This window comes from Papio anubis, unplaced genomic scaffold (assembly GCF_008728515.1).
Source record: "Papio anubis isolate 15944 unplaced genomic scaffold, Panubis1.0 scaffold332, whole genome shotgun sequence".
Lineage (NCBI taxonomy): Eukaryota > Metazoa > Chordata > Mammalia > Primates > Cercopithecidae > Papio > Papio anubis.
This window is the reverse complement of record NW_022163451.1, coordinates 1-102,834: the sequence shown is the minus strand read 5'-3', so window position 1 is coordinate 102,834 and position 102,834 is coordinate 1. Positions and strand designations below refer to the sequence as shown.

At 40.9% G+C, this 102,834-nt stretch overlaps 1 protein-coding gene and 1 long non-coding RNA gene across 8 annotated transcripts; both read left to right on the top strand.

Annotated features, from left to right (window-relative positions):
- Positions 1-5,328: 5,328 nt before the first annotated feature.
- Positions 5,329-57,006, top strand: LOC110741837 (zinc finger protein 431-like). Of its 6 annotated transcripts, XR_004181550.1 has the most exons (5): positions 5,329-5,533; positions 21,894-22,020; positions 22,833-22,931; positions 47,826-49,482; positions 56,889-57,006. XR_004181550.1 is itself a non-coding variant. In XM_031661992.1 (4 exons), the coding sequence occupies exons 1-4, from the start codon at positions 5,504-5,506 to the stop codon at positions 48,848-48,850; spliced, it is 1,278 nt and encodes a 425-aa protein (XP_031517852.1). In that variant the 5' UTR covers positions 5,329-5,503; the 3' UTR covers positions 48,851-49,822. The 6 variants fall into 6 exon arrangements, 5 of the variants coding, with proteins under 5 accessions (XP_031517852.1, XP_021785985.1, XP_031517853.1 ...); XM_031661992.1 differs by lacking the exon at positions 56,889-57,006 and having other exon boundaries at positions 22,836-22,931; positions 47,826-49,822; XM_021930293.2 differs by lacking the exon at positions 56,889-57,006 and having other exon boundaries at positions 47,826-49,822.
- A 35,057-nt stretch (positions 57,007-92,063) lies between these two features.
- On the top strand, positions 92,064-94,871 carry LOC116273047. 2 transcript variants are annotated; one of them, XR_004181549.1, is made up of 3 exons: positions 92,064-92,641; positions 93,982-94,074; positions 94,823-94,871. It is a non-coding gene; the product is annotated as an uncharacterized LOC116273047 (long non-coding RNA). The 2 variants fall into 2 exon arrangements; XR_004181548.1 differs by having other exon boundaries at positions 92,068-92,641; positions 94,820-94,869.
- The last annotated feature ends 7,963 nt before the right edge of the window (positions 94,872-102,834 follow it).

Sequence of the window (102,834 nt, the reverse complement as noted above, 5' to 3'; positions counted from 1 at the left end):
ATCTCCTAACCTCGTGATCCCCCTGCCTCGGCCTCCCAAAGTGCTGGGATTACAGGTGTGAGCTACCGTGCCTGGCAGAAAACAGCAATTTTAGAAAGTGATTAAGGTTAAGTACCTTTAGATGAGTTGGATGGAAAAGCCATGGGCACTCAATGCCAGCTTGTGAAAGCAGCTGCAGGGGCTGTACTCTGCAGAGCCACAGGGGTGGTGCTGCCTAAGACCCTGGGAGCTCACCCCTTGCATCAAAGTGGCCTAGATGTGAGACACCAAGACAAAGGAGATTATTTTGGAACTTTAAGATTTAATGACTGCCCTGCTGGGTTTTGGAGTTTGATAGACCCGGAGCCCTTTTGCTTTGGCAAATTTCTCCCTTTTGGAACAGGAACATTTACCCAATGCCTGCACATCCATTGTACCTTGAAAGTAACTAATTTGTTTTTGATTGTACAGACTCATAGGTGGAAGAGACTGGCCTTGTCTCAGACAAGACTTTAAACTGGACTTTTGAGTTAATGCTGAAATTGGTTAAGAATTTGGGGGACTGATGTGAAGGGGTGATTGTGTTTTGAAATGTGAGAAGGGCATGAGGTTTGGGAGGGGCCGGGGCAGAATGATATTGTTTGACTCTGTATCCCCACCCAAATCTCATGTCAGATTGTAATTGTATTAATATAGGTAGGGGTCTAGTTGTGTTCTGCATATGATCACACTTAAACTTTATTTTTATTTTTTATTTTATTTTATTTTTTTTTTGAGACGGAGTGTTGCTCAGTCGCCCAGGCTGGAGTGCGGTAGCGCGATCTCGGCTCACTGCAAGCTCCTCCTCCCGGGTTCTCGCCATTCTCCTGCCTCAGCCTCCCGAGTAGCTGGGACTACAGGCGCCCGCCACTACACCCGGCTAGTTTTTTGTATTTTTAGTAGAGACGGGGTTTCACCGTGTTAGACAGGATGGTCTCGATCTCCTGACCTTGTGATCCGCCCGTCTCAGCCTCCCAAAGTGCTGGGATTACAGGCTTGAGCCACCGCGCCCGGCCAAACTTTATTTTTAAAACAAAGAAAGATCCAATTTTTAAAGATAAATTATTTTGCTTCCTATTTTTTAGTTTGGAGAACCTCTAGTATATTTATAATATTTTAGAATTTATGATATCCTAATACATGAGATAATTTAAATACTTTATAATATTTCAAGTATCATTTTATCTTATTATGAAAATTGCTAATAAATTTTTTTCTGGTTATCACAAAACTATCTGAAAATGTCACATTTGCCACTTATCAAATCTTCATAGTTAATAATACTTTATCTGAATGGGGGTTTGTAATATGTATTATAATTTTTCATATTGTCTTAAATTAATTGTTTTATTATTTTATTTTATTTAAAAAAGCTAAACTTATAAAATTGGTTGTATATTAGTAGGGGAAATTGTTTAGTGATGAGAGAAAAATAATTTGCAAAATATAGAGACTAGATAATTTTTTATAATAAAAATGTTCTTTGGCCGGGCGCGGTGGCTCAAGCCTGTAATCCCAGCACTTTGGGAGGCCGAGACGGGCGGATCACGAGGTCAGGAGATCGAGACTATCCTGGCTAACACGGTGAAACCCCGTCTCTACTAAAAAATACAAAAAACTAGCCGGGCGAGGTGGCGGGCGCCTGTGGTCCCAGCTACTCCGGAGGCTGAGGCAGGAGAATGGCGTAAACCCGGGAGGCGGAGCTTGCTGTGAGCTGAGGTCCGCCCACTGCACTCCACCCTGGGCGGGAGAGGGAGAGACACCCCCCACCAAAAAAAAAAAAAAAAAAAAAAAAAAAAATGTTCTTTATGTTTGGCCCTTACCCTTTTTTTTTGAGATGAAATTTTTGCTCTTGTTGCCCAGGCTGGAGTGCAGTGGCACAATCTTGGCTTATCACAACCTCCACCTCCCAGGTTCAAGCGATTCTCTTGCCTTGGCCTCCTGAGTAGCTGGGATTGCAGGCATGTGCCACCATGTGTGGCTAATTCTGTATTTTTAGTAGACACGGGGTTTCTCCATGTTGGTCAGGCTGGTCTTGAACTCCTGACCTCAGGTGATCCACCCGCCTCGGCCTCCCAAAGTGCTGGGATTACAGGGGTGAGCCACTGTGCCCAGCTGCCCTTACCATTTTCTTTGAAAGTTGAAGTTGTAACTCTCTAATTAGAAAATATATTCATAAATGTGACTTGTAAATATTGAAATTTATGTTTGCTTTTTCTGCCTTTAGTAGAAACGTTTTCTAGCATCTATGTCTTTTCAAAATAAAGATGGAATCAGAATAGGTTGAAAACGTATTAACAAAATGATGTTGACAGAGATGATCTATCTGGTCTACCAGGGCATAAGAATTTCAAAAATCATAATCAGTAGAAAACCTCTATGTTCATTAATATTACAGAATATTGCTTGTGTTAAAATCATTTATGTTGGGCTAGCACAGTGGCTCACCCCTGTAATCCCAGCACTTTGGGAGGCCGAGGGAGGCAGATCACGAGGTCAATAGATCGAGACCATCCTGGCCAACATGGTGAAACCCCGTTTCTACTAAAAATACAAAAAAAAAAAAAAAGAAATTAGCTGGGCGTGGTAGCGCGCGCCTGTAGTTCCAGCTACTCTGGAGACTGAGGCAGGAGAATCGCTTGAATCTGGGAGGCAGAGGTTGTGGTGAGCCGAGATGGCGCCACTGCACTGCAGCCTGGGTGACAGAGCAAGACTCTGTCTCAAAAAAAAAAAAAAAAAAATGTACGTTAAAAACTCTGCCTCTCATGCATTTAGTAGAGATAAAGTCAGAGGGCAGAGGCCTCCGTTGATCCTTATCAGGACACCTGAAGTACAAATGATATATTTCTGTTTTCTCTCAAACTCCGTATTGGATACAGTTACTCTGCTTCTAATCAATATTATTACAGTAATGCACAGACACGGGATCATAAAAGAACTTGCAAGCTTATATTTTGCACATGTGTGCATGAATTTGTAGACAGCTCTGTCATCTTGGCCAGAGTGTAGTGTCACAATTATAGCTCAATCAAACCTCAAAATTCTTAGCTGTCAGCCTCCTAGTAACTGGGACTTCAGATACACACCATTACGGTGGCTAATTAAAATTGTTTTCTGTAGAAATAGGCTTTTATTATGTTGCCCAGGCAGCTTTTTTTTTTTTTTTTGAGACGGAGTCTCCCTCTGTAACCAGGCTGGAGTGCAATGGCGCCATCTCGGCTCACTGCAACCTCCACCTCCCAGGCTCAAAGGATTCTCCTGCCTCAGCCTCCCGAGTAGCTGGGACTACAGGCGCGCGCCATCACACCCAGTCAAGTTTTCGCATTTTTGGTAGAGACGGGGTTTCACCTTGTTAGCCAGGATAGTCTTGGACTCCTGACCTCGTGATCCGCCCACCTCGGCCTCCCAGAGTGCTGGGATTGCAGGCGTGAGCCACCGCGCCAGGGCAATTCTATTTTCTTCTTTGATCTTTTGTGGTGCTTTTACAGTTTTACATCTACATATTATAAATCCAATAACAGAGAGTCATAATTGTTGCTTTTAACAGAGAGTCATAATTGTTGCTTTTAATAGTGATAGGTTGCTTTAAAAATGAAGGGTAAAATTTAGTCAGATACTTTGGTGCTATGCAAATACACTGCTTATTTTTTAAGTTTTATTTACAATTTTTACACTCTTCAGTTAACCTTGAATACAATAACAACTGTGGGGGCCTTGTGATGATTTCTTCAGCATTTTGTCTATGTTGATTAGTATTTGGAATTCTGTAAAAAAATTTTTCCTTATTCTTTTTTCTTTTTTATTTATTTAAAGTTTTTTGTATCAGTGTAAATGCATGGGTATTTATTTTATTTGACTTGATTTATTTTAGAGGTCAGTGCTCTAATTATGCATTTGGATGCTTACATTGTTCCAGTTTGGACCATTGGAAATTCTTTCAGGCTGGCTCCCTTTGACATGTTCCCATCATTTTCAAAAATAACTTTAAAAAAAACCAAAAAACATTTTGAGGCTGAGCGTGGTGGCTCACGCCTATAATCTCAACACTTTGGGAGGCAGAAGCGGGCAGATCACCTGAGGTCAGGAGTTCAGGACCAGCCTGGCCAACGTGGTGAAACCTCGTCTCTACTAAAAATACAAAAAATTAGCCGAGCATGGTGGCGCGCTCCTGTGATCTCATCCAGCAGTGCTTTTTCTGTGATTATTTTACTCCTGTAGAGTACTACGTGCTCGCAAACCAGACCTTCCCCGATAAGTCCTGCTCTTGCAAAGGAAGCAGGGTGTTCCTTCCCTGCACAGGGAGGACAAAGGAGCCAGCTGCTAACAGCAGACCCTGGGGGCTTGTTTATGTGTAAACATCTTGAAAATCCAGAAAGTCAGGGAAAGGTCAGAAAAATAACAATGTGTCTTGTGACTTAGCAACATTCCACAAACGACTGTATAAAATAAAGCAGAGGGCGCCATTGGAGGCGGCCGCCATGTTTGTCTTGTCTTGTGTTGTTGTCTTGTGTGTTCATTCCTTTGTTTAGGAACCACGCGGACCCCAACAACTCCTGCTGCCTTCTCCTCTTTCTATGGCCACTATTTGTTCCACCCTCGGAACTGAAGAGAGATGTTGGTAGGGAGAGGCTCTTCCTTCACCTCTGGCAGAAAAGGTTTGCTGGGGCCCTTCACATCGCTGACATCAGAGCTGCACTTCAATGTGGCAGCTATTGGCCATGTGTGGCGCCTTAAGTGCGATGTGCTAGAAAGGTAAAATAGAGAGTTAGTTTCAAAGATTTAGTTCCAAATATTTATATGCTTTATTAATAATTACATATTTCTCACATATTAAAATGAAAATTTCTTGACATATTGGGTTAAATTGTTACAATCAATTCAACCTGTTCTTGTTTTTTTCAAGTTTGGCTACTAGAAAATGTAAAATTCACATATGGCTCACATTTTATTTCAGAGGATTACCTCCTTTCTAAAATCTCAGCCTGCCTGCTCAAAGACCAAAAGCCAGGAAGGTCATAAAATCTGAAATTTTAAAATAATTATTATAAAATTATATTTTTTCCTTTGTGAATAGCCATATAATATGTTATTTATAAATGCATATAACTTTACACACAAGTTTAAAGGCAAATACCCTCTGGGGTGGGCCTGGCTCAGCTCTGGGAGGAAGCCCTGCCTGAGAAGGCTGCAGTCTAGGCTGTCACCCTTTCTTCACTCAGCCCAGCATCTGATCACATCTTCTGTCACTCAGGGCATGAGAGGGTGGGGTTTTAAACGTTATCCAATCAGCGACGCTAGGTTGGGTACCGTCCAATCAGGCATGCAGCTGCAGCGGACAGGACGGCTTCCCGGATGTGGCGGGGTCTTTGTCTGTAGCTGCAGCTGGAGCTCCAGATCTCTCCTTCACTGCACTGTGTACTCCGCTCCCAGAGGCTCGGCTTTTGTGGCCCTGTGACCTGCAGTTATTGGGAGATCCACAGTTAAGATGCGAGGACCCCCTGGAAGCCTAGAAATGGTGAGAGTGCCGGGGCCGACATCCCGAGAGAGGGGAAGGGGCGGGTTGTAACCGGTGGGAAGTGGCTGTGGCGGGACTTGGGCCTCCCGGCAGTCAGCTTCACAGCCTGCGTCCCGAGTTCTCCTTGCTCAGCTCGGACTCAGTCCCCTTCAGCTATAAGATGGCGGCTGCCCTGACTGCGGGACCCCGGGCGTGATGTCTTTTTCCTGCCTAGTGACTGGGCCCTGACCTGGAGCCCTCTCAGGGCAGCTGTGGACCCGCAGCGCCGAGTCTCACCCTGATTGTGCAGGGACCACTGGAGGGTCCCCGGGGGAGAATCCTGACTCGGGGTGCGGGTTTATGAATGGGAAGAGCTTTGGTCCGTGGGGTTCCCAGTTCCTCTTTTCTTCTGTTGAAAATGTATAGGAGTCACCGTAAAAACACTAAAGTGTTTAATCAAAGAGTGATTCAAAAATTGTGGAGCAGCCAGCGGTGGTTTGTAATTTGTGGTTCATGGGCGGGGCTTGAAGGAAAGACTTATAAACAGCATGATGAAGAAAACCAAATTCAGTAATTGCTTAGGTTCAGATACATAGTTTTCTTAATTTGTAAAATAAAGATGAAAATTTCCTGGTTATGTAATTAGCTGTTAACTGACAGTTTATAGTTGGTTAAGGCTGAATTTTGTTTCTCTCAATGTAGTAATTTACTACAAATGCACTTCAGTTAGTTTTTTTTTTTTTTTTTTTTGAGAAGAATTTTCGCTCTTGTTGACCAGGCTGGAGTGCAGTGGGGCGATCTTGGCTCACCTCTGCCTCCTGGGTTCAAGTGATCCCCCTGCTTCAGCCCTTTAGCCTCCCAAGTAGCTGGGATTACAGGCATGAGCCACCACGCCCGGCTAATTGTGTATTTTTAGTAGGGACGGGCTTCTCCATGTTGGTCAGGCTGGTCTCCAACTCCTGACCTCAGGTGATCCGCCCGCCACGGCCTCCCAAAGTGCTGGGATTACAGGCCTGAGCCACCGCACCTGGCCAGATTTTTTTTAAAGTAAGAATGCAGAGACAAGAGACACCTCAGTCTAATATCCTGCTTTATTTATTTTCACACTCCGTGGGGAACTGATTTTCTGGTGCGTTTTTCTTTTTTTTTTTTTTTTGAGACGGAGTCTCGCTCTGTCCCCCAGGCTGGAGTGCAGTGGCCGGATCTCAGCTCACTCCAAGCCCCACCTCCCGGGTTCACGCCATTCTCCTGCCTCAGCCTGCCGAGTAGCTGGGACTACAGGCGCCCGCCACCTCGCCTGGCTAGTTTTTTGCATTTTTTTAGTAGAGACGGGGTTTCACCGTGTTAGCCAGGATGGTCTCGATCTCCTGACCTCGTGATCCGCCCGTCTCGGCCTCCCAAAGTGCTGGGATTACAGGCTTGAGCCACCGCGCCCGGCCTCTGGTGCGTTTTTCAACTGTGTCCCAAGCAGTGTCTTAAATCTAACCCCCTCCCTCCACCATATCTCCAGCCTCACTCTGGCTTGCAGTAAGATATTAAATTTCCAGTTCCTCCTGGCGTTCCCAAATGCCAGCTTTTCCTCCCTAAGTCACGTTATCACCTATTTGTCTTTTAATGTACTTTTCTATACCGTATTTTAATTAATTATTGTTTGACAAAGCATTAAATGACGCTTTTAAAAAGGTTTGTTATCTGTTTGTAACTATTTCCCATGAGAAGAAAGCAAAGAATAATCCCCTGACACTGTACTGTAAAAGCTCTCTGTGCCTCTTCTCCTTGTATCTTCTCTAGGCACAGAGATCTTATCAGAATGTTTTTGGGTCAAGGTATTCCTTTGAAAACTTTATGAGGTGATGTGTTCTCAGCCACCCTTTAGTTTTTTCTGGTCGTGAGTTTCAGTACTGTCTGGGGATAAACCAAGGTATCCACTGTGGTTATGTCAGCTAAAGTGCCTAGTGAGTATCAGGTCCTGGTTTATTTTCTTCCATGGGAAGATCAGGGGTCTGAAATGTATCCTCTGAAGGGAGCAAGTGGATCCCTTGGGGCAGAGAGGAAGCTTCTCTTGCACTCTTATTTTGAAAAGGTAATCAGATGCTGGTACTGAGCGGGAAAACACAGAAATAACTTCTGCCTCCTGGATTGTCTAAGGGGGCAGAAATATAATGAAATAAATATAGTGAAAGAAAAAATAGTGTTAAAAAGCAAAAAAATTTGTGACAGAAAAAATAGTGTCCCAAAAGACCCAAAACAAACCAAACAAACAAAAACCTCACTCCAGTGACACAGTGTAAGAACTTGCAAAGTAAAATGCCTCTGGAGCAGCCACCAAGAAATACTGCAGTGTCTCCTGAATGGGGGGTTCTTGAGCACATAAGTGAGCAGGAGTGGGTGGAAGAATCTCTCAAGTGATTGAATGGCCTGACTTGAAACACGAGTCATACACATCTGTTATTTAACCAGCACTGCCACTTCTGGATTTGTCACCTTGAAGAGATTTGTTCACTTATTTTGACCTCAGTTTTTTAGCCGTAAATTTCATTATATTTGTAGTGCTTGAAAGGTAGGACAAGGCCGGGCGCGGTGGCTGAAGCCTGTAATCCCAGCACTTTGGGAGGCCGAGATGGGCGGATCACGAGGTCAGGAGATCAAGACCATCCTGGCTAACACGGTGAAACCCCGTCTCTACTGAAAAATACAAAAAACTAGCCGGGCGCGGTGGCGGGCGCCTGTAGTCCCAACTACTGGGGAGGCTGAGGCAGGAGAATGGCGTGAACCCGGGAGGCGGAGCTTGCAGTGAGCTGAGATCTGGCCACTGCACTCCAGCCTGGGTGACACAGCGCGAGACTCCGTCTCAAAAAAAAAAAAGGAAAGGAAAGGTTGGTTTTTTTTTTTTTTTTTTTTTCACCGGAGTTTCACTCTTGTTGCCGAGGCTGGAGTGCAGTGGCACGATCTTGGCTCACTGCAACCTCCACCTCCTGGGTTCAAGTGATTCTCCTGCCTCAGCCTCCTGAGTAGCTGGGATTACAGGTGCATGCCACCACGCCTGGCTAATTTTTGTATTTTTTAAATAGAGACAGGGTTTCACCATGTTGGCCAGGTTGGTCTCAAACTCCTGACCTCGGATGATCTGCCCGCCTCTGCCTCCCAAAGTTCTGGGATAACAGGCGTGAGCCATCACTCCCGGCCAGCAGGAAAATATTTACAAAGGGCATAAAAGAGATGGGTTTTAGAAAAAAAATTAATGTCTAATTATATATTCCATTTGTTAAAAATTCTCATTTACCTTTTTCTTTCCCCGAGTGAGTTTAAAAGTTTTCTCAGGTGTGTATTTTTTATGGGTAAGTGAATTGAAACAATTTCAAGGCTTAGATTTTAGAATGCTAGCTACCGAAGAAAAGAATAGGGAAAATCTCTATTCTGTTTTGGCTGTAGAAAATGAATACGTGTCCATGAGAAAATGTAGATAACTGGTGAGTTACATAGATTCATGAAAACATCAGTTGCTCTTTTTGCAGGGTAAATTTGTGACAGTGAATATTTCTGTTCAAATCCTGTTATCTTGATTTCTGAGTTTCATGTTAAATTTTATAAGATGAAACTTGGTACCACCTAGAAGTGTTCCCATATGACTAATTGTTCACTACATGATTTTTAATGAAAACAATAAAATAATAGATATATTTTTCTTAAAGGAGTAGATACTTTTGCTTTTCTTATTGAGGTATAAAATGTAAGTACCTTAAAATTTCCTTCCCTTATGTGAACACTGTGAGTAATTTTGCTGGATTTTTCAAACACGTAGTTTCAAAAACCAAGTGAGTAACTCTAACATGGAAATTAAAGCTTGAGTCCAGTGTCTCAGAGCTAAGGCTAATATTGAGCCTACAAAAGGTAGTTATTAAAGGACCAGCTAGTTTATTTCTGGGGATCCTCCCCTGCAGATGTCCAGCCTACTCACCTCGGCCATGGAAGAAACCTTTCTGCTAACAGAGCCCTGGAAAGTTGGGGACCCACAGGCAAATGCAGTTAAGGTTAAGATGAAAGGGAACTGAGAGGGTCTTACTGATGATGAAGTGTTATTGTTTTGAGGCAGTTTCTAGGCTTTGGAATATCAAACAAAGTTAGGTTTATGTAAAAAAAAAAAAAATTTGAATTCCAAAGGAGTATTGCCACAGGAAAAAGTACCAACTATAAAAACTTTAAGGATTGCATAGTTTAGGCAAACAAGGGGTTTCTTTCCTAGGGAGAAGCAAACAAGATTAGAAAGAAAGTGGGAGGGGAGGCCGGGCGCCGTGGCTCAAGCCTGTAATCCCAGCACTTTGGGAGGCCGAGACGGGTGGATCACGAGGTCAGGAGATCGAGACCATCCTGGCTAACCCGGTGAAACCCTGTCCCTACTAAAAAAATACAAAAAAAAAACTAGCCGGGCGAGGTGGCGGGCGCCTGTAGTCCCAACTACTTGGGAGGCTGAGGCAGGAGAATGGCGTGAACCCGGGAGGTGGAGCTTGCAGTGAGCTGAGATCTGGCCACGGCACTCCAGCCTGGGGAACAGAGCGAGACTCCGTCTCAAAAAAAAAAAGAAAGTGGGAGGGGAATGGCAAATGAAGGGTGAAAAATCAGATTTTAAATCAGAGAATGTTTTTTAAATCAGAGAATGTTTTACCGTGAAGTCAGCAGGTTCTTAGAAGAGACATAAAATGAGATTTTATGTTGACTCAGACTGAGAATAGTTTAAAGTTCTGGGGCCTGTGAAAAATTTTATTTAGACCACTGAAGACAAATTCAGCTGAATCTTTTAATGAGAAAACGAAGAAAATGTGCAGAGTTCTTACTAGAACAAGGTCCCAATTCAAGCCCCACAAAAGGGTTCTTGAATTTGCTCAAGAAAAAATTCAGGGTGAGTCCACACAGTAAAGTAAAAGGGAGTTTATTGAGAAAGTAAAGGAATAAAAGAATGGCTTACTCATAAGCAGAGCAGCTCTGAGGGCTGCTGGTTGCACATTTTTATGTTTATTTCTTGATTATATGCTAAACAAGGGGTGGAATATTTATGCCTCTCAATTTTAGACCACATACAGTAACTTCCTGATGTTTTCATGGCATTTGTAAACTGTCATGACACTGGTAGGAGTGTAGCAGTGAGGGCGATCAGAGGTCACTGTCATCACATCTTGGTTTTGGTGGGTTTTATTTGACTTCTTTACTGCAACCTGTTTTATCCGCAAGGTCTTTACGACTTGTATGTTGTGCTGACCTTCTGTCCATCCTACTTAGAATGCCTAACCATTCAGGAATGCAGCCCAGTCAGTCCTCAGCCCTATTTTACCCAGCCCCTATTCAAAATAGATTTGCTTTGGTTCCATATGCCTCTGACATCTCCCTGTTCTTTTCCACAAGGGCATCCTTAATCCTAAGGGTTGTAGAGGGATGAAGATTCATTTTCTGTAACTACTTCATGCTGAATGGGGTGATGATATTTTTGCCTAACTAGTCAGAGTTTTCTTGACCTTGAAAAACAAAACAAAGGGTCAGTGACATTTTATGCAAAGTCAAAAAATATTACTTCAGTCTTCTATTAGTTCACTCCATTCAGTTAATTCCTATTCTGTTTCATAGTCATGAACATTTCGGTTCTCCATGAATACTGAAAGTTTTTTCTCTAATGTCACAATTTCTAAAGTTACAACAGACTTGCATTTAAGAACATCTGTCACAGTCTTAAGTTAACTATGAATCATCTTTTGAAGAGGATCAACATAAGATGATTGTCTGGATGGAAAAGTCTTAGAGCAGTCACAGTAAAAAAAAAAAAAAAACATGATTGACAGGGAAATTTGGTTAGCTCTGTGGCATACAATAATTTTATGTAACAATTGTGATTATTAATGATATACATGTAGTCATTAGAATTACAGGAGTTTCCCATAATTTTGAAACACATACCAATAACATATTTACACAAACAGTCCAAAAATAGTCAAACATGATTTCACATTTGACAATGTTTTCTGTGTGATTTTTATACTAAATGAGCCAAATTTTACTGTTATATTTGTGTATTATTGATGTCAAACCCAATTCTTAATCTTTATAGAAAAATCTGTCCAATTTTAGTATTTGACCATAAGGTAATACTCTCATAAACCTTCTATAACTCTTCACAAAGTCCTTGTTGTTAAAGAGTAGATGAGTGCTTTAAGAGAAACCTATTGTTTTTATCTCAATGTTCAATTTCTAGAAAAACTGAATAATACCCATTTAACTTTAGTCAGTATGTTCACACACAGAATCTTTTGCAATTAAATTTTAGCAAGTCTTCCACAATTTGTTTAAACCTTCAGTTTTATTCTAATTTAAAACAATCCTTTAACCTTTTAATCTAGGCAAAAAATCCACATTTCCATGTCTTCTTATAATCTTTTATCAAAAATACATTTCACTTTCTCTGCATACCTTGCATGTAAAACTGTTTTTTAGTAGTCAGAGTTACATGTTACAATGTTAACTCTTAGCAACTTTTACTTTTGATGAAACCCTTGGTAAGTAAGGGATTTTAATTACATACTAGGCGTGGAGTCTAGGACACAGACACAAGTATATATAAGCTCTGACTCCAGTGTATTAATAGCTAGGGGGTGTGGCTAACTTGATGTGTCCCAGGCCTTATCTAGCTGTAAAGCAGGCAAGTTGTACAGTGAACAGTCATAGTGGCATTTTGAGAAGTCTTTCAGAGGCCTAATGACCTTTAAATTGTACAACATTTCTTGCATAAATTTCCTTTAGTGAATTATTTCATGACTTATACAGACCATCTACAATATGTTTGGGCTTTCTGATTTGTCCTAAACATCCCTCTTTTTAAATAACCAGTCATTTTAGGATAATAATTTACTATACAGCATCTTTTCTTATATAAAATCTCTTTTCTTTATAACCTTTGTACATTTAGGGGGCATGGCTAATTCCGTATGTCCCAAGACCTTATTTAGAATCTACTGGCCTCAAGATAGGTAAATTGAACAATTTTTAAAAGTCAAAGAACCAATTTATGACCTTTAAGTATTTGGCAAATCTAATATGTGACCGGTATAATTTAGATCAAATGTTTATATTTTGAAGACATTTTTATTTTCCCAATGATCTTTAAAACTGTTTTTATTTTCAAAAGATTACTTGTCACATGAACTAAAAGGTATTGCACTTTTTACTTTTCTGACAAAATATTTGATTTAAGCTCTCATTATTTTTAAACCAGTTAATCAGAGTTCTTTTATATCACACACACAAACAGAAGATTCAGTAGTTGTAAGGTTTTTCTTTGTCAGTTTCTTAATTGGATTACTAGCCCACAACAAGGAAAGCATGTAGTTTTTATGGCTTAATAAGTAAACAGCTGGAAAACAAAATGGATCCCCTTAAATTAAGGCTCCCATTTTTACATCAGATCTTGGATCTAAAAAGGAGAGAATCAGTTCATCCCAAGGGAAGTCTTATTTCTCCGTAGGACATAGGGACACCTCCATACTTCCTAAGTGGTCCAAAGTATGTTTCTCTGATCCAAACGTGAAGGGCTGAGTTTTCCCCCATAACTGTCCTTAGCCATTCCAAAAGTATATTTCTCACCCAGTTATTACATGCCAAAGTTCTTTTATAATGTGAAGTAATTCCTGATACCCCCAAAAGTAAAAAAAATCAGATAATGCAATGCAAAACAGAAGAGAAACTTAGATTTTGAGAAGGATCTTTTCACTTTTTTTCCCAAGGAGTCCCAGACTGTTAGAGCTTGAGTATCTGCTTTTAATTAAGCTGACTTTTAACCATAGTGCTCTTTTAAAAAGTCCTTTTAAATTTCTTATTACCAGACTTTAGTCAGGTCAAACAGCCAATTTTGGTTTTTGAATTTTACCAAAAGTAACTTCACAGGTGTTCTGAAAAAGGAAACTTGAAGATGGTTCCTGGAGGGGAAGAGAGTCAACAAACAGTAAAGGTCACCCAAATATCAAACAAGAAAGTACTCATTCCCTAAGCTGGGAATGGAACCCTGAACCTGGGCCACCATTGTGATGGTGGAGACCAAGAGAAAGTACTGTCATGTGGTCACAAAGTCAAGCGTACAAGGACTGGACTGAGCACTTTTCCAGGCCATCCTGAACCGCAGCCTTAAGGGGTCCTAGTCCTGCATTCTATCCTAAGGTACCCCTCTTAATGACAGAGCCATACAGAAAGACAAATTTATAGCACAAAGTACAACAGATTTGTTACAGCTTAAGACTAACCTCACAAAGACATCTCCAAATTAATTAGAACTTTATGTAGGAGATAAACAGTAATTTTTTTTTGTTTTTTTGAGACAGAGTCTCGCTCTGTCGCCCAGGCTGGAGTGCCGTGGCCGGATCTCAGCTCACTGCATGCTCCACTTCACGGGTTTATGCCATTCTCCTGCCTCAGCCTGCCGAGTAGCTGGGACTACAAGCGCCCACCACCTCGCCTGGCTAGTTTTTTGTATTTTTTAGTAGAGACGGGATTTCTCCGTGTTAGCCAGGATGGTCTCGATCTCCTGACTTTGTGATCCGCCCGTCTGGGCCTCCCAAAGTGCTGGGATTACAGGCTTCAGCCACCGCACCTGGCCGGTAACAGTAATTTTTTACCATTCATTCCATCAGTTTGCATAGAGAGAGGCCAAAAGTCCAGTAAGAAATGTGTACCCTTTTTGCCAGCATGAGTTCTGGCTTCTGAGTTCCCTTTTCCTGAGTTGCACGTGGCTGGCTCCGCCATAGCCCTGGGGGGCCAAGCCACAACACGAAGGAAAATTATCTTTTTCTATTCTGGCCATAGCAAAATATGTATGACAGCATAGACATTAGCCACTCTGCTTAGCAACCAATATCAAACTGGCAACTCTTAAACTTGGCCCCAGTTGGGCCCTGTTGTCAATTCAACCTCTGATCTGGTTTCAACTTGAGGCCTCTGGGCAAGATGGTTACTCTGAGTAATAGAAAAGATAAGAAAGGGAAAAGAGAGAAAAAGCATTGCCTGTGGCAGAGTGGGAAGGCAAAGAGCTCAGGAGGCCAGAGAAAGACCTACGGATTGCAGCAATAATAAAAAGTTCAGGTGGCTGCTTCTTGGTAGGAAAGAAGATTTTTTCCAGCAGTCTTATTGGCACCTAAGTTTTCTCTTTTGGACAAGAAAAAGATCCGCATGTCCCATGGTCCTGCAGATGCCTAATTCTGTCACCTATAGCCATCAGCAAAGAGTGCAAGACAGATTAATCCAAAGAGAATAGCAATGAATATCCCATAGTGTCAAACCACTTCTTAGCTGAGACGGATTTTAGGGGGTCTCTAACTTTTTAAATCTTAGGAAGGAATATAACTTTTCTTTTCTTTTCTTTTTTTTTTTTTTTTTTGAGACAGAGTCTCGCTCTGTCGCCCAGGCTGGAGTGCAGTGGCCGGATCTCAGCTCACTGCAAGCTCCATCTCCCGGGTTTACGCCATTCTTCTGCCTCAGCCTCCCGAGTAGCTGGGACTATAGGCGCCTGCCACCTCGCCCGGCTAGTTTTTTTGTATTTTTTAGTAGAGACGGGGTTTCATTGTGTTAGCCAGGATGGTCTCGATCTCCTGACCTCGTGATCCGCCCGTCTCGGCCTCCCAGAGTGCTGGGATTACAGGCTTGAGCCACCGCGCCCGGCCGGAATATAACTTTTCTAAGTTGGGCTTCGTATCCAAATTCAGTCAAGCATCCTTGTCTTTTAAGAGGAGGCTTTAACCCACTCTGTCTTAGGAGAGACTCTAATTCTCCTAAATAGTGCCTCTAACCCAATCCCTTCCTTTACCCAGGTATATGCACCCCACTCACCCAAAGTCAGCCAGTTGGTGCACACAGATGATTTTCCTTTGGATCAGAGGTCTCTTCAGTATACTCCCTTTGTGGTTGCCAGAAAGACGTTACTGGAAAGAAGTTCTGATCCAGACCCCAAGAGAGGGTTCTTGGATCTCGCTCTAGAAAGACTTCAAGGCGAGTCCATAAAGTGAAAGCAAGTTTATTAAGAAAGTAAAAGAATAAAAGAGTGACTACTCCATAGGCAGAGCAGCCCTGAGGGCTGATGGTTGCACATTTTTATGATTATTTCTTGATTATATGCTAAACAAGGGGTGGAATATATATACCTCTTTTTTTCTTTTTCTTTTTGAGATGGTGTCACCCTGTTTCGTCAGGCTGGAGTGCAGTGGCGTGATCTCAGCTCACAGCAACCTCCGCCTCGTGGGTTCAAGCAATTCTCCTGCTTCAGCCACCCGAGTAGCTGGGACTACATGCACACGCACTACGCAAAGCTAATTTTTGTGTTTTTAGTAGAGACGGGGATTTCACCATGTTGGCCAGGATGGTCTCAATCTGTTGACCTCGTGATCCACCCACCTCAACCTCCCAAAGTGCTGGGATTAAAGGCCTGAGCCACTGCATCTGGCCTATGCCTCTCCTTTTTAAACTGTTGTAAGGTAACTTCCAGATGTTGCCATGGCGTTTATAAACTATCATAGCACTGGTGGAAGTGTAGCAGAGAGGATGACCACAGGTCAGTGTCATCGCCATGTTAATTTTGGTGGATTTTATCCAGCTTCTATACTGCAACCTGTGTTATCAGCCAGGTCTTTATGACCTGTATCTTGTGCTGACCTCCTATCTCATCCTGTGAGTTAGAATGCCTAACCATCTGGGAATACAGCCCAGTGGGTCTCAGCCTTATTTTCACTCAGCCCCTATTCAAAATGGAGTTGCTCTGGTTCAATACACCTCTGACAGACTGTGTGTCTGGCTATGTGATAAATAGGAAAAGAGAGCACCATCTAAGTCATAATGGGAAGAGTGTTTTTTTCCATAAAATATTTCTGGAGAATACAAAGGATGAAGGATTTTATTAATCACAGCTGTTTACCTAGATTATGTATGTGCTTCATTGTTCCCCACCTCTTTTCTTTCTCATGTACATTTCTTCCATTTCACTTTTCCTGGGTTGTACTTTTTATAATAAAGTAGTAAACATAGCTACAGTGTTTTGCAGAGTTCCGTAAGTAGCTTGATCTAATTATTGAACTTGAGGAAGGTTGTGGGAGTCCCCAGTTTTTAAACAGTAGCTCAGAAGCATAGATGGGCCTATGGGGTTTGTGACTGGCATCTACAATGAGGGCAATGTTGTGAGACTAAGCCCTGAATCAGGGTCTGCTGACTCTGGGTGGTGTCACAATTCAAATGTTAGACATTGAGTTGCTATTGAAGAATTGCTTGGTGTTCACCTAACTCTACAGATTTGGTGCCAGAAGAAAGATATCACAGAGGCCTGTCCTGGAATAAAACTCTTGGTGTCTGGAAATGGGAGGCTCTGCTCTCCTGTACACAGGCTTTCACACTACCTATTGTCCTGGGATCCCAGGCCTCCTCCCAGGATGAGAGAGGATGAAAACTTCGAGGAAAGGAGCTCTGATGACAGATCCCCTTTTCCCACAGCTGCCACCACAGGATTCCCATCCACTTCCAAACATGCCCACTAGACATTGACATGTGCACACCACTCCCAGGACTAGGCACCACCCTCAGGAATTTCTCCACAGCATTGTTGATCTTAGTGTTTCTTGACAAAAACCCACAAAAGTGTTAAGTCTCCTGGCATATTCCAACCCCTAGATAGTGAATCTGCAGCAGCAACCTGTTTTCCCCACCAACCTAGGGTTCTGAGCCACCTGTTCATAATCTCATCTACTTGGATGGGCACAGAAATAAATCAGAGTCCAGCCCCACCTGGGCCACTATCTGTGGAACAAACAGCTCCTTCCACCTACATTGCACTTTTCCCCACACATGGATTTTTTTTCTTCTTTCGACTTTTCCTTTTGGTTCAGGGATCCATGTGCAGCTTTGTTATATAGGTAAAATTGTGTCATGGGGGTTTTGTGTAGATTATTTTGTCACTGAGGTACTAAGCATAACACCAAACAGTTATGTTTTCTGTTTCTTTTTGTACTTTCATTGTCTATTCTCAACTAGGCCTCAGTGTCTGTTCTCATCTTTGTGTCCATGTGTTCTTATTATTTAACTCTTATCAATGAGAACATACATTTGGTTTTCTGTTTCTGTTTTAGCTTCCTAATGATAATGGTCTCCAGCGTCGTCTATGTTGCTGCAAATAACTTAATCTTATTTTTGTTTTATATATTTATTTTTTGAGACAGAGTTTTCACTCTTGTTGCCCAGGCTGAAGTGCTATGGCACCACCTCAGCTCACCACAACCTCCGCCTCCTGGGTTCAAGTGATTCTCCTGCCTCAGCCTTCCGAGTAGCTGGGATTACAGGCATGTGCCACCATGCACGGTTAATTTTATATTTTTAGTAGAGATGGGATTTCTCCGTGTTTGGTCAGACTGGCCTTGAACTTCTGACCTCAGGTGATCCGCCCACCTCAGCCTCCCAAAATGCTGGGATTATAGGCTGAGCCACCATGCCCAGCTGGTTGTTTTTTTTTTTTTTCCTTTTTTTAATGGCCACATAATCTTCTATCATGTTTATGTACCATACTTTGTTTTTATTAAATCTTCTATTTTATTTAATTAATTAATTTATTTGGAGACAGTGTTTCACTCTATCACAAAAGCTGAAGTGCAGTGGTACAATCTTGGCTCACTTCAGCCTCAACCTTCCAGGCTCAAGGCACCCTTTTACTTCAGCCCCCTAAGTAACTGGGACTACAAGCATGCACCACCATGCCCGGTTAACTTCTTTTTCTGTCTTTTGCAGAGCTGGGGTTTTGTTATGTTGCCCAGGTTGGTCTTGAACTCTTGAGCTAAGGTAATCCAGCTGCCTTGGCCTCCCAAAGTGCTGGGATTACAAGTGTGAACCGCCTCACCTGACCATACCATGTTGTTTTAATCTAGTCTACATTAATAGGCAATTAGATTTGTTCCATGTGTTTGTTTTTTGTTTGTTTGAGACAGAGTCTCCCTCTGTTCCCAAGACTAGAGTGCAGTGGCACCATCTCAGCTCACTGCAACCTCTGCCTCCTGGGTTCAAGCGATTCTCCTGCTTCAGTTTCCTATGTAGCTGGGACTACAGGCACATGTAACCACACCTGGCTAAATTTTGTATTTTTAGTGGAGACAGAGTTGGGTATATACCCAATTTGGAGGTTGCTGGGTCAAACAGTGATTTCAGTTCTGTGAGGAATCTTCACACTGCTTTTCACAGTGGTTGAATTAATTTACCCTCCCACCAGCAGTGTATAAACATTCCATTTTCTCTGCAATCTTGCCAGCATCTGTTACTGACTTTGGATTTTGAGAGAGAGTCTCACTCTGTCATCCAGGCTGGAGTACAGTGGTGTGATCTCAGCTCATTGCAACCTCCACCTCCTGGGTTCAGTAGATTCTCATGCCTTAGTTTCTAGAGTAGCTGGAACTACAGATGTATGCCACCAAGCCTCACTAATTTTTGTATTTTTAGTAAAGATGGGATTTCTCCATATTGGCCAGGCTGCTCTCAAACTCATGACCTCAAGTGATCTGCCTGCCTTGGCCTCCCAAAGTGCTGGGATTACTGCACCGAGCCTGTTACTGACTTTCTAAGAACAGCCATTCTGATTGGTGTGAGATGGTATCTCATGTAGTTTTTGTTTGTTTGTTTTTGACATTTCTCTAGTGATGAGTGGTGAGCATTTTTTGCACATGCTTCTTAGCCACATGTTTGTCTTCTTTTGAAAAGCATCTGTTCATGTTTTTTGCCTAGTTTTTAATGAAGTTTTTTTTTTTCTTTGTAAACCTTAACTTCTTTATGAATTCTGGATATTAAACCTTTATCAGGAACATAGTTTGCAAATATTTTTGTTTATTTGGTATGTTGTCTGTTTACTCCGTTGGTAGTTTCCTTAGCTGTGAAGAAGCTCTTTAATTAGGTCCCTGTTGGGAAAAAGCTGAGTGTTGGGAGGGAAACTGAGGCAGGGCTTGCATAATGTCCTCTGGAATGTGTCTAGACCTGCTGGCTCCTTGCTTCTAGCCTTCCTAGGTTCCTACTCCCATTATCTCAAGTAGCAGAACGTGTTCCTTATAAATGCTAAACTGTCACAGCTGTAGATCATGTGCCTGCCCTTTTGACCTCCATGTTCTCACCACCTGTTTTTTTGTTGGATTACCAATAAATAGCTTGGGCTCCCAGAGCTCAGGGCCTTTGCAGCCTCCACGATGGTGATGGCCCTCTGGTGTCCCACCTTTATCTCTCAAACTGCCTTTTTCTCAATCCTTTGACTTCACCAGACTTTGTCACCCCCATGACCTAGTGTTGGGTCTGATCACCCCAACAGGTCCCATTTGTCAATTTTTGCTTTTGTTGAGGTTGCTTTTGGTATCTTCGTCATGGTACATGTAGATATGTGTGGTAAGAGAGTGACCTCTGTCTCGAAAAAAAAAAAAAAAGTTGCTGAAATCTCTTTACTTATGCCCTTTCCACAGGTTTTGTGTATTCTGGGTGGAAGCATTCATGTTGTTTTAATGAAGGGCCTCATGTGACTCTGGTGAGACCAGAATCAAGTATGAAGGCTTCAAGATACATTCCTGAGAGTTAAGTGCCACATTTGCACTAAAGGGTGGTTTTGGGATCTGTTCTGTTTGGGTTTGGTAGGGACAGGGCAGGGCAGTGGCCCATGTTTTCATTACTGTAGTAAAAATTGTTGGTGTCTGTGGCAGTGGAGGGCACCTGTGGACGGGAAAAGAGGAACGTATATTTTATTTCCGTGGAGCAGCTCATTGTTCCTGAATCTCTTCTGTTATAAACGAGAGAAATGGGTAGACTTTTTGGTCTTGGTCCTTCTGTGAGTGTGAGGCTAGTAGGTAAGCAGGTGGTGCTGATGTCTTTAAGGGAATGTTCTCAAGATGCAGGTGTTACTTGTCCGATAGTTTTATCTGAAAAGGATTTTCAGAGGAGGAGGAGAAAGGAAAAATGGCTTCTTTTCAGCTAAACATGTCTCAGATCAAGAGTTGTGTCCACTCTGCCTGCTGGAGTGCCATGTGTTTAGTACTTGCAAATCTTTACTTCTCTACTTGTGTATTTCCTCCCCAATGATTTTGTTTCACGTACTTTTAAAAATTCTTGTGATAGTCAAGGGTCTCTAAAAAATATTTCTATCCTATGTACCAGAGCCTTCTCTACATCATGGCTTCTTATATGCAATGCAGAATTCCTACCATGAATTTATGATCTGCCATATTAAAAGTGTTCCTTTTGTGGCTGTTGAACGTGGGAAGATGTGGATACTCAAGATTCCTATTGAGGGAAACCTAGGGTCCTTAGGAAGGATGGAGAACATGTAATGTTGAGGTGTCACCTGTGTTCTCCATTAGCTCTATGCAGAACAGGATTAAGAAAATGCTTATTTAAACAGGATGGCTTTTATTACCCAGAAAGTTCTGGAGAAAATTATTCAGAGATACCTGCTTTCTAGGATGCTAAAGAAGGACTGCTTAAAATCATTATTAAAAATTATAGAACATAGGAGATATCTTGACCACATAAAACTGATTTTTCTTTATGGTTAAATTCAGTCTATAATTGACTTTTTGAGGGGCAATATCTCAGCAGTGATGTTGTGTTCTGTGTGCGTCAGCACATCGTAAAATTTATTCTAGTGTTATTGATGTTAATAATTTGCTTGGTTAAAGAGCTCTCTGACTTTTTTTCACTGTAGAGTTAATTGTTGTTCTCTTTATTATTAAGTATCTTTATGTGGCTAATGTGCATAAACCATCACATTTAATCTGGCACCTGCCCTTTTTTCTTAGGTTTTTTTGTTTGTTTTTTGCAAGTATCTGTCTTTGGAAAATTAAAGCTCTTTGTTTATAGGCCAGAAAAATTGGGAAAAACACAGTCTCTTTCACTTATGGAATGTTTGACAAAATAGTCTTCTTGGGTCAAAAACATTGGCATTACTAGTGACCTTTTTAGAATTTTAAAAACTCAGACTTTATTCCAGATCTTCTGGAAGAAAAAAAAAAAAAGCTTCATGACAGGATCTCCAGTTTATCTTACACATTTAAATTTGAGAGGTACCATCTAACTCAACATGTCTTTTTTTGTCTGAAAACATACACAACTCATTATGATGTAAATATAGCACTCAAACATGTATACATTTGTGTCCTTAATTATATTCTTTATGATCCAGAAAAGTATTACATACACTGGTGTTGTGAATATTTCTGTGTTAAAAATTATTGGATAATTTCAGTTATTCTTATAACTCAGAACCAATTCCCTTTACTCTCTCATTTCACCTTAAGTCAAATAATACATTTTGCCCATGGCCACCTGGTAAATATATGTGTGTCTCTGTGCTTGTGTTTTTCAGGAGACATTGACATTTAGGGATGTGGCCATAGAATTCTCTCTGGAGGAGTGGGAATGCCTGAACCCTGCTCAGCAGAATTTATATAGGAATGTGATGTTAGAGAACTACAAAAACCTGGTCTTCTTGGGTGAGAATAACTTTAATGCATGATTCTTAATATACGCTAAAGGTTTTATGTCTCTTTTTTTGTAGAATTTTTTTTTTGGTAATTTATGCTTTGTATAAATGAGTTTCTGATCCCAGTTTTCAAGAAAATCTTGATGATTTGTCTGTGGAAAAGAATTTCTGCCGGGCGCGGTGGCTCAAGCCTGTAATCCCAGCACTTTGGGAGGCTGAGACGGGCGGATCACAAGGATCACAAGGTCAGGAGATCCTAACACGGTGAAACCCCGTCTCTACTAAAAAATACAAAAAACTAGCCAGCCGAGGTGGCGGGCGCCTGTGGTCCCAGCTACTCCGGAGGCTGAGGCAGGAGAATGGCGTAAACCCGGGAGGCGGAGCTTGCAGTGAGCTGAGATCAGGCCACTGCACTCCAGCCTGGGCGACAGAGCCAGACTCAGTCTCAACAAAAAAAAAAAAAAAAAAAAAGAATTTCTTCAACATGTTTCATCTTGACCTGAACTTTCCACATTCCTGAGCTGATCTGCATCCTTCACTCTAGATTAGTGGTAATTCCAGAAATTTGGTGGCATAAAATATCATTGCCCGTATCTTAAAATCTATTTTCCACCATCAGTTTTTGATTCATGAGTACCAGGTAGTAAAATTAAGGACCTACAAATTTAAAATATTTTCTAAATAGTTAGAGATGTGTCTCATTAATTAGTAGTTTGGAATTAATTTTCTAGAATATTCTATTACATCCTTTTTACTGAGCACAGTACTAGGTTGGTAACTGGAGAATATAAGCAAGATTTATGCTATTTATTTTTAATAAAGCAGGTATTGATATCTCTAAACAAGGCCCACTCACCAGTCTGGAGCAAGAAAAAGAGCCCTGGAATATGAAGAGACATGAGATGGTGGATGAATCCCCAGGTAGGTAAGAGTGAACACAAGAGATGACACAGGTGAGAGGTACAAAGGTTAAAAAAAAAAAAAAAAAAAGGGTAACCCAGTCCTTACAATGTGATTTGGGAATCTGTGTTGCAAAGCATATAGTTTCTGGGAACACTGAATATTTTCTTAAAATTTTCTCTCACTAAAGGGCATCTTCTGTTTTATGCTTTTAAATTCTCTTTCTCCTTTTCCTTGGGTGAACACACAAATATCAAATATTTGCTCATGTTTCGCTCTTGTTGCCCAGGTGGATTGCAGTGGCGTGGTCTTGACTCACTGCAACCTCTGCCTCTTGGGTTCGACAATTTTCTTGCCTCAGTCTCCTGGTAGCTGAGATTACAGGTGCCTGCCACCACACCCAGCTAATTGTTTTGTATTTTTAGTAGAGATGGGGTTTTACCATGTTGGCCAGGCTGGTCTTGAACACCTGTCCTCAAGTGATCCACCCAAGTGGATCCACCTTGGGCTCCCCAAGTGCTGGGATTACAAATGTGAGCCACTGCACCCGGCTGAAAAACTCTGTTAAATTATTTTTTAGTTCTCTTTTTGCATCCTGTCTGAAATATGTGAGAGTAGTGGTTTCTGTTCCATTAGGGGTTTCTTGTTAATTTTTCTACATATTCCATCCTGTTTTTATTACTATAGTCTTAAAATATAGTTTGACATTATAAATTGTGATGTCCCGTCCCTCTGCTTTGTTATTTTTTTCTCAAGACTCCTTTGGCTATTTGAAGTTTATTGTAGTTTCTTGTAAATTTTAGAACTGTATTTCCTATTGTGAAAAAAATGCCACTGGAATTTTGATAGGAAGTTTATTGAATGTATAGATTACTTTAGATAATATGGCACTTTAACAATATTTATTCTTTCAATCCATAGACATGAATTTTTTTTGTTGTTCTTGTTGAGTCAGAGTCTCACTCAGTCACCCAGGCTGGAGTGCACTGGTATAATCTCGGCTCACTGCAACCTCCACTTACCGAGTTCAAGTGATTCTGCTGCCTCAGCCTCCCTAATAGCTGGGATTATAGGCATGCGCCACCATGCTGTGCTAATTTTTGTATTTTTAGTAGAGACAGGGTTTCACCATGTTGTCCAGGCTGGTCTCAATCTCCTGACCTTGTGATCCACCTGCCCTGGCCTCCCAAAGTGCTGGGATTACAGGTGTGAGCCACCACGCCCGGCCAACATAAAATATATTTAAATTTATTTTTGTCTTCTCTAATTTCTTTCATTGATATCTTATATATTTCATTGTAAAGATTTTTTACCTTGGCCAGGTTGCAGTGAGCTGAGATTGCACCACTGCACTCCAGCCTGGGCGACAGAGCGAGACTCCATCTCAACAACAACAACAACAAAAACCCACAAAGACGGGGAGAAACCAGGGCAGAAAAGCTGAAAATTCTAAAAATCAGAGTGCCTCTTCTTCTCCAGGGGAACGCAGCTCTTTGCCAGCAATGGAACAAAGTTGCCTGGAGAATGACTTTGACGAGTTGAGAGAAGACGACTTCAGACAATCGGCAATAACAAACTTCTCTGAACTAAAGGAGGATGTTCGAACCCATCGCAAAGAAGCTAAAACCCTTGAAAAAAGATTAGACGAATGGCTAACTGATGGAGCTGAAAACCATGGCACGAGAACTACATGATGCATGCATAAGCTTCAGTAGTTGATTTGATCAAGCGGAAGAAAGGGTATCGGTGATTGAAGATCAAATGAATGAAATGAAGTGAGAAGAGAAGTTTAGAGAAAAAAGGGTAAAAAGAAATGAACAAAGCCTCCAAGAAATATGGGACTATGTGAAAAGACCAAATCTGCATCTGACTGGTGTACCTGCAAGTGATGGGGTGAATGGAACTAAGTTGGAAAACACTCTTTGGGATATTATCCAGGAGAACTTCCCCAACCTAGCAAGGCAGGCCAACATTCAAATTCAGGAAATACAAAGATAATCCTCAAGAAGAGCAACTCCAAGACACATAATTGTCTGATTCACCCAAGTGGAAATGAAGGAAAAAATGTTAAGGGCAGCCAGAGAGAAAGGTCGGGTTACCCACAAAGGGAAGCCCATCAGACTAACAGATCTCTTGGCAGAAAGAGATCTAGAAGAGAGTGGGGACCAATATTCAACATTCTTAAAAGAACTTTCAACCCAGAATTTCATATCCAGCCAAACTAAGCTTCATAAGTGAAGGAGAAATAAAATCCTTTATAGACAAGCAAATGCTGAGAGATTTTTGTCGCCACCAGGCCTGCCTTACGAGAGCTCCTGAAGGAAGCACTAAACTTGGAAAGGAACAACTGGTATCGGCCACTGCAAAAACTTGCCAAATTGTAAAGACCATCAATGCTAGGAAGAAACTGCATCAACTAACAAGCAAAATAACCAGCTAACATCATAATGACAGGATCAAATTCACATAACAATATTTGCCTTAAATATAAATGGGCTAAATGCTCCAATTAAAAGACACAGACTAGCAAATTGGATAAAGAGTCAAGATCCATTAGTGTGCTGTATTCAGGAGACCCATCTCACATGCAGAGACACACATAGGCACAAAATAAAGGGATGGAGGAAGATCTACCAAGCAAATGAAAAACAAAAAAAAGCAGGGGTTGCAATCCTAGTCTTTGATAAAACAGACTTGAAACCAACAAAGATCAAGAGACAAAGAAGGCCATTACATAATGGTAAAGGGACCAATTCAATAAAAAGAGCTAACTATCTTAAATAGATATGCACCCAATACAGGAGGACCCAGATTCATAAAGCAAGCCCTTAGAAACCTACAAAGAGACTTAGATTCCCACACAATAATAATGGAGACTTTAACACCCCGCTGTCAACATTAGATCAATGAGACAGCAAGTTAACAAGGATATCCAGAAATTGCACTCAGCTCTGCACCAAGCGGACCTAATAGACATCTACAGACCTCTCCACCCCAAATTAACAGAATATACATTCTTCTCAGGACCACACCACACTTGTTCCAAAATTGACCACATAGTTGGAAGAACTCAGCAAATGTAAAAGAACAGAAATTATAACACACTGTCTCTCAGACCACAATGCAATCAAACTAGAACTGAGGAATAAGAAACTCACTCAAAACCGCTCAACTACGTGGAAACTGAACAACGTGCTCCTGAACGACTACTGGGTACATAACGAAATGAAAGCAGAAATAAAGATGTTCTTTGAAATCAATGAGAACAAGGCCGGGCGCGGTGGCTCACGCCTGTAATCCCAGCACTTTGGGAGGCCGAGGCGGGCGGATCACGAGGTCAGGAGATCGAGACCATCCTGGCTAACATGGTGAAACCAGTCTCTACTAAAATGCAAAAATTGGCAGACGAGAGGCATGTAGTCCCAGCTACTCCGGAGGCTGAGGCAGGAGAATGGCGTGAACCGGGGCCCGGGCTTGCAGTGAGCGAGATCGCGCCCTGCACATCAACCTGGGCGACAAAGCGAGACTCTGTCTCAAAAAAAAAAAAAAAAAAAAAAAAAAGAAATCAATGAGAACAAAGACACAACATACCAGAATCTCTGGGACACATGTAAAACAGTGTGTAGAGGAAAATTTATAGCACTAAATGCCCACAAGAGAAAGCAGGAAAGATCTAAAATTGACACCCTAACATCACAGTTAAAAGAACTAGAGAAGCAAGAGCAAACACATTCAAAAGCTAGCAGAAGGCAAGAAATAACTAAGATCAGAGCAGAACTGAAGGAGATAGAGACACAAAACACCCTTCAAAAAATCAGTGAATCCAGGAGCTGGTTTTTTGAAACGATAACAAAATCGATAGACTGCTACCAAGACTAATGTAGAAAAGAGAGAATAAACAAATAGATACATAAAAAATGATAAAGGGGGTATCACCACCGATCCCACAGAAATACAAACTACCATCAGAGAATACTGTAAGCACCTCTACGCAAATAAACTAGAAAACCTAGAAGAAATGGATAAATTCCTGGACACATATACCCTCCCAAGACTAAACCAGGAAGAAGTTGAATCCCTGAATAGACCAATAACAGGTTCTGAAATTGAGGCAATAATTAATAGCCTACCAACCAAAAAAAGTCCAGGACCAGATGGATTCAGACCTGAATTCTATCAGAGGTACGAAGAGGAGCTGGTACCATTCCTTCTGAAACTATTCCAATCAAAGAAAAAGAGGGAATCCTCCCTAATTCATTTTACGAGGCCAACATCATCCTGATACCAAAGCCTGGCAGAGACACAACAAAAACTGAGAATTTTAGACCAATATCCCTGATGAACATCGATGCAAAAATCCTCAACAAAATACTGGCAAACTGAATCCAGCAGCACATCCAAAAGCTCATCCACCACGATCAAGTGGGCTTCATCCCTGGGATACAAGGCTGGTTCAACATAAGCAAATCAATAAACATAATCCATCATATAAACAGAACCAAAGCCAAAAACCACGTGATTATCTCAATAGATGCAGAAAAGGCCTTTGACAGAATTCAACAGCGCTTCATGCTAAAAACTCTGAATAAACTAGATATTGATGCGATGTATCTCAAAATAATAAGAGCTATTTATGACAAACCCACAGCCAATATCATACTGAATGGGCAAAAACTAGAAGCATTCCCTTTGAAAACTGGCACAAGACAGGGATGCCCTCTCTCACCACTCCTATTCAACATAGCGTTGGAAGTTCTAGCCAGGGCAGTCAGGCAAGAGAAAGAACTAAAGGGTATTCAATTAGGAAAAGAGGCAGTCAAATTGTCCCTGTTTGCAGATGACATGATTGTATATTTAGAAAACCCCATTGTCTCAGCCCAAAATCTCCTTAAGCTGATAAGCAACTTCAGCAAAGTCTCAGGATACAAAATCAATGTGCAAAAATCACAAGCATTCCTATACACCAGTAACAGAGAGCCAAATCATGAGTGAACTCCCATTCACAATTGTTTCAAAGAGAATAAAATACCTAGGAATCCAACTTACAAGGGATGTGAAGGACCTCTTCAAAGAGAACTACAAACCACTGCTCAATGAAATAAAAGAGGGCACAAACAAATGGAAGAAAATTCCATGCTCATGGATAGGAAGAACCAATATTGTGAAAATGGCCATACTGCCCAAAGTAATTTATAGATTCAATACCATCCCCATCAAGCTACCAATGACTTTCTTCACAGAATTGGAAAACACTACTTTAAAGTTCATATGGAACCAAAAAAAGAGCCCACATTGCCAAGACAATCCTAAGCCAGAAGAACAAAGCTGGAGGTATCACGCTACCTGATTTCAAACTATACTACAAGGCTACAGTAACCAAAACAGCATGATCCTGCTACCAAAATAGAGATATAGAACAATGGAACAGAATAGAGCCCCTGGAAATAATACCACACATCTACAACCATCTGATCTTTGACAAACCTGACAAAACCAAGAAATGGGGAAAGGATTCCCTATTTAATAAATGGTGCTGGGGAAAACTGGCTAGCCATATGTAGAAAGGTGAAAATGGATCCCTTCCTTACATCTTATACAAAAATTAATTCAAGATGGATTAAAGACTTAAATGTTAGACCTAAAACCACAAAAACCCTCGAAAACCTAGGCATTACCATTCAGGCCATAGACATGGGCAAGGACTTCATGACAAACACCAAAAGCAATGGCAACAAAAGCCAAAACAGATAAATGGGATCTAAATAAACTAAAGAGCTTCTGCACAGCAGAAAAAACTACCATCAGAGTGAACAGGCCACCTACAGAATGGGAGAAAATTTTTGCAGTCTCCCCATGTGACAAAGGGCTGATATCCAGAATCTACAAAGAACTTAAAAAGATTTACAAGAAAAAAATCAACCTCATCAAAAAGTGGGCAAAGGATATGAACAGACACTTCTCAAAAGAAGACGTTTATGCAGCCAATGGACACGTGAAAAGATGCTCATCATCAATGGCCATCAGAGAAATGCAAATCAAAACCACAATGAGATACCATGTCACATCGTTTAGAATGTTGATCATTAAAAAGTCAGGAAACAACAGGTGCTGGAGAGGATGTGGAGAAATAGGAACGCTTCCACACTGTTGGTGGGACTGTAAACTAGTTCAATCATTGTGGAAGACAGTGGGGCGATTCCTCGAGGATCTAGAACTAGAAATACCATTTGACCCAGCCATCCCATTACTGGTCATATACCCAAAGGATTATAAATCATGCTGCTATAAAGACACATGCACACGTATGTTTCTTGCGGCACTATTCACAATAGCAAAGACTTGGAACCAACCCAAAATGTCCATCAATGATAGGCTGGGTTAAGAAAATGTGGCACATATGGCACATATACAGCATGGAATACTATGCAGCCATAAAAAAGGATGAGTTCATGTCCTTTGTAGGAACATGGATGAAGCTGCAAACCATCATTCTGAGCAAACTATCACAAGGACAGAAAACCAAACACCGCATGTTCTCACCTATAGGTGGGATTGAACAATAAGAACACTTGGTCACAGGGTGGGGAATATCACACACCAGGGCCTGTCATGGGGTGGGGGAGGGAGGAGGGATAGCATTAGGAGATATACCTAATGTAAATGACAAGTTAACGGGTGCAGCACACCAACATGGCACATGTATACATATGTAACAAACCTGCATGTTGTGCACTTGTACCCTAGAACTTAAAGTATAATAAAAGGCTGGGTGTGGTGGCTCATGCCTGTAATCCCAGCACTTTGGGAGGGCAAGGTGGGCAGATCACGAGGTCAGGAGATCGAGACCACGGTGAAACCTTTCTGTCTCTAGTAAAAATACAAAAAATTAGCTGGGTGCCATGGCGGGCGCCTGTAGTCCCAGCTACTCGGGAGCCTGAGGCCGGATAATGGTGTGAACCCAGGAGGCGGAGCTTGCAGTGAGCTGAGATCGCACCACTGCACTCCAGCCTGGGTGACAGAGCGAGACTCCGTCTCAAAAAAAAAAAAAAGGTATGATTAAAAAAAAAAGATTTTTTACCTTCTTGGTTAAATTGGTTTTGAGAAATTTATTATTTTAATACTATTATAAATAAGATTGTTTTCTTTCTCTATTGTATCAGATAGTTTAAGTGTATGGCACCATAACTTTTATGTTAATTTTATATTTTGCTAATTTACTGACTGTATTTATTAGTTTAGACAATTTTTTGTTGTTGTTCAAGACAGAATCTCACTGTGTCACCCAGGCTGGAGTGTAATGACGCAATCTCAGCTCACTGCAACCTCCACCTCCTGGGTTCAAATGATTCTCCTCCCTCAGCCTCCCAAGTAGCTGGGACTACAGGTGCCTGCTACCATGCCTGGCTATTTTTTTTTTTTTTTTGGTACTTTTACTAGAGACAGGGTTTCACTACGTTGGCCAGGCTGTTCTTGAACTGCTGACCTCATGATTTGCCTGCCTCAGCCCCCAAAAGTGCTGGGATTACAGGTGTGAGCCACTATGCCTGGCTTTTTACACTAATTTTAATGTACTGTTTATGTTATTTTTATATAATAAGATTACACGATCCACAAAATGCAACTTTTTACTTATTCTCTTCAGTTCCAATGGCTTTTTCAAAATGTTTTTGACTAATTTTTGTGCCACACACTTTCAGTGTTACATTAAAGTAGAAACATTGACAATGGGCACAATGTAGTTTTATATTGGTATCTGTGAATTTGCAGGAGCAAACAACTCCTTAGGTTTTGTAAACAGGTTTCAGGAGGTAAAGATCTTTTTCTGTTGTGTCCCTAGGGTGATGTTATGCCCTCTCGGTGTGTAGTGAAGAGGGGTTGTAGCTCGGTCATAAGACTGCTTGGTCTGCGCTAGCATCCACCTTTAGACGGTTTGTTACAAAGGGCTTGGGTAGTTGTAATTTCCGTTTTATTTCTGGACAGACTGAATATTCTTTAAGACTTTGATCTGTAGGGCAGACACTAGGGCAGTTTCTGTGGTCAGCTCCATACATAATAGCCCTTATATCAGGATGTGAATGGGTTTGCCTTTCACTGAGTACCAGAGAGGATTTCCCCAGGTCACTGTGTGGATTTCTATGTAGGCAAAACTGGTCGTGCACTGTGGCTAAGAGCTGGAACTGAGTCACTGAACTGCTTCAGGGACCACAGTAAAAACCAAGGTCTGTAGACCTGTCTGCATGGCTGCAAATGGGTGTCTTCCTCCAGGTCTCTGGAAGGGCAGGACCTCTCTTAGACTGTAACTGGGAGGAGTTTGGGATGGTTACAGAATAACTTCAGAATTCTCTGTTGGACTAAGTTGGGTGGGCCATTTCTTGGTGTGTAGCCAATACCAGGAGTCCCGTAGTTTCCCACGTGAATAAGTGCCTGTCCTCTGAAAAAAAAAACCACTTCTCAATCTTGGGCTTTAGCAGACTGTCACATCTCTCTCCCTGGGTCTCAAAGCTCTTCTAAAGGCATTTGCTTTGGAGATGGGATCTTGTTAATCATCCAGGCTGGTCTTGAAATCCTGGCCTGCAGCAATTCTCCAACCTCAATGTACCATGTAGCAGTCATTACAGATGTGAGCCTTGATGCCTGACTGTCTCATAAAGCTTTTGTCAGGGATGACTGAAAATTTTTTTTGCTGTGGTGAGGATAATCAAATACAGCACCTTTTATTTTTTCATGTCACTGATGTTACTCTTTCCATACATTTTTACTTTCTATTTTCCATTTCAAACTTGTCTGTAATTTTAGATTTCACCATGTTGGCCAGGCTGGTCTTGAACTCCTGACCTCAGGTGATCTACCTGACTCGGCCTCCCAAAGTGCTGGGATTCCAGTCAGGAGGTAAGTGCCTGGCCTCATTTTTATTTTTATATGTTTCTCTGCAAATCATTAATTTTGCTTTCCTTTTCAAATTTAGGACAATATGCTAGAATGTACATGTTATGCCTGAAGTAAATTAGTAATTGGTAGGCACTCCATATTACTAGAATGGTTACTTAAGTTTGCTGCAGGTAAAAAGGATTTACAGGATTTTCAACCACTTTCTTCAGCATATGTCTAAATGATAACATAATTTCCTTCTAAATATTTGTTTTACATATCAGAGGCTCTAACTCTAGTTTGAAAAATATAAGTTTTAATTTAGCAGTGTAATGCTATTCTTTGCTTCTGAAATTGGATTATAGCAGTTTCATTTTGTGTAAGAATAGCATATATTTAAAACATAAAAATTATCACTTTTTTACATGCTTATTTATTAAAAGTTTCTCATTAGTATATTCTATTTATAATTATACTGCATATTCTGTGAAATTTTACTGCCACATAGTGCATGCCAATTATTCGAAATACATGCCTTCCATGAGTACACAGTCAAATATTGTAGTTATCCAGACAATTCTTTTTTAATAGTATATTAATATTGCATACCAGATTTTATGAGTAAACATGTCTGTTACTGTTGTGCAGTTTTCGTATTAGTGTTTTTTCAGTGTAGGTTTCTTAATATTAGCTTATTTTGTTTTTTAGTTTTTCTTATATAATTTTAGCCAATCTGCAATTCTGTTTGTATACTTTAAGTCAATGTGATGTTTAAGAGATAAATCAGCCATATGTCTGTCACAATCAGATTATATATGTGTGTGTTTATCTATAAATATGACCCCAATATTGGTTATGGCTTATCTTGTATATATTTTCTTAGCTGATTTTCAGTGGCTATTTTGTCTAAGTGGGTAGACATGGAAATATTTTCATTATGTCTTATTTTCTCCCTGTGTCTAATGATGAATATATATTTCCTTTGTGTGAGAGAAACACTTTTGTGATTTGAAGGTAATTTTTGAGAAGATTTATAATTCAGTATTTTTTCCGTTTTTCCTTTAGAAAAATTAATTGTTGTAAAAACACATAACAGGCCTGGCGTGGTGGCTCACGCCTGTAATCCCAGCACTTTGGGAGACCGAGGCGGGCAGATCACTTGAGATCAGGAGTTCCAGACCAGCCTGGCCAACATGGTGAAACTCTCTCTACTAAAAATACAAAAATTATCTGGACATGGTGGCCTACATCTGTAATTTGAGCTACACAGGAGACTGAGGCAGGAGAGTCACTTAAACCCAGGAAGCAGAGGTTGCAATGAGCCAAGATCACGCCACTGCACTCCAGCCTGGGTGACAGAGCGAGATTTCGTCTCAAAAAAAGAGAAGAAAAAACAGTAAAAACACATAACATAAAATTTAGCATCTTAAATCTATTTTAGTGCGCATTTCAGGGCCAGACATGGTGGTGGCTCACATCTGTAATCCCTGGATTTTGGGAGGCTAAGACAGGAGTATTATTTGAGCCGAAACGTTTGAGACCAACCTAGGCAGCATCCAGAGATTCCCTCTCTACAAAAATTGTAAAAAATATCCAGGCATGGTGGTGTGTACCTGTGGTCCCAGCTGTTTGGGAGATTGAGGGGAGGATTACTTGACTCTAGGAGTTTGAGGCTGAAGTGAGGCATAATTGTGCCACTGCACTTCAGCTTGAGTGACAGAGTGAGACCCTGTGTCAAAAAGAAGCTGTGTTAAATATATTCACATTGTTATGCAAAAGTAGAAATTTTACATCTTGTAAACTAAAACTCAGTATCCATTTAAGTAACAAGAACCCATTTTACCCTCTCCTCAGCCCTTGACAAACACCCTTCCACTTTCTGTTTAAAGTGTGACTACTTAAGATATCTCATATACATAGTGGAATCATATAGTTTTCATCATTTTGTTTTGGGCTTATTTCACGTGACATAATATTTTCAAAGTTTATCTTAAAATGTGACAAGATTTCTTTGATAATATTTGATTTAATTATAATATTTGATAATCTTTGATTTCTGTGATAATATTCCACTGAATGTATATGTTACATTTTTGATGTGTTTATAAATTAAGAGACACCTGGGTTGCTTCTGCCTTTTGGCTTTTGTGAATACGGGTACAATAAACATGGATGTTCAAATATGTCCCAGGTCCTGTGTTGGATATTTTGGAAATATATTCATAAGTGGGATTGCTCTATTTGATGATAATTCCATTTTTAATTATTTAAGAAGCATTTATAACATTTTAAAATAATGGCTGCATCCTTGTTTTCTACTAACAATCAACACAGGTTTTATTTTCATTGCATCATCAACAGATTTGGTGTTTTTAAAAAATGTAGAGTGGCCATTGTAATGAGTGTGAGGCAATTTTGTTTTTTCATTTTATTGATTGATTGATTGATTGGTTGATTGAATGTGATAGAGTCTCACTGTTGTCACCCAGGCTGGAGTACAGTGGCACAGTGGCTCACTGCAACCTCCGCCTCCTGGATTCCAGCAATTCTCCTGCCTCAGCCTCCTGAGTAGCTGAGATTACAGGTGTCCACCATCATGCCTGGCTAATTTTTGTATTTTTAGTAGAAACGGCGTTTTCACCATGTTGGCCAGGCTGGTCTTGAACTCCTGACCTCAGGTGATCCACCTGACTTGGTCTCCCAAAGTACTGGGATTATAGTCGTGAGGCAAGCACTTGGCCTCATTTTTATTTGTATGTGTTTCTCTGCAAATCATTAATTTTGCTTTTCTTTTCAAATGTTTTTTTTCCCATTTGGGTATATTTTTTGATGAAAATTATTTTTTCATTTCTTCTTTTTTTCTTTTTTTTGAGACGAAGTCTTACTCTGTCGCCCAGACTGGAGTGCAGTGGCGTAATCTCGGCGCACTGCAAACTCTGCCTCCTGGGTTTAAGCGATTCTCCTGCCTCAGCCTACCTCAGCTTGCCTTAGCCTCCCGTGTAGCTGGATTATAGGTGCCTACCACCTCGCCTGGCTGATTTTTGTATTTTTAGTAGAGAGAGGGTTTCACCATCTTGGTCAGGCCGGTGTCGAACTCCTGACCTCGTGATCCACCCACCTCGGCCTTTCAAAGTGCTGGCATTACCTGAGTGAGCTACCATGCCCGGCCTTACTTTCATTCTGATGAGTTATTCCGGCTTTGTTGATTTCAGTTTTAAAGTTGTTAGGCGGTGGCCGGTGGCTCAAGCCTGTAATCCCAGCAGCACTTTGGGAGAGTGAAGACAGTCCGAGGTCAGAAACCGACTTCCATCCCTGTGCTGCGGTCGAAACCCGTCTCAAAATAAACTAGCGAGGTGGCAGCTTCTAGCGAATCAGCTACTCGGGGAAAACTGGAAACAGATGGTAACCGGGAGGCCGGAGCTTGTGGTGAGACCTCTATTACTACACTCCCGCCACAAGCGACAAGTAGACTCGTCTCAAAAAATTGTTCATGGCAGTGCCGTGGCTCAAGCCTGCCAATCCCAGCACTTTGGGGGAGGCCGAGGCAGTGGGATCCACGCAGGAGTCAGGAGGGTCCGAGACCATCTGTAGCTAACAGTGAAACCCCGTCTCTACTAAAAAAAAATAAAAAAGAAACTTAGCCCGGGCGTGGCGTGAGCCTGTAGTCCCAGCTGCGGGGAGGAGGCTGGCAGGAGAATGGCGTGATGAACCGAAGGCCGGAGCTTGCAGTGAGCTGAGATCCGGCCACTGCACTCAGCCACCTGGGTGACAGAAGCGGAGACTCCGTAAAGAGTTGATTCATATATTCTGAATAATAACTATCATTTGTAATTTCCATATATTTTCACCCATTTCCTAGAAGACATTTTCAGTCTATTGAATTTTTTTTTTTTTTTTTTTTTGAGGCAGGGGGTCTCAAGCTCTGTCCTGGGGCTGGAGTGCAGTGGCGGGATCTCAGCTCACCTGGCCGCCTCCGGGTTCAGCCATTCTCCTGCCTCAGCCTCCCGAGTAGCTGGGACTGCCTGAGGCGCCCATGCGCCATGGCCCAGTTTTTGTATTTTAGTAGAGCCAGAGGGGTTTCTGCGGGTTGTACCAGGATGGTCTCGATCTCCTGACCTCGTGGTCGCCCATCTCGGCCTCCCAAAGTGCTGGGATTACAGGCTTGAGCCACACCCATGAATTTTTAATGTGCAGAAATTCTAGGAAGTATATTAGTTAAATGTTTCTGTTCTTTCTCAGCATCATTTGCATATGCATTTAATGTAAGTATCTTAGGAAATGATGCCAAGACCCGCACGTCAAGTTTTTTTTTCTAAGAGATTGGCTAGTTTTTTGTTTTTTCTTTTTATGTCTAAGCATTTTATTTGAAATACTTTTTGACCAGGCACAGTGACTCACGCCTATAATCCCAGTACTTTGGGAGACTGAGGCAGGTGAATCACTTGAGGTCAGGAGTTGGAGACCAGCCTGGCCAATATGGGGAAACCCTATCTCTACTAAAAATACAAATATTAGCCCGGCGTTCTAGTGCACACCTGTAGTCCCAGCTACTCAGGAGGCTGAGGCATGAGAATTGTTTGAACCTGGAAGGTTTGGAAGTTGCAATGAGCCGAGATCATGCCACTGCACTCCAGCCTTGGTGACAGAATGAGACTCCTACTCAAAAAAAAAAAAAAAATAGGCTGGGCGCCGTGGCACACGCCTGTAATCCCAGCTTGTTGGGAGGCCAAGGTGGGCGGGTCACATGAGGGTCAGGAGGTCAAGACCAGCGTGGCCAATATACAGTGAAACCCCCTCTCTACTAAAAAATACAAAACTTAGCCGGACGTGGTGGCACGTGCCTGTAGTTCCACCTACTTGGGAAGCTGAGACAGGAGAATCACTTGAATCTGGGAGGTGGAGATTTCAGTGAACCGAGATCGCGCCACTACACTCCAGCCTGGGCAATAGAGCGAGACTCCATTGCTCAAAAAATCAATCAATCAAATCAAATAGGGCCGGGCACGGTGGCTCACATTTGTAATCCCAGCACTTTGGGAGGCCGAGGCGGGTAGATCACGAGGTCAGGAGTTCGAGACCAGTCTGACCAACTTGGTAAGACCCCGTGTCTATTGAAAATGCAAAAATTAGCTGGGCATGGCGGCAGGCGCCTGTAATCCCAGCTACTCAGGAGGCTGAGTCAGGAGAATCTCTTGAACCTGGGAGGTGGAGGTTGCAGTGAGCCGAGATCACTCCACTGCACTTCAACCTGGGTGACAGAGCAAGACTCTGTCTCAAAAAAAAAAACCAGCAAATAAAATATTTTTTATATATGGTTCAAGGAAATGATTCAACTTTATTTTATCAGTGTTACCCAGTTTATGGCATTATTTTTTGAAAAGATTATCTCTTCTCTGTTGTGTGCTCATGGTAACTTTGTGGAAGATCATGTAATCACATACAGAAGGCTTCATTTCTGGGCTCTCCACTATTTTTTTCATCTGTTTATCTGCCTTTGTGTCAGTACCATACTGTTTTTGTTATTTTAGTTTTTGTGTTTTTTTTGAGACAGAGTCTAGCTCTGTCACCAGGCTGGAGTGCAGTGGTGTGAGCTCAGCTAACTGCACCTCTGCCTCCTGGGTTCAAGTGCTTATCCTGCCTCAGGCTCCTAAGTGGCTGGGATTACAGGCATGCACTGCCATGCCCAGCTAATTTTTGTATTCTTAGTAGAGATGGGATTTCACCACGTTGGCCAGGATGGTTTTGATCTCCTGACCTCGTGATCCACCCACCTCAGCCTCCCAAAGTGCTGGGCTTACAGGCATGAGCCACCGCACCTGGCCTATTTTAGCTTTTAATATGTTTTAAAATTTGGAAGTATAATGCCGCTTTGTTCTTTTTCCTGGGTGTTTGGCTGGTTATAGTTCATAATCAAATTTTTAAATTTTAGACAAGATTTCTTTTTTTTTTTTTGAGACGGAGTTTCGCTCTTGTTGCCCAGGCTGGAGTGTAATGGCGCTGTCTCGGCTCACTACAACCTCTGCCTCCCGGGTTCAAGCAATTCTCCTGCCTCAGCCTCCCGAGTAGCTGGGATTACAGGCATGTGCCACCACGCCTGGCTAGTTTTGTATGTTTAGTAGAGACTGGGTTTCTCCATGTTGGTCAGGCTGGTCTCGAACTCCCGCCCTCAGGTGATCTGCCCACTTCAGCCTCCCAAAATGCTGGAATTACAGGTGTAAGCCACTGTGCCTGGCCATACACAAGATTCCTGTAATGAAACTGTACTACTGGAATTTTTAAAGAGTTTATATTGAATTTGTTTACCACTGTAGTTTGTATTGGCATCTTAACAAAATTAATTTTATTGACCATTGAACAAAAGTATGTTGAAGAGTGTCTTTTATTTTTATTTTTTATTTTTTTAGAGACAGGATTTTCCTATGTTATTTATGCTAGTTTTGAACCTCTGAGCTCAAGCAATCTTCGTGCCCAGCCTTCCTAAATGCTAGTATTGGAGGCATGAGCCACTGCACTCAACCCATGTGTTTTATTTTTAGATATTCTTGGATTTGCCAGTTTTACTTTTGCTTTAGATTTCTAGTTTTATTCAGGTTTGATCAGAAAACACACAGTGTATGATTTTGGTCTTCTTATTTATTGTTGTTTTGAGACAGGATCATATTTGTCACCCATGCTAGAGTACACTGACATAAATTTGACTCACTGCAACCTCAGCCTCCTTGTCTGAAGTGATCTTTCCACCTCAGCCTCCTGTATAGCTGAGACTACAGACTTGCACTACCATGCTTCACTAATTTTTGATTATTTGTAGTAACGGGTCTCACTAGACAGGGTCTTACTATGTTAGTCAGGCTGGTGTCAATCTTCTGATCCCAAGTGATCCTCCCACCTTCATCTTCCAAATTGTTGGGATTGTAGGTACCAACCACACATCCAGCTGGTATTTAATAAGACTTGTTATGTGTCTTAACAGAATACATCAGGTGCAAATAAGAACATAGTGTTGCTTCTTGCTTTTAACTGAAAAGTTTTATACCTATCTGTTAAGCCTAGTTGGTCTATGGTATGGTTTGGATGTCTATGTCCTGCAAACCTCATTGTGCAATGTAATCCTCAATGTTAGATGTGAAACCTGGTGGGAGGTGTTTGGGTCATGGGGACAAATTCTTCATGAATGCCTTCATACCATCCTGGTCATGAGAAAGCTTTCACTCCATTAATTCAAATGAGAGCTGGTTCATTTAAAGAAACTGACTCCTTCACCTCACGCTTGCCATCTCTTACCATGTGATATGTCCAGTTACTCTTTGTCTTCCACCATGATTGTAAGTTTCCTGGGACCCTCACTGAAAGCAGATGCTGTTATACCCTGCTTGTACGGTCTGCTGAACTATGAGCTAAATAAACCTTCTTTCTTTATAAGTTATACACTCAGGTATTCCTCTTTATGCAAAATAGCTAATAACAGCTAATAGCTATAATGTCTGCTTTCTGATTTCTTATTGATCTTTTATCTGAATTTTCAGCTTATTATTGCAAATGACGTCTTGATCTCTACAATTGTGTTGCTATGTATTTCTTGCTTCACCTTTGCCAAAATTTGCTTTATATATTTTGGAACCCTCATGTTATATATACGTACACATATACATATAAATAGATATGATAGTTATAGCTTCCTGGTAAATTGACCCATTTGACCATTATATAATATCGTGTTTGTCCTATGCTAGTACTTTACTTAAAACATATTATATCCAATATAATAATTACCACCTCACCCAATTGTGGTTACTACTTGCATGGAATACAGACTTTTTCCATTGGGATACTTTCAACCTATTTGACTCAATGCTAAATCGAGTCTCTTATAGACAGCAAATTGTATGCTTTTTAACTTAAGCCACTAAGCCATCTTAATTTTTTTTTTATAAATTTATTTAATTTTGAGATAAAGTCTCACTCTGTCAACCAGGCTAGTTTGCAGTGGCATGATCACGACTCACTGCAGCCTCAACCTCCCAAACTCAGATGATCTCATTTCAGCTTCTTGAGTAGCTGGGTTGCAAATATTTGCCATCCCAAGCCCAGATAGTTTTTTGTACCTTTTTCTGTAGAGACACTTTTTTGCCCTGTTGTCTAGGTTGGTCTCAAACTCCTGAGTTAAAGTGATCAGATTCCTCAGCCTCCAAAAGTTCTGAGATTATATTTTTTAAATAAGTAGTTTAATTAATTTATATTTAAAATGACTACTTAAAGATATAAAGTTACTATTACCAGTTTCATTTTTTTTAAAATTTAATTTAATGGGCCGGGCACGGTGGCTCACGCCTGTAATCCCAGCACTTTGGGAGGCCGAGACGGGCAGATCACAAGGTCAGGAGATCGAGACCATCCTGGCTAACACGGTGAAACCCCGTCTCTACTAAAAAATACAAAAATTTAGCCAGGCGTGGTAGCGGGCGCCTGTAGTCCTAGCTACTGGGGAGGCTGAGGCAGGAGAATGGCATGAACTCAGGAGGCGGAGCTTGCAGTGAGCCGAGATCACGCCACTGCACTCCAGCCTGGGTGACAGAACAAGACTCTGTCTCAAAATAAATAAATAAATAAAATAAAATTTAATTTAATGTAATTTTATTTCAGGATACATGTGCTGGATGTGCAGGTTTGTTACATAAGTAAACGTGTGCCGTGTTGGTTTGCTGCACCTATTAGCCCCTCACCTCAGTGATAAGCCCTGCCTACATTAGCTATTTATCCTGATGCTCTCCCATCCCTGCAACAGACCCCAGTGTGTGTTGTTTCCCTCCATGTGTCCATGTATTCTTACTGTTTAGCTTCCACTTAATAAGTGAGAACATGTGGTGTTTGGTTTTCTGTTCATGTGTTAGTTTGCTGAAAATAATGGCTTCCAGCTCCATCTCTGTCTTTGCAAAGTACATGATCTTGTTCCTTTTTATGGCTGCGTAGTAGTCTATGGTGCATACGTACCACATCTTCTTTATCCAGTCTGTTACAGATGGGCATTTGGGTTGATGCCATGTCTTTGCTATTGTGAATTGTGCTGCAATGAAGTTACACATCCATGTATCTTTATAATAGAATGATTTATATTCCTTTGGTATATACTCAGTATAATGGAATTGTTGGGTCCAATAGTATATCTGGTTCTGGGTCTTTGAGGAATTGCCATACTGGCTTTCACAATGGTTGAACTAATATACATTCCCACCAAAAGTGTAAAACCATTTCTTTTTTTCCATGCCTCACCAACATCTGTTGTTTCTTGACTTTTTAGTAATCACCATTCTGACTGGCGTGAAATGGTATCTCACTGTAGTTTTGATTTGCATTTCTTTAATGATCACTGATGTTGAGCTTTTTTTCATGTTTGTTGGCCACATAAATGTCTTCTTTTGAGAAGCGTTTCTTCTTGTTTTTTGCTCACTTTTTAATGAGGTTCTTTGTTTTATTCTTGTAAATTTTTTTAAGTTCTTTGTAGACTCTGGATATTAATCTTTGTCAGATGGAGAGATTGCAAAAATGTTCTCCCATTCTGTAGACTGTTCACTCTGATGATAATTTCTTTTGCTGTGCAGAAACTCTTTAATTGATACCATTTGTCAATGTTTGCTTTTGTTGCAATTGCTTTTGACACTTTCATCATGAAATCTTTGCCCATGCCTATGTCCTGAATGGTATTACCTAAATTTTATTTTAGGGTTCTTGTAGTTTTGGGTTTCAAATTTAAGTCTTCAATTCATCTTGAGTTAATTTTTGTGTAAGTGTAAGAAAGGGGGTCCAGTTTCAATTTTCTGCCTATGGCTGGCTAGTTCTCCCAGCACCATTTATTAAAAGGGAATCCTTTTCTCATTTCTTGTTTTTGTCAGGTTTTTCAAAGATCAGATGGTTGTAGATATGCAGTCTTACTTCTGAGTTCTCTACTCTGTTCCATTGGTCTATGTGTCTGTTTTTATTGTTAGTTTGTTTTTTGAGACGGAGTCTCGCTCTGTCACCCAGGCTGGAGTGCAGTGGTGTGATCTCAGCTCACTGCAAGCTCCGCCTCCTGGGTTCATGCCATTCTCCTGCCTCAGCCTCCCGAGTAGCTGGGACTACAGGCACCCGCCACCATACCCGGCTAATTTTTTGTATTTTCTTTAGTAGAGACGGGTTTCACCATGTTAGCCAGGATGGTCTCGATCTCCTGACCTCGTGATCCGCCCACCTCGGCCTCCCAAAGTGCTGGGATTACAGGCGTGAGCCACTGCACCCAGCCTATGTATCTGTTTTTATACCAGTACCAGGCAGCTTTGGTTACTATAGCCTTGTAGCATAGTTTGAAGTTGGATATCATGATGCCTCCAGCTTTGTTCTTTTTGCTTAGGATTCTCTTGGCTATGAGGGGTCTTTCGGGGTTTCATATGAATTTTAAAGTAGTTTTTTTTCTAATTCTGTGAAGAATGTCAGTGGTAGTTTAGTCAGAATAGCATGGAATCTATAAATTACTTCGAGCAGTGTGGCCATTTTTACAATATTGATTCTTTCTGTCTTTTTCATTTGTTTGTGTCCTCTCTGGTTTTCTTGTGCAGTGGTTTGTAGTTCTCCTTGAAGAGGTATATCACTTCCCTTGTTAGCTGTATTCCTTTATTCTCTTTGTAGCAATTGTGAATGGGAGTTTATTCATGATTTGGCTCTCTGCTTGTTTATTGTTGGTGTATTGAAATGCTTGTGATTTTTGCCTATTGATTTTGTATCCTGAGGCTTTGCTGAAGTTGCTTATTAGGTGAAGAAGATTTTGGGAAGAGACAATGGGGCTTTCTAGATCCAGGATCGTGTCATCTGCAAACATGTCATCTGCAAGCTTCTGCAGACAGAAGTTTGACTTCCTGTTTGAATACTGCTTATTTATTTCTCTTGCCTGATTTCCCTGGCCAGAACTTCCAATACTATGTTAAATAGGAGTGGCGAGAGGGCATCCTTGTCTAGTGCTAGTTTTCAAGGGGAATGCTTCCAGTTTTTGCTCTTTTAGTGTGATATTGGCTGTGGGTTTGTCATAGATAGTTCATATTATTTTGAGGTATGTTCCGTGAATACCTAGTTTATTGAGAGTTTTTAACATGAAGGGATGTTGAATTTGATCGAAGGCTTTTTCTGCGTCTATTGAGATAATCATGTGGTTTTTGTCTTTAAATCTGTTTATGTGATGAATTATGTTTATCGATTTTTGTATGTTGAACCAGCCTTGCATCCTGGGAATAATGCTGACTTGACTGTGGTGGATAAGCTTTTTGATGTGTTGCTGGATTCAGTTTGCAAGTATTTTATTGAGAATTTTTGTACTGATGTTTATCAGGGATATTGGCTTGAAGGCTTTTTTGTTTGTTTTCTTCTGTTTTTTTGTTGTATATCTGCCAGGTCTTGATATCAGGATGATGCTGGTCTCATAGAATGAGTTAAGGAGAGGCCTGTCCTTTTCTATCATTTGGAATAGTTTCAGAAGAAATGGTACCAGATCCTCTTTGTACCTCTGGTAGAATTCAGCTATAAATTCATCCTATCCTGGACTTTTTATGGTTGGTAGGCTATTGACTATTTGTTACCGCCTCTATTTCAGAACTTGTTATTGGTCTTTTCAGGGATTCAATTTCTTCCTGTTCAGACTTGAAAGGATGGATGTGTCCAGGAATTTATCCATTTCTTCTAGGTTTTCAGTTTTTGTGCATAGAGGTGTTTGTAGTACTTTCCAAAGGTTGTTTTTATTTCTATGGGGTCAATGGTGATATCCCTTTTATAATTTTTTATTGTCTATTTCATTCATCTCTATTTTCTTTATTAGTCTAGCTAGCATCTATTTTATTAATTTTGTCAAAATAACATCTCCTGGATTCATTGATTTTTTTTTTTTTTTTGAAGGGTTTTTTGTGTCTCTGTCTTTCATTTCCAGTCTGAATCTGGTTATTTCTTATCTTCTGCTAGCTTTAAGGTTTGTTTGCTCTTGGTTTTCTCGTTCCTTTAGTTGTGATGTTAGGGTGTCCATTTGAGGTCTTTCTGGCTTTTTCATTTCGGTATTTAGTGTTATAAATTTCCCCATTAACACTGCTTTAGCTGTGTGCCAGAGATTCTGGTACATTGTCTCTTCATTCTCATTGGTTTCAAATAATTTTTTGATTTCTGATTTTTTTTTTTTTTTTTTTTTTTTGAGACAGAGTTCTTCTCTTGTCACCCAGGCTGGAGTGCAGTGGCACGATCTCGGCTCACTGCAACCTCCGCCACCCAGGTTCAAGTGAGTCTCCTGCCTCAGCCTCCCGAGTAGCTGGGATTACAGGCACCCACCACCACGCCTGGCTAATATTTTGTATTTTTAGCAGAGATGGTATGTTTCACCATGTTTGCCAGGCTGGTCTCGAATCCTGACCTCTAGTGATCCACCCACCTTGACCTCTAACTGAGACCATCCTGGCCAACATAGTGAAACCCCATCTCTACTAAAAATACAAAAAATTAGCCGGGTGTGGTGACGCGTGCCTGTAGTTTCAGCTACTCGGGTGGCTGAGGCAGGAGAATCACTTGAAGCCAGGAGGCAGAGGTTGCAGCGAGCCAAGATTGCACTACTGCACTCCAGCCTGGCGACAGAGCCAGACTCTGTTTCAAAAAAAAAAGTGCTGGGATTACTGAGCCATCACATGCCTGGTGAGTTTCTTACTCTTTAGTTTTAATTTGATTTCATTGCAGTCTGAGAGAATGTTATGATATCAGTTCTTTTGCATTTGCTGAGAAGTGTTTCACTTCCAATTATGTTATTAATTTTTTTCTTTTCTTTCTTGTTTTTTTTTTTCTTGAGAGTCCCGCTCTGTTGCCCAGGCTGGAGTGTGATAGCATGATCTCAGCTCACTGCATCCTCCACCTCCCGGGTTCAAGCCATTCTCCTGTCTCAGCCTCTTGAATAGCTGGGATTACAGGCGCATGCTGCCACGCCTGGCTAATTTTTTGTTTTTTTAGTAGAGATGGGGTTTCACCCTGTTCCCCAGGCTGGACTTGAACTCCTGAGCTCAGGCAATCCACCCACCTTGGCCTCCGAAAGTGCTAGGATTACAAGGTGAGCCACCATGCCCAGCCATGTGATCAATTTTAGAGTAAGTGCCATGTGGAACTTAGAAGAATGTGCATTGTGTTGTTTGTGGCTGAGTTCAAGCCTTGTTACTTTTCTGTCTCAATAATCTGTCTAATATTAACCGAGGGGCATTAAAGTCTCTCACTATTATTATATGGAAGTCTAAGTCTCTTTATAGTTCTCTAAGAATGTGTTTTATGAATCCGGGTGCTCCTTGAATTGATCTCTTTACTATTATGTAATGCACTTCTTTGTCTTTTTTGACCTTTGTTGATTTAAAGTTTGTTTTATCAGAAACTATGATTGCAGGCCGGGCGTGGTGGCTCACGCCTGTAATCCCAGCACTTTGGGAGGCCAAGGCAGGCAGATCGTGAGGTCAGGAGATTGAGACAATCCTGGCTAACACAGTGAAACCCTGTCTCTACTAAAAATACAAAAAATTACCTGAGAGTGGTGGCGGGCGCCTGTAGTCCCAGCTACTCGGGAGGCTGAGGCAGGAGAATGGTATGAACCCAGGAGGCGGAACTTGCAGTGAGCTGAGATCGCACCACTGCACTCCAACTGGGCAACAGAGTGAGGCACCGTCTCAAAAATAAAAAAGGAACTATGATTGCAACCCCCGCTTTTTTTCTGCTTTTATGTGCTTTGTCAATTTTCCTCCATTCCTTTACTTTGAGCCTACACTTGTCTTTTTATGTGAAGTAGGTCTCTTGAATACAGCACACAAATGGGTCATGACTCTATCCAGCTTGCCCTTCTGTGTCTTTCAATTGAGGCATTCAACCTATTACATTTAAGGCTAATATTGTTATGTGTGATTTTGATTCTATCCAAGTGGTGCTAGCTGCTTATTTTGCAGAGTCATTGATGTAGTTGTTTTATAGCATCGTTCATCTTTATACTTCACTGTGTTTTTGCAGTGGCTGGTAATGGTTTTTCTCTTTCCATATTTATTCCTTCTTTCATAGCTCTATCTAGTAAGGCAGGCCTGGTGGTCATGTATTCCTTCAGCATTTGCTTCTCTGAAAAGAATTTTATTTTTCTCCGCTTATGAAGACTTAGTAATGTTATTTTATTGTTTTATTTGATTCTTGTATCTTTGTTCCTCATTTTCTCTTTTTCTTTGTGTCTTTTTTATACTTATCTTGATATACTTTTACTTCTTTCTTGTTTGTTTTGTGTATCTATACAGATATATTCTTGATGGTGTATTGGGAATTACATAAAACCTCTAAAAGCTACAACAGTGTATTTTAATCTGGTAAAAAATGAACTTCAGCTGGATTCATAAATTTTTTCTCATGCCCTCAAATTTGTCATTGATGTTGCTAATCATATGTTTTGTTGTATATTCATTAACAAATGTTTATAATTATTTCTATTCTTTTACCTTTCAAATTTCAGAGAATAATTAAAAATGTTTTTGTGCCATATTATTATAATGCTAAGAAATTCCATTTTTGTGTATGTGCATTTTTTTCCCCAGAAAATAATGTATATGATATAATTATTTATAAAATTATTTTGTTTAATCATATTATTTTCAGTAGAAGCAACTGCTTTCCGCATCTTTTATGTTTAGGGCATATGAAGTGCCAATATATTTTTTCAGAATTTGGTTGTTTTTGAAGGTTTTTTTCTTTTTATTTGGCAGGACTGTTATTATTCTGACTTGATAGCTATTTTTTTTAGGACTTTGACTATATCACACAGTTTCCTTCTAGCCTGCAAAGGTTTTGTTGACAGTTGACTGACTATCTTATAAGACTATGCTTGTAAATGGCACACCATTTTTATCTTGCAGCTCCATTCTCTTCTTGTCTGTGGCTTTTGAAATTGTGCTTATATATGTGTTTGTTATAAATATCTTTGTATGTATCCTAATTGTTTGTTGAGCTTCTTCATTTTGACATTATTTTTTCTTTCAGAATTTTTGAGTTATATTTTCTTTTGATATTTTTTACCTTTTATAATTTGTTTTTTTGGATATTTTGAATATTTTTTTCTTATCTTCAGTTTTTTCTGATTTTCTGTAGTTCTCTGTATTCCTAATTTACTCATTGAATATTCAGTTTATTTTTAATTTTTAAAATTAGTATATACTTTTTTTTGGTTTCTTTCTGACAATTTTATATTTTTGATAGAACCATTTTGCCCTATTTTGTATTCATTGTAATCTTTGATTAAAATTCGGGCATTAAATAAAGCTACCTGACACAATTTTTATCATGTAGCTTTCTCCTGGCATAGTCTGAAAACAATTATCTCGGATCGTGGGAGATTCTCAAACATGTTCTTAGAATGTATCTTGTCTAAAATTTTGTGTTTACATTTTAGTTAAAGGAGTTTATTTCTGCTTCATCTTAATCAGTAACCATTTGCTATATCTGTTTTCTGTCTGTTGTACTGCAGTCTCTCTGCTGCTGTAACATTTACTGTTGGTCTCAGCAGACCCAAACTGTAATTCCAAAATATACCACCATTTTTTTTCAGCACTTTATGTTATGGGAGACCAGTTTCTGGAAAGGCCTCTAGTAGCAAGTAATGTAGATATATGTGCCAGTATTGTATTTGTTTACTAAAAAAGAAACCAAAAGTTAGCAATTTATGTGGAAAGGCACTATGTTATATTGGGGAGTAGGAAGAACTGTGTTGGGTAAATGTAACAGACTTTTCTTTTTCTTCTGTATCTTTGCATTCTTGTGTACTCACCTGTGTACTCACCTGGGGAAATTTACACAGTTATTTATAAGTCTTCCTCATGTATTTTGGTCAGTATGTTTTTATTATATTTATATGTCTATGAAGGATTTAGGGCCTGTGGTATTTTATTATGGCATCTTGCTTATGTAGTTTGTATAATATAGGTTAGATTTGTAAAGTATGTTTATCAGAGTCTAGTAAATTGAATAATTTGTTGTTTTTATTTCTTTCAGCTATGTGTTCTTATTTTACCAAAGACCTTTGGCCAGAGCAAGACATAAAAGATTCTTTCCAACAAGTGATACTGAGAAGATACGGAAAATGTGAACATGAGAATTTACAATTAAGAAAAGGCTCTGCAAGTGTGGATGAGTGTAAGGTGCACAAAGAAGGTTATAATGAACTAAACCAGTGTTTGACAACTACCCAGAGCAAAATATTTCAATGTGATAAATATATAAAAGTCTTTCATGAAAATTTAAATTCAAATAGACATAAGACAAGACATACTGGAAAGAAACCTTTCAAATGTAAAAAATGTGACAAATCATTTTGCATGCTTTTACACCTAAGTCAACATAAAAGAATTCATATTAGAGAGAATTCTTACCAATGCGAAGAATGTGACAAAGTCTTTACGCGGTTCTCAACCCTTACTAGACACAAGAGAATTCATACTGGAGAGAAACCCTTCAAATGTAAAGAATGTGGCAAAGCTTTTAAGCACTCTTCAACCCTTACTACACATAAGATGATTCATACTGGAGAGAAACCCTACAGATGTGAAGAATGTGGCAAAGCCTTCTGCCATTCCTCACACCTTACTACACATAAGATAATTCATACTGGAGAGAAACCTTACAAATGTGAAGAATGTGGCAAAGCTTTTAACCAATCCTCAAACCTTAGGAAACATAAGATAATTCATACTGGAGAGAAACTCCACAAATGTGAAGAATGTGGCAAAGCTTTTAACCGATCCTCAAACCTTACTACACATAAGAGAATTCACACTGGAGAGAGACCCTACAAATGTGAAGAATGTGGCAAAACTTTTAACCGATCCTCAAACCTTGCTAAACATAACATAATTCATACTGGAAAGAAATCTTACAAACGTGGAGAATGTGGTAAAACCTTTAACCAGTCCTCAACTCTTACTAAACATAAGAAAATTCAGCAGGACATGGTGGCTTACGCCTGTAATCCCAGCACATTGAGAGGACGAGGCGAGCAGATCGCGAGGTCAGGAGTTTGAGACCAGCCTGGCACATGGTGAAACCCTGTCTCTACTAAAAATACCAAAATTTGCTGGGTGTGGTGGCGGGCACCTGTAATCCCAGCTACTCAGGGGGCAGAAGCAGGAGAATCATTTGAACCCAGGAGGCACAGTTTGCAGTGAGCCAAGATCGTGCCATTCTACTCCAGCCTGGGCCACAAGGCAAGACTCTGTCGCACAAAAAAAAAAAAAAAGGAAAATTCATCCTGGAAAGAAACCTCATAACTGTGAAGAATATCGCAATGCTTTCAACCAGTCCTTGAATCTTATTGAAGAAAATAATTCACACTGGAGAGAAACTCTACAAATGTGAAGAATGTGGCAAAGCTTTTAACCAGTCCTCAAACTCTTACTAAGCATTAAAAAAATTCATACTGTACAGAAACCCTATGAGGGTGAAAAACATGGCAAAGCCTTTAACAAGCTTTCAATTCTTAACAGAGATAAGATAATTTATACTGGAAAGAAATTCTACAAACAAGAAAGATGTGACAATGCTTTTGACAACACCTCAAACTTTTCTAACCATAAAAGAAATTATGCTGGTGAGAAATCTTAGAAATCTGAAGAATGAGACAAAGCCTTTAAATGGTTGTCACATTTGATTGTAGGTAAGATAATTCATACTAGAGAAAACACCTACATGTGTGAACAGTGTGGCAAAACTTAACCAATGCTCACACCTTATTGCACAGGAAAGCATTTATACTTGAGATAAATTATACAAACATAAAGACTGAAAAAGTCATTAATATATGTTCATGTCTTAACACTAGAGAGTTCATACTTAATAAAATCATTATATGTACAATTACTGTCAAAAGATCTTTCAGAAAATACAAGCTTTTGACTAGGCACGGTGGCTCAGGCCTGTAATCCCAACACTTTGGTAGGCCAAGGCAGGTGGATCATGAGGTCAGGAGTTTGAGACCAGCCTATCCAAGATGCTGAAACCCCATCTCTACTAAAAATATAACAATTAGCCGGGCATGGTTGTGATGCATGTAATCCTAGCTACCCAAGAGGCTGAGGCAGGAGAATCACTTGAACTCAGGGAGGGAGAGGTTACAGTGAGCTGAGATTACACCACTGCACTCTAGCCTGGGCCACAGAGCAAGACAACATCAATAAAAAAAAAGAAAAGAAAAGAAAAGAAAATACAAACTTTTACAGTGAAGAGTATTTATTTTGAAGATGAACATTACAAATATAAAGAGGGTTGTAGTGCCTTTATTTGTTTCATAGATCTTATTGTAGACATTTTTTGTAGAGGAAAAACTCTGAAGCAGTTTCTCACACATTGTTCAATATCAGGGAATTCATGTTGAAGAAAAATCGTGCAAATATGTAATAAATTTGGAAAAACACTCTTTCAAAAACTATAGCTTAGAAAACGAGAGTCCATGGCTGGGCGTGGTGGCTCACGCCTGTAATCCCAGCACTTTGGGAGGTCGAGGCAAGCAGATCATGAGGTCAGGAGATCAAGATCATCCTGGCTAACATGGTGAAACCCCGTCTCTACCAAAAAATACAAAAAATTAACTGGGTGTGGTGGCGGGCACCTGTAGTCCCAGCTACTCGGGAGGCTGAGGCAGGAGAATGGTGTGAACCGGGGAGGCAGAGCTTGCAGTGAGCCGAGATCGCACCACTGCACTCCAGCCTGGGCAACAGAGCGAGACTCTGTCTCAAAAAAAAAGAAAAAAAACAGAATAAATTCATCATGTCAATTCTAAGTAACATTAAACATGTTTTATTAAACATCGTGATTTTAATTTTTAAAAGATGAGATTCGTCACTTCTGTCAAAATACCTACCTTGGAAAAAAGAAAATAGGATGCAGGAAAACATCCAGTGGCAATTGTTGCTACATAGCTAGAAGGCTACATATGTTTCAGTTATTAGACAACCATTTCGATACTCTGTGGCTTTTAAAAAGATTACTGCCCCTGTATTGGGACATAAATCTTAACAATACATACAATTTGACAACTTGAAATTTATTGGTATTGTTATGAGCTGTTTAACTGACAAAGTTTTACTTTGACATTTGAATAAAACATCTAATATGCAATTTGCTTAACACATACTTTGCATATCAACTGCTATAATATAAACTTTTATTGTAACAATGGGAATATAAGATATAAAGATATTTTTACATAGTAGAAGTGAACCAATGAATCCTTTAAGATGAAATGTGAAATCCTGGCAGGGAGGGGAAAAGAACAGAACATATTAACAGAATGCCCTAAGATGGTCTGGGAATACTTACCCCAAATCAATATTTCGTCAAGCAGATCACATAGCAAAGCTACTAATGTTATTAAGCACTGAACCTAAGGTATGTAAATAGAGAGTAAAAATTTGTAATACGCACACACACAAAAAGTTCATACTAGAATATGTTTTTGCAGATGCAGTAAAAGTAAAAAATATTTAATCCATAATTAAGTCTGTGTAAATATCAGAGAATTTGTGGTAGAAATACATAAGGCACTGACACGTCAGATATACTAAATCAGAGGGCTGAGTATAGAAAATAAAACTAAAGATAGAAAAATTATTTGTAAGGCCGGGCGCGGTGGCTCAAAGCTACAATCCCAGTCCTAAAAGACTTTATTTCTTGAAAAATATTACAGATTTTTTGAAAAGTAAATAATGATGTCATTCAACTCTGAAATAGTTTCCTGCTGTTTCTTCATTCCTATTGGATTCGTGTGTGAAAGTATGGGATCAATTGTTGCTGTATCAAAGATATGAGAAATTCTTATTTTGTTTTGTTCTGTTTATTGAGATGGAGTTTCACTCTTTCGCCCAGACTGGAGTGCAGTGGTGTGATCTTGGCTCACTGCAACATTTGACTTCCAGTTTCAAGCGATTCTCCTGCCTCAGCCTCCCGAGTAACTGAGATTACAGGTGCACACCACCACACCCAGCTAATTTTTGTATTTTTAGTAGAGACAGGATGTCATCGTGTTGGCCAGGCTGGTCTCGAACTCCTGACATCGTGATCCACCCACCTCGGCCTACCGAGGTGCTGGGATTACAGGCATGAGCCACTGCTCCTGGCAAGAGATTCTTTTTTATTAGGTGGGCATTATTTGTGATCTTTTCTATTGGAAAGTAAAGACATTAGAATGTAAGATGCATAGTGAAAATATAAGTGGAGAGGCTCTTTGGAGTTAACTTACAATATTGAGTGATGCATGAGGTTGGTGTTCAGAGTAATTCTGCATTATGAAAAAACGTTTAATTTTATTTAAAATTAAATTTAGTAGTATATTATCGTACTTATTGTACTTTTATATGATAAGATGCAGTACATTTTTTAAAATTTTAGATTGTGTGAAGTTAATAGTTTACCTTAACATTTTTAACATGTTAAATACTATTGTGCATTCAATGAAGCATTGTTATACCACAAACTTTACCCTCTTCCACCTTACTCAAGGGTATAGGTAAAAGATGTAACAATATGCTATTTAGTAACATGATAGATTAACATCTGTAGTAATTTTTTTTTTGCCAGTGGCTTTAAACTGCAAATAAGTTAAAGAATATTTCTGTAGGTTAAATTTTTATTTTGTTTTTAATCATTTAAATTTATTTTGATTTTGGTGGGTACATGAGTATATATGCACTATATGGCATATTTTAATACAAGAATACAATATATAATAATATCAGGGTTAAGTGAGGCATCCTTCACCTGTAACATTTCTCCTTTGTTTTACAAAGAATCCAATTCTACACTTTTTTTTATTTTTTATTTTTATTTTTATTTATTTATTTTTTTGAGACGGCATCTCGCTCTGTTGTCCTGGCTGGAGTGCAGTGGCGCCATCTCGGCTCGCTGCAAGCTCCACCTCCCGGGTTCACACCATTCTCCTGCCTCAGCCTCCCAAGCAGCTGGGACTACAGGCACCCACCACCATGCCCGGCTACTTTTGTATTTTTAGTAGAGACAGGGTTTCACTGTGTTGACCAGGATAGTCTTGATCTCCTGATCTTGTGGTCCACCCACCTCAGCCTCCCAAAGTGCTGGGATTACAGGCGTGAGCCACCGTGCCCAGCCACTTTAAAAAAATTTTTAAATATACAATTAAATTGTTATTTACCATAGGGTTATTTTTATGGTTGTAATAAAAATTATATATGAGCAAAAATAAAATTCATTTCTAAACTCTTAATATTTTTTCAAATTTGCTATATATTTTTCTTTGAACATGTGGTCTGTCTGCCTGCAAACACACAGACTTTTTGATTCACATAGAGTTAAATATATATTAGTCTAAAGATAAACTAGATGTAAGAAAATTATGGAATAAGTGTGTGTGTGTGTGTGAGTTTGTAACTATTTTCAAAAGAATAATATGGTAACAAAAATCATTTTAATAAGGTGACTACTATAAAACTAAAAACCTAAAAAATACCAAAAGCAAATGTATACTTTGTGCTTTGTATTGAATTTATTACTGTACAATCCATGACTTAACAGTTCTGAATCTTTTCATGCAAACTGTCTGTATATACTTGCCTGATACTCATGCTAGACCCATACTTCGTTTCTAACATATTTTTTTGTTTTATAGTTTAGGAAGTATTATATGAGCTGGTCTGTGATTATAAGAATTTTATGAAATTTAGTGCACACAAGATAATATTTAGATGTAATTCCAAAAGTAATATATTAAGTTACATTTTACTTAGAGCAGTTGATTTTGTTCTTTTAAGGAAAGAACAATAAGTTTTGAGTTTTCTTTAGTGATTGTTCCTTTCACTTTTTATAATTGACATGAGTATATTTATTTATTGAGTCAATTTGTTCAGGTAAGTACTAGGGACGCTTCATAAGTCATGAGGATTTTTTATATATAAATGTGGCAAACATATTACAGTTCTTACTGTGTAATCAATGCTCCATAATAATTCATAAGTATTCCTGCTGGAGTTAGTTTGTAATTTCAACTCAGATGAAAAATATCAATGGTGAAGAAATAAGATTGATTCTTCATATGGAGTGGACCTTTTTTCCGGACTATAAAACAATTTTGCTGAATTTATAGAGAAATTCTGACCGAGGCAGATGCATCACCTTAGGTCAGGAGTTTCAGACCAGCCTGGTGAAACCTGGTCTCTAGGAAAACTACAAAAATTAGCTGAGCGTGGTGGCATCCACCTGTAGCCCAGCTACTCAGGAGGCTTAGGCAGGAGAATTGCTTGAACCCGGGAGGCGAAGGTTGTGGTGAGCCGAGATTGTACCATTGCACTACAGCCTGGGTGACAGAGCAAGACTCCTCAGAAAAAAAAAAGAGAGAAATTCTGCTTATTTTCTACTTCAGATACGTTTCTCTTATGTATTTTCCAACTATATGCATCACAGCTCTTCTTCTGAATTATAGCTACAGTTTTCTCACTGTTCTGTTCACCCCGTTTGATTTCACATGGTACTTTCTAGATTTTGATGAGAAAATTCTATTTTTAGTGCGCTCAAAAATGGATTTTAACTGGAGAGTTTGCTTATCAATATAACTTTCAGATTAATTAATTAAGATAAAAGGCAGCCAGGTGTGGTGGCTCACTCCTGTAATCTCAGCACTTTGGGAGGCCCAGACAAGTGGATCACTTGAGGTCAGGAGCTCGAGACCAGCCTGATCAACATGGTGAAACCCCGTGTCCACTACAAATACAAAATTAGCCACATGTTGTGGCTTATGCCTGTAATCCCAGCTACTTGGGAGGCTGAGGCAGGAGAATCGCTTGAACCCAGGAGGCGGAGGTTGTAGTGAGCCGAAATTGCACCATTGCACTCCAGCCTGGACAAGAGCAAAACTCCCTCTCAAAAAAAAAAAAAAAAAAAAAGAAATGATAAAAGGCACACACTGTCCATAGGTAAGCGGATTAAATTAGCATTGGTTTTCTTTATTTTTAAAAGAAAAATCTTATCAGATTCTTATACAAAGTGTGGCAAACACAAAACTTGCTTTAAAATATGGAAATTAAATTTTTAAGAGAGTTAATGGTAAGTAAATGAATTTAATGGGTTTTTTTGTTTGTTTTGTTTTTGTTTTTGTTTTTTTTGAGATGGAGTCTCGCTCTGTCTCCCAGGCTGGAGTGCAGCGGTGTGATCTCGGCTCACTGCAAGCTCCGCCTCCCAGGTTCACGCCATTCTCCCGCCTCAGCCTCCCGAGTAGCTGGGACTACAGGCACTTGCCACCACGTCCGTCTAATTTTTTGTATTTTTAGTAGAGACAGGGTTTCACCGTGTTAGCCAGGATGATCTCGATCTCCTGACCTTGTGATAACGCCCGCCTCGACCTCCCAAAGTGCTGGGATTGCAGGTGTGAGCCACCGTGCCCAGCCACAAATTTAATTTTCTATGATATAATTACAGCACAATTTACATTTCCATGCACAATCTTTTAAGTGTGATGTTAAAGGTTGCAAAATAATGAAATGACCTGTGAATTTAAACTTTAGAAAAATATATCTTTTCCATATTGATTTTACAATTTGAAGAAATTTCTCTTATATATTTTTATATATATTATATGATTATCTTATTTTATATATATATATATTTAGTGGGAGAAGTTTAGTCTACGGTTTTTATTTTTAATCACCAAGCTATAGCCAACTCCTGGGTCATTTTCTCTGAAAAACATTTGGAGATCATGACAGCTTTTGGATTAAAACATTCTCTGTTGTTTTGCATGCAAACTAGTTTACTGTGTTCACAGAGTGGCCAGTCATGGGACCATAAACAACACCTGCCCCTTTAGTGTCTTTCATACCATTACCATCAGCACCAGAAACTCCAGGTGCCCTAAGCTTAAAGTAAAAGTCCTAAAGTACATAAGCTTCTCCCATGCAATGTGCTGGGTCCAGAACACGCTGTTAAATATCAGAGTTCCTATGGTTATGACTGACAAATGACAATAATAGCCCCAAAATACATATTTTTGATACTGTTTAGCCAAGATTATCACAAAGACACAGACAGTATTTGACACATTCTTATTCTATAACGTTTTAAAAATATTTTCTCTTGACAGATAAAATGTGCACTTTTTCTGTAAAACAATATTTTTTTTTTTTTTTTTTTGAGACGGAGTCTCGCTCTGTCACCCAGGCTTGAGTGCAGTGGCCGGATCTCAGCTCACTGCAAGCTCCGCCTCCCGGGTTTACGCCATTCTCCTGCCTCAGCCTCCCGAGTAGCTGGGACTACAGGCGCCTGCCACCTCGCCCGGCTAGTTTTTTGTATTTTTAGTAGAGACGGGGTTTCACCATGTTAGCCAGGATGGTCTCGATCTCCTGACCTCGTGATCCGCCCGTCTCGGCCTCCCAAAGTGCTGGGATTACAGGCTTGAGCCACCGCGCCCGGCCCAATATTTTGAACATACTGTTAAATATCAGAATTCCTATGATTATGACTAAAAAATTAAATGACAATAGTCCCCAAACTATGCATTTTTATACTATTTAGCCAATCACAAAGACACAGTATTTGACACATTGTTATTCTTTTATAATGTTTTAAAAATTTTAACTTGACAGATAAAATGTGTACTTTTTCTGTAGAACATAATATTTTGAAGTATATATACATTGTTATTATTTCTAGGTAATTAATACTTTATCTCATATAGTTAACATGTTTTTGGTGAGACCACGTGACATTGTCTTATCATTTTTCAAAAATCCAAATACATTATGAACTATAGTCACCATGTTGAACAATAAATCTCTTGAACCTGTTTCTCCTATTTGACTATAATTATGTATTATTTGACAGACATTTTTCCAACCCTCCATTTCTTCTAAATACCTTGGCATCTGATAGTCACCATTTTACTCTACTCTCTACATCAATGGGATTAAGTTTTTTGGAATCCATGTGTAGGTGAAATCATGAGACACTAATCTTTCTGTGCCTGGCCTATCCGAACTAATATAATGTCCTCCAGCTGAATCCATGTGATTTAAAATAATACAGTCTTTTTTTCTTTTTTTTTAGGCCAGGTGTGGTAGCTCACACCTGTAATCTCAGCACTGTGGGAAGCCAGGGCAGGTGGATTGCTTGAGCCCAGGAGTTTGAGACCAGCCTGGTCAACATGGAAAAACTCCGTCTCTACTAAAAAACCAAAACAGCTGGGCATGGTAGTGCACGCCTGTAATCCCAGCTACTCCAGAGGCTGAGGCATGAGAATCCCTTGAGCCAGGGATGCAGAGTTTGCAGTGAACTGAGATCGTGCCACTCCACTCCAGTCTAGGTAGCAGAGTGAGATTCAGTCTCGAGAAAAAAAAGGAATTTTCTTATTTAAATAATAAATAGTATTCCACTGTATATATCTACCACATAGTCTTCATTTACTCATTAGATGTTGAACTGTTTATTCTATATTGTGGCTATTGTGAAAAGTGCTGCAAACAACAGAACAGCAAATGTTTCTTCATTCTGATTTTATTTTTTTTGGATACATATCCTGTAGCGCAATTGCTTTTATGACATGGTAGTTTAAGCTTTTTGAGAAATCTCTATTTTGTTTTTCATAATCTCTGTCTTCATTTACATTTCAAACCAACAGTGTGCAACCCTTCCCTTTTCTTCACATCTTTACCAACACTTTTTCTTTTTAATAAGAGTCATTCTAACAGGAATGAGTTGACATCTCCTAGTTTTGTTTTTTCTTTTTTGTCTTGCCTTTTTGTGACAATTGACAGCATTTTTAAATATATCCATTGGCCATTATGTATGTATCTTTTTTGAAAAATACTTATTTCAGCTACTTATTTTTAATAGTTACTTATTTTTGTTGTATTGTCATTTGAGTTTTTATATATTTTTGATATTAACCCCTTGTCACATATAATTTGCAAATATTTTCTCCCTTTTTTTAGTTGTCGCATTCTGTTGATTGTATCAGATTCTGTGCAGCAGCTTTTTAGTTTGAAGTGATCTGACTGACTTGTTCTTCCTTTTCTGTCCTGGGATACTTAGGTTAAATTTAAAAATTTGCTGCCCAGACCAATGTTATGGGGCTTTCACTCTATTTTTTGGTAGTTTAAGAGTTTTAGGCCTTACATTTAAGTGACTAGTTTATTTTGAGTTTATTTTTATGTATGATGTGAGATGAGGGTGTCACTTTTCTTTCTCTGCAGGTGGATATAAAGTTTTCTAAACATTTATTGAAGATACTGTTATTTCCCTTAAAAAACAGTCACCTGTATTTAAAATCAGTTAGCTGTAAATACATGGATATATTTCTGTATAAAATTATACAGGAATAATTTAACTTCCTTTTCTCCAATCTGGATGCCTTTGATTTTATTCTCTAATTTCTTTCTCTTGGATATTTAGTATTATGTTTAGAAAGACTGACTAGAGTGGACATTCTTGCCTTGTTCTAGCTCTTAAAGTAAAAGCTTACAACATATCCCTGTTTAGTATGGCATTTTTTGGTTATATGTGCCATTTATTGGTTGAAGTGCATTTGTTCTATACCTAATATTTTCAGAGATTTATCATAAGGGAATGTTAAATTTTGTCAAACTTCTATTGTGCATCTATTTTTTCCTTTTTGCACTCTGCATCTATTTAAATATTAGAGATGTGAAATCACTAATTCTACATACATACAAAAAATGAGAGACTTTGAACATCTCTATGCCTGAAAACTAGAAAATTTGGAGAAAATAAATAAACTCCTGGATACACACAACTTTTAAGGATTGAACCAGGAAGAAACCGAATTCTTGAATAGGGCAAAAATGTATAAAATATATAATAAAATTAGTGATAAAAAACCTACCAACCATAAAAAGCCCTGGATTATATAAAATCACAGCCAAATTTTACCATATATACAAAGATGAGCTGGTACTAATTCTACTGAATGTATTCCAAAATATCAACGTGGAATTCCACCTTAACTCATTATATAAACTCGTATCATCTTGATACCAAAATCTAGTGAAGACATAACAACAAAAAAACTACAGGCCAATGTTTTTGGTAAACATTGAAACAAAAATCCTCCATGAAATACTAGCAAGCTTAGTTCACAGGCAAATCAAAAAGTTACGTTGCCACAAACGTGAGCGTTGTATCACATATGTAAGGATGTTTCATCATATGCAAGTCAATACGTGTGATTCACCATGTAATTAAAAGCAAAAAGTTATGTGATCAACACGATAGATCAACAAAATAGATGTAGTAAAAGCATTCAAGAAAATCCAGTATTCATTCATTACAATATTCTCAAAAAAGTAGACATTAATGAAACATACCTCAAAATAATAAGAGCCATCTATGACAAATCCTCAGCTAACATACTGAACAGGCAAGAGCTGCATGCATTTCTCATTAGAATAAAAATAAGACTTCACTCTGAACAGTCCTATTCAACATAGTTCTGGAAGGCCTAGTCAGAGCAATCTAACAAAATGAAGAAATAAATGGCATCCAAATAGGAAAAGAAGTCAAACTATTCACTTATGATATAGTTCTTTATCTAGAAAACTTGAAAGATTTTACCAAAAGACTCCTAAGCTTAAAAATGACTTCAGCAAAGTCTCAGGCTACAAAATTGATTGATATACACAAATGAATAGCATTTCCTCAGACCAGTAACATTCAAGCTGATGACAAAAATCAAGAACAGTTTTCTTTACAATAGCCATAAACAAAAAATAATATACCTAGAAATACATTAAACCAGGGAGGTAGGCCGGGCGCCTGTAATCTCAGCACTTGGAAGCTGAGGTGGGTGGATCATGAGGTCAGGAGTTCGAGACCAACCTGGCCAACATAGTGAAACCCCGTCTCTACTAAAAATACAAAAAAATTACCAGGCATAGTGGCACGTGCCTGTAGTCCGAGCTACTCAGGAGCCTGAGGCGGGATAATCGCTTTAACCCCGGAGGCAGAGGTTGCAGTGAGCCGAGACCATGCCATTGCACTCCAGCTTGGGTGACAGAGTCAGACTCCATCTAAAAAACAAACCAGGGTGGTAAAATATCTACAAGAACAACTACAAAACTTTACTGAAAGTAATCAGAGATAGTGCAAATGAAAAAGCATTCTATGTTCATGGATTTGAAGAATGAATATAAATGTCTATTCTGCCTAGAGCAGCCTACAAATTGTTATTTTTATCAAACTGTCAATTACTTTTTTTTTTCCCTGAGAGTCTCACACTCTCGCCTAGGTTGGAGTGCAGTGGTGTGATCTTGGCTCACTGCAACCTCCACCTCCCAGATTCAAGTGATTCTCCTACCTGAGCCTCCTGAGTAGCTGGGATTACAGGCGCCCACCACCACACCTGGCTAGTTTTTGTATTTTTGTTAGAGATGGGGTTTTGCTACGTTGGCCAGGCTGCTCTTGAACTGCCCTTAAGTAATCCGCCTGCCTTGGGTTCCCAAAGTGCTGGGATTACAGGCATGAGCCATCATGCTGGGCTCAACCACATATCATTTCTGGTAACAAAGCACAGCAACATGATTTCTTGAATTTTGCCTGAATCCTAATTCATAAAAGAAAGGTGAATGCCATTAAAAGATGTTTAATACACTTCCACCAGAAACAAGAGGCAAGGCAGGCCATGGGGTGCCTCACAAAGGCTGTGTCATGCAGGGGCGGGAAACCAAACTTATCAGGGAACTGGGACTATTTCTTTATGAACATGATGGTTGGAAGCAAAAACGTGGGGGCATTTCCCTGTTGAATACAAAGTAAAATAATGCATGTTGGGGTCAGTAGTTGGGAATAATGTAACATTTGCAGGCTCATAAGAGCTGCCTGAAAAAAGCATGTAAACAACAGTGATTCCTCCTATGGCCTGTGATTCAGCAGGTTTATGGAGCAGTTAAGAATCGCAGATGTCAAATGGTCAACACAGAATAGAAAGACATGTTTAATACAAATTATCATTAGTGGAAATCTGAATTGCTTCATTTCTGCAATTTCTGCTGCTGCTTAAGATGCTTTTAATGAATAAAATCTGCCTTAAAATTTGATACCTGATAACTGATCTCTGTGGGTTTTGAATTGGCTGACTTAACCCAAATGCCAGCTCTTGCTATCTAACTACCATTAAAAGGAACTGAAGTGGTCAACAGTTTCACTTCCAATTTTTTTTGTGTGTGTGTGAGTTTGTGGGAATTTTGTGGTGGCAGCTGTGGGAAAAAGCGATCTGTCATCAGAGCTCCTTTCCTCTGAGTTTTCATTCTCTCTCACCCTGGGAGGAGACCTGGAATCACAGGACAATTTGAAATGTGACAACCTGTGTACAGGAGAGCAGAGCCTGCCCTTTCCAAACACCCAGAGTTTTATTCTGGGCCAGGCCTCTGTGATATCTTTCTTCTGTCACCAAATCAGTAGACTTTGCTGAATACCAAGCAGTCCTCTAACACCAACTCTGTGTCTAACATTTGAATTCTAACACCACCCAGAGTCAGCACAGATGTGGTTCAGGTCTCAGTCCCACAACATTGTCCTCTTTGCAGATGCCAGTCACAAACCCCATAGGCCCATCCATGTGCCTGAGCTACTGTTTAAAAATTGTTCAATGATCTGATCAATCTACTCACAGAACTCAGAAAAACACTGTAGTTATGTTTACCAATTTATTATATAATATACAACTGAGGAAAAGTCAAATGGAAGAAATGTATAGGACAAAAAAAGAGGTGGAAAGATGAAACTCATAGATAACCCTGGTAAATAGCTGTGATTACTAAAATTCTTCATCCTTTGTGTTCTCCAGGAACAGTTTATAGAAAGAAATATCCCTCCTATTATGACTTAGACAGTGCTCTCTTTTCTTATTTATTATATAGCCAGACATAGACTCTGTCAGAAGTACACAGCCTCCATTTTGAATAGGGGTTGAGTAAAATAAGGCTGAGACCTACTGGGCTGCATTTCCAGATGGTTAGGCATTCTGAGTCACAAGAAGAAATTGGAAGTCAGCACAAGATACAGGTCATAAAGACCTGGCTGATAAAACAGCTTGCAGTAAAGAAGCAGGATAAAAACCACCAAAATCAAGATGGTGATGAGACTGCCTCTGGTCATCCTCACTGCTATACTCCCATCAGTGCCATATAGTTTACAAATGCCCTGGCAACATCAGGAAGTTACACCATAAAGGTCTAAAAAGGAGAGGCATAAATAATCCACCTTTTATCTAGAATATAATTCAGAAATAACCAAGGCCGGTTGCGGTGGCCCACACGTGTAATCCCAGCACTTTGGGAGGCCAAGGCGGGTGGATCATGAGGACAGGAGTTCGAAACCAGCCTGGTCAACATGGTGAAACCCGGTCTCTACTAAACATACAAAAAATTAGATGGGCGTGGTGGCGTGCGTTTGTAATTTCAGCTACTTGGAAGGCTGGGGCAGGAGAATTGCTTCAACTTGGGAGGCGGAGGTTGCAGTGAGCCGAGATTGTACCATTGCACTCCAGCCTGGGTGACAGGGTGAGAAACCCTATCTCAAATAAAAAAAGAAAAAAAGAAAAGAAAAAAAGAAATAACCATAAAAATGTTCAACCAGCCTACAGAGAAGGCCATGCCTTTATTTTTTTTTTTTTAAGACGGAGTGTCACTCTGTCGCCCAGACTGGAGTGCAGTGGTGCAATCTTGGCTCACTGCAAGTTTCCGCCTCCCGGGTTCGTGCCATTCTCCTACCTCAACATCCCCAGCAGCTGGGACTACAGGCGCACACCACCACACCCGGCTAATTTTTTGTATTTTTAGTAGAGACGGGGTTTCACCATGTTAGCCAGGATGGTCTCGATCTCCTGACCTTGTGATCTGCCGTCCTCAGCATCCAAAAGTGCTGGGATTACAGGTGTGAGCCACCATGCCCGGCCAGTCATTTCTTTTATTTCTTTACTTTCTTGTTTTTTGTTTTTGTTTTTGTTTTTGTGAGATGGAGTCTCATTCTGTTGCCCAGGCCAGAGTGCAGTGGTGCAATCTTGACTCACTGCAACCTCCGCCCCCTGGGTTCAAGCAATTCTCCTGCCTCAGCCTCCTGAGTAGCCAGGATTACAGGAGCATGCCACCACGCCTGGCTGATTTTTGTATTTTCAGTAGAGACAGGGTTTCACCATGTTGGTCAGGCTGGTCTCGAACTCCTGACTTTGTAATCCACCCACCTCGGCCTCCTAAAATTCTGGGACTACAGGCATGAGGCACACTGCACTCGGCCTTCTTTACTTTCTTTTCCTTTTTTTTTTTTTTTGAGATCAAGTCTCACTCTGTTGCCTAGGCGACGTGCAGTGGCGCATTCTGGGCTCACTGCAAGCTCTACCTCCCCAGTTCATGCCATTCTCCTGCCTCAGCCTCCCGAGTAGCTGGGACTACAGGTGCCCGGCACCACGCCCGGCTAATTTTTTGTGTTTTTAGTAAAGACTGGGTTTTACTGTGTTAGCCAGGATGGTCCTGATCTCCTAACCTCGTAATCTGCCCACTTTGGCCTCCCCGAGTGTTGGGATTACAGGCGTGAGCCATTGCACCGGGCTCCTTCTTTACTTTCTTAACAAATTTGCTTTCACTTTACTCTATGACTTGCCCTGAATTCTTTCTTGAGCAAGATCCCAGAACCCTCTCTTGGGGTCCGGATCAGGACTTCTTTCTGGTAACATTTTCCTGGCAACCACAAAGGGACTGTACTGAAGAGACCTCAGATCCTCCCCTCAAAAAATTGTCTGTGGATACGGATTGGCTGACTTTGAGTGAATGGAATGCATATACCTGGGTAAAGGATGAGATTGGGTTACAGGCACAACTTAGGAAAGTCAGAGTCTCTCCTAGGACAGAGTGTGTTAAAGGCTCCTCCTAATACAAGGCAAGGATGCTTGACTGTACCTGGATTCAAGGGCCAACTTAGGAAGGTTATAGTCCTTCCTAAGATCTAGAAGGTTAGAGACTCAGTAAAGTCCCTCTCATCTAATAACTGGTTTCACACTACAGGGTGTTAATTGCTATCTTTTTGGATTAATCTGTCTTGCACTCTTTGCTAGTGGCTATGGGTGACAGAATTAGGCATCTACAGGACCATGGGACATGGGGGAGATTTTTCGTCTCCAAAAGGAGAAACTTGAGAGTTGATGGGACTGTTGGAAAAGATCTTTTTGCTACCAAGAAGCAGCTGCCTGAACTTGTTGTAAAATATACGGCAGTTGTACTCTTTGTGTAGAAATGCAGGACAAACTTACTGCATATTTTCTTTCTCTCTCTCTTTTTTTTTTTGAGATGGAGTCTCCTGTCACACATCGATCATTGCAGTAGGCACGATCTCAGCTCACTGCAACCTCTGCTTCCCGGGCTTAAGCACTTTTCCGTCCCAGTCTCCTGAGTAGTTGGGACTACAGGCGCCTGTGACCACACCTGGCTAATTTTTCACGCCATTACACTCCAGTCTGGGCAACAAGAGCAAAACTTCATCTCTAAAAAATAAAATAAAATAAAAATAAAAGCAAAAGTATCTATTTCTTTCAGAAAATAAATGTATTATTTTATTAATTCCATCAAAAATCGTGAAGTAAGCAATTAGTCATATGGAAACGCTTCTAGGCAGCACCAAGTTTCATCTTATAAAATTTAGCATGAAACCCAGAAATCAAAATAACAGGATTTGAACAGAGATACTCACTGTCAAAAATTACCCTGCAAAAAAAGAAACGGATGTTTTCATGAATCTATGTAACTCACCCATTATGTACCACATTTTCTCATGAAAATGTGTTCATTTCCAACAGCAAAAATAAAATATTTTTCCTCTTCTTTTTCTTGGTAGCATTCTGAAAGCTAAGCCTTGAAATTCTGCTTGAAATCACCTAGCTACATAAAAAACACACTGAGAAAATTTGCAAACTCACTCTGGGAAAGAAAAAGGCATGGGAGAATTTATTTATTTATTTATTGAGATGAAATTTCGCTCTTGTTGCCCAGGCTGGAGTGCAATGGCACGATCTCTGCTCACTGCAACCCCCCACTCCTGGGTTCAAGTGATTCTCCAGCCTCAGCCTCCCAAGTAGCTGGGATTACAGGCACGTCACCACCATGCCCAGCTAATTTTTATATTTTTAGTAGAGACGTGGTTTCACCATGCTGGCCAGGCTGCTCTTGAACTCCTGGCCTCAGGTGATCTGCCTGCCTCAGCTTCCCAAAGTACTGGGATTATAGGTGTGAGCCACCCTGCCTGGCCAGCACGTGAGAATTTGTTTGTTTGTTTTTTGAGACGGAGCCTCGCTCTGTCACCAGGCTGGCGTGCAATGGTGCGATCTCCGCTCGCTGCAACCTTCACTTCCCGGGTTCAAGTGATTCTCCTGACTCAGCCTCCCGAATAGCTGGGACTACAGGCACGCGCCATCACACCCAGCCAAGTTTTCGCATTTTTGGTAGAGACGGGGTTTCACCATGTTGACCAGGATGGTCTCCATCTCTTGACCTCGTGATCCACCAGCCTTGGCTTCCCAAAGTGCTGGGATTACAAGCGTGAGGCACCACACCAGTGAGAATTTTTAACAAATGAAATATATGATATTAATTTTTTGAAACCCACTTCTTTTATGCCCTTTGTACATATTTTTCTACCTTTCAAGCCCTACTAATATAATGCAATTTACAGCTAAAAAACTGAGATCAAAATAAGTGAACAAATCTCTTCAAGGTGACAAATCCAGAAATAGCAGTGCTGGTTAAATAACAGATGTGTCTGACTCAGGTTTCAAATCAGGCCATTCAATCACTTGAGAGATTCTTCCACCCACTCCTGCTCACTTATGTGCCCAAGAACGACCCATTCAGGAGACACTGCACTATTTCTCGGTGACTGTCCCAGGTGCATTTTACTTTGCAAGCTCTTACACCATCTCACTGGAGTCAGTTTGTTGTTGTTTTTGTTGCTTGTCTTTTGGGATACTGTAGCAGGATTGATAAGGAATCAGAGAGACTGATGGGGTTGAGGAGGATATTTATTATTTAGGTGCACCAGCCCAGTCGGATTAACATCCAAAGGACCGAGCCCTGAACAAAGATTTAAGTTACCTTTTAAGCATTTTGTGGGGCGGCAGGGGGAGATCTGTGCAGGGGGAAGCATGTTACAGAAGTGAGAAACAAAGGCAGTTATTCAATTAACTGACACATGCATTACATAATTTTTTACTTTCCAGGGAAAAACATGTTTTATGGTTTGAGTTTATCCATCTAGTGACCTTGCAGCTGCACAGCTAGAGAAACAGGGTCTTCACAATGCCTGGGAAAGGAGGAGAGATAAGGCTCGCTAGCCACGGAAAAACAGGCAGTTAATTTTTAAAGGACTCCAGCTCTTTCTCTTTCTTGGGGGAATTAGGTTTTCTTACATACAACAGAGTTTCTGCTTACATATTCTTTAATTTCATTTAATTTCTGTTCCATTTCCCCCCTTTGGTGCTTTTTATAACAAAGGTGTTAATAGAAAGCACCACTATTTGCCACCTCTTCATGGAGCTGAGCTTTTTCTTCTACTGGCAGTGACTGATGTTTTATTAATGCCATCAACTGCACGGTAGCGTGTCAGGTTACTGTTGCCTCCATAGTTGACTGAATATTCCTAATAAACAGGGGATAAAAGGCAAGGGAGGATGAGGCAGATACCAAGAATAAGCAAGAACTCACCAATGAGGGTTTTGAATCTTCCAAAATTTGAGAACCATCCTCCAAAAAAGGAATCCAGGGACCACCCAGACCATATCTGAACTGAACATGAGTGAACTTGTGCATTCGAGCTGTGATTTCAATGACAGCTCGGCCATTACTATCAATTACTAGGCAACAGTTGGTTAAATTAAATTTTCCACATATTCCCCTTCTGAGACTAAGAGGTAATCTAAAGCCAGTCTATCTTGATATATAGCACTTCTTATTTGTGTTGTTTGTATTGCCAATAAATCTAGTGCCTTTGATGTTTCATTAGTTATAATTTCAAGGACTGCCTGCAACCTTATGATGCAGTTGAGCATATAGATTGGGGTGCAGTATCTCCATGACCTGTCTTGCACCCAGGTAGCTGGCCTATAATATTTAATGGTTCTTTCAGGAGGCCATTCATTATCTTTTTACTTTCCTATGTCTACATCCTTTTTGACATTTGTGTCTATTTTTGTGATTATGCTTCTTCTAGTTCTTTTATTTTCATCATAGACTGGGTATCCTAAGAGTTCCACTTGCTTTAGAGGAATTAGAAAGAAGGATGGCTTGATTGTTCTTAACACACATGCCCCTGTCCATTTAGCCGGCAGTTGCCGATATGCCTGTGCTCCACAGGTCCAATATAGGCCAGCGGGTGCCTTCCAAGCATTTGGAGCCTCTAGTTGATGCCAAGTGTGGCTTAGAGAATCAAGAGAAAAGATTTGCATTTGACCCAACCATCCCATTACTGGGTACATACCCAAAGGATTATAAATCATGCTGCTATAAAGACACATGCACACGTATGTTTATTACAGGACTATTCACAATAGCAAAGACTTGGAATCAACCCAAATGTCCATCAGTGACAGACTGGATTAAGAAAATGTGGCACATATACACCATGGAATACTATGCAGCCATAAAAAAGGATGAGTTCGTGTCCTTTGTAGGGACATGGATGCAGTTGGAAACCATCATTCTCAGCAAACTATTGCAAGAACAGAAAACCAAACACCGCATGTTCTCACTCATAGGTGGGAATTGAACAATGAGATCACTTGGACACAGGAAGGGGAACATCACACACTGGGGCCTATTGTGGGGAGGAGGGGAGGGATAGCATTAGGAGATATACCTAATGTAAATGATGAGTTAATGGGTGCAGCACACCAACATGGCACATGTATACATATGTAACAAACCTGCACATTGTGCACATGTACCCTAGAACTTAAAGTATAATAATAATTAAAAAAAAAAAGAGGCCGGGCGCGGTGGCTCAAGCCTGTAATCCCAGCACTTTGGGAGGCCGAGACGGGTGGATCACGAGGTCAGGAGATCGAGACCATCCTGGCTAACATGGTGAAACCCCATCTCTACTAAAAAATACAAAAAACTAGCCGGGCGAGGTGGCGGGCGCCTGTAGTCCCAGCTACTCGGGAGGCTGAGGCAGGAGAATGGCGTAAACCCGGGAGGTGGAGCTTGCAGTGAGCTGAGATCCGGCCACTGCACTCCAGCCTGGGCGACAGAGCGAGACTCCGTCTCAAAAAAAAAAAAAAAAAAAAAAGAGACAGGGTTTGGATCTGGTAAATAGAAGTCATTCTGGGCATTTCTCCACAGAGTTTTGTTTTTAGCCTCATCGTAATACTGTTGTCCTAGGCAAGTTGTTTCTCCTACTGCTTCTGTGAAAGCCTTTCCCCATCGGGTGATACAGTACTTCCCAATTATGGAGGTTTTTCACAGCCAAACACTGACTGAGGCTGTTGATTCACTGGCAGGGTTAAGCGAAGTGAAGTTATCTTGTGGCATTAATTTCTTTGCCTTCCATGGCCACTGGTCCCCCATATTAGTTCCTCCACATACACAGCATGAGGAAATTCCTAAACTGCCAGCTATGTTTTCAGCTAGTTGAGCAATTAAGTTTTCAGTTGATGGGGGAAGCTCAGGCACCGTCTGATGAAAATGCTTATAGAATGACTTATGGACCCGGAATTGTGGGGTTGGAAGCATTTGGGTCCTTCTAGTCTTTTTGACAATTAGTAGTGGAACTCCAAGGCCTGCTCCTTGTCTATCAACTCATAATAGTGCTGTCCGTCCTGTAGACCAAAAAGGTAGCTCTGGCTTTAAGATAGTAAAATTTAATGGATTGCATGTCCTTGTCTTATAATCTGGTTTTTGGGATTATGAACATAAGTGGCATGGCAGGCGTCAAAGTACAAGGAAACAGGCCCTTTATAGGAGGGAGGGGCTTTTTTGGTTCAAGCTATAAGCTCTCCTTTTTTTTTTCTCTGATTTAATATGTACTTTAAACCAGAATTCGTAGGGTTAGAACATAGGATCATAACACACATCTAGCTGATTATTTCTTGGGTCACAGACTGAGTAGGTGGTCTGGTTGTATGTGCAGGTTCCTAACTTTGTTTCTGTACATTTATAGTAGGTATGGTCCAGTAGAGTTGTAATTATGGTATTCCTTACTCAGGTAGTGTCTACACAGTGTGGGCATTTTTTTAGAGATTTCTCCCCTTTTAGTGTAGGCAAAAATGGTAAGAACATCAGTGTATGTAATAGAAACATGCTTATACTACACATGGGCACAGCAAACCTTTCTCTGGGCATAGACATTTGAAGCATTTGCAGTAATAATATAACAACAGAACAATCAGTATTGACAGAATTATAGCTAGGCTTATGAATTGTATGTACATTTACTTATCTGGAGATGGTCCTTTTAGCTTTGGCTGTGCGTAGACTAGTCAGCTTCCGGGATGTGACTATATAGAACTTGCAGGATCCTCAAGCTTCAGTCATACATAGACTGACCAACCTCCGGTGTGGTCAGATCAGGGCAGTTGTCCTTCTTACTGGTGGTTGGGTTTTGCTGTAGGACTATTCGGGTGGGGTGATCTGGGTCTTGTTGGCTAATCCACTGGTCATCATCAGGAGTCGCTGCTGCTGCTGGTTTCAGCCGACTATGGTGAATCCAAGGTGTGACACCTGCAAATTTAACAGCAGTGGGAGTGGACATTATTACAGTATGGGGCCTATCCTCTATGGGTCTTAGAGTGGTTGGTTTCAATTTTTTTTAACCTAAACAAAGTCCTTAGGTTTGAAAGGGTATACTGGGTCTGTTAGACTTATAGGCATTTTTTTTTTATACCTAGCCATGCATCTTTTGCATGGCCATATTTAAACCCTGCATTTGCCTTCTCAAAGTTAGTTTTCCTAGTTTATAGAGATTCCCTTTAATCTGACTTATGATGGGGTGTGGCCAGCCGAACAAAATCTTATAGAGCGAATACCCAGTTTGTTGGGTGGGAGTGCACCTGACTCAGAAGAGAACCATGGGCAAGACCTGATCCTACCTTTGATGAGTTTCTTGACAAAATTTCCTCAGCAGCTGTTTGAGAGTCTGGTTTATGCACTCCACTTTACCTGAGCTCTGCAGCCTGTAGTCTGTATGTAATTTACACTTTATTTTTAATAGTTGAGTTAAGCCCTGAACTATTTCAGCCACAAATGTCGGCCCATTGTCTGACCTTAGAGTTAGAGGCAGTCCAGATCTGGGAATAATGTCTTTTAACAACACTTTGGTCACCTCTAGTGCCTTCTTTGTCTGGGTGAGGAAGGACTTGACTTATCCTGAAAAGGTGCAAATGAACACCAACATGTATTGATAACCCCCCTATCAGGGGAAATTCAGCCCCCAGTATTTCAATGTGGATCCTTTTCTACTTTCCCTAAGTGTCACCCAGTCTGAGAAATAAATGGAAAGAGTGCAAAAGAGAGAAATTTTAAAGCTGGGTGTCCGGGGGAGACATCACATGTCGGCAGGTTCTGTGATGCCCCCTGAGCCGTAAAACCAGCAAGTTTTTATTAGCAATTATCAAAGGGGTGGGAATGTATTTTTATTAGCAATTGCAAATTTTTATTAGCAATTATCAAAGGTGTGGGTCACAGAGATCACGTGCTTCAAGGGCAACAAAAGATCACAAGGCAGAAGGTCAGAGGGAGATCACAAGGTCAGGGCAAAACTAGAATTGCTAATGAAGGTCCATGTCCTGCTGGACACACATTGTCATTGATAAACATCTTAACAGGGTTCAAGAGCAGAGAACTGGTCTGACTAGAATTTGCCAGGCTGGAATTTCCTAATCCTAGCAAGCCTGGGGGTGCTGCAGGAGACTAGGGCATGTTTCATTCCTATCTCATCTGCATAAGGCAGATACTCCCAGGGCGGCCATTTTAGAGGCCACCCCTGGGAATGCATTCTTTTCCCAGTGCTGTTAATTATTAATATTCTTTACTGAGGAAAGAATTCAGCGATATTTATTTTACCTGTTTTTGGTAATAAGAGAAATATGGCTCTGTCCTGCCTAGCCCACAGGCAGCCAGACTTTAAGGTTATCTCCCTTGTTCCCTGAAAATCACTGTTATCCTGTTCTTAAGGTGCCCAGATTTCATATTGTTCAAACACACATGCTTCACAAAAAATTTGTGCAGATAAAGCAGTCATTACAGGGTCCTGAGGCAACATACATCCTCAGCTTTCAAAGATGATGGGATTAAGAAATTAAAGTAAAGACAGGCATAGGAAATTATAAGAGTATTGATTGGGGAAGGGATAAATGTCCATGAAATATTCACAACTTATGTTCTTCTGCCATGGTTTCAGCCAGTCCCTCCGTTTGGGATCCCTGACTTCCCACAACACCCCCCTCTCGGTGCAATTCGTTGAAGATCATAAACAGTTTTTCACAGGGCATGGCTCCTGTTTCCTGAACTCCTGGGGGCTGAGCAGGTCCTTGTTTTGGATTATTCCGGGCACAGGATAGACACTGTTCACAAACTGCATGGGTGATGGCAGACAGCGGTGGCATATAGAAATGTCAACCTATCAAAGTCTCTAGGGCCGTCCTTCTAATGTGTGTTCCTTGATGGATCTACTTCACAAACCTTGGACTATTGTCTCTGGGGTGGCTAGCCTCCCATCAGAGAATAGCCACCTTGCATCTTTAAGATATTTTCCTGTTTTCCGACCAAACCAAGCCTTTTCATTTGGAGCATAGCTTGAGATATCTGGGAGTGGAATCTCCAGGAGGAGAGGCATAGCTAAGGCTTCCTCTTTAGAAGGTGGAGTTGTCATTGCAGCCTGCTTTGACTCTTTGTCTGCCTTTTTATTTTTTTTTTAGCCTTTAGTGTTCTTGCTTTTTGGTGCCCCTTGCAGTGCATCAGTGCCACCTCTTTTGGGGCCCATACAACATTTAAGAGCTGTAAAATTTCTTCCTTGTATTTTATTTATTTACTTCCAGCAGTTAAAAGTGTTTTTTCTTTGTAAATAGCCTCATGAACATGCAAAGTGGCAGAAGCATATTTGGAATCTGTGTAAATATTTGTCTTTTGGTCTTCTGCTAGCCAGAGAGCTCTTGTCAGAACTATCAACTCTGCTTTCTAAGCAGAGGTTTCTGTAGACAAAGACCGCACCTCTATTACTGAGTCCAAAGTCACCACTGCATATCCAGCTCAGCAGACTCCTTTTAGTATGAAACTGCTTCCATCAGCAAAATATTCAATGTCTGGGTCCCTGAGGGGCCAATGTGTTAAATCTCTCCAGCTTGAGAACACTTTATCTACCATGTCCACGCAGTAAAGAAGGGGGTCTCCTGACACTGACTTGATGAGGAGCCAGGTAGCCAGGTTTAGGGTATTCACAGTCTCTAAAGTCAATTTATTAGTTTTTTGTACCAGTAGGGCAGTGGCAGCAATTTTAAATAAGGAGGCCATTCAAGTGCCACAGAGTCTAACTGTCTAGATAAATATGTCACTGGGTGATGCCATGACCTTATGGTTGAGTTAGAACCCTTATGGTCTCCCTTTCACTTATGGATATATAAAAAGAAAAGCTTAGTTAGTTAGATCTGGCAGTCCTAAAGCTGGGGCCTGAGTTAAGGCTTCTTTGATTTCTTTAAAAGCCTTCTCTTGGTTGGCCTCCTAGAGGAGGGTATTTTTCTTTCCTCCCCTTTGTCACTTCATGTAATGGCTTAGCGATGAGCAAGAAATTTGGGATCTAAATGCTGCAGAACCTTGCTGCCCTTAGGAACTCTCTTATTGGATGCAGGGTGGTTGGAATACAAAGTGCACAAACGGCCTGCTTTTGTTCACTACTAAATCATCTTCCCTCTTGGCTTACATAAAAGCTTAAATACTGGACACTTTTAGAGGAGATTTGAGCTATTTTCCCCGACACTTTATATTCTGCCTTCCACAGCAGGTGCAGGGGATCTTGGGTTTCTCCCGGGTGCAGTAGCCCTTGGCCAGTGGTTTTTTTAATACCATGGCCTTGACCATTTCCTTTATTCTTTTGAACTTTATCCTTCCAGTATCCTTTCCTTTTGCACTGTGAACATTCATTTCTCTTTAGCCTTGACCAGCTTTCAAACTCCTGTCCAGAGTAGCCTTTTCCATGACTGCGTTCATGCCTGTATCCACACCTCCTTGCAAGGCCAGCTTCTTTTCTTGTAAGGACTGCTGCTAGTAAAGTAGCCTTTTTTAAGCCTCCAATCAGCCTTTTTCTTTGCCTCCAGATCTCTGTTAATGTACACTGTGGTAGTCACTTTAATAAGCTGAGTAGCATTCACATCTATGGAGCTTTTAACTTCTGCAATTTACACCTGATATCTCCTTGGGCCTGCCTTACAAATGCCATATTCACCATGCACTGATTTTCAACAGCCTCAGGGTTAAATGGAGTGTACAACCAAAATGCCTCATAAAGTCTTTCATAAAACTGGCTGGTGCTTTTATATGCACCCTGGAGAACCTCTGAGATTTTTATATTGGTTGCCTTTTTCTTTTATCATCCTTTACGCCTTTGCAGAAGTGCTTCTCAGCACTTTTGTGGGTGCTGAAGGTGAACTGCATCATCTGGGTCCTAGTGGGGGTCCTCTTCTCAAGAGGCATAAGCATGACTTGGGCATGGCTAGACCTGAGATGGCCTGCCTGACTTTTTGAGCCTTTCACTTTCACTTCCCAGAGCTCTGACTTCTTCTCTGGTGAGACTGGGGGCAGTAAATCTGTAATCACCAATGCCAGACAAGCCCCCAGAAATGTAGTGGGATTGATAAGAAATCAGAGAGACTGATGGCGTTGAGGAGGATACTTATTATTTAGGTGCACCAGCCCAGTCAGATTGACATCCAAAGGACCGAGCCCTGAACAAAGATTTAAGTTACCTTTGAAGCATTCGTGGGGTAACAGGGGGAGATCTGTGCAGGGGGAAGCATGTTACAGAAGTGAGAAACAAAGACAGTTACTCAATTAACTGACACATGCATTACATAATTTTTTACTTTCCAGGGAAAAACATGTTTTATGACCTGAGTTTATCTGTCTAGTGACCTTGCAGCTGCACAGCTAGAGAAACAGGGTCTTCACAATGCCTGGGAAAGGAGGAGAGATAAGGCTTGCTAGTCAAAGAAAAACAGGCAGTTAATTTTTAAAGGACTCCAGCTCTTTCTCTTTCTCAGGAGGAATTGGGTTTTCTTACATACAATTGAGTTTCTGCTTACACATTCTTTAATTTCTTTTAATTTCTGTTCCAATACTGTTTTTTTTTTTTTTGGTCACAAATTTTTCACTTTTTTTTTTTTTTTTTTTTGAGACAGAGTCTTGTTCCATCACCCAGGCTGGAGTGCGGTGATGCGATCTTGGCTCACTGAAAACTCCATCTCCTAGGTTCATGCCATTCTTCTGCCTCAGCCTCCTGAGTAGCTGGGACTACAGGTGCCTGCCACCACACCTGGCTGATATTTTGTATTTTTAGTAGAGATGGGGTTTCACTGTGTTAGCCAGGATGGTCTTGATCTCCTGACCTTGTGATCTGCCCGCCTCAGCCTCCTAAAGTGCTGGGATTACAGGCGTGAGCCACTGCATCTGGCCTACTTTTTTTTTTTAACTCTTTTTCTTTTACTATATTTATTTCACTACTTTTCTGCCCCCTTACAGAATCCAGCGGGCAGAAATTATTTCTGTGTTTTCCTCTCATTACCAGCATCTGATTGGTTGACCAGCAATTTGTCTCCAAGAAATGAAATCTGGGTTAGGTGAAAGCAATTTTAACACCTTTTCAAAGTTAGAGTACACCAGAAGACTCCTCTTAGCCCCAGGGTATCCACTTTCTCCCTTGAGAGGATATGTTCCATACTTCGGGTCATCCTAAGAGAGAAAATAAACCAGAAGCTGATATCCACTGGACACTCTAGCTGACATAACCATAGCAGATATCTTGGTTTATCCTCAGATAGTACTAAACCCAGGACCAGCAAAAAACTAAAGGGTGGCTAAGGACACATCACCCCATAAATTTTCCAAAACAGAACTTTGACCCAAAAACATTCTTTTTTTTTTTTTTTTGAGACGGAGTCTTGCTCTGCCGCCCAGGCTGGAGTGCAGTGGCCGGATCTCAGCTCACTGCAAGCTCCGCCTCCCGGGTTCACGCCATTCTCCTGCCTCAGCCTCCCGAGTAGTTGGGACTACAGGCGCCCACCACCACGCCCGGCTAGTTTTTTGTATTTTTTAGTAGAGACGGGGTTTCACTGTGTTAGCCAGGATGGTCTCGATCTCCTGACCTCGTGATCCACCTGTCTCGGCCTCCCAAAGTGCTGGGATTACAGGCTTGAGCCACCGCACCCGGCCCCAAAAACATTCTGATAAGACCTCTGTGCCTAGAGAAGATAAAATGAAAAGAGACACAGAGATTTTCTACAATACAGCATCAGGGGATTAATATTTGCCTTCTCCTCATGGGAAATATTTACAAACAGATAATATCACTTCTTAAAAGCACCATTTAGAGCTTTGCCAAAAAATGATTAATTAAAATTTGGTATAAAAAAGTACACTAAAAGACAAAGAAGTGTTAATATGAACTAGGGAGAAAAAGCTGGCATTTGGGAATTCCAGAAGAAACTGGAAATTTAGTATCTTACTGCAAGCCAGAGTGAGGCTGGAGATACAGGGCATGGGTGTTTAGCCTTAAGACCCTGCTTGGGACACAGGTGAAAAATGCAGCAGAAATTCACACATGCAGTTCCCCATGCTGTGTGAAAATAATTAAGTTGCTGGCAATTAGACTGTGTCTCTAGTTTCTGGGTTTGTAGTTAAAAAAAAAAAAAGTAACTCAGGTGCATTATTATTAATTATTACATTCAGAGAAACAAAATTCAGGCTTCACCAATTATAAACTACCAATTAAGCTCTGATTACATAACCAGGAAATTTTCACCTTTAATGTACTGAAGTAGAAACTTAATAAAATAACAGAATAATAACATAAGTAATAATAGTAAAGATTATAGTAATAGTAAGAGAAATAACAATAGCTCATAGAATGAATTGCTGTATTAGCCAAGGCTAAAAGGAATTTGAGTAGCCCTCTTGAAGTTAAAGTTAGAAGAGAATATTAACTGTCTGTCCCAAGAAACATTCACCATATCTACCCTCCACACATTTTGTAGGCTCTGTAAGCTCCTGTTTCTTTCTTCCCTGCACAGCTGCAAAGTCACAAGACAGATAAGCACAAGCTGCAAACCAAGTTTTCCCAGAGATGTAAGACATGCAAACATGTCACAGCAACTTTTATTCTCATTTCTGTAAGCCTGCTTCCTGCTTCACGCAGTGCCCACCTCAAAATGCTTAAAGGGGACTCGTTTCCTTTGTTCTGGGCTCAGACTTTCAGGACATGTGTCCGCTGTACCAGAGTACACCTTAAATAAGCACTTTCCTGCGCTCCATTTGGTCTCTCCAGTTCCTTACTTTCCCGCAACAGTACAAATTAAGAAACCACGTAACTGTACCTAACCAATTACTAAATTTGGTTTTCTTCATTACGTATTTTGCAAAATGTCAAGTGCATCCGTGTGAAGAGACCACCAAACAGGATTTCTGTGAACAACAAGGCTGTTTATTCACTTGGGTGCAAGTGGGTTGAGTCTGAAAAGAGAGTCAGCAAAGGGAGATAGGAGAGGGGCAGCTTTATAGGGCTTGGGTAGGCAGTGGAAAGTTACAGTTAAAGGTGGTTATCTATTGATAGCAGGGGAGGGGTACACAAGGTGAATGGTGGAGAGATCATGGGACTCATTGTCAAAGAGAAGAATGTCACAGGGTCAATTGATCGGTTGGGATAGGGAAGGAACAAGTCATAATGGTAGAATGTCATAAGGTGGGTTAGTTATTTAAGGCAGGAACTGGCTGTTTCCCTTCTTTGTGGTTTTTTGGCTGCTCCAGACTTCTTGGCTCCTGTAGGCCACCTGGACGTACATGTGCAGGTCACAGGGGTTATAATGGCTGAGCTTCGGCTGAGGCCTGACATTCCTGTCTGTTTATTTACAAAATATAAAGTTATAAGAAAAGATAAAGAAAATGTAAGTTTTTAGTGAGGGTCATTGGGGTAGGGGTGATATTTCTCAGGACTGCTACAAGTGTGACCAGAGACTGCGTGAACATCTTACAGAAAATTTTATAATGAGTTAGTCCAGTAAGTTTTGGGTCTAGGGTGCATTTTTATGTGGCTTAAAAGGTGCCAGTTAGCATATTTTTGAGCTTGGAACTGCCCTAATAGTATAAGTTCTCTAAAAACAGTAATCAGGCATATTAGCTTTAATGTAAGTGGCAATGAGTTTTTAGACCAAGGAAGGCATAATGTTTTACATGCCAAAGCTTTTTGTCCCCATTTTCCAGTATATGAATGGGATTCCCTGTTGTTAAGTCAATGACCTATTATATTACCCTTTTCCCATAGGTGTGGGTGGTGATGTGAATGGAAAGTTCAATAGTTCTGATTGCAGATCCTATGCGGGAGAGATAATAAGTAAAATAATCTTTGTTTCCTGGATTAAGGTGAGGAAGAATAAATTTTTCACAATCTAAGAACCACTTGCCCTAAGTTGGAAAAGACTGGTAGAGCAGGTTTGCAGAAGAGGAGTAGGTGGTGGTGATAGAGGAGAATGAAAAATATTGACCTTTTGGAGTGAGGGCTGGAATATTTGCGGGTGTGGAGGCATTTGCTATTTCTTTTGCTGCCCTATCAGGATAGGCATTTCCTTTAGCTATAAGATCAGTTGGTTTCTGGTGTCCTTTACTATGAATGACCCCAGCCTTGGCTGGCAGGAGAGCAGCCTTAAGGAGAGCCTTTATTAGAGAGGCATTGATAGTGGAAGAGCCTTGTGTGGTGAGGAGAGCTCTTTCAGCCCATATAACAGCACGGTGGTGCAGGATATGGAAGGCATATTTACAATTGCCTCCATATACCTTTGCAACAGTGAGGGCCTGAGTTAAGGCAATGAGTCCAGCTTGCTGAGAGGTAGTGGAGGAGTGCAGAGCAGTAGCCTCAATGAAAGATTGGAAGAGGCTATAGCATAGCCTGCATTTGCTGGTGAGTAGCAGTTAGGCCTGGTGGAACTGCCATCAATAAACCAAGTGTGATCAGGGTGAGGAATAGGAAAGATGGAAATATGGGGAAATGGAGTGAATGCCAGGTGGATCAGAGACATACAGTCATGGGGGTCAGGTGTGGTATCAGGAATAATGTGGGAGGCTGGATTGAAGTCTGGGCCAGGAATAATGGTAACTGTGGGAGACTCAAAAAAGAGTGAGTATAGCTGAAGGAGCCAGGGGTCAAAAAGTATATAAGCCAGGTGGGAGGAAGGAAATAGATTTTAAATGTTATGAGAATTGTAGAGAGTGAGTTGAGCATAGTTGGTGATTTTGAGGACCTCTTGATCATAGTTTGTGATTTTGAGGATCTCTAAAAATATTAGAGTGGTGGCAGTCACTGCACACAGACATGAGGGCTAGGCTAAAACAGTAAAGTCAAGTTGTTTGGACAAAAAGGCTACAGGAAGTGGTCCCGGTCCTTGTGTAAGAATTCCAACTGCACAGCTCTTCACTTTCACTGTGTGTAATGAAAAGGGTTGGGATGGGTCAGGGAGCGCTAGCGTGGGAGCAGTTTTTAGAGCTATTTTTAAGGAACGGAAAGAGGAGTGGGGAGAGGATTTGTGATCTATGGGGTCAGCTGGGTTTTCCTTTGTGAGTTTATATAACGTTTTTGTTAGGATGACAAAACCAGGTATCCAAAGGCGAAAGTATCCAACTATGCCTACAAAGGAAAGGAGCTGTTGCTTTGCTGGTAGGGATAGAGGTCTGTGAGATTAACTGAACATGGTCTGTAGAAAGAGTGCATGTATGTCGATGGAGGACTATGCCAAGATATGTAACAGAAGGGGAAGAAATTTGAGCCTCAGAGGGGGATACTTGGCACCTCTTTGAGTGGAGATGTTAAAGAAGTAGGATACTGCCCTGATGGGAAAATTGGTAAGAGGGGCTGCAAAGAAGAAGGTCATCAACATATTGAATAAGGTGAGAAGCAGAAGGGTGGAAAGAAAGTAAATCATGAGAAAAGGCTTGGCTGAAGTAATGAGGGCTGTCTCTGAAGGCTTGTGGCAGTACAGCCCAGGTAAGCTGCTGGGACTGATGGGTATCAGGGTCAGTCCAGGTAAAAGCAAAGAGAGGCTCAGACAAGGGGTGCAGGGGAATAGTGAAAAGGGCATCTTTAATATCAAGAATGGAATAGTGAGTTGTGGAGGAAAATATTGAGGACAAAAGAGTGTACGGGTTGGGCACCACAGGGTGAATAGGCAAAACAATTTGGTTGATAAGGCACAGATCCTGAACTAACATGTAAGACTTGTCTGATTTTTAGACAGGTAAAATGGGGGAATTGTAAGGGAGTTTATAGGCTTTAGAAGCCCATGCTCTAGCAGGCAAGTGATAACAGGCTTCAGTCCCTTTAAAACCTGTTGTGGGATGGGATACTGGCATTGAGTGGGGTAAGGGTTGTTAGGTTTTAATGGAATGGTAAGGGGGGCATGGTCAGTTGCCAAAGAGTAAGTAGAGGTATCCCACACTTGTGGATTAAGGTGGAGAGATACAAGGGGTGGATGCAAAAGAGGCTTTGGGTTGGGAAGAAGGGTGGCAATGAGATGTGACTGTAGTCCAGGAATAGTCAGGGTAGCAGATAATTTTGTTAAAGTGTTTTGGCCTGTGGGGAAAAGAAAGAAAGATCAGCCTATTACTGTGTCTATATAGAAAGAAGTAGACATAAGAGACTCCATTTTGTTCTGTATTTGAGATGCTGTTAATCCTTGACCCTACTCCCAACCTTGTCCTTGCAAGAGACATGTGCTGTGGTGACTTAAGACTTAATGGATTTTGGGCTGTGCAGGATGTGTCTTTGTTAAACAAGTGCCTGAAGGCAGCTTGCTGGTTAAAAATCCTGCCCATCCCTGGGCAATGGAACATCTCGGTGTAAAACCCGATTGTATGCTCTGTTTACTGAGATAGGAGAAAACCGCCTTACGGCATAAGGTGGGACTTGCTGGCGGGACTTGCTGGCATAATGCTGCTAAGAGGTTTATGGAGATGTTTGCATATGCGTATCAAGGCACAGCATTTCCCTTTGAACTTATTCATGTCACAGAGATCTTTATCCATATGTCTTACTGCTAATTTTCTCCCTTCAATGATCCTATTGTCCTGCCACTCCATTATCTTTAAGATGGTAAAGATAATTATCAATAAATACTAAAGGAACACAGAGACCGGTGCTGGCGTGGGTCCTCTGTATGCTGAGCGCCAGTCCCCTGGGCCCACTTTTTCTTTCTCTATACCTTGTCTCTGTGTCTCATTTCTTTTCTCAAGTCTCTCGTTCCACCTAACGAGAAACGCCCACAGGTGTGGAGGGGTAGGCCACCCCTTCATTGGCCTAATAAGGGAACTGGGCAGGTGGGGATAACTAAAAAAGAGTACGTAAAAGAATGTTGTCCAATTTGGCACCAGAGTTGGGGAGTTTAAAGAAGTTTAGAAGCCTGGCCATCAATACCCACAACAGTTATGGAGGCAAGGGAAACAGGTCCTTGAAAAGAAGGTAGCATGGAGTGGGCAGCCTCTGTATTGGCTAAGAAGGGGATGGACTTACCTTCCACTGTATGAGTTATCCAAAGCTTAGCATCCGTGATGGTCCAGGGGGCTTCCAAGGTGATCGGGCAGCGTCACTCTTGTCAGTAAGCTGAGGAGATCTGGGAAGGAGTCAGCCAGAGAGCTTTGAGCTGGAGCTCCAGGGCCCTAGAAATGGCTGTGATATTAGTTGGACAGTCCAATTTCCAGTGGGGTCCCACTCAGATGGGACATGGCTTAGGAGGAATTCCAGGCTGTGGGTATTCCTTGGCCCAGTGGCCAGTTTTGTGACCCTTGAAGCAAGGTCCATGAGGAGGTTTTAAAGGAGTGCCCGGAGGCTGCAGTTTGGTTGTTCTGAAGTTTTTATGTGCCAAAGGCATGGCTGGAGTTTGTCTTACAGTGGAGGCAAGCAGTTGCAGCTCTGAAAGATGATGCCACTTGACTGTCTCCTCTCTATTGTTGAACACCTTGAAGGTGAGGTTGATTAATTCTTGTTGTGGGGTTTGAGGGCCAGATTCCAATTTTTGAAGCTTTTTTTTTAATGTCAGGAGCTGACTGGGTGATAAAATGCATATTGAGAATAAGATGGCCTTCTGGCTCTTCAGGGTTTAGGGGCTGTAAAGAGTCTAAGGGTGGCCACCAAATGGGCCTTGAACTGGGCTGGATTTTTATATTTGATGAAAAAGAGCCTAAATGCTAACTGATTTGAGAGAGGTCAGATAAAGAAAAAAGGAGAATTAACTTTGACTATGGCTTCAGCTCCAGCCATCTCTCAAAGAGGAAATTGTTGGGCAGGTGAGGGAGGGCTAGTCACAGAATGAAACTGTAAGCTCGACCAGGTGTGAGAGGGGGAGGTGATAGAAAGATTATAGGGTGAGGGAGTGAAGGCTGAGGAAGAATTGCTTGACATGGAGAGGAGCAGCCTGGGGAGGAGGGAAAAGTTCAGATGGATCCGTAGAAAAGGAGGATTTAAAGGACTCAGAGCTTGGGATGGAGACTGAAGGAACAGACAGGAGAGAAAGAAGAAAGATTTGGAATGAGTCATATTGGGAGCAGAGACTAGGGAGGGACCAATGTGTAAAGAATGCCTGGACGTCAGGCATCTCAGACCATTGGCCCATTTTTTGACAAAACTTATCTAGATCTTGTAGGATGGAGAAATAGAATGTGCCATTTTCTGGCCGTTTAGAGCCATTATCAAGTTTGTATTGGGGCCAAGTGGTGTTGGTGTTGCAGAATAAAATAAGATGCTTAGGTTTTAGGTCAGGTGACAGTTGAAGAGGTTTTAAGTTTTTTAGAACACAGGTTAAGGAGGAAGGAGGAATGGAGGGTGGGAATTTGCCCATAGTAAAATGGTAAGTTTAGAGAAGAGAGGTGGTAGAGACACAGAGAGAGAGAGGGGTGGTACTTGCCACCCAGGGGAGGTGGTACTTGCCACCAAGGTGAAGGATCAAGGCAGGCATCCCCGTGGTGATCAAACACCTCTAGAACGTGGGTGAATAATCAGGCAGGCATCCCCACAGTGATTAGACACCAAGGGAAGACTGTCTTCCCAAGTCTGTGACCAGCGCTGGAGTTTTGGGTCCATGGATAAAACGTGTCTCCTCTGTCTCTACCAGAAAGGGAAAGGAAATGAAGGGAAGGGAGAGATTGAAGGGTGGCACCAAAACTGAAAGGAGAAAGAGGTTGAGGGATAGCAAGAGAGGTTGGAGAAGAGAATAAAAAGAGGTCGCTTACCCGATTTAAAATTGGTGAAGTGCTTTTTGGGCCAGTCTGAGGTCCCAAGGTGAGAGGTGGATTTTCTCATGGAGCAAAAGGCAGGAGGACAGGGGATTCATCTCCTGAGGGAGGTCCCCCAATCCAAGTCACGGCAACAAATGTCAAGTGCATCCATGTGAAAAGACCACCAAACAGGCTTTGAGTGAACAACAAGGCTGTTTATTCACTTTGGTGCAAGTGGACTGAGTCCGAAGAGAGTCAGCAAAGGGAGATAGGATAGGGGCAGCTTCATAGGGCTTGGGTAGGCAGTGGAAAGTTACAGTTAAAGGTGGTTATCTATTGTTAGCAGGGGAGGGGGTCACAAGGTGAATGGTGGAGAGATCATGGGACTCATTGTCAAGGAGAAGAATGTCACAGAGTTGATTAATCAGTTAAGGTGGGTCAGGGAAAAGTCACAATGTTGGAATGTTGTAACGCTGGTTAATCAGTTAAGGCAGGAACAGCCTGTTTCACTTTCTTTGTGGTTTTTTTGGCTGCTCCAGGCTTCTTGGCTCCTGCAGGCCATCTGGACATATATATGCAGGTCATAGGGTTTATAATGGCTGAGTTTCGGGTCAGATGCCTGACACAAAACACTTTCCTTTAGGCCTCTCCCATAGACCACAAACTACAAACCATAGCTGGGTGCTCTACAATTCTAGAACCACTCTTTGATTAAATTCTATAATATTTTTGCAGTGACTCCCATAAAGTTTTAATAGGCAAAAGTAGGACCGACCTGGGAACCCCACAGAGCAAAGTTCTTCCCATTCCTGGCACTCTCATCATTTCTAGGTTTCTAGGGGGTCCCGGTGTCTTAGCTGTGGATCTCCCAATACCTGCAGGTCACAGGGCCACAGAGGCTGAGTCTATAGGGGCAGAAGACACAGAGCAATGAAGACACGACATGGAACTCAAGCTGCAGCAAGAGACAAAGGCCCCACCAAACCTGAAAGCCACGCTGTTTCACTTCAGCTGCTTGCCCGATGGGACAGTTCCCAGCCCAGAGTCACTGATTGGATAACTTTTTATTTATTTATTTATTTTTGAGATGGAATCTCACTCTGTCCTTCAGGCTAGAGTGCAGTGGCACAATCTCTGCTCACTGCAACCTCCGCCTCTCAGGTTCAAGCAATTCTTCTCCCTCGACCTCCCGAATAGCTGGGACTACAGCATGAGCTATGGTGCCCAGCCTGCATAATGTTTAAAACCTCACCCTCTCAGGCCCTGAGTGATAGAAGATATGCTTAGATGATGGGCCGCAGCCCTCTCAGGCAGGGCTTCCTCCCTGAGCTGAGCCAGGCCCACCCCAGAGGATATTTGCATTCAACCTTGCATATAAGGTCATATACATTTGTAAATAATATATCATATGGCAGACAGGCACGGTGGCTCATGCCTGTACTCCCAGCACTTTGGGAGGTCGAGGTGGGTGGATCACGAGGTCAGGAGTTCAAGACCAGACTGGCCAACATGGTGAAACCCCTTCTCTACTAAAAATACAAAAATTAGCCTGGCATGGTGGGCAGCACCTGTAATCTCTGCTACTCTGTAGGCTGAGGTAGAGAATTACCTGAAACAGGGAGGCGGAGGTTGCAGTGAGCCAAAATCATGCCACTGCACTCCAACCTGGGCGATAGAGCGAGACTCCATTTCAAAAAAATATATATGGCTATACACAAATGAAAATAATATAATAACAAATGTTTTGAAATTTCAGCTTTTTTTGGCCAAGTGCTGTGGCTCATGCTTGTAATCCAAACACTTTGGGAGTCTGAGGCAGGAGAATCATGAGGTCAGGAGTTCAAGACCAGCCTGATCAATATGGTGAAACCCCGCCTCTACTAAAAAAATTAACTTTGGGAGGCCAAGGTGGGTGAATCACCTGAGGTCGGGAGTTTGAGACCAGTCTGACCAACATGGAGAAACCCCATCTCTACTAAAAATACAAAATTAGCTGGGCTTGGTGGCACATGCCTGTAATCCCAGGTATTCAGGAGGCTGAGGCAGGAGAATTGCTTGAATCCCCAGGTGGTGGAGGTTGCAGTAAGCCAAGGTTGTGCCATTGCACTACAGCCTGGGCAACAAGAGCAAAACTCTGTCTCAAAAAAAAAAATTAGCCAGGCCTGGTGATATGCGCCTGTAATCCTAGCCACTCAGGAGGCTGAGCCAGGAGAATCACTTATACCCAGGAGGCAGATGTTGCAGTGAGCTGAGATCATGCCACCGCACTCCAGCCTGGGTGACAAAGCGAGACTCCGTCTCAATGAAAAAATTAAAATTAAAAAAAAAAATTCAGCCTTTTTACGTTCCTGGTTTATGGTCCTTTGAGTAGGCAGCCTGAGATTTTAAAAAGGAGGTAATCATCTGAAATAAAATGTGAGCCACATGTGAATTTTGAATTTTCTAGTAGCCAAACTTTAAAAAGAAACAAAGAACAAGTTGAATGGGTTGTAACAATGTAATCCAACATATCCAAAATATCATTTTAATGTGTGAGGAATATGTAATTATTAATGAAGTGTATAAATATTTGTAACTAAATTTTCGAAACTAACTCTATATTTTACCTTTCTAGCACATTGCAGTTCAGACCAGGCACATTCCAGGCAGACAGGAGCCACACATGGAAGCTCTGATGTCAGTGTTGTGAAGGGCCAGAGGTGAAGGAAGAGCCTCTCCCTACCAAAATCTCTCCTCAGTTCCAAGGATGAAACAGATAGTGGCCATAGAAAGAGCTGAGGGCAGCAGGAATAAAATAGCCACAGGTAAACCACTGCTGGCCACCTGTTGCCCACCTTTCTTTTAGAGATCAAGCAGTGAACAAAGGGTGATGGGGCCACAGGAGAAAAAAATTATGTCTTCAGTTCTGTCTACATTCTTGAACTCCAAAGTTTAGATATGGAAAAAATAGATTAAAAGCACTTATTTTGCTATTTGGCCTTGGCCCTAATTGTCTGGCTGTGGTTATCGGTTTTCTCGAGTGTTGACTGAACTCCTGGAGTGACTGCACAGGACATCAGCTGATCTGCCCACCTCGGCCTTCGGAAGTGCTGGGATTACAGGTGTGAGCCACTGCATCCGGCCAAAATCTTCTACATACAAGTGTGTGCCATGGGTGCATGCAAGAGACCGTTTTTGATTTCTGTCATTTGTAGAGTCATAAGAAAAAAACAGTGAACAAAGAGTGTATGATAGCAGAGATGTCTTGATTTTTGATCTTGTTAAAAAAAAAAAAGTCTATCTGGGCTGGGCACGGTGGCTCACGCTTGTAATCCCAGCACTCTGGGAGGCTGAGGCAGGTGGATCACAAGGTCAGGAGTTCGAGACCAGCCTGGCCAACGTGGTGAAACCCTGACTCTACTAAAAATACAAAAACTAGCCAGGCATGGTGGCACGTGCCTGTAGTCCCAGCTACTCGGGAGGCTGAGGCAGAAGAATCGCTTGAACCCGGAGCCGGACGTTGCAGTGAACCATTACCACACCACTGCACTCCAGCCTGGATGACAGAGCAAGGCTCTGTCTCAAAAAAAAAAAAAAAAAAAAAAGCTATCTATATTAATGTTGCCATCTGTTCTTGAGAAGAAACTTTACTGGTTAGCTTTACCTTAACATCTCCAATGGGTATACAATTTCAAATGTTTGCAGGGGCCCTTCTGAGTCATGAGATTATCAACCCAAGGTTCGAGGTCCTGAAGTCTTGCTGCAGTGTAGATGGCAGGCAGACTCAATCTCTGGGTTCTAGATTATAAAGAGTTTTACTGTCCTCAGTCAGTAGACCATTAAAAGCATTCTTTACCTGGTAAAAATATGCTTTGCTATAATGCACTGAAGCTTTGCTGCATTTAATCATATTAGACTTCAGTAGCAGAAGATACATGAGATTCTATTATCAGGTGCGTAAGCTTTCCAATGACTATTTTATAATAGTCAACACATTTTTTTCACTCTCACTGAATCTGATTGTCATCAATCTCAATTACAATAGAAATCCAGTTCATTTAGTTAGCTTTGCTTAACACTATTTTATCGGGGCTCGGTACAGTGGCTCACTCCTTTAATCTCAGCACTTTGGGAGACTGAGGTAAGTGGATCACTTGACGTCAGGAGCTCAAGACCAGCCTGGCCAACATGGTGAAACCTCGTTTCTACTAAAAATACAAAAATTAGCCGGGCATGGTGGCAGGCAACACCATGCTACTCAGGAGGCTGAGGCAGGATAATGGCTTGAATCTGAGAGGCGGGAGTTGCAGTGAGTTGAGATGGCACCACTGTACTACAGCCTGGGTGACTGAGTGAGACTCAGTCTCAAAGAAAAAAATAAAAATAAAAAACTATTGCATCTGTAATACCGTATTTAACAGTTTTATAACTTGTCTAGTGAAATAAGCACCTTTAGTATTGGAGACTTTTTTAGAAATATCCTATGAGCAAAACATATTTCTTTCTTTTTTTTTTTTTTTCTTTTTTGAGACGGAGTCTTGCTCTGTCACCCAGGCTGGAGTACAGTGGCAGGATCTCAGCTCACTGCAAGCTCCGCCTCCCGGGTTCACGCCATTCTCCTGCCTCAGCCTCCCGAGTAGCTGGGACTACAGGCGCCCGCCACCTTGCCCGGCTAATTTTTTTTTGTATTTTTAGTAGAGACGGGGTTTCACCGTGTTAGCCCGGATGGTCTTGATCTCCTGACCTCGTGATCCGCCCGTCTCGGCCTCCCAAAGTGCTGGGATTACAGGCTTGAGCCACCGCGCCCGGCCAAAACATATTTCTTAATATCCTTTTAGCTACTGTTATAACATCAGACTTTTCGCTTGAGAAAACCTGTGGTTTTTTTTTTTGTTTTGTTTTGTTTTGTTTTGTTTTGAGATGGAGTTTCGCTCTTGTTGCCTAGGCTGGAGTATAATGGCACGATCTCGGCTCACCACAACCTCTGCCTTCTGGGTTCAAGTGATTCTCCTGCCTCAGCCTCCTGAGTGAGTAGTGAGTAGCTGGGATTACAGGCATGAGCCATTGTGCCCACCATGCTGCTTTATATTTCTGAGTAGTTTTCTGTTGTGTGGATGCTCTAGAATGTGTGAATTTATTTTCCTATTGATAGACATTTGGGCTGTTTCTTGCTTTGAGCTATTTTGATTAAAACTTCCATGAATGCTTTTACACATATATTTTTTAATATTTAACTTAATTCTTTATCAGCATGTGTCACATCTTTGCATTATTTTACTTATTACTCAAGAGATTACAATATGTGTCCTTTTCAAAATTTCAACTTTTATCATAAATACAGAGGTTACATTTAAAGGTTTGTTACATGAGAATATTGCATCCAGCTAGTAAGCATAGTACCTAATATGTAGTTTTTCAACCCTTGCCCCCCTCCCTTTCATCCCCCTCTAGTAGTCCTCTTTAGAGGACAATGTACATCTTTAACATAACACATAATATTATATAACATAATACAGTACTACATGGTTTTCATAAATGTAAAATATAAAAACCTTATGACAGAAAAATTCTATTTTCTTCTTTGAGCTTTTGTGCTGTTGTTACAATTTTACATCTACGTATTATAAATCCAATAATAGAGAGTCATAATTGTTGCTTTTATTAGTCATAGGTTGCTTTAAAAATGAAGGGAACAATTTAGTCAGATACTTTGGTGCTATGCAAGGATGGTCTCGATCTCCTGACCTCGTGATCCACCCGTCTCGGCCTCCCAAAGTGCTGGGATTACAGGCTTGAGCCACCGCGCCCGGCCCACTGCTTATTTTTTAAGTGTTAATTACAATTTTTACACTCCTCAGTTAGCCTTGGATACAATAATAACTGTGGTGGTTTTGTGATGATTTCTTTAGCATTTTATCTATGTTGATTAGTATTTGGAATTCTGTAAAAAGTATTTGCCCTCTCCTTTTTGTTTGTTTGTTTGTTTAAATATTTTTATTTCAGTGTGAATGCATGGGTATTTATTTGATTTGACTTGATTTATTTTATAGGTCAGTGTTTTAATTACTCATTTGGATGCTTTTATTGTTCCAGATTGAACCATTGGGAGTTCTTTCAGGCTGGCTCCCTTTGACATGTTCCCATCATTTTTTTAAAGAGCTTAAAAACAAACAAACAAACAAACAAAAACATTTTGAGGCCGAGCTCAGTGGTTCACACCTGTAATCCCAGCACTTTGGGAGGCCAAGGTAGGTGGATCACCCAAGGTCAGGAGTTCAAGACAAGCCTGGCCAACATGGTGAAACCCCATCTCTACTAAAAATTAGCCGGGCATGGTGGCACCTATAATCCCAGCTACTCAGGAGGCTGAGAGAGGAGAAATCTTTGAACCCAGGAGGTGGAGGTTGCAGTGAGCAGAGATGGCGCCACCGCACTCCAGCCTCCAACGTGGGCAACAAGAGCAAAACTGTCTCAAAAAAAAAAAAAAAAAAGCATTTTGGCTCTACAAGATACTCTACATAACCTATGAATTATCTGATAAGAACAAGAACTGAAAACAATGGAAACTGGGAGATGCACTAAGACCCAGAGTTTTGGTCACACTGTGACCTGTGTGGGACCCTAACCAAAATGTGAGAATTTTTAACACAAAATTGTAGACCATCATTCTGGACTGATCTTGTGCACTAGGCCCAAACAGCCTAAACAAAACCAAAATGGAGTCACTCATGCTAAATGTGACATAATTAAACTGAAAATTTAAGAAAATAGGTAGATCCTAAAGCAGGTCTTTTTTTTTTTTTTTTTAATTTTAAAGAGCAGATTGCAACATAAGGAGGACTCCTCTACTGTAACCCTTAAAAAATAATAATTACCAGAAATCCTTGTTTCCACTTTAAAAAATCCATAGTTCTGCTATTTTACAGTGGGATTTGAGACTAAATAAGTACATTTTTGAGGGTGACAGCATAATATCAATGTATAAAGTTTTGGTCTATCTCTCAAAATTGACAAGATGACCAAAAACAAGAAATGGTTAAATTAATTATAGCCTAAAGCTGCCCCCTTTCCTGTTCAATTTTGCTCAATAGGTTTTTTTTTTTTTTTTTTGTACATAGTAAACTGAAACCTAGCTGGATATATAAATAGACTGTAACTTATTATTGTACCAACCACTGTGTTTTTACTAATAAAATAACATCAAGTGTTCAAGCCATGTTCAAATAAGGCAAATCCCAAGCTGCAGTCAGTCTGGCTGTTTCTGTACCTCACGTCCATTTTCTATATGTCCCTTTGCTTTTTTCTGTCCATAGATCTGTTTTCATCGTGTGGCTGTGCTGGAGTCTCCCTGATCCTGCTCTGGATTCACAGGTTGCCCAATTTGCAAATTATTCTGCGCTCAAATAAACTCTGTTAAATATAATTTCTCTGAAGTTTTTTTCTTTTAGGCTGGGCGCGGTGACTTACGCTTGTAATCCCAGCACTTTGGGAGGCTGAGGCGGGTGGATCACGAGGTCAGGAGTTCGAGACAAGCCTGGCCAACATGGTGAAACCCCGGCCAACATGGTGAAACCCCGTCTCTACCAAAAATACAAAAAAAAATTAGCTGGGCATAGTGGCGCACACCTATAATCCCAGCTACTTGGGAGCCTGAGGCAGGAGAATCAATGAACCCGGGAGGCAGATATTGCAGTGAGCAGAGATCAGGCCACTGCACTCCAGCCTGGGCAACAGAGCAAGACTTGGTCTCAAAAAAAAAAATTTTTTTTTTCTTTTCTAAGTTTTCAATTTTTTTTCTATGATGAAATATAAATAATGTGTTGTTGGTCTCTCGATTTCCTAAATTCATCCCTCAGCTATTTCCTTACATTATTCTATCTCTTTTCAAAATGCTTCTTCAATTTCTTTTCTTTTTCTGAGACGGGTCTCATTCGATCACCCAGTCTTGATTGCAGTGGTGTAACCAATCATGGCTTACTGCAGCCTTCACCTTCCAGGCTCAAGCAATCCGCCTGCCTCTGCCACCTAAGTAGCTGGGACTATAGGCATGCACCACCATGTCTGGCTAAATTTTATTTTATTTTTCATGGAAATGGCATCTTATTATGTTGCCCAGCCTGCACTGGAACTCCTGAGCTCACCTAATTCTCCCGTCTCAGCCTACCAAAGTGCTAAAAATACAGGTATGAGCCAGCTAGTGCTTCTACAATTTCTTGAGATGATTATTCCCAATGATAAACAGTACTGAGCACAAATCTGAAAGGAATGTGGCTTCTTTTGTAGAAGTGTCACTCTCCAGGATTTCAAGGGTCTAGGGCAGGGTAGCTGCTTTAGTAGTGTGATCTATGGAGGTGCATGGGCTTTGGAGTCAGAGTTAATCCTGAGTTTCAGCCCAGCCACTTAGTATCCATGGGTCTTTGGACAAGTTGCTTGATGCGGAAGAGTGCTACGAACCACATATGGAAAAAAAGTAGAATGATACTGATTGCAAAATGGTGGCAATTTTTCATCCTTTCTGTGTCCGTGCCCATTGCCAGGTGCATTTACAGCTGTTTCCATCGAGATCCAGCATCTGTTTTCCAAACCCTAGATCTGGCTGGCCTTATTGTCTCTGGGTGGTAGAAACTTGCGAACATGACAGTGGGCTACTTTGGGGCCCAGGCTCAAATGGTCTTGAATGCTTCTGCTTTTCTTTCAGAATGCTGCCATCTCCATGAATAAAACCATGTTAGCCAGTTGGAAAATAAGATACAATGGGGAGGAGAAGCAAGGTGCCCCTGTTGACAGTCCCAGAACTAAAATCTCACCCCCAGAAGCACAGCTGGCTAGTCAACAAGCAGCTGATGATACATACCTCAAGGAGCTTAGCTGAGACCGGAATAACGACCCCACTCAGCCTAGCCTAAATGGCTGAACATCTCAATTATGAACTAATAAGTTTTGGATGATTTGTTATGCTAAAACGGCTAATACATGTACCCAGTGCAGATAGGATGCCAGGATTCAATGACAGGTTAATTATTAGTTACCTTCTAACAGTGGGCACCCTATAGGTACTGATTTTTCCCCCTGATTTAAAGTTGGATGTCTTGTAAGAGAATGTTGAGTAATGCAGAAATACAGGTAGACATGTACGCATGGGATTGGCGCTTATACCTGCATAGTCCCACACACCACAGGAGAAAACAGATAACTACAGCCTGACCATTAGGGCCAAGGCCAATAACAAAATAAGTTTTGCCTTTAATCTATTTTCTCCATATCTAAACATTTGAGATCAAGAGCGTGGACAGTTCTGAAGACATAGAGTTTTATTATCCCCAACATTCTTTGTTCACTGATCTCTGAAAGAAAATGGGCAACAGGTGGCCATCACTGGTCTTCTTGTGGTTATTTTATTTCTGCTGCCCTCTGCTCTTTCCATGGCCACTATCTCTTCCACCCTCAGAACTGAAGGGAGATGTTGGTAGACAGAGGCTCTGCCTTCACCTCTGGCAGCAAAGGTTCTCTGGGGCCCTTCATCCCCCGACATCAGAGCTGCACTTCAATGTGGAAGCTTTGGTTATGTGTGGCTCCTGGGTGCCTGAAATGTTCCTGGTCTGAACTGTCATGTGCTAACACAGAGTTAGTTTCAAAGATTTCGTTTCACATATTTATATACTTTATTAATAATCACATATTTCTTACATATTAAAATGAAAATTTTTTCGTATTTTGGGTTAATTAAATTGTTACAATCAATTCAACCTGTTCCTTTTTTCTTTTAAAAGTTTGGTTACTAGAGAATTTAAAATTTACATGTGGCTCACATTTTATTTCAGAAAATTACCTCCGTTCTAAAATTTCAGCCTGCCTGCTCAAAGACCAGAAGCCGGGAAGGTCATAAAATCCGAAATTTTAAAATAATTATTATATTCTTTTCATTTGTGAATAGGTATACAGTATGTTATTCATAAATGCATGTGACTTTACACACAAGGTTAAATGCAAATACCATCTGGGGTGGGCCTGGCTCCGCTCAAGGAGGAAGCCCTGCCTAAGAAGGCTGCAGCCAAGACTGTCACTCTTTCTTCACTCAGCCCAGCATCTGATCGCATCTTCTGTCACTCAGGGCCTGAGAGGGTGGGGTTTTAAACGTTATCCAATCAGCGACGCTAGACTGGGAACCGTCCAATCAGGCACGCAGCTGGAGCGGACAGGACGGCTTCCGGGATGTGGCGGGGCCTTTGTCTCTCACTGCAGCCTGAGCTCCAGGTGTTGCCTTCATTGCTCTGTGTCCTCTGCTCCTAGAGGCCCGGCCTCTGTGACCCTGTGACCTGCAGGTATTGGGAATCCACAGCTAAGACACCGGGACCCCCTGAAAGCCTAGAAATGGTGAGAGTGCTGGGTCGGACATCCCGAGAGAAGGGGAAGGGCTGGTTGTAACCGGTGGGAAGTGGCTGTGGCGGGACTCAGGCCTCCCTGCAGTCAGCTCCGCAGTCTGCGCCCCGAGTTCTCCTTGCCCAGCTCGGCCTCAGTCCCAGCCATAAGATGGCGGCTGCGCTGACAGTCGGTACCCCGGGCGTCCTGTCACTTCCTTGTGCAGTGATTGTGCCCTGGCCTGGAGCCCTCTCTGGGCAGCTCTGCCCCCGCAGCGCCGCATCTTTCCCAGATTGTGCAGGGACCACGGGAGGGTCTTTAGGGGACAATTCCGACTTGGGGTGCGGGTTCATGAATGGGAAGAGCTTTGTTCCGTGGGGCTCCCGGTTCCTCTTGCCTTCTGTTAGAAATATATGAGAGTCACTACAAAAACATTAAATAATATAATCAAAGAGTGATTCAAAAATTGTGAAGCTCCCAGCTGTGGTTTGTAATTTGTGGTTCATGGGCGGGGCTTGAAAAGACTTTTATAAAAAGCATGATGAAGAAAACCAAATTCAGTAATTGGTTAGGTAGAGTTACATAGTTTCTTAATTTGTACAATAAAAGTGAAAATTTCCTGATTGTGTAATCAGAGGTTAATTGGCAGTTTATAGTTGGTTAAGGCTGAATTTTGTTTCTCTCAATGCAGTAATGTACTAAAAAATGCACTTCAGTTAGATTTTTTTTTGAGTAGGAACCCAGAGACTAGAGACACCTCAGTCTAATTGCCTGCCTTTTAATTATTTTCACAGTCCACAGGGAGCTGATTTTCCGCTGCATTTTTCACCTATGTCCCAAGCAGGTTCTTAAGTCTAACCGCCATTCCCCATTTCTCCAGCATCACTGGCTTGCAGTAAGATACTAAATTTCCAGTTCCTTCTGGCGTTTCCAAATGCCAGCTTTTCCTCCCTAATTCACGTTATCGCCTATTTGTCTTTTAGTGTACTTTTCTATACCGTATTTTAATTAATTATTGTTTGACAAAGCATTAAATGACGCTTTTTAAAAGGTTTGTTATCTGTAAATATTTCCCATGAGAAGAAAGCAAAGAATAATCCCCTGACACTGTACTGTAAAAGCTCTCTGTGCCTCTTCTCCTTGAATCTTCTCTAGGCACAGAGATCTTGTCAGAATGTTTTTAGGTCAAGGTTTTCCTTTGGAAACTTTATGGGGTGATGTGTCCTTAGGAACCTTTTAGTTTTTTTCTGGTCATGGATTTCAGTACTGTCTGGGGATAAACCAAGATATCCACTGTGGTTATGTCAGCTAAAGTGCCTAGTGAGTATCAGCTTCTGGTTTATTTTCTTCCATAGGAAGACCTGAGGTCTGGAGTGTATCCTCTCAAGGGAGCAAGTGGATGCCCTGCGGCTGAGAGGAATCTTCTGGTGTACTCTTATTTTGAAAAGGTAACCTCTTGAGACATTAAAATTGTCTACACCCAACCCAGCTTTCATTTCTTGGGGACACATTGCTGGTCAGCCAATCAGATGCTGGAGCTGAGAGGAAAACCCAGAAATAATTTCTGCCCCCTGGATTGTCTAAGGGGGCAGAAAGATAATGCAATAAATATAGTGGAAGAAAAATAGTGTTAAAAAGTGAAAAATTTGTGGCAGATAAAATAGTATTCCAAAAGACCAGAAAAAAACAAAACAAACAGAAAAAAAACTTGACTCTAGTGAGATGGTGTAAGAATTTGCAAAGTAAAATACCTCTGGAGCAGTCTCTGAGAAATACTGCAGTGTCTCCTGAATGGGTGGTTCATGAGCACATAAGTGAGTCGGAGTGGGTGGAAGAATCTCTCAAGCGATTGAGTGGCCCGACTTGAAACATGAGTCAGACACGCATTTGTTTTTTAATCAGCACTGCCACTCCCTGGGTTTGTCACCTTGAAAATATTTGGTTACTTATTTTGACCTCACTTTTTTAGCTGTAAATTGCATTATATTAGTAGGGCTTGAAAGGTAGGACATTTTTTTTTTTTTTTAAACAGAGTTTCACTCTTGCTGCCCAGGCTGGAGTGCAGTGGCTTGATCTTGGCTCACTGCAACCTCCACCTCCCAGGTTCAAGCAATTCTCCTACCTCATCCTCCTAAGTAGCTGAGATTACAGGCACACACCACCACACCCAGCTAATTTTTTGTATTTTTTTAGTAGAGACGGGGTTTCACCATGTTGGCCAGGCTGGTCTCGAACTCCTGACCTCAGATAATCTGCCTGCCTCGGCCTCCTCAAGTGCTGGGATTACAGGCATGAGCCACTGTGCCTGGCAGGTAGGAAAATATTTATAAAGTGCATAAAAGAGGTGGGTTTAAAAAAAATTAATATCTAATTTTATATTCCATTTGTTAAAAATTCTCATTTACCTTTTTCTTTCCCAGAGTGAGTTTTGTACAGGTTTTCTCAGGTGTGTTTTTTTTTTATGGCTGGGTGCATTCAAACAGAATTCCAAGGCTTAGCTTTTAGAATGCTAGCTACCAAGGAAAAGAATAGGGGAAAATCTCTATTCTATTTTGACTGTAGAGAATGAATACATTTCCATGAGATAATATGGTAGATAATTGGTGAGTTACATAGATTCGTGAAAATAATCAGTTCCTCTTTTTGCAGGGTAAATTTGTGACAGTGAGTATCTCTATTAAAATCCTGTTATCTTGATTTCTGAGTTTCATGCTAAATTTTATGAGATGAAACTTGGTGTCACCTAGAAGTGTTCCCGTATGACTAATTGTTTACTATGTGGTTTTTAATGAAAACAATAAAATAATAGATATGTTGTCTGAAAGGAATAGATACTTTTGCTTTTCTTATTGAGGTACAAAATGTAAGTACCTTAAAATTTCCTTCCCTGTGTTTGAGTAATTTTGCTGGATTTTTCAAACACATAATTTCAAAAACCAAGTGAGTAACTCTAACATGGAAATTAAAGCTTGAGCCCAGTGACTAAGAGCTAAGGCTAATATTGAGGCTGCAAAAGGAGGTTATTAAAGACCCACCTACGCGGTGGCTCACGCCTGTAATCCCAGCATTTTGGGAGGCCAAGGTGGGTGGATCACGAGGTCAGGAAATCAAGACCATCCTGGCTAACACAGTGAAACCCCGTCTCTACTAAAAATACTAAAAAATTAGCCGGGCTGAGGCTGAGGCAGGAGAATGGCCTGAACCTGGGAGGCGGAGCTAGCAGTGAACCAAGATCGCGCCACTGCTCTCCAGCCTGGGCGACAGAGCGAGACTCCATCTAAAAAAAAACAAAGAAACAAATAAAGGCCATTGTAGTTTTTTTCTGGGTAGCCTCCCCTGCAGATGTCCAGCCTGCTCACCCTAGCCATGGAAGAAGCCTTTCTGCTGACACAACCCTGGAAAGCTGGGGACCCACAGGCAAAGGCAGTTAGGGTTAAGATGAAAGGGGACTGACAGGGTCTTACTGATGATGTTGTTACTGTTTTGAGGCAGTTTCTAGACTTGGATATCAAACAAAGTTAGATTTATGTTAAAAAAAAAATTGAATTCCAAAAGAGTATTGCAACAGGAAGAAGTACCAATTATAAAAACTTTTAAGTATTGGAAAGTTTAGGCTGACAAGGGCTTCCTTTCCTAGGGAGGAGCAAACAAGATTAGAGAGAAGGTGGGAGGGGAATGGCAAATGAAGGGTGAAAAATCAGATTTTAGATCAGAGAATGTTTTGCCATGAAATCAGCATGTTCTTAGAAGGACATAAAATTAGGTTGTATGTTGACTCAGACTGAGGATAGTTCAAAGTTCTGGAGCCTGTGAAAAATTTTATTTAGCCCACTGAAGACAAATTTAGCTGATTCTTTTAATTGGAAAAAGAGGAAAATGTGCAGAGTTCTTACCGGAAAGAGGTCCCAATCTAAGCCCCCCAAGAGGGTTCTTGGATTTTGCTCAAGAAAAAATTCAGGGTGAGTCCATAGAGTAAAGTAAAAGGAAGTATTAAGAAATCTCAAGGTCAGAAGTTTGAGACCAGCCTGATCAACATGGTGAAACCCCATCTCTACTAAAAATGTAAAAATTAGCCAGGCTTGGTGATGCACACCTGTAATCCCAGATACTCAGGAGACTGAGGCAAAATAATCACTTGAACCCAGGAGGCAGAGGTTGCAGTGAGCTGAGATCATGCCACTGCACTCCAGCCTGGGTGACAGAGTGAGACTGTCTCAAAAAAAAAGGAAAAAAAAAGAGAAGAAAGTAAAGGAATAAAAGAGTGGCTTACTCTATAGGCAGAGCAGCCCAAGGGCTGCTGTTTGCACATTTTTGTGGTTATTTCTTGATTATATGCTAAACAAGGGGTGGGTTATTTATGCCTCCCAATTTTAGACTATATAGGATAACTTCCTAATGTTTCCATGGTATTTGTATGCTGTCATGACACTTGTGGGAGTGGTAGCAGTGAGGGCAATCAGAGGTCACTCTCGTCACATCTTGGTTTTGGTGGGTTTTATTTGACTTCTTTATTGCAACCTGTTTTATACACAAGGTCTTTATGACTTGTATCTTGTGCTGACCTTCTATCCTATCCTGTTACTTAGAATGCCTCACGATCCAGGAATGCAGCCCATGTAGTCTCAGCCCTATTTTACCCAGCCCCTATTCAAGATAGATTTGCTCTGGTTCCTCTGACATCTCCCCCGTCTTTTTCACAGGGGCGCACTTAATCCTAAGGGTTGTAGAGGGATGAAGATCCATGTTCTGTAACTGCTTCATGCTGAATAGGGGTGATAATATTTTTACCTAACTAGTCAGAGTTTTCTTGACCCTGAACAAAACAAAGGATCAGTGACATTTTATGTGAAGTCAGAAAATATTACTTTAGTCTTCTATTAGTTCCGTCCATTCAGTTAATTCCTGTTCTGTTTGATAGTCATGAACATTCCAGTTCTCTATGACTACTGTAAGTTTTTTCTCTATTCTATTGTCACAGTTTCTAAAGTTATCACAAACTTGCATTTAAGGACGTCTGTTGCTCGGTGCAGTGGCTCATGCCTGTAATCTCAGCACTTTGGGAGGCCGAGGCAGGTGGATTATATGAGGTCAGGAGTTCAAGACCAGCCTGACCAACATGGTGAAACCCTGTCTCTACTAAAAATATGTATTAAAAAAAAATAGCTGGACGTGGGGTGGACGCCTGTAATCCCAGCCTAGTTGGGAGGCTGAGGCAAGAGAATTACTCAAACCTGGGAGGCAGAGGTTGCAGTGAGCTGAGATTGCTTCATTGCACTCCAGCCTGGGCAACAGAGCAAGACTCCATCTCGAAAGAAAAAAAAAATAGAACATCTGTCAAAGTTAACTATGAATCATCTTTTGAAGAGTATCAACACAAGATAATTGTCTGGCTGACAAAGTCTTAGGGCAGTCACAGTGAAAAACAAACAAAAAGAAAACCCATGATTGATAAGGAAATTTGGTTAGCTCTGTGTCATACAATAATTTTATGTAATGATTGTGATTATTAATGATGTTTTACCATGAAGTCAGGATGTTCTTAGAAGAGACATAAAATAATGTTGTATTTTGACTCAGACTGAGGATAGTTATATTATCATATTAGTTACATTAGTCATATTAGAATTACAGGAGTTTTCCTTAATTTTGGAACACATACCAATAACATATTTACACAAACATAGTCCAAAAATAGTCAAACATGATTTCACATTTGACAGTCTTTTCTGTGTGATTTTTATGCTAAATGAGCCAAATTTTTACCATTATATTTGTGTATTATTTATGTCAAACCCAATTCTTAATGAATCTTTTTAAAATTTTTTTTTTTTTTTTTTTTTTATACTGAGTCTCGCCCTGTTGCCCAGGCTGGAGTGCTATGGCATGATCTCAGCTCACTGGAACCTCTGCCTCCTGGGTTCAAGCGATTCTCCTGCCTCAGCCTCTTGAGTAGCTGGATTACAGGCGTACACCACAACAGCCGGCTAATTTTTTTGTATCTTTAGTAGAGACTGGTTTCACCATGTTGGCCAGGCTGGTCTTGAACTCCTGACCTTGTGATCAGCCCACCTTGTCCTCCCAAAGTGCTGAGATTACAGGCATGAGCCACCATGCACAGCCTCTTAATGAATCTTTATAGACAAATCTAATTTTAATGTTTGACCATAAGGTAATATTCTCATAAACCTTGTATAACTCTTCACAAAGTCCTTGTTGTTAAAGAGTAGATCAGTGCTTTAAGAGAAACCTGTCATTTTTATCTCAATGTTCAGTTTCTAGAAAAACTGAATAATATCCATTTAACTTTAGTCAGTATGTTCACACACAGAATTGATTTTGCAATGAAATTTTAGCAAATCTTCCACAGTTTGTTTAAACCTTCAGTTTTATTCTATCTAATTAAAAACATTCCTTTAACCTTTTAATCTAGGCAAAAAAAAAATCCACATTTCCGTGTCTTCTTATAACCTTTTATCAAAAACATATTTCACTTTCTCTGAATTCCTTACATGTAAAACTGTTTTTTAGTAGTCAAAGTTACATGTTACAATGTTAACTCTTAGCAACTTTTACTTTTGATGAAACCCTTGGTAAGTAAGGGATTTTAATTACATACTAGGCGTGGAGTCTAGGACACAGACACAAGTGTAATAAGGTCTGACTCCAGTGTATTAATCGTTAGGGGGTGTGGCTAACTTGATGTGTACCAGGCCTTACCTAGCTATAAAGCAGACAGGTTGTACAGTGAACAGTCATAGTAGCATTTTGAGAAGTCTTTAAGAGGCCTAATAACCTTTAAATTGTACAACATTTCTTGCATAAATTTCCTTTAGTGAATTATTTCATAACTTATACAGACCATCTACAATATGCTTGGGCTTTCTGATTTGTCCTAAACATTCCTCTTTTTAAATAACCAGTCATTTTATTTTAGGTTAATAATTGACTGTACAACATCTTTTCTTATATGAAATGTCTTTTCTTTATAGCCTTTGTATATTTAGGGGGCATGGCTATTTCCATATGTCCCAAGGCCTTATTTAGAATCTACTGGCTTCAAGATAGGTGAATTGAACAATTTTTAAAAGTCAAAGAACCAATTTATGACCTTTATGTATTTGGTAAATCTAATATGTGACCTATATAATTTAGATCAAATGTTTATATTTTGAAGACATTTTTGTTTTCCCAATGATCTTTAAAACTGTTTTTATATCCAAAAGATTACTTGTCACATGAACTAAAAGGTGTTACACTTTTTACTTTTCTGACAAAATATTTGATTTAAGCTCTTATTATTTTTAAACCAATTAATCAGAGTTCTTTCATATCACACACACAACACATGTAAATACAAAGACAGAAGATTCAGTAGTTGTAAAGTTTTTCTTTGTTTCTTTTTTTTTTTTTTGAAGGAAAGTTTGTATTATTTTAATTATTTTTATGTGTAGAAAACTCAACAGTGTACATTTAACCCAGTTTAGTGGCAAGTTCTTTAGACTTTGCCTTTTTGGGTGTGGCGATCTGAGCCACCGACTTGAGACCCAGAACCTTTCCTCCCCAGTGATGGCAGATCTCATCCTATCTGTCATTGTAATTGGTCCTGATAGCTTCCGCCAGCTTAGCCAAAGCACCTTTGTCTTCTCAGTTAACCTGTGTGAAGACGACAGTGGTGCAGGTCTTCCTGTGGACTAGACGTCCCAGTCTTACCTTCCCCTTGATAATGCAGTAAGAGACTCCCATTTTACGACACAGGGCAGGCAAGAAGACAACTAGCTCGATGGGATCCACGTCAGGTGCAGTCACTACCAGCTGAGCTTTCTTTTTCTCCACCAAGGTGGTGATAGTGTTAACTCCTGCTTGAAGGACAGGTGGTCTTAATGGGGATGTCCCCTTTGCTAGCAGCTTTCTTCTCGTCCTGGGCCAACAGCCTCTGCTTCTCCTCTTGCTTTGTCTCTGGTCTGTACTTGTAGGCCAGCTTAAGCAGCTGAGTAGCTGTTTGGTGGTCCAGGGCCTGGGTGAACTGGTTAATTGCAGAAGAACACTTCTAGCCACTTATAGAGGATGGCTCTCTGCTGCTGCAACCTCATATAGGGGGGCCATTTTGGGTGAGGCCCCTTTTGGGCTGGATGTCCTGCCGAGTGCCACAATTCTTAGGCCTTTTCCCAAACAGGAAATTCACCACTTTCTTGGCCTCCTGCTTGTTCATAACAGCAGGGGCTGGAGCCTCCTTCTTCCCCTAGGCCTTCTTTCCTTTCGGCATCTTGGGTCGGAGGAGGAGAGCTTCTTTGTCAGTTTCTTAATTGGGTTACTAATTTCAGGGTGGAGCCCAGGGCCAGGAAAGCAAGTAGTTTTTATGGCCTAATAAGTAAACAGAGCTGGAAAACAAAACAGATCCCCCTAAATTAAGGGTACCATTTTTACATCAGATCTTGGATCTAAAAAGAAGAGAGTTAGTTCATTCCAAAGGAAGTCTTACTTCTCAGTAGGGGGTGGGGATACCTCCCTATTTCCTGGGCCTGGCCATCTCTGACTCCTTTAAGCAGTATTTTGTCATTCTTGTTATAAAAATCTTTCACCTCCCTGGTTAGCTGTATTCCTAGATATTCCATTCTTTTTGTGGCAATTGTGAATGGGATTATGTTTTTGATTTGGTTTTCGGCTTGGTTATTGTTAATGTAAAGGGATGCTATTGATTTAGTATCCTGAAACTTTGCTGAAGTTGTTTATCAGTTTAAAGAGCTTTTTGCTGAGACTTTAGGGTTTTTGAAGATATGGAATCTTGTCATCTGAACATAAGGATAGTTTGACTTCCTCTCTTCCTTTACTGAATGCCTTTTATTTTAATCTTTTTCCTGATTGCTGTGGCCAGGACTTCCAATTCTATGTAGAATTGGAGTTTTGAGGGAAGGCATTCTTGTCTTGTGCCAGTTTTCAAGGAGGAATGCTAGCTTGTGTCCATTCAGTATGTTGGCTGTAAGTTTGTCATAGATGACTCATTATTTTGAAGTATGTACCTTCAATGCCTAGTTTGTTGAGGGTTTTAAACATGAAGGATGTTAAATTTTTTTGAAAACTTTTTTAGCATCTATTGAGATAATCTTGTGGGTTTTGTCTTTAGTTCTGTTTATATGATGAATAACATTCATTAATTGTTGTGTGTCGAAACAACGTTGCATACCAGAGATACAGCCTACTTGATCACACTGGATTGACTTTTTGATGTTCTCCTGGATTTAGTTTGCCAGTATTTTGTTAAGAATGTTTTCTTCAATGTTCGTCAAGGATATTGACCTGAAATTTTCTATTTTTTGTTTTATCTCTGCCAGGTTTTGGTTTCAGAATGATGCTATTCTTTTTTTTTTTTTTTTTTAGGAGGCAGAGTCTCACTCTGTTGCCATGCTGGAGTGCAGTGGCACAATCTCTGCTTACTGCAACCTCTGCCTCCTGAGCTCAAGCGATTCTCCAGCCTCACCCTCACAAGTTGCTGGGACTACAGGCCTGGGCCACCACGCCCAGGTAATTTTTGTATTTTTAGTAGAGACGGAGTTTCACCATGTTGGCCAGGATGGTCTCAATCCCTTGACCTCATGATCTGCCCGCCTCGCCTTTCAAAGTGCTGGGATTACAGGCATGAGCCACTGCACCTGGCTGATGCTATTCTTATATAATGAGTTGAAAAGGAGTCCCTTTTACTCAGTATTTTAAAATAATTTTGGTAGAATTGACATCAGCTCTTTGTACATCTGGTAGAATTCAGCTGCAAATTTGCCTGGTCCTGTTCTTTTTTTGGTTATTAGGCTATTTATTACTAATTCAATTTTGAAACTTGTTGGCTTATTCAGGGATTCTGTTTTGTTGCTGTTGTTATTGTTCAGTCTTTGGAGGATGTATCTTTGCTGCAAGGTTACAGTCCTCAAGCGTGGCCCAAATGAACTCTCTACTTATATTCATGTTGCCTCAGCTTTTTTTTTTTTTTTTTAGGTAGACATATTACTCACAGCGTGCTAGAACAGCCTCTATGAGGAGGTTTTTCCTTTGTATTGTACTTGAGGTAACACCCACGGATGCAAGCCAGGTTGATCCCACCTAGAATCTGCACATAACATTGGCTTCTGCCTGAGATTCACAAGACAGGGCCAGACTTTGGATTGAGAATATACAGAAAACCGGCCGGGCGCGGTGGCTCAAGCCTGTAATCCCAGCAC

What these genes read in the sequence shown, in the direction of transcription:
- LOC110741837 (XM_021930293.2), top strand. Translation starts at nt 5,504, where the DNA reads ATGCGAGGACCCCCTGGAAGCCTAGAAATG. An exon ending in CCCCTGGAAGCCTAGAAATG is followed by an intron (nt 5,534 to 21,893) that starts GTGAGAGTGCCG and finishes TGTGTTTTTCAG; the next exon opens with GAGACATTGACATTTAGGGA. An exon ending in CAAAAACCTGGTCTTCTTGG is followed by an intron (nt 22,021 to 22,832) that starts GTGAGAATAACT and finishes TTTTTAATAAAG; the next exon opens with CAGGTATTGATATCTCTAAA.